This window comes from Homo sapiens, chromosome 3 (assembly GCF_000001405.40).
Source record: "Homo sapiens chromosome 3, GRCh38.p14 Primary Assembly".
Classification (NCBI taxonomy): Eukaryota; Metazoa; Chordata; class Mammalia; order Primates; family Hominidae; genus Homo; species Homo sapiens.
This window is the reverse complement of record NC_000003.12, coordinates 73,780,441-73,924,619: the sequence shown is the minus strand read 5'-3', so window position 1 is coordinate 73,924,619 and position 144,179 is coordinate 73,780,441. Positions and strand designations below refer to the sequence as shown.

The window sequence follows — 144,179 nt, the reverse complement described above, 5'->3', positions numbered from 1 at the left end:
AAAGAGGTAAAAAAAAATCAAGTTAACATATGAAATACTAGTATAATCTTTACTTTTGAGATTTGTAATTTTATTTTTGCAAGTCTATAAATGTGGATATGCTGTAACTCACAACAAATGACAGGAATAGCATTTTTTGAGGGTTTACTGTGTGCCAGTCACCACCGTCCTCTTCACACGTAGGAACTTATGGAAGACCAACCTCAACGAAGTAATTGCAATTCGCACACACAGTCTCCACCAACAAGGAAGAAAAAAGTGGAAATTTAATTCCCAGTTTATAGACTGCTCCGGTGAGTTCTGAAACAGCAGGCAAAACAGATGTTGCCCTGACTTCCACTCCCTGGAATGTGACAGCCACCTTGATTGCCCTTTTCCAGCCATTTAATTTGGTTATTTAGTGAGGCAGTGACATTGATGCATCTGTAAGAGGTAGGCTGACATAAATCAGATCCTCTTACATTTTCTAAGGAAAAACCTCCACCCTTTCCTTCAGACTATTGCATTATTTCTATAGTGATGCTGAAAAGGGAGAGAGGTGATTCGTATTCGTCAGGATTCTAAAATAAATGAAAAATCTGCTGGCCTGGCAAATAGGTAATGCTGCTATTCAGAAGACTTGCACGTATGACTGGATTACCAACAGATGCCCATAAAATGTTCCTTCTCGCCTCCTGTCACCTAAGAATGAATTCTGTATGTTTCTTTTTCCTTTACTAATTTCCAGAACATTCAACTCCATCTGGTGTTGGTGGGCCCTGAATAAAGGCCCTTGTCATCAAATCGCTCACTATTGATTAGGAAAAGCAGATACACAAATAGCTAACTACCTTCCATACATATAACGGTAAAACTTCAAATGGCTCCCAGCCAATGAGGACCAACACTTTGCTAGGCTCAATAATGTATTAACCATCTCATAATGAGGATGCCAGCTGTCAGCCACAGGAAATATTAAAACAGGGAAGAGAATATTTTCAACAATTTAGTTAATGATTTCCATAATGTGCTTGCCAAAGCCCATGCAGCATCTTTGGATCACATTAAGGTCCCTGCTTTAAAATCTTCTCTGGCTCCTAATTGCACATGGGATAAAATTCTCACTCCTGTTTTACATCCCATGGTGGTATGGTACTGTAATTAAGAGTTTAGCTTCTGGAGTCAGGCATGCTCTAACTTACCTGCTATGTGGTGTGTCAATTATTTATATTTGGCCTTCTCACCCGTAAAATGAGGACAATAGTAGTACCTACTTAAAGGGTTTGGAGAAATTTAAATGAGATAGTCTATGTGGAATGCTTAGTACGTAATAAATGTAGAAATAATGGTGGTAGAGTAAGTTGTGGTGGTGGTAGTGGTAAAATAGTAGACAGGTAGTAATTCTAGTTTTTAGTTTTCCACAGTATAATACAATGTTATATTAATATATTTGTGTGCATGTATGTGTATGTCATATATTTATATATTCATTCATATGCACATATGTATGTGCATATATGTATAATTTTAATTAGGCTATCTTAGTTTAAAATAACATTTCTTCCATTTATTTAATATTGAACATTTTATTTAACCTTAACTTTGCTTTGATTTATTATCTATAAACTGGAAGTCATAATAATACCTACCTCAGGCTTATCTTAAGGTTTAAACGACATGAAACATGTAAAGTAACTGACACATAGTAAGTGCCCAGTAAGTGTTTATTTTCAAAAATACCCTTTGCAAAATATCTTTTGAAAGATAAAGCATCTTTATTTCTATAGTAGGAAATATTATTCTTATTACTTCCAATTCATAAAAATTATTTATTTCCTGACTCTCCCCTTGAGTTTGCTAAATTCTAATAAATTTAACAGGCATACATGAAACAACATACCAACAGCTGTACTCCTAGGACACATACACAATTTCTGTAGTATGAGAAACTTCCAGTTTAAAGCCTAGAAACTCTGAGTTATTGAAGTTGAAAGTATAGAAATCTACTCTGTCACAGTCACTTTCGATGAAAACTACAATTTTTGATAAGTTCCATAAAACCTGCTTAATTCAACATTTATGAGAGACACTAAAGATAAATGAAAGGTATAGAAATGGAAACCTTTCTAATCAGTCATTTGTCAAGAATAAAGGACAAGAATGATAGTCATGAAAACAGACTAGATGTGCATATAAATAACCTGCTGGAAATAAATGATTAAATATTTTTATAAATTTAGCCAAAATAGACTTTGGTCCATAACATAAAGCTTAATTCATGTGCCAGTGAAAGATCAGGTGCACTGGTTCATTCAGCACACCTAGGCAAGCCCAGGTTGGGGTTTGGGAAAGCATGTACATTTCACATATTTCAACAGGAGTGAAAGAAAAGACAAGAAAGCTGATTTCACAAGACTAGAGAAAATCTCCTCTCTCCTTTAATTGCCATGGTGGGTGAGCTGCAGTATATAATTAATCCCCTGGAGGAAGTTTTGTAGCCACGTCATATTGTTGGAAATGAGTTAACACTGAAGCACAAAAACAACACTATTAAAGGAAGTGGATAGTTCTATAGAGTGAAGAGGATGTCACAGGTAGACCACTTTTTGAATGTCCCTTTCTTTAACCCAGTAGAAGGGGCAGGTGCAGGAAGCTGGCAAGGCCAGATGACCGGATCTCAGTGGGGAATGGGAATATGGTTTACCCTATACTGTGGGTCTTGGCCCCACAGGAAAGCTTTTGTGAAGCACCAGAGATTGGGCTTTCTCTATATGTTCAGTATCCATTTTCTCAGGACCTTAGGGAATGATAAATTGCTTGAGGAGTGATTTGATAAGTCTCCCAAGTCATGTTATTTTCCACCATTAGAACATCTGGTTTCTCTTTGCTATTGTGAATAATGCCGCAATAAACATATGTGTGCATGTGTCTTTATAGCAGCATGATTTATAGTCCTTTGGGTATATACCCAGTAATGGGATGGCTGGGTCAAACGGTATTTCTAGTTTGAGATCCCTGAGGAATTGCCACACTGACTTCCACAATGGTTGAACTACTTTACAGTCCCACCAACAGTGTAAAAGTGTTCCTATTTCTCCACATCCTCTCTAGCACCTGTTGTTTCCTGACTTTTTAATGACTGCCATTCTAACTGGTGTGAGATGGTATCTCATTGTGGTTTTGATTTGCATTTCTCTGATGGCCAGTGATGGTGAGCATTTTTTCATGTGTTTTTTGGCTGCATAAATGTCTTCTTTTGAGAAGTGTCTGTTCATGTCCTTCGCCCACTCTTTGATAGGGTTGTTTGTTTTTTTCTTGTAAATTTGTTTGAGTTCATTGTAGATTCTGGATATTAGCCCTTTGTCAGATGAGTAGGTTGCGAAAATTTTCTCCCATTTTGTAGGTTGCCTGTTCACTCTGATGGTAGTTTCTTTTGCTGTGCAGAAGCTCTTTAGTTTAATTAGATCTCATTTGTCAATTTTGGCTTTTATTGCCATTGCTTTTGGTGTTTTAGACATGAAGTCCTTGCCCATGCCTATGTCCTGAATGGTAATGCCTAGGTTTTCTTCTAGGGTTTTTATGGTTTTGGGTCTAACTTTTAAGTCTTTAATCCATCTTGAATTGATTTTTGTATAAGGTGTGAGGAAGGGATCCAGTTTCAGCTTTCTACATATGGCTAGCCAGTTTTCCCAGCACCATTCATTAAACAGGGAATCCTTTCCCCAGTGCTTGTTTTTCTCAGGTTTGTCAAAGATCAGATGGTTGTAGATATGCAGCATTATTTCTGAGGGCTCTGTTCTGTTCCATTGATCTATATCTCTGTTTTGGTACCAGTACCATGCTGTTTTGGTTACTGTAGCCTTGTAGTATAGTTTGAAGTCAGGTAGTGTGATGCCTCCAGCTTTGTTCTTTTGGCTTAGGATTGACTTGGCGATGTGGGCTCTTTTTTGGTTCCATATGAACTTTAAAGTAGTTTTTTCCAATTCTGTGAAGAAAGTCATTGGTAGCTTGATGGGGATGGCATTGAATCTATAAATTACCTTGGGCAGTATAGCCGTTTTCACGATATTGATTCTTCCTACCCATGAGCATGGACTGTTCTTCCATTTGTTTGTATCCTCTTTTATTTTGTTGAGCAGTGCTTTGTAGTTCTCCTTGAAGAGGTCCTTCACATCCCTTGTAAGTTGGATTCCTAGGTATTTTATTCTCTTTGAAGCAATTGTGAATAGGAGTTCACTCATGATTTGGCTCTCTGTTTGTCTGTTGTTGGTGTATAAGAATGCTTGTGATTTTTGTACATTGATTTTGTATCCTGAGACTTTGCTGAAGTTGCTTATCAGCTTAAATGTGGCACATATACACCATGGAATAGTACGCAGCCATAAAAAATGATGAGTTCATGTCCTTTGTAGGGACATGGATGAAATTGGAAATCATCATTCTCAGTAAACTATCGCAAGAACAAAAAACCAAACACCGCATATTCTCACTCATAGGTGGGAATTGAACAGTGAGAACACATGGACACAGGAAAGGGAACATCGCACTCTGGGGACTGTTGTGGGGTGGGGGGAGGGGAGAGGGATAGCATTGGGAGATATACCTAATGCTAGATGATGAGTTAGTGTGCAGCGCACCAGCATGGCACATGTATACATATGTAACTAACTTGAACATTGTGCACATGTACCCTAAAACTTAAAGTATAATAATAATAATAATAAAAGAAGAGATTTTTAAAATTACCATAATAATTGACCTATTATCCTCTATGAGTCTCATCATCTGATAAAGATTTATTCTCAATTATATAAAAATCATCAGTTATTGTTAAATAAGAAACTCAGTATATGTAGACTCCTCCAGTCTCTTGGATTTACATATATAGTTTTAATTGTACAATATTATTGTAAAAGTTAATATCCTTTCAATGTATCTGATTTAAAATTACCACAGAGCATTGTGGGATTAAAGGAGTACTGTGTCAAGGGAAAAAAAAACAAAGAACAAAAAAAAAAGAACTTCTGGTTTCTCACACTCTCTACCCCTTGAGTGAGTCCAATGAGTGCGGTTGTGCTCAGTGTGAGGAGAGGCACGAAACCACCCAGCTCAACCCAGCCAGGATTCTCCTAGCCCGGAGGTGCTTGAACACATTCCCCTAATGACTGTATGTAATGTACACCCAGGTGGAGCAACACCGCCCAGCCCTTTCTTGACGGAAGGCTTCAGGCTCAGGCTGCCTCCGTATCACTTAGCTCCATTCTCCCTAAGAACTGATTGTCCCTAACACCTGTATCTTCGGATCCACCAGTAAATTTAGAAAGTCTTCCTACTATTCTAGTCGCTTTGGCCAAAATGAGCCTGACCTGCCTGTCTCATGGGCAAGCACTCATTTGGCCCAAGGTAGCTATCTTAATTTTAATTATTTTAATTTACTTTTGGGCTGCAGGCTAAATACAAATAAAACTGATACTTGCTTTTAGGTTTGTCTAGATTCTCAAAATGTTCTCCCCAAATTAGCAGCATCAGCATCAGCTGGAAATTCATTAGAAATGCAAATCTCAGGTCCCACCCAGGACCCAATGAATCAGAAACCATGGAGGTAGGACCTAGAAATCTGTGTGTTAACAAGCCCTCCAGGTGATGCTGATGCACAATCAAGTGTGAGAACCATGGTTTAGCCACCCGATGGTTCTCAGATTATAGCTGGGTGGGGCTCAAGAAGGAAAGTTTGGCATGTGCCAGCTTCTTTGGAGTTTTACAATGCCTACGAGAAACCTGAACTTCAGTGGGTGACCTTCTTTTATTTAAATTTTTAGACTATCAGTCACAAACTCAAATGTTTATAGAGACCAAGAAAGTAAATAAGTAGATTGAGAATGGGCACGTCACTTAGGGAGGCAGTGGGATCCTGGTGAATTACAGAGCACTTGCCCCACTTGAGATATTGACAAAAGAATATTCAAAAACCACTATGCAGACAAAGCAAACCATTTCCTTGGGGTCCCAATTTGTCCTGCAGGTAGCCTGTTTGTGGTCTTGATTATGTCATATCTCCTGCTATAAAACAGGAAATAAGGGTGGCTGTTCGCTGGACCAAGTTTTTTGGTTCATACAAAAGGGAATGGTTATTTTAAAACAGGTTTAGTCCTCTAATAAGTTGAAGAATTTTGCCTCAATATTTATAAATCCTGTGACCAAGGTGCATGCTGTCCTGATGAGTGAGGTCCTACAGCCCTAAGAGGAGACTTAAGGGAGAACGTTCTGCAGGAACAGTACATGGACTACCTTAGCTGTTGCTTGGGCATCAAAAGATGTTTCATTTTGCTTCATCTTCCTCTCAACAAAACTTACTTGCAGTATGTGAGCCTCCAAAAAAATTATAGTTAACTCACATGAAGGGGTAATATTTAGTGACAATATGTTACCCACAGAAGGGCCATTTGCATTTAGAAAGGATGGAATCCTGGAGAAGGAATTAAGCATTCTCTAATTCCAAGTGTTGGCAGCAGCTTATAGTGAAGTTGTAATCAGGTCTATTAACTATATATTCATGTAGTGTCAGAATTTCTGATATTACTAACTTTGTTATGATTTTTTGTGTACAATTAAATGTTTTAGTGTATTCACAGAGTTGTATAACTATCATCACAATTTCAGAACATTTTCATCACTCCAAAAAGAAACCACATACCTACCAATAGTTACCCCTCAACACCTCTCCCCAACCCCAAAGCCCTAGGCTACCATTAATCTACTTTGTCTCTCTATAGTTTGGCTCATTCTGGACATTTAATATAAAAGGAATTACGCAACATTCAGTCTTTGTGACTGGCTTATTTCACGTGTAGTGTTTTCAATGTTCATTTGTATTGTAGCATATATTATGACATTATTTCATTTTTATTGATGAATAATATTCCATTGTATGAATATAACACATTTTGTTTATCATTCATCAGCTGATGAAAATTTGTTTACACTTTGTTTATTATGAATAATGTTGCTACAAACATTTGTGTACAAGTTTTGTGTGAACATATGTTTTCTCTTCTTTTGGGTACATACCTGGGATTGAAATTGCTAGGTCATATGGAAACTATGCTTAACCTTTTGAGAAACCGACACTGTTTTCCAAAGTAGCTGCACCATTTACACTTCCATCAGTAGTACATAAGGGTTCCAATATCTCCACATTATTTGTCTTTTTGATTAAGGCCGTCTTAGCATCCTAGTAGATGTGAAGTGGTATCTGGTAATCTTGGTTTGCTTTTACCTGACGAGTAGTGTAACTTTGCTGGTATTAAATACAAATTGTTGTAGAGGATTTATGGTGTACTAAACACTGGGAATACTAGAGTGCACAAAGCTTGAATGGATTGTGTACATGTCACATTCTATTGCCTTATAAACCATGTATATCTGAAAAATAGTAAAGATTTTGGTGGTTTAATGGAGCAAGTTATATTCATTGGGTGCTTACTATATGTCATGGAGTATGTTTTAATGTCTTATAGGTATGATCACAATTATCTCCCATAATAATTCTGTTTTTAAGTAGTATTTTAATTCCCACCGAACATGTAAATAATCCAAGGGATACAGAGTTTATGTGATTGTTCCAGATGACAGAGTCAAGTGTTGATATTGCACCTACACAAGCTCAAATCTTCTTGCCTCCAAATTCCATGCACTTTACTTCTAAACTGCTCATCTCATATTTTCAAGTGAAATTTTACATGTAGAAAAAATAAAGCAAGTAAAATTTGCTGCTTGACATTGTATTTGCTCATTCGTTTCATGAGAACCAAACAAAGAGTTGAAGCTATGAGTTTGCTTACTTGGGTAAGACCTGAACCAAAAATTCAAGAATGTGGTCTTAATCTCATTCCTGGGTTTAATTGGAAATGAGCAAGTTTACTTTTCTGTCCCCCTTTCCACACAAGTGAGTATGATTAAGTCCAAATATCCAAGTCTGAAATAGAAAATATTTTGATATTGCTCAATGAATTACCCATGCTAACTTGTTGGATTTAAAATGGGTTTTCTTGTGTTTGTTTGCTATAATTTAAATTTAAATGATTTCTGTGACAGTAACCAAAGCACCATGAAATTTCATTTCATATCAGTTTTATTATTAAACTGACAATGTTACATATGTATTTATATGCTCATCTTCTGACAACATTCTCTTTACCTGCCCACAATTTGCAACCAGTTTACTGACTCAGAATGAATGACAGATTAATTCTAATTATAAATATGAACACCCTTTCTGAAGTTTCCATTGATTTGTTTTTGTCAGCTAAGATACTGTAAATGTCAATGCTCCTTTTGATTCTCACAAAAATCTATGTGGATAAAAGGCAACAATTTCTTGAACATGCTGATTATTCCCCATTGACCAATAACAAAAGGATTTATGATGTCAAAATAACATGAGCAAAAGTACTGATGACAATACATTGCTTCTCTATTTTTACATTGACTAAATTAAGCTCTCAGAAAAATTTTCTCTTGGTGCTTATTGCATTGATAATTTCTCCTTCTAACAGGCTAGGAATTTTTGTTTGCCATATTTTCGTTAGCGGTTTTCATTGTTCTGTGTGCCATTTAAATTCCCAGACTCCCTCATCTAATTTCTTCATGAGTGTCAGTTTGGTATCTCTGCTTGTTCAGTGAGTTCACAGCTTAGTTAGGCTTACTTCTTTCAGTCACTGTGTGATATACTTTAAAGATTTTTAAAAGGCCAATTGCTAAAAATAACCTGAATAAACCCTTTGAACAGACCAAGCATATTTTGTGATTTAAAAAAAACTTCTGGCATTAGACTAGCTAGTTGTAACTACAAAGTTTATATATTATTTCTATATTATGTTTCTATTCAACATTTTATTCAATGTCACCTTCCTACTGAGATATCTCAATTCCCATGGTACGTGTTCTTCTTCTCTGCAATGACTAATAATCTCCATTTGTTAATCACAGATGTGTTCCTGGTGGTCTTTGGCTAGAGGTCATTGCCAAGGGAAAGTTGTGGACTCTGCCAGAGATGTCCTTAAAGTACAGGGAAGATGTGACAGGACACAGTCGAAGGCAGTTATTGGAAAAAAAAACAAAACGAAACCGTGGACCATTTCATGCTGGTGTCCTGCCCTATTCACACTGTTCAATCAACTGGTTATGCTTATTTTACTCTTTGATCGCTAAAACTGAAAATACAAGAGTAAACTCCAGTCTAGTTCCAACCTACAAATCTCAAATTGGTCATGTCAAAATTAATTGGTTGTGGATGTCTGTTGCTCATTAATGCACTTCAACTGTTAAGAAATATTTTTTGAAAATAAAATGTAGCATTAGGAAAATTTAAAAGCATGAACACATCTAATCCTCACCAGCAGGAGTAATGGCTTTTATTTCTTCTACTTTCAATTCAAATCTGCCTTTGTCCCCATTTACATAATCACACGTAATAATTGTTACTTGACTTGCATTGGCATGTATAAATATGTGAAACGTACTTAAAAATCAAGTTTGCAATAATAATATCAATGAAATGAAAAAATTGGAAGAGCCAGGCCAGCTTGAAAGTGTGACCAATGTGATCCAACTTAATCCTTATTTGCATGCAAGTAACCTTAACATTTCTCGCCAGAGCTCATTCCACCTTTCTCTTTTCCTCCCTTCCTAATAAATGGGCGGGTAAATAAAAATTAAGGTAAGCTTATTGTTAAGCTAGAATATTTCCCCTCTTTTCTCTTTTTTTAAAAAATGTTAGTATAGTACTTTCTCTCCCTGCTCTCAGTTGCATCTCTGTGTCCCCAGTTTAAAATATTTTGGAGTTCTATTAAGATATAGACCTCTCAATACCATCATTTCCAAATAGGCTATTTATCCCCCTCTTCCACACCCCCCACCCATAGCACCACTTTCTATTGTTTTTAAAAATGTATACACATCATATATAATTCTGGCTCTAAGTTATAAATAGACACAACCAAGTTATTCATTCAAATGGCATTCTCTTAAATTTTTTAAGACTAGAGATGGTGAAATCTGATGAACTTCAACTTGTTACTCTCCATATTCCTTTCCATATAGCAGAATACTGGGGAGATGATGAGTTTATGTCAAGAATATATTTTTTTATTCAATAAAGCTAAATTTAATTCTCAATATAACTGTCTGCATTAACACTGCCAGGCCATTTGAAACCAATCTCAAACCCTTTTTGAAATAACACTAAATATAAATAAAATAACAAAGATTTTTAATAAATAAATGACTGGAATGGATTTCAAGGAGCAAGCTTGCTATTAAATCAACACTTCTTGACCTTAGAAACCAGTAAATTCTGTAATTTTTTATCCTTCATTAAAAATATTGCTTTTTTTTTTTGAAGGACCATTTAATCCTAGAGAGTAAATATGAATTTTAAAGAAGTTATTTTTATCTCCCTCCAGATTTCTGGAAAAACTAAAATCCTCAAGGGGGAAAAGTAATTATTGCCCATTGAAGCTCTTATTCAGATAGGAATAGCACTGGGTAGTTGCAGGTGGATGGAAAAACCCAAAAACCAGCTAAAACAAGAACTAGGCAAAGAAACCATAGGATAATAGAAAACCCAAAATAAGGAAGAGAAAACATTCAAAATCCCAATCAGGGTGACATGCCATGACTCTTCCAGGCAAACCCAAACAAGGGAGAAAGGGGGTGGCAACTGGAGGGGAGGGTCCCTGAAATCCCCTCCTTTTCCAGAATACCTAGTAATTGATCTCACACCCTAATTAAAGAAACACCATAAAATTAGAAACCCAGACTCATTGTGAGTGACCCCTCAGTACTACCCCTGCACTTCTCTGTTAAGTGTGTACTTTTGCTTTGCAATGAAAGCTTCTTCTGACTTGTCCCTGAATTCTTTCTCAAGATGGTGTCAAGAATCTGAAAAACTGGCTGGGGCTGGAGTTCCACCAGCATCCAGAGGCCCTCCTGAGCCTTCCAGCAACATTATAATCATACTACTTTATGCATCAGGGTCTATCCAAGTATGATATGGCAGGATGTATTGCTAATGGGCAAAACCGTATGTTTGATTTGTCTCAATGAAATATACAGTGTTTAGATTATTATGAGCTGATATCAATGTGGGCAGGCTGTCAAGATGGCCTTCCCTCTCTGTTTTGGCTCTGGTCTTGAAGCTGAGAACACCACAAAAACTGCCAGGCCACCATAGCAGCATACGATAAAAAGTTCGTAGAACTAGTTTTGTAAACTTTTAGCTTATCAGCCACTAACTAAAAGGTATAAAAAAGAAGTATTTGCAGACACAAAAAAGAGGACATACGTTGTTTGACTCCACTCATCTGAGGCACCTAGAACCAGCAAATTCAGAGACAAAGTAGAATAGAGCTTACCAGGAGCTGTGGGGAGTGGAGAATGAGGAATACAGAGTTTGTTTGGGATGATGAAAAAGTTCTGAAAATAGATAGTGATATGGTTGCACGACATCGTAAGTGCACTTAATGCCATTGAATTGCACACTTAAGAATGGTTGGAATGGTACATTTTATATTACATATACTTTATCACAAGATAGATAGATATATAGACAAATAGATAAATGAATACATTAACAACATGGAAATTTAAAAATAAAAAGTGCCTGGAAATAGAAGAAACAGGCAGCTTTTTCCTCCTCTCAGGAAACGACAACAGATACTATCTGTGGACATGCTCCTTCTGAGTACGCACTACCCAACAGATCCCAAATACAAGCATGTGTAACTCTTTGACTGCAGGCTTTCTCTAGCTGACTTGTCCTGTACACAAGGTGGGCAGAAGTGAAGGGGATATAACACCCTCAGTGAAAGGCAGGGGATCTCTCAGTGAAAGGCAGAAAGGAATTGGTGGATAAATGTCCCAGCTCATCTTTCCCCAATGGGGATGACTCCAAGCATGTGCAACACTGTCTCCCAAAACTCCCCAATGAGAATGAGTCCCAGTTGCTTTCAGTGGCATAAACTGCTTGATAATTTGCCCCTTATTGGCTTCCTGCCCTTCCCTGTCTCAATCCCCTAATAGTTCTTCCTGGGATCACCTCTCACACAAATAACTTGTACTTAAATCTTGGTCTCGGAGTCTGCTTCTTGGAGAATCACCCTGAAACTTGAAATGTTGAACTAGTATTTGAGGATGCAGGGTTGGTTCCTGGCACACACCAGAGAGACTTGCCTGGCAGGTAAGGAGAATCTGAGTTTACCGAAGAACAGCTTGCCTTCCCGAAGCATGGAAGTAGCAAATGTGCTTACCAATGTGGACCAGGGAGAAAGAATTATCATAAGAACCATCCTTCCAAGAGGACTCCCTGGAGCCCAAAAGAAGGACGGTCTGGCAGAAACTGGATTCTGAGGGGCTGATCATATCTACAGTGGGCTATGCTTTTATTAGGAACATTTGCAAGGTTTCTGAAGAACTCACAAAATTACCCAGAAAATACAGAATTAGTTTTGGACATTTGAATACCAAGAGGTCACCAAAGCAAATGGTAGTTATACCAGCCTGATAAGGTATTTTTTGATACTGACTTCTCTCTCTCCTCTTCTGCTCCTGCCCTGGAGAAACTAGAGGCAGCCCAGAAAGTCAGACAGTGGATATAAAACATAAGGTGAAGAAATTACAAAATAGCCAGTGAGACTTCCCCCAACTCCCTACTCCAACCTCACATCAGATTTATAAGCCCAAAGCAGGTCTGAATTGAAGGAGGGAAGTTGTAAGCTGGGTGAGAGTCTGGGATATTTATATGAGATGCAGAAAATTAGTGAGACTAACCTGAGATTTCAACTAAGAGGTGGAAAAGCACATGTTCATCAGAATTAGTGAGCAGATGCCATTGTAAGAATGAATAAGCTTATTTTCTGCTTGATTTCTATAGATTATGGTTTGCTCAACAAGCTACTACATAAATATTTTTTCCATTTTGATTCTTTAAAATAATAGAAAAATTATGTCTATAAAATATCTAACAGAAATGTTAAAAAGTGTTATCAAAGTTGATTAACACCCACATTATGCACAGAGAAAAACTGTGATGCTCTAAAATCTCATAATATTCACACTGTGCTTTTTGCCATAGTTGTACTAATAGAAAATGACCTGATTTTCCTTTGTTCCTTTGGAACATTTAATCTGTCTTCTACAGTATCTTCAATGAGCGTGTGTTGCTTATATAAATAGAAAATAAAATAATATTAAAAAAGAATATCACCCGATAACAAAGAAGATGAAATTGAGAAAGTTAAATTAATAGAGGCAACATTGATATCCATCATGTTATTAACCAGAACAACAAAGACCAACAGATTGTATTCCATCATTGGAAGAAATAATTCCTGTTCATACTTTAAAAAAACCCTGAGGCCACTGGAAGATCTTGAAGCACCTTCCAATCTTTGAATGTAGATTGATTTCCAAAGCTAATTCTTTGAAAACTAGTCTAGTTTTCATACCCAAGGTAAAAAAAAAATACAAGTCTACTCGATTTACTAGAAGACCCCATAGTCTACCCTGCCAAATCACAGAATATAATATGTCTTCTTTTAAGTCCTAGTATGCACAAAAAACATTTTATGATGAGAAAACAGGCTTGTATTATTCAGAGTTCTCTACAGTTCTCCATTCTCAGAAATTCTACATATCATTTTGGCTACCAAACCTTCTTATTTGGACATCCCTTTTGTACAGACATCTCTAAATGTTCAGCTGGGAATTTCTGCTAATTAATTTTCTTCTTCCACAATAATTAAAGACCTTTAAAAGTCATGATCTTCTCTTTTTTTAATTAGATGCAATGATTAGAAAATATTTTATATTACACAGCACTTTGCCTCTAATTGATTACATTTTCCCTTCCTTTAATTAATTTTTGTACAATGATAAAGTATTTTTGCCTTTGGGCCCTTGTAAATGTTTGTGTGCACATAAAAACACACATGTGTATATATATAAGTGCTGCTATTTCACTGACTTTGCCCCAAGAACAGTCTTGAGAAGAGAAGCAAATAAAATACATGTTGTATGTGATATGAATATTGTCACCATATCTTATTGTTTGTTTGTTTGTTTTGGTCTGGTTAGGTGTGTCTTTAGCACGTTTTCATTAATTTTCTTGAAGCCCTAAGCATTTGAGGAGTAAGTGTTTATATGGCATTATCTAACTTTTTCCACCTTGTTTTCATCCCCAAACTATTAAGAACAGCTCATCATTTTGTGCTTGGATGGGCTTGCAATCTGGGGCTTTGAAATACCATAGAACACAGTTCATACTTTGATGAACCCTTGTAGCTCTTCCTTGCCCTAGTGAGAAATGCTGAGTGTGGGGTGCCTAAACTACCACCTACAGCAATATTTCCCCCTCTCTGCATCTTCTCATCTTCACCAGAGATCTTGGTGACTTCACCTATAGAATTTCAGATTGCATGTCTCAGAGCTCTCCTAATCCCACGATTATTAGGAAGAGCTGTTTGTTTTGGCTTCTTGGGATGGGTCATTATATGTATAGTGGCCTATATGTGAGAAGAAAACAAATGCCTATGCAATAATCACCATAGTCAACGGAAAGACAGCAGCTTCCCTCCCCTTTCTGTCCTATAGAAGCACCGATTTCTCATTCTGTACACTTTTGCACTTTATTTTATTCACCCTTGTATTGCCACATATACGCCTTACTTACATGTGCTTTGTCATTCTATATAAATTGTAAATTTCTCAGAGGAAAGACCTACATTGCATAGCTGTTGACTAATGTGGAGGTCAGGAAGTACTTGCTCAACAAACCTGACTGAATCAAGTTTAATAGTCCAATGGTCAAAGCACAGGATTGGAAAACAAAAATTATTTCCAAAGAATACAATTACTGCAAAAGTTGCTATACTCTCTTTATTCTCTTCATTTGAGAAATGATCCGAATATTTTTTAGTATTATTTTTTAGTTTTTTTTATTCGCAAAACTCGAGACCGTCAATCATACAGTCTGTGGTCTTCAAACCAAGTGTGTTCTTCAAACCAGCAGCATCAGCATCACCTGGGAGTTTGTTAGAGATAAAAAATGTGGGACCCCACTCCAGACCTACTGAAGTGCAATGTGTATTTTAACAAGATATCCAGGTGGCTTTCACATACATTAGTTTGTGAAGACCTGTTGTAAAATACATGACCAATGTTTTCCACCACCACCATCACCATCACCATCTCTACTAGTAGCATTACTAGCACCACCACCATCACCAACACCACCATGACCAGCAACACCATCACCCCCACCACCATCTCCTATTATACATTGAGTATAAACACATGCCAGAAACTGCACTAAGCCCTTCATATATGTAGTAGCATGTGCTCACACTGCTAATAAAGACTTACCAGAGACTGGGTAATTTATAAAGGAAAGAGATTTAATGGACTCACGGTTCCACATGGCTGGGGAGGCCTCACAATCCTGGTGGAAGACAAAGGAAGTGCAAAGGGCTCATGGTGGCAGGCAAGAGAGAACGTATGTAGGGGAACTTCCTTTTATAAAGCCATCAGACTCGTGAAACTTATTCACTATCACAAAAACAGCATGGGAAAGACCTGTCCCCATGATTCAATTACCTCCTACTGGGTCCCTCCCCCAACACATGGGGATTATGACAATTTAAGATAAGATTTGGGTGGGGACACAGAAGGAAACCATATCAATATGCATTATTCTATTTGGCACACAAGTACTCTATTTGACAAATAATACTTTATACTCATTTCACATAACAAGATATGACAGCTTATAAATGGAGGATCTGAGTCTCAAATACAGTTCCGTTTGGGCCTGAAAATCTGCTCTGCATTCCAGTGCCTTTCATTTTCAAGTGAGAGTTTATATCAATTACAAAGATGGATCATTTTGAGTGGAAAAACCATCTAATTGACAGAAAAAAAAGCTGTACTTGAATAAAAAAGCTTTTCCTGCTGTATAAGTGTCTGATTAATTTCTGTTGAAATGTAACTTAAAATTTTTTAAATTATTTTTTCTCTTTGAGTTTTTATCCCCACGACCCCTTCTGTAATTAGCCTTCAGTTGTTATTTTGAGAAAAGGAAACACTAAAGAGTTTATAAATTATAAATTATCACAATCTTTAATCTTATTGAACCTCTTAGCTTTCATTTCTTCCTTTTACAGGTTGGTGCAAAAGTAATTGCGGTTTTGGCCATTATTTTTAATTACTCTTAATGGCAAAAACCACAGCTACTTTTGCACCAACCTAATACTTAGGAAATTTATCTTTTAAAAAGGGAGGGAACAAATGCTGTGTCCTCACATGGCAGAAGGCAGAAGGGTAAAAAGGGGTAAAGGGGGCCTAGCTAGTTATCGCCTACTCTTTTATAAGGCATTAATTTCACCTATGACAGTGGAGCCTGCATGGCCTGATTGATTACCTCCTAAAGACCCTTCCTCTTTATGTACTGTTACACAGGGAATTAAATTTGAACATGAATTTTTGAGGGCACACAAACACAAAAACCATAGTAGTAACTATGTACCATTTTAATTGCAATATTCGGTAATAGGATCACTATTTTCTTGGTTGATATCGTTTTGCATTCCCTAACTATCAAGAGCTAAAAACTTTCCAGTTCATCTCAAATCTAGTCAAATTCATAATCCTCTTCCATACATTGTCTCCAGCAACTAATCTTGTGTCCCATTACTCTAGATTTTCATAATCTCTTGTAGTAATCTCAAAAATGATCTCTCTGACCTTCCATACACCCAATCCATACTTCCCAACGCCTTCAACTCTGTCCTTATCCAACACATATGACATCATCTTCCAATTTACAATTTTTTTATGGTTCCACATTGCCTGTATTAGTAATAGCTAATGCTTTCCTCATACTAATTTAGTACTGCACAGGGCTAAATGTCTTGTGTGCATTAGGTCATTTACCCCATCAGCATTCAAGTAAGGTAAGAATTGCTATCATACCCACATTACCAATGAATCTCTGAGAAACCCGGTAGTTTGCCTAAGACCACATAGCTATTAAATGTTGGCTCTGGGTCTCAAACTCAATTTTGCCAGATTTCAGACTCCCACACCTGTAGCTCCCATGCCTTATTGTCTGCAGAATAGATGGCAGCCCACATAATCTGTTATCCAGTACTCTCCATGCTATGACTTGATGCCATCCTCCCAGCTGTGCCTTCTACAATATAGAGCTCAACATTTCACTGTCTTTGAACATCCCTTGGACTTTACAATGTCTATGATTTATTTATGCTATTCCTTCACCTCTATTGGCATTCCCCCTTTTATGGCTGTTCAAATTGCCCTCAGTTCTTGGATGCCAACACCTGTATTATATTTTCTGTAATTTTTTTTTTTTTTTTTTTTTTGAGATGGAGTCTCTCTCTGTTGCCCAGGCTGGAGTGCAGTGGCGCAATCTCGGCTCACCATAAGCTCCGCCTCCCGGGTACATGCCAGCCATTCTCCTGCCTCAGTCTCCCAAGTTGCTGGGACTACAGGCGCCCACCATCACGTCTGGATAATTTATTTTTTTTATTATTATTATACTTTAAGTTTTAGGGTACATGTGCACAATTTATTTTCTGTAATGTTTAAGTTAAAATTAAGTTCCCCCTCTTCCATATACTAATAGCACTTTTTTCTTGCAACACATGTAGTTTTAATTACAGGTGGATTTGCCATGTAAGGTTCTTGAAAGCACAGTGCCCAGTAAATACCTCTTGAGTAAAATTGAATAAAAATTTATTCTCATTCCACCTCTAATTTCTTACCTTAAAATGGATATGGTTTAATAGTTAAAAAAATAATTTTTGTTGGATGCAGTGGTTCATGCCTGTAATCCCAGCCCTTTGGGAGGCCAAAGTGGGAGGATTGCTTGAGCCCAGGAATTTGAGACCAGCCTGGGAAAAATAGACCCTTGTCTCTACAAAAATTAAAAAATAAAAAATTAGCCAGGCATGGTGGTGCATGCCTGTGGTCCCAGGTACTTGGGAGGCTGAGGTGGGATGATCATTTGTGTCTAGGAGGTCAAGTCTCAGTGAGTCATGACTGTGCCACTGCACTCCAGCATGGGTGAAAGAGTGAGACCCTATCTCAAAAAATAAGTAATTTTTAATATGCTGTTCACCTGGATTGTGTAAATTAGCAAATGGAAATCAAATCTCGTATTTTTACCTTCTCTTTTGGGATCTTCCTTACATTAAACTAAAAATTGACTTTTGATTGAGCTGTTATTATTACTTTTTGTTTTTGTTTTTACAGTCATGAAATTTTACTAAAAGAATTGTCCCCTCAATGTGTAGAAATATATTTAGTAGGTTCCCTCTTCTTAACCAGGAGGCTAAAAAGAAAATGTCAACACATAGAAATTAAAGAATGTACCTGTGAAGTCTCCCCAGATGTGGTATGTGGTGGTGGACAAGGGTCACGGGGATACTTTTCTGTTCTTTGTAACTTTATGAAAGCAAAAAACCTTAGTTACTTTTGATTTATAATAGTGGCAAGGTCATCTTTATCATGAAAAAAAAAAAAAGAAAAACAAGGTCTATATTTTCAGACCCTGAGATTCAATTTATCATGAAGATCAATGACAGTTTTATTCTCTAGAGAGATAAACTATTCCTTTTGCTATAAAATTATCACCTTTGTTCAGACCTTGTGCTGTTGCTAAAGTACTGTGAAGCTGGAGTTGTAATAGAATAGTTTAACAATAGAAAAACATTACATTTGAACATTCGTTTGTATAGCTGTCTTCTCTTTCCAAACAAAAGATAGTATATGAATCCACTGCTTGAGTTGTGAGGACTGAGTGAGAAGCAGCCTAACTCATTAAACTGGTAATGTAACTAGAAGGTTAAGTGTTTTCTGAGAGCCATCTAGAGGATGAGAAGGCAAGAGATAAGGCCAGAAGTATTTGGAGGAGAGTTCAGGGGGGCAAAAAAGGATAAAAAGTAGAAGAGAAATCCTTGCTGACCTAAAAACATTATAGAGCAAAAGGGAGAAAGAAAATAAATTAAACTCTAAATAGGAAGTATACTCAGTATTAGACATTGTTTCTGAATTTAAGAATTCACAGACTAATCGAGGAATCATGTATACAGCCATTCTGTCATTTATTCATTCATTAAAAATTTACTCAATGTCTGTGTACTATCTACCAGGAACCAGGATGGGTGCTAGGGAATAAGATAGACACAAGCCCTACCCTCACATCACTGTCAGTCTAAGGAGATGCACAGGAACTATAAATGTCATCTCAATAAAAAACATCACCAGCAGGGCCGATTCTAGCAGTTTGTCCCACATTTATATTGCCCAGAATGTACATGATCAGAAGAGCGGGACTCCACTTTTTTCCTCCAGTGATTTTCTTTCCCAGGAGTCATGCCAAAGAATATAAGTGTAGGTTAGTCCTAGCTGCCATGTACTCTTGCCAAGTAGATCTGAAATTAAGACATGACCACTGGATGCTGAAAGAGTCACAGTTGATGTCAATGCTTGTAGCCTCAAGCATTGAATGTTGTTGCTACTGCTTCTCTACCTCTTGATGTCACACATTGGTGAAATTACTGGTGATGGATACTCACTGCTAAATGTTATAACTCCGAATTAAAACTTTTAAAATCACTCACACAGACTTTCCTGTAGGATGACAGGGTTGGGAAACAATCTCTCTGACAAAACCCCAACATTACTCTTCCATATAAAACAGTTTTCAGAGAGATTAGTCCACTAGTCCCAGTTCCTTCTACCTTGATTATGAATTATTTTAAGGGCCTCTGTGTACTTTCCTACTAGTAGGTCATGGTCAGATCCATCCCTGTTGATCTGATCCTACAGTAATAAGGTCTCAAAAGTTACTTGATCATTCTCCAATCCCAGAAGACCTCTCTGCTCCTCTGTAATTTTATGTAATCTCCACTCAACCCTAGGCAGCAATATCCACACTCCATACTCCCAATGAATCTGTTAAAAGTGTGGTAACGTATCTCTGTCTGCTTACAGATTCTGCATCCTGATACTGGCTCACTCTGAATGTCCTGTCAAAAAGTGATTAGGGTTACTTTTTGTATAAGGTGGAAGGAAGGGGTCCAGTTTCTGTTTTCCTCATATGGCTAGCCAGTTTTCCCAGCACCATTTATTAAATAGGGAATCCTTTCCCCCTTGCTTGTTTTTGTCAGGTTTGTCAAAGATCAGATGGTTGTAGATGCGTGGTGTTATTTCTGAGGTCTCTGTTCTGTTCCATTGGTCTATATATCTGTTTTGGTACCAGTACCATGCTGTTTTGGTTACTGTAGCCTTGTAGTATAGTTTGAAGTCAGGTAGCATGATGCCTCCAGCTTTGTTCTTTTTGCTTAGGATTGTCTTGGCCATACAGTCTCTCTTTTGGTTCCTATGAAATGTAAAGTAGTTTTTTTTCCAATTCTGTAAAGAAAGTCAACGGTAGCTTGATGGGAATAGCATTGAATCTATAAATTTCTTTGGGGAGTATGGACATTTTCATGATATTGATTCTTCCTATCCATGAGCATGAAATTTAGGCTGTGGAGAAATAGGAACACTTTTACACTATTGGTGGGACTGTAAACTACTTTGACCATTGTGGAAGACAGTGTGGCAATTCCTCAAGGATCTAGAACCAGAAATACCATTTGATCCAGCAATCCCATTACCGGATATATACCCAAAGGATTATAAATCATTCTACTATAAAGACACATGCACACATATGTTTATTGCAGCACTATTTACAATAGCAAAGACTTGGAACCAACCCAAATGCCCATCAATAATAGACTGGATAAAGAAAATGTGGCATATATACACCATGGAATACTATGCAGCCATAAAAAGAATGAGTTCATGTCCTTTGCAGGGACATGGACAAAGCTGGAAGCCATTATTCTCAGCAAACTAACACAGGAAGAGAAAAACAAACACCACATGTTCTCACTCATAAGTGGGAGTTGAACAATGAGAACACATGGACACAGGGAGGGGAACATCATATAGCGGGGCCTGTTGGTGGGTGGAGGGCAAGGGGAGGGAGAGCATTAGGACAAACACCTAATGCATGTGGGGCTTAAAACCTAGATGACAGGTTGATAGGTGCAGCAAACCACCATGATACATGTATACCTATGTAATAAATCTGCGTGTTCTGCACATGTATCCCAGAATTTAAAATAAAATAAAAAATAACTAAATAAAAATGATTAGGGTGGGTATCTGTAGTACAACAGTAAAAATATGCACATGATGGAATATAATCAAGTATAAAATGTGCAGGGCTGACTGTACATCTCCTTGGTCCTCTTCTACACCTTCACCATAAGGAGCTGTACTTTTACTCACTCCACAAGTCACTATCACTATCCTTCAAATAAAGCATCACTCTCTTATTTAAAGGACAGAAGAGTCATGTATGAGTCAGAGGAAGAAAGATGAGAACTGGTAGCTGATTCAGGACTTTCCCATGAGTCTTTCCTGATTGGTCCTAAGATTTTACATAAATGTTGTATACTTGCAAACATAAAATAAGCCTCTAATAAATGTTTATTGAACTGAATAGAACATCACTAAAACTACTATGAGTATATAGATATACATTGAAGTTGCACCATCACATTAAATTTTATTAAATATCGTCACTTCTCCTATAAAAGAAAAATAAAGCAAAGAGACAACCAATTTAAATAATGCAAAAGAGGTAAATAATTAAACAATGCTGACAATGCCACCCAACAAACACATGCCCTAAAGTGAATGGGCATGAGAAAGATGTAAAACTGCTCTGCCTAAGCATGATTTAGTCCCTATGGAAATACATACTGTCGTAATCACATCATGCTGAGTGTGAATGCGAGGGCTCACTGTATGCACTGTTTATGCAATATGGCACCTCCACACGAGCTGGGTCCATAATCTTTAGTTGTTGCTCAACTGAAGAAAGCAAGGTCTGTTTCAGTGTTGGAGGAAAACTGACTCTGTTGGACTCGTTGAGAAATTCAATATCAGTTTCCAATGTGGTAGCCAATTTTGCATCTACATTACCAAAAATATAGAGAACAGAAATTCATTAAGCCGTGGTGCCAAGCACTCTAATGACTACAATGTTGAGAAATGAAGTGAAAGACAATAGTAATTTGACCATATGTGATTTTCACCTACCTGATATCTTTAGACTAACGCCGCAGGGAGATGCAACTCCATCATATTTATGAAATTGTTCTAAATCTAAGCTTTGGAAATATGCTTTTCACCTACCTGATATCTTTAGACTAACAACCAGAAAGATGCAACTCCATCATATTTATGAAGTTATTCTAAATCTAAGCTTTGGAAATATGTACTTATTAACACATGCCTTATTTTCATTATAATTTAAAATACATATAGCATAGCTGTGTAACCTTGAACTAGTCACATAAATTCTGTTTCCTCATCTGTAAAACAAAAGGGCCAGACTTTGAACACTCATATCCCTTCCAGTAGTATCATTCTCATTCGGAATACATTAAATTCCATTCTATATGCAGAATAATCTAATTGGGAGATGACTGGTTGAAGCTTCATTATGAAAATCAGAGCTAGGAAGCCATTTCTGTGACATGGAGAATAGTCAGACAGAATTACATGTATGAGCTTTGTGAGTGAACTATTAAGATTAATACTAATGAGATTCTATTTTTATAAGTTGTCCCTTGACAGCAGTTCTTAAATAAAAAGATAGGACTAATGTCTCAGGCACAATTCAGTACACAGTCAGCAAATGAAGAAATACCTTTGTTAAATTACCTTCGAGTCAAAAGCCTGTTGTCTGTGAGATTAGTTCTTATAATCATTTTTTTATTAAAAAACCAGCTGCCATTTATGGACAGGTGTTTAATTTGAGGTCATGTTAGAAAAATAACAATTTAAAACAGTTTTATATACTTGAAGAATTTATTGGACACGTTTGAAATTCCATTCACAACAAATGCAAGAGGAAAATAAAACAAACATATGATTTCTCATTATTCTCTAGAAGCACTGGGAACTTAACCCTACCAGTCCCACAGTGAAATGATGAAGCCATTCTTTAGTTATGCATATTCTGCTACTCTTTTAAGACATTTGCTAAAAAGTCAATTTTTCTTGAGCACATTAATATATATACGAATTGAGGTGTTTCAAATTATATTTTTATTACAAAAGTTTAAATTTTAATCCAGATTTCAGCATTGCCTATACTTAGAAGGAAAGACTGTCAGTCATGGAGGGAAAATACCATACCCTGTTAAACTCCTTGCAGGAAATTTCTTTTCTAGTAGTTATTTGCTTTGCTCTCAGAAAGCATAATTAGTCACATTTTAATAGTCCCTATGACCTCTTTCTATATAGACAGCTGTGGAAGAAAATATTGAAACTCAGGAATTTGTTAAAGTTAATTGAAAGCAACAGAACCAAAATTTCAAACTTAAGTTATTTGAAATTAGAGTTCAGATTATTCATACGTAATCAGATAATGCTTTGATGTCTTGACCTATGTGTTTTTGTTTCTAATATTTATTGCTATTTCATGGCTCTTCCCCATTTAGGCCCTAGCTTAAGTGTTTTATGTTCAAGATCTCAGGAAAGAATAAAAAGGATGACTCAGAAGAACACAAAATGATCAATTTTTGGCTTTTGGCTTTTAAGATAGCATAATCGTGTAATGACAAAAGATGAGTGCTTTATGAAAGAATACTTTCTGACCTTTGGTCCTTCTCCCTAAACCCCACCACATTCATAACCAAGGGCTGCTAAAACAGGAGAATTAGTGGGGAAAAAGAATGTGGATATGGGTGGGCTTCAAGAAGGACCCCTGAACCCTTGGCTGAGCCCCAAGGTGGGGACAATGGAAAACCTAGAACAGCATGTTCTCCACTCATAAGTGGGAGCTGAACAATGAGAACCCATGGACACCGGGAGGGGAACAACACACACCAGGGCCTGTCAGGTCCCCTCGGGGTGAGGGGAGAGAGAGCGTCAGGATAAATAGCTAATGCATGTGGGGCTCAATATGTAGGTGACAGATTGATAGATGCAGCAAACCACCATGGTACACTTTTGCCTATGTAACAAACCTGCACATCCTACACATGTATTCCAGAACTTAAAATAAAATTTAAAAAAAAAAAAGAAAAGAAAAAAGAAAACCTAGAACAGGAAGGAAGGACCTTGTCCCAGGTGTAGCAGATTCTCCTTGGTTACCCTCAATACGTACACCATATCTATCTTCTCTCTCTCTCTCTCTTCGTTAGTAATAGAGATTGCGCATTATAATCACCACAAAGCCTTTCAGTCAAAGGACTGTATTTCCTGGCATTCTATGCAGCTGGCTTTGATCATGTGACTAAGTATGGCCTATCTTCCCTCTCCCTCATGACTTAAACGAAAAAGAATAGTGAAAACTGGTCTATGAGATAAAGCCACAGCATGAGGATAGCAGAGCAACAAGGTAATGAAGCCTTGATAATGACATATTTAAAGGATTGTATCAGCCTTGGAACACCATATTAGCACAGAACCACCTTCCAGTATTTTCACATGAAGGAGAGATGAACATCTACCATATTCAAGTGACATTATTTTCATGTCTCATAAAACAGCTCAACTACTATCATAATACACTAGCTGAAGCCCAAAAGATGGCCAGATATTGTTTATTTTTTCCACCCAGCACAGTGTGAATGCAGAAAATTTTTCTCTAGGCAGATGGGACTGAGACCTCCTTAGAGAGTTTCAGTGACCACCACAGAGTCTGGAAGGGCCAGGGAGCATAGGAGCAGAGATCCCCAGTACTCAGAGTAGTGCAGGAATGGGGGATGGTCTACCACGTGCCCCCAGATGACAGAGAGAAGAAGGATTGGAAAATGTCTGGCAGTTAGAAACAAGGAGGAATCACAGTAGCCACATGGACTAATGGCCAAAGTCCATATAGGAATGGCAACTTACCAGCAAATGCCAGTGCTAAGAGCTAATAATGACCCAAACAAGCTTGTGCCCACTCACGCTCTAAGTTAATATGTTGTGACATTACAGACACCCACTGGAATTTAGATACAACCCCAGAAAGGGAGGAAATAGGGAAGCCCTGAATTCATTGAAATTAATTTTTTTTTACCACTTAGAAAAATAGAATCTTGTCATAGACATTAAGTTCTAAAACACTCAAGTTCTAAAAACTAAAATTGTTACCAGTTCTTACATTTCTTGGTTTGTGGTCTGTGACTTGTACTCGACACCAAAACAATTGTTAGGTGGTAGAGGACAGTGGAGTTAAAAGTTATTAAATAATAACCAGTTTGTGGATTATTCATTGCATTCATTCATTTACCAGCCCTTACATAATGTATGAGCACTCAAATATTTCTAAATATCTGTTGAATTATTCCATTTCACTGACTGTGATATTATATGAATAAACTTTCCTGAATAAATTATTACAAGTAAAACTTAAAATTGTCCTCCTCCTCTTTTAAATGTGGAGAAACTGCCTAAAGTTCCTCTAAACACTCTCTAATCTATACACCAACTAATTCCTTGAATATACATGTCCAATAGTAGAATCTTTTTTGTAATAGCCTAGTGAATTTAGTGCCAATATTGGGTAACATTTTTCTTTTCAAAGCTATTTGAGTGGTATTTTGCAGGTGATGAAACATTTGATATGGCATTATCCACAGGTAACCTTCCAATTTCCCTTTTTGACCTAATAACCTATTACATATTGTATTAGTTATTTATTTAACACATTTTTTAGCATTCATTGTATACCAGGGGCTGGGTTATCACTGCAAAGACAGCAAAGAACAAACCCATTGAGGCTCTTACAGATTCAATAACAAAGGAAAGTATTAAACAGAAGGAATAACTGTTTAAGATGAGGCCTGATAGTTGAATTACATTTACCAGGCCAATGGGGTAAAAGATGAGACGAGGGGAAGGGAATATTTTCCAAAAAGGAGAACACATTTTGAAGTCTTAGGTAGAGGAAACTGTGTCTGAGGAATTCCAGTTTCAGTGTGACTGTATCATAGAAGGAGAAATAAAGAGCAAATGAAAAATGAAACTGTACACACAAATGCAGATTTGAGGAGCCATAAATCCCTAGAAGGAACCTATGGGAAAAGTCCATGTTTCTAAAAACTATTCTAGAAAAGTAGAGTCCTGCAATCACAAGTCAAATGCTTGCAAATTTGAAGCCCCCTTGAGGTGCCTGAGCTGAAGTCAATCGTTTTCCTTTCCACCTCTCAGGAGAAAGTATCAAGAGATCCAGAGGGAAGAGTGACCAGCAGATTTGACCACTTTTACGACAGTATATTATAGCAATTATTTAGAACCTTGACATATACTTTAGATTAATTTTATTGATTTTCACAAAATTTACAGTTTATAGATTTTTTTTTAAGAAAGTTTTCCCTATTCCCATTGCCAGTCCTCAATATGAGCCTGGAAATCTTTTCAGAAAGGAGACCATCAGTTGAGACAAACAGAAACGAAAACTGATTTGCCTTCCATCCCTCACACTATTTTACTCCAGAAACAGGAAAAGGGAATGCCTGAATAAGGAATGATTGTTGGGGACAAAATTCTTAAATTAGAAAAGCTAGTTCAGTTCATTAATAGATCTTCCCAAACCAACAGAATTTAAGATCATTCAAATATATCAAGAGATAGAAAACTTATGAGTGTTCAAGGAAATAAGAGTATACTTTAGGGAAAAAGTCATATTCCTCACACATTCTAAACACTAACTCATTGTGGCAGGATTGCAACCAGATTCCCCTGATGACTTTTGGAAAAGAAACACCAATTAAACAGACGATGACAGAAGGAATCTGAACTTATAAAACAATCACATTGCACAATATTCCCTTAAAATTGCTAAACCAGAAGGCAGATCTATACAGGATGAATTTAAACTCCAGTTCAAGCAGAATTAAGGGGTGTAATGACTACTCCTCAAGGAAGACAGACCAGAAAAATTAGTATGGAATTCCAGAGTTTGTAAGATATTTACTATCCTAGACTACTATATCTGAACCAACTAGTTCACTGAATTGTAAGCATTCAAGGCTTAGAAAATAATTGAAAATAGTGAGAGAGGAAAGAACAGAATAATATTTAAATTCCCCAACTGTGCACAATTCAAAAACTGGCCATACATAAGAAAAATATAAAATACACTACATGACATCCAAAAGCCTTTCCCTTAAAAGAAGATTGTTCAAAGATTCAAAATTATAAACAAAAATAAAGTTTGAGTAACTGGGAGACTTTAAAAATAGACTTCAGGTAACTTTCAAGCAATATTCTGGGAGTAGACTCAACAGTGGAAGTCAATAGAACCTATCCTGTCTTTTGTAATGGACTCAAATCTGAAATGGGGACTTGGTCAGAAAAATAATTGGAGTGAGATATCTCCAGTTTAGAAGATCTGCAACATGTAGCTGAGTATTGTCAAGAAGTTCTAGAAAGTAAATAAGCTAGAAATAAAAACAAATATCTGATTCTCAGATAAAACAACTAACCACCCAAAGAGCCAAGGATACTCTGTTCTCTAAGAATCAAGAACCTGTAAATGAGGACACTTACAGATATTGCAAACAAAAGTGTTATTGGAAGACCCATGTCACTTATTGGTTGAGAAACAAAAAGACAACTGTACAAATCTGTTGAAAGATACCGCTCCAAGAAAACTATTGGAAGCTGCCAATTCCTGTCCTTTCACTAAACTCCAGAGGGGAATTGTTTACAAATATAAATGAACAACAATACACTTTTCTTGTTGATCAGTGCCACTCTGTACACCATCAATCCCACTAAAGAAGCAGATCTCATCCTTTAGAGCACTAAAACTACTAAAATGGTGGGATTTTCTAGTGATTCTAAAGCTTTTCCAGTGTTCCAACATAAAATTGTTACTTTGAGACCAATATTGGAAAAACCCTCCTTTCTTTCCTGACACAACTTTTGCAAATTTAATAGGTAAAGATCTACTTTGCCAGTGGAACTGCCAGATTAAACATACTACAGAAGTATTATTTTTAGATGTTTCAGGAAATTCTCCTGCACACAATGAAATTATGGCTGATATGGATATTAATACATCCTCATTATGTATGATTCAAAAAAATCTTAGAATTTAGCTGTGGTTCCAGAAACACTATGGACAAAAGATTCTTCATACGTAGGCAAAAATAACTAGAGAAGACTCTAGTTTTTTTTTCTAGACTCTAGATTGATTTTTCTAAAACTTTACCTAAATTTTCTCAATGGCTTCTTAAAGCTGAAGCCAGTGAAGACCTTAAACTAATTGTGACCCCTACCTGGGACACTCCAATTTACCTATGAAATGATTGAAAAAGACATTTTACTGGTGCAGTTATTTGTAAATTATGTAAGGTCTTGCCCCTTACTCAAAGTCTTCACTGTTTTTGTTATTCTCAATAATCTGAAAAAGTAGAAAAACACAAGTAAAACATTAAAACTGAAATTACCTAACCAATCAGTGCCTTTCAGCTCCCATAGTCACACATCCTGCTCTAAGTTCTTTTCGTCCTATCTCCTTTTCCCTTCAGGATCTCAAACATTCTCTTATTGCGAACCATGAACTAGTCACTGCCAGAAACGTGTGCTAAGGGATAATGTCACCTATACTTGACTCAAATCTTTTACAAGTTCAATATTATAAAAAACTAACCCAATATACTCGGTCCTATCATTAACAGGCACAGGCTATCTTTCCTCACCAATCACCTAATCTGTGTTTCACGACCTAAAAGCAAGTGAGCTAGTGTACTGGGAAAGGGTGATGTACATTCATGATCTCATACAAATCTTATAGCAACTCTTTGAACTAGGTTTTATTATTATCTCTTTTGGACAAAAGAGAAAATTCTTGGTTAATTCATTTGCCCAAGCTCCGATGTCTGGTATTTGAACCCAGGTTGTACAAAAAAAACCTTAACCACTTAGAAAAATGAAGCATGCAAGGATTTGGGCGTTAATTGAAATCCAATTTCATTAACACTGGTTATCTCTTAAAAAATGAAATTAAATTATGTTTGATGTTATATTCCATAGAACTATGGCCAAATTTATTAATGCTTGCCAAAACTCTTCAGTGTTTGGGGTAGTTCTTTCTTCTCTCCTTCATAGAGTTGGTCACATTCGTTCACTGGAAATTGTTATTAAAAATGTTGTTTATCATGTGTGCAAAGAACAGGGATAAGTCTTAAAGCTAATGATAAGAGAATGCACGATCCAGCTGTCATACAAGGACCTAACCAAAAACAATGTTGATTTTTGAGAATGGAGTGATTAGTAAAAGAAGAATGATCAGGTTTTCAGAGTCCCAGACAGTTCCATCATTTTGTGGTAGTAGTTATGAAACATGACCTGACTTCTTGAGTACACACTGGGTGACTGTGATTGGGTGAAATTTCCTCCTCCAGCACTTTCTTCTAGATCTTCAAATATGTGACACCGACAGAAATGAAGCTGGCAAATCAATGCATAGAGAATTGTCTCACATATGTAGCTCTACCCAGGTCATACATATGCATATTGTTTTCTCATTAGCATGTACTGAAAGGAAAAGAGCATACAATAATAGAGGCACATTGGCAATCTGCAAAGAAATGGAAATAATGAGGGTCTTATCGCTTTTAAATTTCTTTAAATATATTTTTAGAAGGCAATTTTTGATGATCTGTATATTCACTGGTGTTTGTGAAATAGCTCTCCTGGATTTGTTTTTGTTTTGCCATAGACATGACATACATTTTCCTTAAGTCTGAGAAATTAGATGCAGGCCCCACATGATTTTCTCATCCTGAAACTTACAAGCCCTTGATTTATGGGTCTTTTAAAAGTGCAGAACACCCACAGATCTGCCAACTGACTTTTATTTATTATCAATTTTCTCTAGTGTGGATTGAAGTAACTCCATCAGTTATTCTCCACCATTACCATATTCACTATCATCTACATATATTCTTTTTCATTATGCAAAGTATTAATGTTCCTTTCAAATCCCTTTCCGCTCAGTGCTTCTCTTCATTTTCTTTCCCCATCTTTGCCTTTCATTTCCTACGCTAAATTTGTACTTACCTGGTGATTGCTTTCAAACCCTTTTGTATTAACCTTAGATTTTGAACTTTGTCGTAAATGTTTTATAGACCCATTTTCATTACCCAAAAAAAGCATACTTGGGTTTCCAGATCCATTTGATTATTGAACCCAGCCATTTGACTTCAATGGGGATATGCATAACAAAGGATATATTTCAAATGTACAATATGTCACACAAAATATCTGGATTTTGGCGGGATCAGTTTTCTCATTATCCCATAGGCTCTAACAACTGAGTCAATTTTAACTGAATTCATCAAAGAAATATTCCTGGATTACTAATGCAATGTGCATCCTTTGCAAGAAGGACCTGTACTTTGTCATGAATTTATGCAGCCCATGAATAAGCAAAATCATGTTCATTTAAAAGACTTGTTAATCCCGAGTGAATTATTTAGATTCTGCCACCAGCCATTTTGTAAATCTAAGGTGTCACACTGATTTAATAAATGAATGAACAAATGAAAGGGCTGATAGAGCTGTGACAAAAATTTAAAAACCACAGACACTAAAGAAATAGCATATTTTAAAGCCTTTTTACAAAAACAAAGGAAAAACACTTTTCTAGGCATCTCCAAATTGTGATCCCAGCATTTCCCCTACTTAGCTAATAAGTCTTTCTAACTTCTGCTCATTATAAAGTTAATCATTGTGTTGTAGCATATTGTTTCTTTTCAATTCTGATATCAAAATTACCCTTGATAGCTGCTATATTTGAAGATGATTGAATTGAATTTTTAATCTGATTAATCAAAGAGCTCAAAATATAATCATAGTAATTTTATATAGGAATATATTTTGCTAGAAATCACAGAAAAGCCTACCACAGTGGCTATAAACATATTTTGGTATGGTGGTCCAAGAGTGCCATGGCGGTTCAGTGGTATCAACAGGGATACAGGCTCTTCTATCTTTCCATCCTCAACCTGTAGGCCTTAACCTTCATTTTGTTTGCCTCATGATCACAAGATGGTTGCTCTGCTACTAAACCTCACATCTGTAGTACCAGCAGGAAGGAAGAGAGAACACAAAGAGGCATAGGTTATTCTTTTTTTCCTTGAAGAGATTTTGCTTTATTTCAATAAAGAGAATTCTGCCTAAGAACGCTGACGTCATTAGCAAAAAATGGTATCCCTTGACCAACTCAAAACTCTTCCAAAACCAAGAATATGAGTACTTTGGTTTTCTTGTCTGTCTACTTGAGGAAAACAAAGGTGAATAGGACTGTGAATGACCATGGTGTAATCTATCTGCTGTATTTCCAGTTTGTTCCTATTGTAGAATCTAAAAGGAGAGCATGAGAGACTACTGAAGATATTTGATAAGAAAGATAAGGGGATCATAAAGACAATAATAATTGAGCATAAGATATGTGGGTTAAGATTGGTGGAATATGGTGGGTGATGCAGCTAGGTAAGTTTGAACCAGACGTTGAAAACTGATGAAACCAAGCCAAAGTTATTAGCTGTGATACTATGGACCACTATTCTCCACTGGGCTATACGTTAGAATCACTTAGGAGGCTTTCCAAAAATGTTAACGCCAGCTAAATCTGAAATTCTTAGGATAAGGCTTAAATACCTATATTTAACATTTTCTTCATGTTATTCTTAAGTACATTCAGGGTTAAAAGAGTGACTCTGAAATTTATTTTGAGAACTGAAGCTTTTAGAGTAAGCCACCAATAGAGCAAACTATTTACAGATTCATTCAAAATATAAATATGGAGAAAAATTAGCTTGTCAATATAAGTGTCCTTTACAGAAAACTCAAATAAATATGTCCTTAATGGATAGAACTTGAATATGGATATACATTTAGATCTTGAATATCTCTTTAGAAATTACTTGAAAAAAAATTGTAATAGTATGTCATTATTTGTAGTTTTAATGCCATTAATCATGAAGACCTGGAAAGCCCAAAATTTATCAATGTCAATTCTGAATTACATATTTTAAGGAAATAGCTCCTTCAAAACACTTGAGATATTTTGATTTGTGCAGTAGTCATGAGTATAATGTTTCAAACTTTATGGATTATCTATTTACATTTACTCGGCAGATATTATTTTAAATTGGTCAGGATAGGCTAACTTCTGTAACAAAAAACCCATATCTCAGGAAATAAATATTTATTGTTCTAAAATAAGTGAAAACAGTGAACATGGAGAAGAGAGTGGGAAGTTTTAAAGAACTGGGCATGAACTTTGCCCACTATCTATTGTCCAGAGCTAAGTCAAATGGCCCCACCTAAATGAAAAGGAGACTGAGAAATACAGTCTTCTGTGCCCAGGAGGAAATGGAAACGGAATGTAGGAAACACATGGCATTGCATCTGCCCCAACTACTTAAACACTTTTGAAAGTGACCTTTTCAATAATCTAGAAAAAGCCATAGAACTTCTCCCTAGGAAAATGCATGCATTCACATCATTTTATATATAATTTCGCAGGTTGTATGGATCCAGCTTAAAAAACCCCACTCTCCAACTCTGAGAGTTGACTATGTAGATTTGCCATGAGTACTCTCCATAACAGAAAAAAAAAATCATTGGACAATTTCAATGATTATAAAACATGTATACTCTAGTCTGTCTTCCATATCTCCCAATCATTCTCATAGGAGTGCAAACCCTATTGTGAACTGCACATATAAGAGATCTAGGTTGGATACTCTTTATGAGAATCTAATCCCTGGTGATCTTTCACTGTCTCCCATCACCTCCAGATGGAACCATCTAGTTGCAGGAAAACAAGCTCAGGGCTCCCACTGATTCTAGATTACTGTGAGTTGTAGAATTATTTCATTATACCTTACAATGTAATAATAATAGAAATAAAGTGCACAATAAATGTAATGCACCTGAATCATCCTGAAACCATCCCCTCCCACCACCCCAACCCTCAGTTCATGGAAAAATTGTCTTCCACAAAATTGGTCCCTGGTGCCAAAAAGATTGAGAACTGCTGTGTTCAGCCTTTCAAATATTTGAAGAATTTTTTCTTTCGGTTGCCTAGGTCAGAGGTTACAAACCATCTAAGGACTGGAATGGGCTTGCAGACAGGTGTTATTTAGACTGAACTCCTTTTTTAGGCATTGAGCATGAATGCCTTCACACCAAGCATTTTCTACTCCAGTTTCCACCACACCTTAGTTTATACCCAATGAGTTTCTTCATTAAGTTCATGCCTGGTGCCTGAAGGCATGTGAGTTTGCAACCCTCTGCTTTAAGCTACTTCCTTTCTAGGTAAATCAGGAGTGGTAAATAAGTTTATCTCATATGCCAATTTCGTGAAAAATGTCAAAAGTGCATCCAGATACAGGGGCAAAGAATCTTGTGATTGAAGGATCGTGTCTGCTGTGCAGACAGGAGATGGGAGGAATGGCTTATGTACCATTGTTTGTAATTCCTGTGCTAATCATTTACTGTCCCCTCAAGCATCTTTTAATAACTTCATTTCTAGACTTGACTTTTCTCTAGTGCCCTAGTTTATCAGTGAACCTTTTTAAAAATGGTTCGAAGAATGTGGATACTACATGTGGTACAAACAGCAAATGAGATGAAATGGACTGTGACTTCTGCAGACCTGAAGGTATTATGCTAACTCAACCCAGGTTGCATATTTGGTATGAATGACATATAAGTAATTTGTGTCAAACAGATAGTGCCACAATATCCCGGAGTATTCTTCACACAAACTGCAATAGCATCTGACTTTTCTTTATGCCATTTTGGGGATATGATTTTAAATATTATACATATATATATAGTGTAGCCCAATAAACTCTCTTTGAATCCTATCATTTTTATCTAAGTTATTTGCTATCTTTTCTAATTTTACAATTTTAAATTATCTGTTAATGTGATGACCAGGCATTATCATTTAAGATGTTTTAGCTGCAAGAAAAAGAAGGGCAAGTCAAATTTGTTTAAACGGAAAAGGAGACTATCAGCTTATTACCAGAAGTGCTGGGGTAGACCTTGCTTTGGAGATGGATGTTTGATCTGTGTTATAATATGTTATCCAGGACTCAGGGGTTTTCTACTCTTCCTTCAGCAACAGTGTCAGCGGCATCCTACGGCTGTTCTTCCTTATAGTCATGGGTGCCTGCTATAGCAATTGGGGCTATACACTTCCATGCTTATGTATAAGAGATGATGTACCTTCTATTCTAGTGACAATTTCCCAGAAGCTCCAAGAAAATATCTCATTGTTTCCCATGGGGCCACCTCCTCTCAAACCCTGATGTCAGGGAAGTGCTATGAACTGAATGACATAAGCCTGGATTCCAAACCAATCATTGGCAAGGATTATAGGATGGTTATGATGGTTTTAACTAATCAAGTCCAATGCCTGGGAATGGTATCAGCATCTAGACCACTTAATCTTTCACAACGAAGTTGGTATGCAATGAATATCAGCAAGGCAACATCAGTGTCCAGTATACTGGTCGCTTCCATCTCGATCCAAATCATTGATGTATTTTTTTCTCCCAGGAGTCACATTCTTCCACAGTCACCCTTGCAGTTTACCTGGTTCTGTTTTAGTTACCTTTTCTCTCTCATTCAAGACAGCATTTTCTCCATACAGCTTCCTTAAGCTTCTATTACTTTCTCTCTCTCTTTGGTGACCCTACACACCCTATAGAACACTAATCCTGTCATAGTATGCACGCTATAGTATAGTATGTATCCCTTCCTATCGTTAGCATGTTCTACTTTCTTTGGTTTCTCACAATGAACTGCAAGTATCTTGAAGGTGAGACCATGTCTTAATACCTATGGCATCCCCAATGCCTACCCTAAGCACCTGACACATGGTAGGACATCTATAAATATTCATTGAAATCAAAAAATTTTGAACAAAAAGAAACTACCTTCAGATTGTGTGATCACACCACCTAGAATGTTTCTAAATTAACATTAGTTAATTAATTACTTAAATTCAGTAATTTAATTTAAATAATAATAGTTGAAGTCTGGTTGGCCAAAGAAGTGGCAGTATATCTAACTATACTACCACCCTATCCAAATTTCTTCAAATGGATATCTTGAAAACCTAGAACTAAGCCTTCACTGAAATAGACTATAATTGGCCCACATTTCAAACTTAGCAAATGTCAGAAAATGAAATTCATTTGTGGGACTGGTTCTTAGTAAACCTATTCTGGTTTTCTCTTTTTTTTTTTTTTTTTTTTTTTTCCGAGATGGCATCTCGCTCTGCCACCCAGCCTGGAGTGCAGTGGCACGATCTTGGCTCACTGCAACCTCTGCCTCCCAAGTTCAAGTGATTCTCCTGCCTCAGCCTCCTGAGTAGCTGGGACTACAGGTTCGTGCCACCATGCCTAGCTAATTTTTATATTTTTAGTAGAGACAGGGTTTCACCATATTAGACAGGCTGGTCTTGAACTCCTGACCTCGTGATCCGCCCGCCTCAGCCTCCCAAAGTGCTGGGATTACGGCATAAGCCACCGTGCCCAGCACCTATTCTGGTTTTCTAAGATTATTGATGGTTTCTTTTCTTTTATTCCTACATGTCCACAATTAATCTATTCATTAACAACATAAATAGAAATATTCAGTATGGTATCACAGATCTAAGTCGAATGTTTCTGGCCATTGTAATGTAAGGCCAGACTTAAGCACAGACAAATAGTGGATGCAGCAGTTTGTCATGTTGCTAACTGGGTCTGAAGCATGGTTTTTACTTTCTATTAGTGTTATTTTCTAAGTATTGATTATCACCCCTCTCCCCTCAGATTGTCAGCATTCCTGCCTGTTGTTACATGGGGGAAATTCAAAGTGTATGAATAATGTATGCTTTTCTTTGGTTATAAAATTTTTCCTGGATTTTTCTCAGGGAGACTAATTTCACATAGTATAAACTGAAATTACATATTTCTATAAGACAATCCAGAGCGAAAGAAAAACCAAGGAAAGCAATGTTTTACACGAAACCAATAAAAAGCAGGCAGATTAGCTCTAAATCAACTTGCAGTGTGTCAGAGAAGTAAATTTAACTGCTCAGAGTCACAGAGGGAGAATCCATCTTTGTCTCTGTGGTTTAAGTAAGATTTTGACAAGAAATTTAATAACATGAAAGAATAAATGTGATACTATACACAGTGGTTTGTTTCATGAAAGAAAAGAATGAAAAAGTCACTAGATGTAAGTCATTGTTCTCAATTCATTGTTTCTAATTCATTGCATCTATTCATGAAAACAATCCTCACTCAGCCTCTATGACTTTGGCATTTGGAAATAAAAATGGAAGGAGAGAAGGAGTTCCCCAGAGCTTTTGACTATCTGAGTGTTTGAGGCCATAAACAACAAAGCAATACATTAAAAAATACTGCACCATGAAATGCAATACATTCTTATAGACTGAAATTAAAAATAGATTAATTCTAGATTTTCTGATGGTAAAATTTTGGATAAGTACATCAAAACTAAATGTTTATCTTTTCTCTGGTATTCAAGTTTTACAAGTCTAATAAACATATGCCTGCCAGTTTTGCCAATTGTGTAATCCCACACTGGAATTTCTATTTGTTCCAATGGGTTTCTACTGTTTCTAACCATTTCTTAGCAATGGGAAAGATACCTAAAACATCAAACATCTTGTCACACCTAAAATGCCCTGTGTGGTTTACATGCATGCTTTATGACTATATGCTTTATGGAAGAATTGCATTATTTCTAGAGCTTTCCTGGAGTAAGATGTTTCCTAATGAGAATGTGCAGTTTTCAAAGATAAGGTGAAGGATTTTCTTGATCTCTGAATTTCTTAATACCTAATGTAATGTCTGATACTCTGTGGTGCTCAATAAACATTGCTTGAATAATAACAGAGTGGAAAGACCATGGTTTCAAAACCATTAAGACCTGAGTTCAGATTCTAACTCTTCTACTTATTAGCTCAGTGACTTGGAGCAATTTCCTTTTGTTCTCTGAGCCTTAAATGAAAACAATGACATCAGCTTTGCAGATTGTTCTGAACACTTGAGACCACATGTGAAGGGAAAAAGAACAGTAAGTGTGTTAATTGTGGCTGTCAGTTGCATTGTGTCCCCCCACATTCATATGGTGAAGTTCTAACCCCCAGTACCTCAGAATGTGTGATCTTATTTGCAGATAGAATCTTTATAGATGTAATCAAATTGAAATGAAGTGATTGGTGGAGGGAACCTAAGCCAATATGACTGGTGTCCTTATAAAGAAAGGAAGTCTAGACACAGAGATTTGCATAAAGGGAAAATGATATTAAGAGATATAGGGAGAAGACAGCCATCTACAAGCCAGAAGAGGGGCCTGAAATGGGTCCTTCTTTCATAGCCCTGAGAAAGAACCAACCCTGCCAACACCCTGATCTTGGACTTCCAGCCTCCGGAACTCTGAGACAATAACTCTCAGTTGTTTAAATCACCCAGTTGAAGCCAGTTTGCTATAGCAGCCCTAGCAGACAAATGCACTAGTTCAGTGAAACTGGTTTATTCCACACACATGACTCTTTGGTTTCATTCTTTTATTGAATTTCTCATTCTTTTATTGAATTTCCCTTCCTTGAACTCCCAGCATTTTCTCTTTGCTGTGTCTGTGGATGTCGTCTAGGAAATGGCCCAGAGTCACCAAATATTGCTCCGGTCCACACTGAATCTTGTGGCCAACAGAACTTAATCACAATCATCATTTTTTGTGTCCAGGCCATATCTGTTTCAAGCCAATTAAGTGGCTCCAATTTAGGCAAGAAGGTCAATAAATGGAATACCAATCAATGGTTCTTGTGTCTAGAAATAAGTAAAAGGTTTAATATAATTTTATCAAGACATAATTAATAACTCCACTGCGGTAGAGTGCTACATTTTCTAAAATTCATGTCTAAGAATTAAAAATAAGAATTAAAGAAGAGTTTAGAATCTCCTGGATTTAGCTAGCTTGATTCAAGAGCCCAGATGATAAACCACTCTCTCATCCATTTTCTTGAGTTCAAATTTCTTTCCTGTATACTTTTTAGTACACAGATAAAAATTGTAACCCTGTCTAGTGCCTTCCTTGGGTAGAAGTAAGAGACGAATCACAGCTTAAAGATTCTGACCCTGCACTAAAATTGCATTTTGTCCACAGCAAATGGACTGAGGATTTAGTAGTCCTGAATTCAGAATCTTTTAGCTGTTCCAACTTGACACAAATGTGCATTTAACTAGCATCCTGGCAAAGAAGCAATTCCCTACTAGGAATTAACTAAATGATATCTGTTTCCATTATTTGTACTTGCCTCCTTCGGCTAAATGCATTTTCATTTCCCCTTGGGTTTCACTTCTTTCAATATTTCTTGGCTGTGATTGGTTTGATTTCTGACATTTTGGCAGCCTCAGTTCAAGAGATGAATGCAACTAATTTGGTAGATAAAATTCTAATCTCCTCTGTCTTGAGTGTCAATTTTTGAAAGGTAATCTAAGATGATATCTCTATCCTGTAATTTATTTTGTCTAGATTTGACTAAAGCCAGGTTTGAGCAGTTGATTACATTCTCTGATCCAATCACCTGAAGGCTAAGACCAATGACACAGGCTCTAATTGAAGAGGGGGAGAAAAAGCACAGCTCTAAAATCTTTTGTGACAAAACATTAGCCCTAAATTTGCCAGTTGAAAAAAAGTGTTGATGAAGTTGCTAATGAGTGAACTTGGCTTTCTTCCTTGAGGTCTGCCTTCCTCTGCTCTCCTTGGTCCAGCAGAAAACTCTGTTGGCATATTTATGAAGAACTAAGAAAGATTTTCTTTCAGAGAGAATTCCCTTGGCTCCAAAGAAAACTCCATTCCACAAAGTAAACTTGATTTCAGCCTCAACAGGTGCCAGATGCTGGTATCTGGCACTAAGAAATATATTTATTAAGTTACACATTTAGTTCAGAAGCCATTGAAAAAGGTTTCTACAATTTTAAGTCATCAAAACTGCTTGCATAGCTCTCACTTTTTATTTTAAAATTATGTGTGTGTATATATACAGATACATGTACGTATATATATATGTGTGTGTATAATATATACGCACACACACTCCTTTGGAACTCACTATCCCTTAAATCCTTTAATCTCTTCATCTTGGAAGATTGTTTACACAAATGACTTTGAATGTTTTCACTCAAATTCTGTGCTTTTCTATTTAATCCAATAATGAGCTTACCCATCCTTCTGCATTGCTAAATGGAAAAGCACCCCCGGTGTCTACTGACATGGTCACCCCATGCTAGGCCAAGGCAACATCGCCTCAACTTTCTCGGGTTTAACCTTTAATGTAGTATGCAGCATCCTGAGACCTGCATGCATGATGAATGGAATCCCTGGCCCGTCTGAAAACGAGTTTGTGTCGGCAAGAAGATTTAGTATCCCCTGTGCACCCTTGAGATAAAAAATCATCTGGGCTTGTGGGAGCAATTTGTCTAAGAAGAGTAATTTTAGATATTCTTGCAATGACTTTAGAGGGGCTGAATTCATAGTGGTTTTCCCCTTGATTTTATTTCAAACACCTGTTCATCATGAACAGGCATAATTCGAAGCCAAGGTAATGGGGACCCACAGATGCACAGAACACGCAGAACTGATTCGTGCCCTTTGTGAGGTTTCTCTCTACAGATCACATGTGAGCCCGTGTGTGCTTGAAGAACATTTGCTAACACTGGTCCTTGCATTTTCAAAACTAGAGTCTATTATGAGGCACTCTCAGTGTGATAAGTCTAACTGATAAATTATGGAAACAAAAATAGAAAATTGATAGCTGCGATAAGTTTCCTTAGTGCACAGCTGGTGCAAGCATCTTGCTCTCCCATCTGTGTGTCAGCGTCTGCATCCCTTTTCCACCACCACAGGCACTTCTTTTCTTCTCTGAAGTAAATCTCTTTGCCAAAAGTCTGTTTGTTTGTTCTGCTCAACAAACGGCACATGTTCTTAGTATGAGCCCTCTCCCAGTTTTTCACAAGAACACTTTCAAACATTTTTTCCCCTTTTACTTAGACTCTTGACCATGTACAGAAAACTATGTCTTCTCCAGGTAAGGCAATACTGTAAATAAAGTGTGTCTCTGGCCTCCTTGGCATTTCTCTCAAAAGCCAAACACTGCGACAGTTAGCCCATGCAGTTTGTCCTACTGCCCTTTGTGAGTCGGCCAGTCTTAGAGACCATGAGCACAGGGCTCTAAATCTGGAGACATGCAGTCTCTTATGTTTGCTAAGTGTGTGATCTCAGAAGAATGACTCCATCTGTCTTTGGGCCAGGTTTCCTCATCTGTCATTGTTCACAACATCACAACAATGACACTTGTTATATATGAAATATAGGCAGGAGATTAATTTAGGCTAAAGATAGGCTTTATAATACGAAGACCTCATGACATTTACCCAGTGGCTTAACTAACAGAGAAATTTGTATTTTCCACATCTAAGTGTCTGAAGGGAACATTGCAGATTAGTGGGTGGCTCTATTCAATGCAATCACTCGGAGATCCTTCATTCCACGATATTACTCTGCTATCCCCTTGAAATTCATTTTTATCTTCTAGGTTCAAACAGGCTGGATTTCCATGGGTTCTAGCTTGCTGAAAGGGGGACAGAACATCAAAGAGACCTGCCTATAGTCTTATGGCATCAACCTTGGCACCAAACATATCACTTCCATTCATTTTCTATTAGAATGAACATAGTCACATGACTATACAACTGCAAGGGAGGCTGGGAAATGTAGTTTTGCCCAGGAATATGGAAGACAGGTTAAGCATATAGACACAGTTAAGACACAGTTATTGTATCTCTATCACCATAGGAATAGATTCTATCTTAAAATCCCAGAAGATTAAATGAAATAACATATATTTGACCTTGACATATAGTCAGTGGTCAATAAATGTAAACACACATTACTACTAGTGGTAGTATTTGACAAACTCAAGTGTTAGAGTGAAAACAGACTACTAGATGACTTAATTTCACTTAGTACTAGCACTAATACAACCCACATCTGACAGGCTATTAGGGATTTCTGCCCCATCCAAAAAGGGATCTGGAATGAGTCTACATCTCAATGCTCACTGATTTGGAACACATAACTTATCTGCCTAAGCTTCCAATATGGCTCAGAGTCCCTCTTCAATTCTTTGCTAGGCTAAGACACTTCCCACTCCACCTAGTTCCTGCCAGTTTTTTTTTTTTTTCTTCATGATATGGATCCAGCTTTCTCTAACCCCAAGCATCTAATTGGGCTCCCCTGCCTATTTGGCCACCAAGTATAGATTAGGATGGAGACCAGCAGACTAGTTTCTGTGCTCTCTGGTGCTATCATGTCACATGGTTCATCTTATTGTAACTGCTTGCTCACTTGACTGTCTTCTGCCCAAAACAATGAATTAGCTGAGGACTAGGACTGGGTATGCCTTATTTACTACATATTCCCAATGCTCATCAAAGGACCTAGCATATAATAAATGCTCAAAAACTATCTGAAAGAATAACAAAACAAAAAAGCAGAAAAATATCCCTAGAAACTCAATATATCAGTTAGCATTCTTAGAGATACTAGCTGCTGAAGTAGACAGTGTAAAGATTAAGGCAGATAGAGAATTTATTTGAAAAGGCTAACACGTGGGAAGTCACGGAATTATTGAAATAGGCCAAGTGACCAACATAGCACCCAGATCCACACTAGAACCTTGGTCAGAGGAGAGAACTGGCATCACCACTGATTATGATGACATTTGTGCTGCTGCTCTTTTTGCTCTCAGAACTTGATTGTGAAACAACAACCAAACCATGCATGGTAGCTTCTGATTGTTTGAGGCTATGTCACATGCCAGGCCCCTATGAGTGCTCAGCATTTGTGGTGTAATTTTATATCTGCTTTACCCCCAGTAAACTCAGAAAGGGTTAACTGGCCAAAAAAAAAAAGATAATTATTTATTACACTCAAACATACCTCTTGTTATTTTCATGCTCCAATCCAGTCCGAAAAAAGCTGACCTAAGACTCAAGAAAAGTTCCAAGGTCCTATTTCACTTTGTCTTACTTTCTCAGCTCTACATGCATGAATATTTCTGAAAGATTTCTTAATTTATTCATTATGGTACCAAGCCATACTTCAACTCTCTCTGGACATAGAGAAGAATTGCACAAAGATTTATCAAAATCCACTACTTTACAAAGACAAGTGCTTATCCATATGCACAAAATTAAGGAGGAGGCAAAGTCTTGGCATGGTGGTATGTGTCCTCCATGAGAGGACACAAGACATATTTTGTATTTGTATATTTATGCGTTTGTTTATTGCCTTGTCCCTTAAAGAATACAGTCTTTATAAGGGCAGGGACAAAGGCATTTGTTTTTGTTTGTTTGTCTTACTGCTGTATCCCCAGAACCTAGAACAATTTATGATATGGGGTTGGCACTCAGTAAATGAATGGTGAATGAATAAACAGATGGGTATCTGTTACAGGAGTGGAGTGGTTAGCACACAGGTGAACATTCTGACCGGATTTGTTTCTTCTTCACAAAGAGTTGGTCTTTACACGTTATCTTTCCATTAAGTCAGATAGGGGATTATGGGAACCCATGAAGAACTTAAGTCCTGTGCTCTCTACCTCTGACATAGTACCTAAACCCCAAAGTCTGCAGTTCTGAAATTTCCTTCTCTGCATAAAGGCCACCTACTCCCACTTTTCTCTCCCAACCTCCAACCCTCCTTTGGCTCTCTAAGGCCTCTAGGTTTTTACTATTCATCATCACCCTTGTCCCTTCTTGACTGCCCTGGCAGCACTCTACACTCATCATGTCAAAGGTGCTCTTACCAGCAGCACTAGGTTGAGTAGTGATCTCAAAACCTCATGTTAACCCAGAACCTCAGAATGTGACCTTATTTTCAAATAGAGCTTTGCAGTTACGATCGAGTTAAAATGAGGTTATATTGGATTAGGGTGGGCCCTAAATCCAATGACCCACGTTCTTATAAGGAAAAAGAGAGATCCAGAGCCACAAACTGACATACAGGGAAGAACACCATGTGTAAACAGAGAGAGACTGGAGTTATGCTGCCATAAACTGAGGAATGCTAAAGATCTCCAGCAACTACCGGAAGCTTGAAAAAGGCAAGAAACGATCCTCCCCTAGAATCTTCAAAGGGAGCATGGGCCTTTTGACAAACTGATTTCAGACTTCTGGCCCCCAAAATGTGAAAGAATGAATTTCTGTTGAAGCCACCCCATTTGCGGCACTTTGTTAAGGCAGCCACTAGGAAAGTAGTATGCTAGCCCTGGAGTCTTCACCACTCTTTCCTCCAGCCACTGTCATGATTCCCATCCCCAGCCCTGAATCCTTCCTGTTTCTACTGCTGCTTCCCTTTAGCTGAGGAGCCTGCTGGTAAAGCCACCCATAAGCATATTTTGTTTTTGTATAAATACAAAATCCCTCCCTCCCACATCCCTGCCCCCATTTCCCTCCACCTACCCCAGCATCTTATTCCAGCAAAATACCCACCTCCCACAATCCTGCTTCATCTAGAATGCCTCTCTCTCACTGGCCCATTTGTAAGCTTGCTTACCCTGAAAAAAGACCTCCCTATGTCCCTCTGACCTCTACAGGACTGCCCTTCTTCTCTCTCCCTTTTACCATGCTTCTTAAAAGAATAAACGTATACCGGGTGCGGTGGCTTACGCCTTAATCCCAGCACTTTGGGAGGCTGAGGTGGGCAGATCATGAGGTCAGGAGTTCAAGACTAGCCTGGCCAATATGGTGAAACCCCATCTCTACTAAAAATACAAAAATTAGCCAGGCGTGGTGGTGCATGCCTGTAGTCCCAGCTACTCCAGAGGCTGAGGCAGGAGAATCACTTGAACCCAGGAGGAGGAGTTTGCAGCAAGCAGAGATTGCACCACTGCACTCCAGCCTGGGTGACAGAGCAAGACTCCATTTCAAAAAAAAAAAAAAAAAGTGCCATCTACCTCAACCTTTAAAACATCAAAACAGCCCCAAAAATGTTCTTTACCATCCTTGAGAGCTCTGGTCTTGGGCACTACTGAACCCTCTCTTCTTCCTAAAATCTCTCTCATACACCCAATTCTGAGACTGTTTTGTCCTGCTCTCTTCCCACCTTGACAACTTCTTTTCAAATTATTTTTTCTCCCTCCCATATCCCTTAATAAAGGCATTCCCTTAAGTTTGGCCTTTTACCTTACATTTTTTATTGTTTTCCTTGATGATCATACCTATTTTCATGAATTTCTCTGTCCTTTCTGCTTAATTTATCACATACTTTGGAAAGACCTCAACACATGTTTGAATAAATAAATGAATGAAACCCAAAATCTTGATCTTTCAGATCCACATTTCTAAATGTGTACAGAAATAGGTTTTGTTATGTGTTTCCAATGCCTAGCTGTGTTCTTTACATGCTAAATGAATGAGAATAAATGAATAGCTCTTTTTACACAAATACCCCGCTGGCAAAGAAAGGTTCAATAAATCCGGATTTCTCCATCTGTACCCACAAGCCAGCTCTTCCTTTTGACTTTTTCCCCCAGCTATGAGTGTTTCACCAATACTAAGGGTTTGCAATCTTGGGATCATTTTTCATTTTCTCTCTTTCTCTTATACTTTATCTGTTTCATAATCTTTTAAATTCCATATCTTTAAAATATTTCAAATATCTTTTTTTCACAATCCCAATGCTTATGCTCTAGTTTAGCATTCATTTCTCTAGTGTTTTCCATGTTCATTTTCCTCCATCTTAAACATCATAATTATAACTCAATGTATTTGACTGGTTTTTATTGCTTATAATAGAACTCCCAAAACTGGGTAATTTATAAAGAAAAAATTATTTATGACAGTTGTAGAAGCTAAGAAGGCCAAGGTCAAGGGACTGCATCTGGTGAGGACCTTCTTGCTGGTAGAGAGACTCTGCAGAGTCCCAAGGCAGTACAGAGCATCACATGGCAAGGGCGCTGAGTGTTCTACCTCAGGTCTCTCTTCCTCTTCTTATAAAGCCACTGTTCCACTCCCATGATGATCTATTAATCCATTAATCATGAGTGGAATAATTCATTTATCAGGGCAGAGCCCTCACGATCCAATTCTGGGACTCCATGTTAAAGACCCCACCTATCAGTACTGTTACTTTGGGGATTAAGTTTCAACATGAGCTTTGGAAGGAAAATTCAAATCATAGCACCAAAATTCTCATATCTTATCCTTTTCTATCCAGCCCGATTGTCAAGAATATCAGTTATGGTGTAAGCTGGACTCAGACAGAATCTCATCTCTGCCACTTACTAGCTATCTGATCTTGGGCAAGTAACATAATCTCTCTGAGCCTCAGCTCCTCTTTTATAAAATAGGGGAAATAACAGTCCTTATTTCACAAGTGCAGGGCATGTTACCTGGCATATAGAGAATGTTCAGTAAATAGGGGGTTCATAAGGGTGAAGGTGGTATCTGTAGTGGTGGCAGCAACAGTAGCCAGAGGTCTGGTCTCCATCTTCCCTTATTTATGCAGTAATCTTTCAGGAGCTCCTGAAAAACTTGCAAGTAGTGACCAACCAACCATTCATTCACAGGTAGCCTCGCAGATCCTGTGAAGAAGAACACAAATGTCAGGAGTTGACCAGCTAAAACCAATTGCTAAAACCAATATCAGAGAATTTTTATAGGAATTCAAAGAGAAATTTTATATTAAAAAGGTCAGCCCAGTGCCTGGCCTAAATTAAACAGTCAAGAAATGAAATTATTCTTGGAGACATTTTAGAGGGGTTTGAATTGTAGTACTAAAATGAGGATGTATACTTATGGTAACCAGCTGAGGAGACTGTAGCAGACGTGAAAAGATTTGTATCTCCTTGCCCTCTTGAATTTAGTCATGCCCAAGTAATTTGCTTTGGTCCATGAAATGCTAGCTAAGGTGACCTTTATTAATTCCAAATAGAAACATTTAAATGCTAACACTCAGTTCTCCAAACTTCCCCTGCCAGGCAGAAACTCTCTCTTCACCTTCAATGGAACATTTAGTGTGAGTAAAAAATAATTCTTTGTTTTTCTACGCCACTGCAATTTTGGGGGTGTTTATTACTGCAGCATAACCCAGCCAATCCTGACTGTTAGGGTTGATAACCAGTGTCAGGGAGAAATCCTATGGCCTCAGAGAGCCACTTAAATATTCTTCTCACCCTTGATCTATTCTTATTAATAAAGTGGGCTACACAGTTTTCAAAGTTGAATTAGTTAATAAGATCCTTGGGGCTTTGTCTTTAATGAGAAATAACACTGACATGAGAACTGGAACTTGCTAGAAAACCAAACACTGCAGGAAGCTCATCTCTGCTCTTTAGCTTTTATAACTATTCCACTGCTACTCCAGAGTTTCCTTTTGGCTTATGTCTCCTGCTCCCCACTTCATGTCCACCCATTCTGCCACAGCTCCTCAAGTTACACTAGATGAATATTATCCTAGTAACTCCATATTTCCTTCCTTCCCACATGCACACTCACTTTTCCCTCTACGTGGAAGGCCTTAAAAAAAAAATCATTCCTTTATCTGCATGACTAAATCTTACCAATCGTTCAAGGTCCATCCTAAGTCCTCTCTCTCTAGAAGACTTCTTGCCCTTCCCAGCAGGGAGTTATAATCCCTTTGTGATATCCCTATGGCATTATATGTATATTTTCTTTGACTTACTATTTTTAAATCTTGTATTATTTTTTATCAACTTATATATTTTAAACGTCTTAATAGATTGAAGCTGTTCAAAGGCTTGATCCATGACTTACATATCTTATCCTGGGCAATTTAATAGATTTCTTTGGCCTTAGGATGTCCTCATAGATAATTGTAATGAATGATGATAAATGGAGTATTGATATTTAGCTGTATGACAAGACTTGGCAATATGTAACACAAGAAATAAACTGTACTAAATTTTTTTAATGTCACAATTTGTAGAAAACCTAACCACTCATCATTACCTCTTCCAAATTCTGACTCAGTTTTGAAATTGGCCCAGAAACTTTGAGTGATCATCTTTATTAGTGGTGAAACTGAATTGGAAAAGGTAATTTGGATTGAAGGCCAAAATGGGGCTTCCTACAACAGGCCTCTGGAACTGATTGTGTCCAACCAGTCGCAGATACAGCAGCTAGAGGTGTGCAGGCCTCCCTGGCAGATTGGACCAGGAGGGCCTGGTCCTGGTGAGATTATGACTTAATGGCCAGAGTTACAGGGAGAGCATGCAACACTTGCTGCAGGCTTAAGAGAGAACCAGGCTCTAGGCAAGGCATGAGCAATGACCTTCATCCAGACTCACCAATGAAATAAGAAAGGAATAAGGTTTAGAGAGAAGTATTTCCTGCTTGAGATGATCAGGAAGAAACTCAGGAAGAAAAAGAGCAGGGTTATCTAACAAAAGACACGCTCATAAACTTAGGTCATAAGAACTAAACTAAATCACTTAATCACAAGATATAAGAATACAGAAGGAAGGACACACAATTTTTCAAATTTCCTGTGGGTTTGATGTCAGATTTTTAAGACATAATACATATGCTAAGAAAAATAGGCTTTAGATTATGTTTGGAGAATCGTATATGCTTCCATTCTCCGAAGTAAATTATTTAAAAATATCAGTTTTGTTCTGTTTAGTTACTCACTCACATACAAGTTTTGCACTTTAATTAAAGGATTATATTGTTAGAGGTCAGAAGATGATACCCCAAAATGAAGGCCTCAGAAGCAAAAGATTCTTTCCAACCTTCCCCTGCCTTCCTGTCTCTCAGTCGGATTCTCCCTCAAGGCTAGCCATAGAAACTAGAATCCCTCTTCTGCAAGGTGGTCATAGACTCCAGAACCCCTTTTTCCCAAAGCCAGCCGTAAAATCTAAAATATTACTTTAACTTTTGTGCTTTCCTTTCTGTGCAAAAACTGGCCATAAAGAAATTATCTGGCCTATCTTGTTTAATTATAGGTCATAAGACCTTCCACCCCACACCCAGAAGGATGACATGTTGCATAGAGAGGCCAAGAAGAATCTAGACAGACAGACCATGCTGGGATCTCCACTCAACCCGTTAGCACTAAATCATTTTTTTTTTATCCAATCATATTTCTACACAGCTGCTGCAACTTTGTTGATTCTAAGCATAAAAATGGACAGCTTCCCCTGCACGTTTTGGTCTTCATTCTGAAGGCTCCTATGCCATGTAAAAGTTTGATTGAATAAATTTGTATGCCTTTTCTCCTATTAGTCTACCTTTTGTCAGTGATTTTCAGTGAATTTTCAGAGGGCAAAGGGGAAATGTTCCCTTGGCTTCTACAATATTAACTGGGCTGTATTATATTGACCAAAAGTCTTAAGAAAAACAACAGCTTTGAATAGGCACCGCTGTCTACTGACTGCCCAGTTGGGCCCAGGAAGACCATGGTGGCATGTATACACAAATGAGGTCACATGTTCATACTTGAAATCTGCAACATTTTCTATTCTGACACTACAGTCTTCCCACCTGACCCAGAAATGCAAACATCCCATGTTTTTCAGGAAGAATGTCAACTCCAGAGATGTGGCAATTCAGCAAGTAGATGGCTTCTCTGGTGAAAAACTACATTAGATCTCAATAAAATACATTCCATTAAAACTTAGCAGCAGGACAAAAGTGTGTTACTGCTTTTATTGTCTGAATTGTGTCTCCTATGTGGGTTTGTAATGCAATATTACATGTTGTTAGGGCATTTACAAAGAGTTTTCAAATCATTAAAAGGCTATTGTCAATAGAATGATGGAAAAAGGATGAGAAAGTATCCCCTCCCCCTCTGCAATCCTCAGCCCTCCCCAAATGCCAGCACCTGGAACAAGCCATGCTGTGCCTTCATAAAAAGCTGTTGGAAGCCTGAAAAAAACAGGCAAGATAGAATTAAGAAAAATGGGCATATCCCACTGACCCTGAGTATAGAAGAGAAACGTAGAGAATGTATGAGTTATTAGCACAGTAGAAAAATATTTTATTTAAGAACCACATCTTCACAGCTCTGTCTGAAAGGTTTCACTCAAACTGCAAAAAAATAAGCATAAAGATTGAAAGCTCAGGATACTCAAGGATCTATCATGTTGTGTGTAAAAGAATCATAAAATCATCAGCAAAAAGAAGGACACAGTAGGAGTCCCAAATTGTAAACCATTAAGCTCTTAGGCATGTGTCATACTTCATCCTAAGGGATAAAAAGAGGAGTTTCAAGTGAATTCCCCAGCTTTGTTTATGGCACAGCTCTTTCTGACAATAAGGTTTACCTTTCAAAAAATCAAAGTCAAGGTTTGGCTTGGTTTTGTTTGGCATTCATCTTCAGCAACAAGTGAAATACATTTGCATTTTAGGTCCTCAAAATAAAAGATTTCAGAGAACCCATTGCCAATTGTTATCAAAGAATGAAAGAGAGAGGAAAGAAAGCAAACAAAAATGCTGTATCTTGGCCATTAACATAGTGAGTCCTTGAATGACAATTCATGAGTAACCAGGACAAGGGCTATGTCTAAGAAGTATACACAGCTGCCCAAAACACTGAGAACCTGATCTTCGTCTATGTTAAATGGTCTGTCTGTGTTTGCTCACTTCATCTGCACAACAATCCTGTAAGCTGGTGTTTACAGAGAGATAAAACCGTCTTGCTCAAGGTCACACTGTTTGTAGATGGCAGAGCTGGAGTTCGATTCCCATCTCTGACTCTAAAGATATGCTTTAAAAGAGGGTTTCTCGACCTCATCAGTATTGTCATTTGGGTGGAATATTCCGTTGTTGTGAAGGACACTACAATGTAGGTCATCCTTGGCTTCTATCCACTGGATGCCACAGCACCTCCCACTCAGTTGTGACAATAAGAAATGTCTCCGGACACTGCCAGATGACCTCTGGGGGGCAAAACGGCCTCTGGTTGAGAACCACTGCTCTAAACTACTTTCACTCAAAAACGTAGACTATGCTCTAGTTAACAGACTATGAACATAAGGAGCTTGTGCCAGCATGCAAATCAACTATGTCACTAAGCATACTGTTTACTTCAAATGACATTTTTTTTTTCAATAGCAAGACTTTTTTAGTAAGGAAGCAATGTGTGGATTTTCATTTTGGAGCGAGCTGTTTATCTCATCAAAGACCAGCACTATGGATAGTGCTGCTATAAATTATTGTGGTATATTGCCTCCCTGAAATGGTAATATTCAATAAGGATTTGATAAATTACTTTTCAAGTTATTTTCCCCCTTAAGCCTGTATTAGATAGTCTTTATTCTGGCAATACACTTCTCATCAATAATCAAAAATTATTATAAAGCTGAGTTTAATAAATGGCTCTTAGGTTTGGTTTGAGTGTTTGATTGTATTGCTCTCTCCCTGACCTTCAGGTTACTAGGTGACATTCCTGATTGGAAAAGCTCAGTGCCCAGCTAGACAGCTTGCCCCACACTAGGCTATTATAAGGTTTGACAACTTGGTCCAGAATAGTCATTGCAATCTACAAGTAACTGGAGGCTGTGTGGTTCCCATCCTCTCCCACTCCCCTTAGGGACACTGCAGTTGGGGAAGATGGGAACTACAGAGTCTCCAGTTACCTGTAGATTGCAATAATTATACTAGCTGTTTTCCCAATAAAAATTCTATTGTCTTATCCTCCTTTACCATCTCAGCAACTAATATTCATAAATAGCAACACCTTCTGAGAGTTAAAGTACTAACAGCAGCAGCAGCAACACTATTTAAGAATAATTGAATGCTTCATTATGTACTAAGCATTAAGAGCTGCATATACATTAGCTCAGATAGTTTTCACAATAACCATATGAAGTAGGCACTATTATAATATCCATTTTACAGATAAGGAAACTGAGATCAGAAAAATCCAGTGCCATGACAGAGGTATTTTGGCTGGAATCAGCCCAGATAGAACTCTGAAATTTGTTCATTTTTTTCTTGAACTTTTTATTACATAGAATTTCAAACATAGAAGAAATAATAGACAGAAGAATATAATAAACTTCATAAATAAGTCACCAGTTACAAAAATTAGCAACTCATGGACAATCTTGCTTTAATCCAAAACCAAATCTGCTTTCTTTCCCTTATTACTGGAAAGCAAATCCCACACAGCATCATCCATAAATATTTCAGTACGTTTATCTAAAAGATAAGGACTATTTTTAATAAACATAAATTTCAAGCCATTATCAGACATAAAATATCATTGATTATATCAATATTATTAAATATCATCAATTGTATCATAAATGTTATGAATGTTTCTTTTTCTATTTTATGGTTCTTTAGTTTGCATCAGAATCTAAGTAAAATCAATTCATTGCAACCAGTTGATCTATGACTTCAGTCTCTTTTAATCTCTCCTTTCATTTGCAATTTATTTGTCATAAAAGTTGGGTTGTTGGACGGGTACGGTGGCTCACGCCTGTAATCCCAGCACTTTGGGAGGCTGAGGCAGGCAGATGACTTGATGTCAGGAGTTCAAGACCAGCCTGGCCAACATGGTAAAACCCTATCTCTACTAAAAATACAAAAATTAGCCAGGTGTGGTAGTGTGTGCCTGTAGTCCCAGCTACTTGGAAGCTGCTGCAGGATAATCGCTCGAACCCAAGAGACAGAGGCTGCAGTGAGCCAAGATCACACCACTGCACTCCAGGCTGAACCACAGAGCAAGACTCTGTCTCAAAAAAAAAAAAAAAAAGTTGGAATGTTAATCCTATAGAGCAAGCATCTGTGTCATCTATTGTTTATTTTTTCAAACTTTTAAAAATTTAAATACATACATACATACATACATAAAATAGAGCAATAAAATTTAAAACCATCTTTTAACCATTTTTAGCTTGAGGGTGTACAAAAACAGTCAAGGGACAGTTTAACCACTATAGTGGAATGTTCCACAGTCTGAATTTTGAGGATTGCAACCTCTTGTTGTCATTAATATGTGTATTAGTCCATTTTCACACTGCTATAAAGATACTACCTGAAACTGGGTAACTTATAAACAAAAGAGGTTGAATTGACTCATAGCTTCACATGGCTGGAGAGGCCTCAGGAAAGTTCTAATCATGGCAGAAGGTGAAGGGGAAGCAAGGCACATCTTACATGGCAGCAGGAGAGAGAGTGCAGGGCAAACTGCCACTTTTAAACCATCAGATCTTGTAAGAACTCCCTCACTGTCATAAAAACAGCATGGGAAAAACTGCCGCCATGATCTAATCACCTCCCACCAGATCCTTCCCTCAACACTTGGGGATTACAATTCAAGATGAGATTTGGGTGGGGACACAGAGCCAATATCAACCATATCAACGTGTTTCTCTATTCTTTGTATTTTCTATAAATTGTGGCTGGATCTAAAGCTTGATGAGATTCAGGATCAATCCTTTTGACAAGCTACATCATAGGTAGTGTATTCTTCCACCAAAAAGGACATAATGTCTGGCTTTTATTCTTCCCAAATTTCGTTTTTAACATTAATGTTCTGTGTAAGTACTTGACTTCAAAGAACTTCAAAGTATCTTATGGGCACATAAAATACATACATATATATATATATAACAATATCAAATAAGTGGTTTCCTTATTCTTACAGTGTTTTTTGAGTGACTTCTCTGCTAGGCATTGAATTAGGTATGTGGTATATCGAGATGAAAAAGCCAGAGGCTCTACCGTCAAGGAGTTGTCTTGTGGTAAGTGTTTCACTGATGCCATGTAGCACAGCCAGTCAAATAACGAACCTGGCTTGTAGTGAACCAGGGAAGCTGCACCCGGCAAGAAGGAAATAGAATGATAAACATTCATAGGAAATAGAGATCAGGTTCTCTTGCTCTGGGACAAGGATGCTTTGTAGAATTATGATGTCAGTTGGACTCAAGACAATGGGAAAGACTTAGAGAGATGAGGTCAATCATCTCTGTAGATTCCAATGAGGAGGAATCCTATGAGCTGCAGTACCAGTGCAGAGGGGCATAAGATGTGTGCATGGCCAGGAAGATGAGCAGCTGGGTGAAGCAGAGGGGCTGTTTAAGGGTTATCATGGGCAGACCTATCATTTTAGGCAATCCCATTTATAAAATCTCCAGAGTCAGACAATCCTTTGGTAACCATCTAGTTGAGTAACAACAACAACAACAAAAACAATGATATCAAGCACATTTTTATTATTTTATTGAGTCTTCATAGGAATATCATTGGGTAAGCGTTATTAGTCTCCATTGTACAGCTGAGAGAAAGGAGTTCCAAAACTCTTCATTCTCCCTCTACTCAAGTTTACCCAAGTTGTAAATGCCAAGGCAAGGATCTGAACTCAGGTCTGTGCTACGATTCATTTATATGGGCACAGATTTCCCCTGAAAGAATACCATGTTGACCCAATCTCTCATGAAGGATCTCTCATGTTGGGGGTTGTTCAGGATTCCACATCCCAGGAGGGGCTACCACATTTCTTCTTCAGATACTTATTTCTGCCCCTAATCATTTAGACGACTTTAAAAAAATGTTTTTTCAAGAGAAGAACAATATGGTAAAATAGCAAGCTTGAGAAAAGAGGAGTAAAGCAAATGAATTGTCATTCTGGTCAATACAGTTGCTCTGATATAAAATCTGTCTCTAGGCACCAAGAAAAAAAGGAAATAGAAATAAGAAGTAGAGAAGAAACTCATATTTATTGAGACTGTCTGCACCTGGCACTGTCCTGGCACTAATTAACATAATTCATATAATGTCAAAACATCCCTGTGAGGTAGCTGAGAGATGATAGTTTTTTTTAACTTTTAAGTCCAGGATACATGTACAGGCTTGTTATATAGGTAAGCTTGTGTCACAGCAGTTTGTTGTACAGGTTATTTTATCACCCACCCAGGCATTAAGCCTAGTACCCATTAGTTATTTTTCCTGATGCTTTCCCTCCTCCCACCTTCCACCCTCTGATAGGACCCAGTGTGTGCTGTTCCCCTCTATACGTCCATGTGTTTTCAGAGAGATAATAGATTTTTTAAAGACAAAGTTCCTACATGTAGACCAAAAGAAATTTCTCACGTAGGAGGATATTGAGTTATATAAGAGCCAATGCTACAGTATCAGCAAAAACTTTGAAAATAGCACACACAGGGACACCGCTACCAGTTAATACCCAAATCGCCATCCTCAGCCACCTTTGCCTGTTAATACCCACATATTGGCAAACTCATGTGAATGAAATGATCCCACTGTGCAATTTTAGTCTGTCCAAGATTTATATGGGTTCAGACTGAGGTGAGTAGCAAAAACTAGAAAGAGCCAAGAAAACTGGTAAGCAGAAATAATAAGCAGAACAACAATAATTATAATACATGAAGACAAGCAGGTAGTCATCTGAAAAATAGAGTGGAGAGTGTAGAGTAAAATAAGGAAAAAATGCAAACCTGTATAACTTGAACTTCAAAGGCAGATTGGTAAGGCCAACTTCTCCACAGCAGACAGCTTCAAGAGAATGGATTTCTCTGGTTCAAAGTTGGATTCTGAAAGAAAGTTTTCCCCACAGATATTTTTCCTCAGTCCAGTCAGTTTAGCCTCAGTAGCATCTGGTGGTAGGAGAACCATGGGGTATCCTATAGAGACAGAGAGGATGATTTGATTATTCCCATAATAATATTCATACACAAGAATGATATGGCTAGATGTTAAATTGAGGGGGGAGGCCGGGCGCAGCGGCTCACACCTGTAATCCCAGCACTTTGGGAGGCCGAGGCCGGCGGATCACGAGGTCAAGGGATAGAGACCACCACCCTGGCTAACACGGTGAAACCCGGTCTCTGCTAAAAATACAAAAAATTAGCCAGGCATGGTGACACACGCCTGTTGTCCCAGCAACTTTGGAGGCTGAGGCAGGAGAATCGTGTGAACCTGGGAGGTGGAAGTTGCAGCGAGCCAAGATTGCACCACTGCACTCCAGCCTGGGCAACAGAGCCAGATTCCATCTCAAAAAGAAAAAAAAAAAAAGTTGAAGTGGAGGGGAATGTCCATTAAAATATCTAGTTCAAAGTGTCTCAAATTAAAGTATTTCCCAAACAAGCTGAAAATAACATTTGTTAAATGAAATTAAATATTTGTATTGAATTTGACCATTCCTTAAACGCTACTAAACTCAACATTTCCTGTGGTCAGACCATGCAGATCTCCTCTTATGATAAACGGTAATTGCCAAACGATTATAGGTAAATATTCCCCTGTCATTTCTTTTGAGAGGGAACCTACTAGGTTAATGTGAACTGGGCTAAAAATATTGATTCCAGAAATGAGTATGAAATGTTGTGATTTCCAATTATTCTAAGAAATTGGTCTTTGAAATCCTGAATTATGAAAGGATAAAGTGGCTCCACTTTAATCTGTGAAACAGGACTCTATTTAGACTCCATAGTCAAGTTCCTAGGAAAAAACTTTAGACAGGAATAATGGTTGGCATCTAATGTTGTTGACTGGTGCCCTCCAGTGGCAAAACTTCATGGAGTGTTCAATCCAGTAAAATTCAAAGTGTCTTCTGTTTCAATTCTCAGGCCTTTTGAACATATGAGCCCAAACTTTTTAAGAGCCCAATAGTTGGGAATAAAACCACAAAGGCTTTAGACTGTACTTGGTTTTACACTGTATGGTCATAAAATGCTAGAGAAAAAGGTTGTTTGCCTTTAAAGTAAGGCTGGAAAAAGACCGAGAGCCACAGGAGATTATAATGACTTGGCAGGAAGATATTGGGCAGGCATTTTAGAATCTTCAGGCTGTATCCTCACCCTTTCCCTGTTGTATCAAACTCCTTTATGGTATTATTTCCTGTTTAGCTGGAAGGAATGACATATCCCCAAATGCGCAGGTCCTGGGCATTGAGGAGATGCCAGTTATCCTGCCTGTTAATATGAATGTGCCCTGAGGATACTGATGTTTTTCACATGACAAATGTCTAGCTTTGGATGTCCTAGTCATACTGTGGGTCATTTATTTTCTTTCTTATTTTAAAGTCTTTTCTTTGGAAGGCCAAGGCAGGTGGATGACTTGAGGCCAGGAGTTCAAGACCAGCCTGGGTAACATGGTGGCCCAGCTATTTAGGAGGCTGAAGCAGGAGAATGGCCTGTACCCAGGAGGTGGAGGTTGCAATGAGCTGAGATCACGCCACTGCACTCCAGCCTGGGCAACAGAGTGACACGCTGCCTCAAATAATAATAATAATAATAATAATAATAATAAAAGTCTTATCTTGACCTCCTCAGGATGCTGTGTCCCTGGGCCCTCTCTGTTTCCTTTCTGATCTCCTACATTGCTTTCCCCCACCTCCCACCGGGGTCTTCCTTTTAGCATCCATCCATGTCCTCACTTCCCTTTGGGTCTGAAGGGGAAGACAAACCTGTCAGCCATCAAGAGAGGACCAGACTCCCTCTAAATTCTTGAGGATCTTGATATATTAAAATATAAAGAAATGCCAAGTTATATTTAGTGGTATATTTTGTTTCTGAAATTGGAGTCTGTTTTCCTGTTAATAATTTTGACACAAATGCAATATAATTGTCTTATTTGTAAGATGATTACAGAGACTATTTTTAAAAATCTAGCTCTAAGTGTACTAAGAGAAGGGTGCTCCAGAACTAGGTCACAGGTATGAAAGTATATGATGACGTCATTCTTCTTCAATCCTGTCAATACATCTCTCTGACAATAAGTATGAATTTGTAGAGAAAATATGATAGCATTAAAATGCAGTTGCGGCTAGGCACGGTGGCTCACACCTGCAGTCCCAGCCCTTTGTGAGGTGCAGTGGGCAGATCACTTGATCTCAGGAGTTTGAGACCAGCTTGGGCAACATGGCAAAACCCCATCTCTACCAAAAATACAAAAAATTAGCTGGCATGGTGGCACATATCTGTGGTCCCAGCTACTCAGGAGGCTAAGGTGGGAGGATCACTTGAGCTGGGAAGGCAGAGGTTGCAGTGAGCCGAGATCACACCATTGCACTCCAGCCTGGGCAACAGAGTAAGACTCCATCGCAAAGAAAAAAAAATGTAATCGCCTACTGGGTTCATCTTCCTGCCCACTGCATGGACAAATTGATTAACTGAGACTGCAAGCATTGCAGTAAAGAGTTTAATTGACACGAGGCTGGCCACATGGACATAGTTACCACTCAAATCAGTCTCCCGGAAGGCTTGGAGATTAGGGTTTTTGCAAGCATAATGTGGTAGGCAGGGGGCTAGGGAATGGGGAATGTTGATTGGTTGGGATGAAATCACAGGGATGTGGAAAATGTTCCCTGTGCACTGAGTCAGCCTGTGTGGGGATCACAGGACCAGTTGGGTCATGAGTTGCCAGTCTTGGTGAAGTCAGCTGCTTGTCAGAAATGCAAAAGTCTGAAAAGAAATCTCAAAAGGCAAATCATGGGTTCTACAATAGTGATGTAACCTACAGGAGAAATTAGGGAAGTCACAAATCTCATGACTTCCAAACGGTAGCTCATTATCACTTAACTATACCAACATCTTAACAGAACTCAGGTCCCTCTCATAATTCTAACCTTGTGAATTTTCATTGGTTTTACAAAGGCAGTTTAGTTTGGGGAAGAGCTATTATCATTCTTGCTTTAAGGATAAACTATAAATTAAATTCATCCCAAAGTTAGCTTGGCATATACCCAGGAATGACTAAAGGACAGCTTAAAGTTCAGAAGCAAGATGCAGTCAACTATGTCAGATTTCTCTTACTGTCATAATTTTGCAAAGGCGCTTTCAAAAAGTCTAAAATTATATATCAATAGTCTAAGCCCTTCCTGAATGTGAACTGTGGCCCAAAGGGTGGCTCAACTTGCTCTGGGAGAGTGAGTAAGAAGTAGGTATATCTATGTGACTAAACAAGGAAGCCAGTTTGGGCACAGAAATGTGTTGGTATTGAGGAAAGTATTTCAATTAGGACAGATAGTTAGAAGTCTCTTAGTAATATCCAACCACAGAACCCACAGTTAATTCAGATTCAAAGTGCACAAATTTTAACTGCACAAAAAGAATGTGAGTCTCCTCATCCCTGCATCACAGATTTGGGGAGAGCATGTATCATTACAGTGAAAATAATCACCTGGGACTGGAGCCGATGGTTAAGGACCTTTGTTTTCAGATGCTCACATCCACTAGAGATAGTTTATATTCTAATGATTTTATCAACTCTTCCTAATATTTTATACCATCTAGAGGAAATAGGAAAAGCTAATTATAGCTTACCTTCATTATCCTTGTCATCATAGTTAAACTACTCCAGTCTGTGTTTGCAGATTGACATAGGCAAGCAGACTTTTGAGTGTGAATCAGAACAACTATTTTAGGAAATAACGTTACTATTCTCTGTACCAGTTATCTCCCTTCCTTCTCAGAGCCCTCTGAGAAAGGATGGGGGTCATTCTCACTCAGCCTAGGTCACACAGCTGCCTAGAAGATGTGAGTTTCTTGACTCCCAATCTCATTATCTTTCCATTTTGCCAACTTAAGAGTTAAATAATAACGACTCTCCTGTTGCTAAAATGTTACACATAATCCCTCTCCATTACTGCAATATTTTAACTAGAATCTACCCCTTCATGGATTTTCTTGCTAAGTAATGCTTGAAGAGAAATGTTCAAAGTCAGTACTCCAACACTAAGGAATCAAGACAGAAAAGCAATGGTACAGTTCAGAAAGATCAAAGTTTGGGGAGGTCATTATGGGAATTTATTTCATTTTGAAAGAATACAGGCAAATGCTTGTATTTAGGGTGTGAACTAATTGGCGATATGCATATAGTGGCATAATTTAACATCTCTTTCTATTCAGTCAGTGATTCTTAGCCTGTTTTGGATCACAGACACCTTTGAGGAGTTATAGAAAGCCATAGACCCTTTCCTCCCCACTTCACCCCTGACCCAAATCACATAGGCACTAAAGGTTGTATTCAGTTCCAGGGGATTCACTGACCTAGTTTTAGAATCCTTATTCTAGATACATGGCTCCCGACTGTACAATGTTTCCCTTGGGGGACATTTAGAATGTCTGAAATATTTTTGGTCTTCACAACTGGGAAGGCACTACTCACATCAAATAGACAGTTGTCAAAGACATCTGCTAAATAGCCTATCATGAGTTGTGCTGCCCCCTTAACCAAATACGTTTTTGTTCAAAGTCTCTGAAGTGCCAAGGTTGAAAACACCTGCTACGAATCTGCACTGTCCAATACAGTAGCCAGGAGCTACACAGAGCTCTTGAAATTGTGGCTAGACTGAATTGAGATGTACTAGAAGTACAAAATACACACCAGATTTCAAAAACTTCATACATAGCTGTAAGATATTGCGTTAATGATGTTTTGTATTGACTACATGTTGAAATAATATTTCAAATTTACTTGGCTAAAGAAAATGTATTAACATAAAGTTCATCTGTTTCTTTATACTTTTTGTAATGTGGCTACCAGAAAATTTAAAATTACATATTTGTCCATAGCTGTGGATACATTTCATTGGATAGACATGCTCTCGATGCTTTATAAAATTGAACTATTGAAAACTAATTAAGATTCTGATTCTAAAGCAAGGGTGAGCAAACTAAAGCTAAAACTCATCCACTAGGTGTTTTTGTAAGTAAAGTTTTATTGGAACACAGTCACACACATTTGTTTGCCTATTGTTAATGGCTGCTCTCACAAAAGCAGAGCTGAGTAGTTGTGACAAATACTGTATGGCCAGAAAACTCTAAAATATTTATGATCTGGCTTTTTACAGAAAACATTTGCCAATCCCAGATCCAAGGTCATGTCCACTACAGGGGCGGGATAAAAACTTTGCCATCCTGACAGTAGTAATATTTCCATATTTAAAGTAAGTAAATTTGGGACATTTGAAGAAGAGCTGGCTGAAAGGATGGAAGGCAGGTGTAACAGAACACACTAATTGGCTATGCTGTCCTCATATGACTGTATTTTATGTTGCTATTCAACTGGAATATGGCTCTCTATGACGGAGAATAGGAAAGATAATATCTCCTGTTAAAAATGGGTCATTGAGGCCGGGCACGGTGGCTCACGCCTGTAATCCCAGCACTCTGGAAGGCCAAGGTGGGCAGATCATCTGAGGTCAGAAGTTCGAGACCAGCCTGGCCAACATGGTGAAAACCCACCTTTACTAAAAATACACAAATTAGCTGGGCATGGTAGTCCCAGCTACTCGGGAGGCTGAGGCAGTAGAATCGCTTGAACTCGGGAGACAGAGGTTGCAGTGAGCCAAGATCATGCCACTGCACTGTAGCCTGGGTGACAAAGCGAGATTCCGTCTCAAAAAAAAAAAAAACAAAAAAAAAAAGGAAAGAAAGAAAGAAATGAGTCCTTGATTCAGCCAACAAGTATTTATTGAGGATCTAATATATGCTAGGCACTGTTCTTAGAGTTGGAAATACAACAGTGAACAGAAATAAAGTCCCAGCACTCCTGGGGCTTATAGGCTACTGTGACAGAACACCTCTCTGAGATAAGTGAAATATCAAGAATGTCAAGTATATCAAGAAGAATACTCGAGTATGTCAAGTGGCGATAAGTGCAAAGAAATACAGAACAAGTTAATAGAATAAAGAGCCTTGGGGTAGAGGTGATACAATTTGATTCGGAATGCTATTGTCATGGAAGGCTTCTCTGAGTAAGCACATTGGAGGGTGTGGAAAACACAATTGTAAGCCTTCCCTAAGGACAATCTGATACTATGTGTCTAAATCTTAAGGGTGACCCAGTAATTCTACCTAGTTATTTAACACAAGCAATTATGGAAACTAGTGTTCCAGAATGTTCCCTGGAGCATTTTCACCATAATAAAAAAAAAAAAAGGAAACTACTTAAGTATTCAACTAAGTTTATTAATATAAACAATGTACATGGCATAGTAAGCTTTTTAAGAAAAAAGTATTATATTAATACTTATATAATTCCAGTTTCATAAAAATATAAAAGCATTGTGTTTGCAGAGAAAAAATTCTTAAAGTCTTAACCCAAATGTTAGGATCTGTAAAAGGTCAAATTTTAGGTGTCTCTTACATGCATCTGTATATCTCTCTGTAGCATCATCTTTTAAAAATAACTCATAAACAAATAGTTATAAAAAAAAGAAAGGAGACAAGGCCTGGTGGCTCACGCCTGTAATCCCAACATTTTGGGAGGCCAAGGAGGGCAGATGGCTTGAGCTCAAAAGTTTGAGACCAGCCTGGGCAACATGGCAAAACCCCATCTCTAGAAAAAATACATAAATTAGCTGAGAGTGATGGTGCATGCCAGTAGTTCCAGCTACTTGGGAGGCAGAAGTGGGAGGATCAACTAAGCCCTGGAGGTCAAGGCTGAAGTAAGCCTTGACCACACCATTGTACTCCAGCCTGGGTGACAGAACAAGACTGTTGAAACTGCCTTTGCAAAATTATGACTGAGACAGTGAAAGAGATCTAACTGACTCCACCTTGCTTCTAACCTCCAAGCTGTCTATTCACTCCTGGGCACAGGCTGAGCTAACTTTGGGAGAAACTTAGTTTGTAGTTTATAGTTTAAACAAGGACGGTAACAGCCCTTTCCCAAAGCATATCTCCTTCTTGCCTGGGGACTAGACTAACATTATCCACAGGATTAGAAATTATGGTTTAGGAGTGACGCAGCTGGAGGCTGCAAGATTCTGACCCTCCCTAAACTGCTGCTGAGATCAGTGCTTGAGATATTTTGCAGACCCTGTACTTGATTGATCAGCTGGTACCACCAAGATCGGTAAACTGGCTCATCTGATCTTGTGGCCCCCACCCAGGAACTGACTCGGCGCAAGAAGACAGCTTCTACTCTGATTTCACCGCTGACCAATCAGCACTCCTGGCTCACTGGCTTCCCGCTACCCACCAAGTTGTCCTTAAAAACTCTGCTCCCCAATGCTCCGGAGGCTGATTTGAGTAACAATAAAACTCCAGTCTCCCACACAGCCGGCTCTGCGTGAATTACTTTCTCTATTGCAATGCTCCTGTCCTGATGAATCAGTTCTGTCTAGGCGGTGGGCAAGGTAAACCCCTTGGGTGGTTGCACTGTCTAAAAAATAAATAAATAAATAAATAAATAAAAATACAAATAAAAGAGAAGACTGAATTTGTCAAATATGCACATTAAAAAAATTCCCTTTAATGTGAATCCTAAGTATGATAATCTTCCACTGAACCATCAGGAGCTAACAATGAGGAGTAAGAGAATTAACTTAATGAACACAATGAATTGTCTTTTTAAGCAAATCTAGTAGATTCTAGGACACTGTTCTCTTATATTATCTACCAGAGAATAAAGGTCAATCCAATTAATTCCTTATAACACAGCCATGTTAAAAGGCCCAGGACATCAATGAACCAATGGGAAACTCCAGAGAAAGCAGACAACACCCACCAATTGCAACTGGCAGTTATAGATACTACAATAACCAAGACAACTCAAAGTTACTAGAGCTTCTCAAAGTTCAGTCATGAGACCTCTACAGGAGTATCATTTGATAATGGTGATGGTTAGGGAGAGGGAGGAGAAGATGTGTGTTTAAAATGTGGAGTCGGCCAGGCGCGGTGGCTCACGCCTGTAATCCCAGCACTTTGGGAGGCCAAGGCGGGAGGATCACCTGAGATCGGGAGTTCAAGACCAGCCTGACCAACATGGAGAAACCTCGTCTCTACTAAAAATACAAAATTAGCCAGGCGTGGTGGTGCACGCCTGTAATCCCAGCTACTCTGGAGGCTGAGGAAGGAGAATCACTTGAAGTCGGGAGTCAGAGGTTGCAGTGAGCTGAGATCACACCATTGCTCTCCAGCCCGGGCAACAAGAGCAAAACTCCATGTTAAAAAAAAAAAAGTGGAGTCTTGGGTCCTACCCACAACATTACCCAGGTGGGGTCCATATTTTGCATGTTTCAAAGGTTCCTTGACTAATTCTTATGCGACCAATCTCTTTAAGCTTACAGCTGCTTACACTGGGCAGAGAAAAAGGAAAACCTCTTCTGACTATCTAGAGAGATGTTATTTCTGATCAGAGTCCTTGAGAAAAGAAAAGATAAATTGGGACTTGCCTAATTATCAGTTAATTATTGAAGGAAGCCCTCTTGCTTATGTATGTATAAGTCTCAGTTCTCCCTACAGGGCCATTGTAAGCAAGAGTCCTTTGGCCTACTTTTGAATATTGCTGATACATTTTGTCTGAGAACTGACACCAACCTAATTTCCTGCCCCTGGTGAAACAATTCTGGGACCAGGCATATTTTCTCATGTGTGTATTAAACAATATTGAGAACAAGCAAAATAAATAGCTGCCTGTTTCTGGAAGGAAATACTTATTCCTGGAAGCTAGGACTGCCTACAAATTAAAATAGCTTACTTATCAAGATGCATGACTTGCTCATTAAGACTTATTCAAAGCCAGGTGCTGTGGCTTACACCTGTAGTCCCAGCTACTCGGGAGGCTGAGGCAGGAGGATCGATTCAGCCTGAGAGTTTGAGGCCAGCCTGGGCAACAAAGTGAGACCCTATCTATTAAATAAATAAGTAAATTTTTAAAAAAGACTCAATATAAAACCTTCTTCTTTCTGAGTCCTCCAATGAAAGCTAATATGTCAAAAAATATGCCCAATCCCAACCATTCTCTACCTTGCAAGACTCAGCTTAAAAGCATTCAAACCCTCCATCTCTTCCCTGTCTTTCCTGTTTTAAAACACTACAAAGACTCTGCCATGTTGGGGGTTTCCCTTATTGGCAACAGGCCTACTACACATGGTTTGGCTTAATCAGCAGCCTATTCTGATGGCCCTTGAGATTTTGAAGGTCCAGATGTTATCATTTCAGTTGATGTAGGTTGGCATACTTCAGTCTCCCTGAGGTGCCTGCTGGATATAATTCTTTTTTTTTTTTTTTTTTTTTTTTTTTTGAGACAGAGTTTCACTCTTGTTGCCCAGGCTGGAGTGCAATGGTGTGATCCTGGCTCTCCACAACCTCCACCTCCTGGGTTCTAGTGATTCTCCTGCCTCAGCCTCCCGAGTAGCTGGGATTACAGGCATATGCCACCACGCCTGGCTAATTTTCTGTATTTTTAGTAGAGACAGGGTTTCTCCATGTTGGTCAGGCTGGTCTCAAACTCCCAACCTCAGGTGATCCGCCCACCTCAGCCTCCCAAAGTGCTGGGATTACAGGCATCAGCCACCACGCCTGGCTATAATTCTTAAAATTCGGTTTTCAAGCTTCACTGTGTCCCTTTCAGGAAGACTTTTAACTTCTCTTATTCCCAGCTAAGGCTCTTGGCAAACATCCCCAGCTAAGCTTGTATATCAAAGTATCCAAATAAGGCCAGGCACAGTGGCTCACACCTGTAATCCCAGCACTTTGGGAGGCCGAGGTGGGCAGATCATCTGAGGTCAGGAGTTCAAGACCAGCCTGGCCAACATGGTGAAACCTCATCTCTACTAAAAATACAAAAAGTAGCTGGGCGTGGTGGTGCGCGACTGTAATCCCAGCTACTTGGGAGGCTGAGGCAGGAGAATTGCTTGAACCTGGGGGGCAGAGGTTACAATGAGCGAGATCGCACCACTGCACTCCAGCCTGGGTGACAGAGCGAGACTCTGCCTCAAAAAAAAAAAAAAATCCAAATAAAAAGCTGAAAAAAAAGGAAAGAAAGAAAGAAACCAGATCTGTTGAAGTTCCTCTAAGAGTCTCTTCTAGTTTAACTTCTAAAGATGCTTGTGAGCAGGGGCAGCTGAGTTCTACCTTCTGTTAACTTTCATAGTTCCACAGCTGTGTTACTGATGCTTAGGAATTAGAGTATAAGCCCCAAGCTTAGTGGAGAAGACAGACGAACATAAGAGAAGTAATCCCAGCCCTATGGGAGGCCGAGGTGGGTGAATGGCTTGAGCTCAGGATTTCGAGACCAGCCTGGGCAACATAGCAAGACCCTGTCTCTACAAAAAACACAAAAATTAGCCAGGCATGGTGGTGCAAGCCTGTAGTACCAGCTACTCTGGAGGCTGAGGTGGGAGGATCACTTGAACCCAGAAGGTTGAGGTTGCAGAGAGCTGAGATTGCACCATGGCACTCCAGCCTGGGTGCCAGAGTAAGACCCTGTCTCAAAATAAATAAAATAAAAGCAACAAAAAAAAAAAAATGCGCAAATGAAGAGCTTGGGCTTTAAGTCAGACATATCATAATAAATATTTGTCTCTCCTCTTTGCTGCCTATGAGATCTTTGGCATCTCAATGTTCCCAAACATCAATGTATTCAACTTTAAAATGGGAAAAAAAAATTGTACAGTAAGGATTACATGATAAAGCTTAAACACAAGCTCTAGAAATGGTAGCTATTATTTTATTTTTATAAATCATACCTGAAAGCTCTCAGATGAAATTTGAATGCTATAACTTCAGATTTACATTTTAAATATTGGTTCTGTCTCTTACTAGCCTTGTGTCCTTGAGTAATTAATCTCTTTAAGTCTTAGTTTTCTCATCGACAAATCTGAAAACACTACTATCCCCTTGCTATGGTCTGAAAGTTTGTGTCCCCACCCCCATCAAATTCACATGTTGATACCTAATCATTATTCAGAAGGAGGGACATCTGTTTTTTGTTTTTTAGGGAAAAGAAAAGAAACCTAATCATTGATGTGATGGTATTAGGAGGTGGGCCTGTGGGATGCAATTAGATCAGGAAAGGGATTAGCACCCTTTAAAGGAGGCCCCAAAGAGCTGCCTGACACTTTCTCCTATATGAGGACACAGTAAGAGAGTGCCCTCTATAAGGCAGGAAGTGGGCCCCCACCAGACACCAAATCTGCTGATGCCTTGATCTAGGACTTCCCAGACACCAGAATGGTTGGAAATAGGTTTCTCTTGTTTATAAGCCATCTAGTTTATAGTAATTTGTCAGAGCAGTCCAAATGGACTAAGACGTCTCTCAATAATAAATAAAATAATGTATTTAAAACACTTAGCACATTGATCCATTCAATCAATTTATATTGAAAACACAGACTCTAGAGTCAGACTACTTATATATTAAATTCCTGTTCACGTACCTTGTTCAAGGTACTTGAACTTTCTGTGCTTAATTCATAGATTATCCTGTGTACTGAATTTCCCTCAGAAACAGAGATTTTTGAGATCACTGCAGTGAAACCCACCATTGTAGTAAGGCAAGGTTCATCTCCTTCTCCCTTCCACAACGTCTCTGATGTACATCAGTTTGAACTCTAGGCCAACTTTCAAAAAACAAAGAAACTCCTACAGTTCTAAGTCTTTGGCTTTTCTCTGTGAATCACAGCTACCTTATTAGGTTTCTCCCCCTTTGTCCTCCTTCTTTTTCCTTTTTGTTCTATGCTTCTGCATGCATGTTTTAATCAGAGATTTTTAAGAGACTTATCCACAAAGTAGTCAAGAAAGAGAATTTTAGGACCAGTGATCTGATACCTCTTCCGTGACTGAAAATTATAAAATCGGAAGTATGTTAGGAAGAAAATATTTCCATGGTCTGTTAAGATATTCAGAAGCTTTTCACTAGAACAAGTTTGCATTATTTAACTTCTCCAGGAGCAGGCAAGAAAAATATCAAGAGTCTGCCTTTGGGGAGATGCCATTTCATGAGCGATGAAGCAGTAATGAATGGTAAAGATGGAATATCAAGGAATCATTTTTAAGGGAGAAATGCAGCTCTAAAGCTATTCGGTTCAAGAGACTGACATAGGATGTCCTTACTTTCAACTCTATTTTTTCCAACCACCTATCTGTCCATGCATATTCATTTAGTGACTACAGCAGGCAGTGTAGTATTGAAAAGAAATTACAGGCCATTCACGGTGGTTCATGCCTGTAATCCTAGCATTTTGGGAGGCCGAGGCGGGTGGATCACCTGAGGTCAGGAGTTCAAGACCAGCCTGGCCAACATGACAAAACCCTGTCTCTACTAAAAATACAAAAATTAGCCAGGCATGGTGGCCGGCGCCTATAATCCCAGCTACTCAGGAGGCTGAAGCAGGAGAATCGCTTGAACCCAGGGGGGTGGAGGTTGTAGTGAGCCAAGATCATGCCACTTCACTCCAGCCTGGGTGAAAATGAGAAACTCCATCAAGAAAGAAAGAAAGGAAGGAAGGAAGGAAGGAAGGAAGGAAGGAAGGAAGGAAGGAAGGAAGGAAGGAGAAAGGAGGGAGGGAGGAAGAGAGAGAGAGAGAAAGAAAGAAAGAAGGAAAGAAAGAAAGAAAGAAAGAAAGAAAGAAAGAAAGAAAGAAAAGAGAGAAAGAAAGAAAGAAAGAAAGAAAGAAAGAAAGAAAGAAAGAAAGAAAGAAAGAAAGAAAAGAAAGAAAGAAAGATAGATTACAGCAAGTGCATTGAAGTTGTGTCCAGAGCAAGCACAATGAGACAGCCCAGGAACCTGAAGCTAGAGTCAATATTGAGTATGCTGGGACAATGACAGTAAAAAGGAACTGAAGGGAAATTATACACAGAGCATACTTCAGACCACCTCAGTCTGATGGAGGACAAGGATAATGTCCTATTACAAATTTGCAAAATAAACTTAGAGGCATGATTCAGTAAAGATGTGAGATTTCACCTATTCAAGCACATGATCTGAATTTGCATCTGATCCTGAAGTCCTTGCTTCTAACCACTACACTAGTGTCCCTTTAAAATATTTTGTATGTCTGAACAAAAAAATCATTGATAAAATCCCTTTTAATCACACTTTGGTATCTTTTCTTCTCCCATGAAGGCTTCCCAGATTCGTAAGTCTGTTTTAGCTTCCTGCCTTTGTTCTCCCATAGCAGCCAGTTCCTCTTCTAAAATGACTCCAATCATTTCATATCATTGCTGCCTTGTCTCTCTCTCATAGTGGGATACAGGCTTCTTAAGACCAAGGACCACCTCTTGTTCTCTGTAATCTCCCCAGTGCCTGCCATATTATGAATGCTCAGTAAGTGACTGTTGAACATGGTGATGGATGGGCGAATGGGTGGATACATCTGTAAATGATCAACACACTGAAGGAAGTCACCACATAACTGTTTACCTAAGAAATGTCTATGATAATTAACATAAAGGTAAATAGTAGTCAGATTGGCTACTGTTTGTCAACTTAGATGTCAGTTATTGATTGAATTGGAATTTGTATTCCAAGGTATAATGGTAAGTTTAGTCCAAGCAAGGAGGCGGTAATTTGATGGTTACTGCTCCATTCTGTCATCTCCAGGGCCAGGCTCCCTGCCCCATAACCACAGCTCTACTTTCATCCCCATGCACATGTGTACTTTGAATACATACAACTCTAACCCAAAGTGGCTACTGCTCAGCTTTCTCCCTGTGATCTAGCCTCAGGCAAGGAAGCAGCTGGAGCTCCTCTGCTGCTCCTTTACAATTCTTTACACCATGCTAATGGGAAAACAAGGCAAGTTATAAAACACCATTCACTGTAGGACCCCACTTGGGTTAAAAAAAGAAAGAAAGTCTCTTACATGTGTGTAAAAAAGATAGAAAGGGCATGCCCAAATGATAATGGTAGGTATTTCTGGAAGTAGACAGACGACAGATGGAGAATTTTCTGGCTTTTTATCCCTATTTCCTAATCTTTTCTATAACTATACTAGATTTCTGATAAAATAAAAACAACACTTAAACAATAGCAATTCTGAATTCACAGCAACAATTGTGATGACTATTGCTTTATCATTCAATATATACTGCCTTTCCAATTCACAGTAAGTTCCTTGGGATCCGGTCACGTGATGCCCTGAAGTGTCAACTTCTTAGCCCTTAGCAAAGTGCTCTGCAGAGCAGGGTCTAGATAGCAAACAAATGAACTCTCAGTTTCTGTTTATAATTCGAACACTCATGCTTAGGAATTTTTCAGATTCTCCTCCCAAATTTTGTGAAAATCTAAAGGATATTTGTACATTTGGGGATTGTCAGTCCTTGGAATAATGTTGGCTTGAGGTCAGAAAGAAGAGAAAGTAAATGCCCAGTCAGTTATGCAAAAATATGCATTGATTCTGATGAGCTTTTAATGGTAATCCTTTTTCATCTTTTTTCCTCATTTTTCGTAAACACATTATTTTCCATTGCAAAGCAGACCTGTCTTCATGGTGTGTTTGTGCACAGGCTGAGAATCCAGGGAGAGACAAGGAAGCCAATGTTTACTTTTAAATTAATCCATCTCTTCTGAAAATGCCAAATGTGCATGGCCATAGCAAGACTGTCAGGGTCTTACTCAGAATGCATTTCATTAGGACTGTCATTTCTCCTGGGCTTCCAGCAGACCTGGTGAAGAGCTGACCTCAGGCCTCAAGCAGGGTCAACTTCAATCATAAATACCACAGATGAGTACAGTACAGGAGGACTATCATGTGGCTGGATCTTGAGTTGTGCCTCAAAAATTAGGGCTATGTATATATCTTCCAAATGGAATCAAGAGAGACTCCTCACACAATATGGAAAGAAACTTCCAGGAGAACAGGGAACAAAGAGTTAACAGCACAAGCTTTGCCATCTGGTAAACTTTAATTCAGTGCTGTGCTCCACTGGACCACTGTGGGTCAATGTCTCTTAACCTCATTTTCCTCATTTGTAAAATGTGGATATTGGTGGCTAGTCCACAAATTCCCTGAGAGGTTTAAAACAGATGACATGTGTGTTTCACTTAGCAAACTGGCAGTGCCCAAAAGACATTTTTATTAACATGAACAGTTGTAGCACAGCAACGTGCGATAGTTGAAGAAAAAAGCCAAAACACCATAATGAGAGAGAGGCTGTGGGTCCAATCTCTATTTTGCCACTAAGTACATCATCATGGACAGTTGTGTAATTTCTGGTTCTCAGTTCCTTCATTGGTGAAATAAATAAGTTGGCCTGACTTTAGGATTGCAAACTGGCCGACTACCGATGTGGTTTATTTGGAAATTGGAGAAATTCCCCCAAAATTGAGAAATTTCTCTAAAATACCTATATGCCTGGTTTCTAACAAAACTCAGGAGAGCATTTCCATATGGCTATAACTGAGCAGCAGAAAGCTTTTAAACAGGGCATCTACTCTCCAGTTCACCACAGTCTCCAAAAGTTCTTATACAAAGATCACCTAATTAATTTGCATTAATTTCCTGCTCCCTGTAACCATTTAGGTTTGCAACCCATGGATGAGACCAGTGGTTCTTAACTTGGGTGCATGTTAGCATCACCTGACAACTATTTAAAAAATAATAGTGCTGCAGCCTCCCCGAGACCAGTTAAATCAGAATTGTCAGTAGAGTCTGGACATCTGTATTTTTCAAACCTGTATCATTAAAAAGCTCTTCAGGCATTTGAAATCCACAACCAGGGTTAAGAACTGCTAGACAAGGTGTTTTCTATGATTGTGTCAATGAGGTAGTATCTTGATTTCATAATCATTCATTTTAATACCACTCTAGCCTACATGTATAGACAACTATTATATAAAAATTATAATATATGTTCAAAATACAACTACTATTCATTAAAACATGATGAAACACAGCAAATGAGAACCTAAGTTAATTCCGTCTGTGTCTTCCCTTTAATAGCCACAAGAATTTGGAGATTAATTTTTTGCTTATCCCCAAAATTATTTTATTTTTAAAAAAATATACAATCTTTTGTCACTTTTATGTTTTCTTTTTTGCATCTTATTAGTTACCAGTTCCTACATGAAGCTTTGAAACTTTTTCTAGATTTAATGTTTCGATGTTCTCCTGTAATTACTCTAGGCAAGGAAGAAAATGCATGCTATTACTCACATGCCCCATATTGCAAAGTAACATTTAAAAAAGCCATTAATTTCTTTAGAGAGGGACACCATTTCCAAATTCCAAAATATTCTCTTTACCCTCCCTTTTTCCTTTTGGTTCCTCTGAATATTTAGAGAACCTTCTAATAAATTTTCTCATCTACTTACAACTTTTAAAGTTTATTTTAATGCTCTTAAACTTTTAATTAAGAAAAGGAACATGTCTGATTTTATTACTTTAATTCACTTACAGTTGAATTTTTCATTTCTATCCACTGTGCTGTCTACAGAGTTTGGAGCAAAAAGTTCAAAAGCAAAATTAAGGTTGATATAAAGCAGTGATTTTCAATCCAGGGAGATGTTGCCCCCCAGGGGGCATTAGGCAATGACTAGAGATATTTTTGGTTGTCATGACTGGGTGTTGATCCTGCTGGCAACTAATGGATAGAAAATAGAAATGGGGTTAAACATCCTACAATGCACAGGACCTCACAACAAAGGGTAGGCTGACCCAAAATAATAACGGTGCCTAAACTGAGAAACCTGATATAAAACTTTTTTTTTTTTCACTTTGCTCCACATGGGTAACTAAGTTGTGGGCTTTCAATCCCTGACCATGGAAAAATCATTAAGAATATGCCTTCAGTTTAAAAACGTGAACTATTATTCTGCCCCCCTTCAAAGAACTTTGTGCTCTGAAATGAAGGGATATGTACAAATTCTGGCCAATTAGTCTGTGGCTTATTTAAGAACAGGAAGAGGACAAGGTGTGGCAAGGACTCAGGAAAGGAGGCAACCAAAAGAAAAAGTATTTCATTATATTTATGCTAATTCTTCATGCTTTACGTCTTCATAAACATGGGAAATTTGTGTGGAGAATGATAGCTCTTTCATGGGAAATGAGAACTTGCTGGTATTAACTGGCATAATTACAAACTGGCATGGGGAATCTGTGCATTATACTGTTTAAAAAAATGCATTATCCACAAAGAATGACCAGAGGTCTGTTCAAAAGACATATGGTCAATTTCTAAGACTTGAATCCTCTGGCTTTTAAGATGATGCTGGGTTGAAATGCACGTTCTTGAATTAGGAGTTCTCATGGACCACAGTTATACAGGATTCATGATTTTTTTTTTTAAAGATGGCTTTTGAAATGTGACTGGGATCAGATGAAAAACACCCTATAACAGCTTTTTCTTTTTCTTTTTTCTTTCTTTCTTTTTTTTTTTTTAGAGACATGGTCTCACTCTGTCACCCAGGCTGGAGTCCAGTGGCATGATCTTGGTGCTCACTGCAGCCTTAAGCCTCCTAGGCTCAAGTGATTCTCCCATCTCAGCCTCTAGAATAGTTGGGAGTACAGGCATTCGCCACCATTCCCGAATAATTTTTGTCTCACTTTGTTGCCCAGGCTGGCCTTGAACTCCTGGGCTCAAGCAATCCTCCCACCTTGGCCTCCAAAAGTGCCTGCAGGTGTGAGCCACCACACATGGCCCCAAAACACCCAATAACCGGTTTCCTTTGGTCAGAACTGCTAAATTTATTTGGTAAAGGGTTCTTCTTGTCTCTAGCTCTACCTGGCCATTTCACGAAGCTCAATGAATACATCAGGAGTACAAACTACAAATTAGGTAGTGCATGTTTCAGATAAAGGTTGAAAGAGATAAGAACAGATAAGACACATCATGGGACCAAACCAAAGAAAACACACCTTTGGGCTGGGTCTAGCCCACAGGCCACTAGCTTGAAACTGATAGACAAATAAGCTCTAAAGTCCTTTTCAGTCCAAAAATTGTATGGTTTTATTTTTAGCAAGAAAACTCATTGCTGCTAGGCATATTTTTAAAATGCGGTTATTTCCCTTATTGTGTCATTTCCCTGCTCAAAAGTCTACAGTCTACAGTTGTTCCCTACTGTCCCTCAAATTAAATCCAAGCTTCTAAAAATGCAGAGCTCTACAATCTGGTCCAAGCCTCCCTTTCCCCCCTAATTTCACAGCATCTTCTGACATTCATTCTAGCTTTCAGCCCCAGAGGATTTCACGTTGCCTCAACCAAAACATCACCTTCCTATCATACTTCCCTTCCCTATCATACTTCCCCTCCTGGAGTCTTTCTTTGCCCAATCACTATCTCAAAGCAGACTGCTCTCTCCTACCCTGTCTTGTCCAAAGCCCATCATGCTCCATTCTCAAATGTCTTCCTTTTCAAGTCCTTCCTAATTCCCCCAGAGAGATGACTATTATCCTTAACACTTGAATACACCTCTGGCCACAATCTACCTGACAGGGTGAAATAGATAAGATTTTAGTCCTGGGCATCAGCTTTACCATTAGCTAGCTCTTAACTCAGGGCAATTTATTTAACCTGTTAAACCTCAGCTCCCTCACCTCGTTAATGAGCATGTCACCCAGGTTTGAGCTGTAACCCTTGTTCTCAGCAGGTGACTGCTTAATCTCTCCATCAGTTGTGCTTAGTTCACAAGTTGGTTTCTATAAGAAATCTAGTTATACCATGCAGTGTAGAAGCTCATGCTTTTAAGTAAACACCTCTTTTACTTAAACAAGTATTTATATCATCTTCAAATTCTTCCCTCTACCTCTCCCACCCCACCTCCTCAGCACTTTAACCACTCCCCCAGTTCTGATTTTTTTCTCTCTTGGTCTCTTCAGACATCGTAGATGTATCCACTTTGATTATGCAGAAAATTTCACTCTGTCTGTGATCCTACATTCATGCTTACAATCCTGAAGTCATCTTCCATTTTCATAAAACAAGGAAATTCTTGGCTTCTTAGAAAGTGCCGGAATTGCAGTGCTATTTACAATAGCAAAGGCATGCAATCAACCTAAATGTCCATCAATGATGTACTGAATAAAGAAAATGTGGTACATATATACCATGGAATACCATGCAGCCATAAAAAAAGAATAAGGTCATGTCCTTTGCAGGGACATAGATGGAGCTGGAGGTCAATATCCTCAGAAGACTAACACAGGAAAAGAAAACCAAATACCACATGTTCTCACTTATAAGTGGAAGCTAAATGATGAGAACTCACGAACACACTGAGGGTAACAACACACACTGGGGCCTTTTGGAGGGTGAAGGGTGGGAGGAGGGAGAGGATCAGGAAAAATAACTAGACTTAATACCTGGGTGGTGAAATAATCTGTACAACAAACCCCCATGACACAAGTTTACCTATGTAACAAACCTGCACGTGAACCCCCAAACTTAAAAGTTAAAAAAAAAAGTAATGGAGATATTAACAATTTTTTGCTACTAACAATAGTAGTACCCATCTTATGGTATTGTCATACAGAGATGTAATCCATATTTATGTGTTTAGCATAGATCCAGCGCATAGTTAAGTGCTCAAATCTTAGGATACTGTGATTACAGTTCATCTTGTTTTGTCTTATAAGATTATAGACACGTTAAGGGGAAGACCCTTATTTTATTCATCTTTCAATAAATAGCACAAAATTCTGTTCTCTGCCTTGGCTCCACATCAGTCACCTAGAGACTTTGAGCAAACGCTCAGGTCCCCATTCCACATCAGGCACATCAGAATGCCTCAAGTGGGGGCCTGCGTATCAGTGTTTTCCAGGTAACTTTACTGTGCACCCTGGCTTGCAACAACCATTTAACCTATTACCTTACATGCAGCAATAATAACTGCTACTGCAGGTCTCACTCTTCTTACAGGATAAGCATTATCCTAAGCGCTTTTTTGCCTGGATTACCTCATGACAGTAGTTGCTAAAGATCCCCAGGTAATTCCAATATACAGCCGAGTTTGAGAACCGGTTCCTTATTAAACTCTCACTACCGCCTCTTGCAGTAGAGTGTGTTGTTATCCACGTCTTACAGTGAAAACTGAGGTTTAGGGAGCTTAAGCAATGTGCTGGAGTCCTTCAGACAGCAAGTCAAGGGTGAAGATGAAATTCTGACTTCATTCACAGGTCTCCAGGCTTTCTTAGGAGGAAACAAGTAAGTGTTGCTAGGTTGAGTTCTCTTGCCCTTAGCCTCACAGCAGTTGTTGCTAAGTGGGAGAAATGTTCTTGTGATGCTCCATTTTCTTTTCCCTGTCACAACCCAGGTCATGTTTTTCACTAGCTGTTCATATTGGTACTGCATTTCTACCCTCTCCATGATGCTTCTTAGCCAAAGAGATTTAAAAGCCCTGATATGTTATTTTGTACCATAAAACAAATCCTGAGATCTTGGCATACTTAAAGGAGGACATGCCTTGATTTCAAATCCATATTTGCAAATAAGAATATTCTCCCATCCTGTGCATTAAGATATTTGGTAATAATAATGACCTACTTTTGTTATACTGCTTTATAGATTTTAAATGAGGTAAGGTGGAATAATGTCTCTTGAACTCTAAAAGGTTTGCAGTTTGGGTTCTAGCTATGCGTGTGAGTAAAATTTTAGTTACCTAAGAGATTTAGCTTAATCTCATAAATGATTTTAATGTAAGAGAAAGTAGAAAACAATCTAAGCCAACATTTCCCTTAAAGTCTTGATAGAAAAAAACCATAATTCTCTAGCTGGAAGAAAGAAGTAGCCAAGTCATAGTGTTGCCAACACATAAAGTATATGTTTACCCAAATGAAATATTTTTGATTTGCTAATTTATGAAGCTGTGCAGTTGGGCTAGGCTTTTCTCACTGGTTCCTCCTTCTCCCTACACTACTGTAAGCATGCAGGATTCACCTTATCCCCCATTCACCTGCTCTATAGAAGCCCCCACTTCCAACATCCAGATCAATGGTTCTCAAGCTTTAGGATACATCAGAACCACCTGGCCAGCCTATTAAACCACAGCGTTCTGGACCCCACCCCCAGAGCTTTTGATTTGCAATTCTAGGAGGTCCAACTATTTGCATTTCTAAAAAGGTCCCAGGCATTGCTACTGATCCAGGAATAACACTTTGAAAACCATTAAGTTATATGATCAAATGATCTATTAAAAGCTGAAAAATTTGTGCTTTTTCTGAAATTTCAATAATCAGGAGCATGAGGGTAAAGCATGAATATCTTTTCATGTCTAAAGAAGCACTTTGACTAACAGGTGCTGACAATAATATATTAACAAAGCAACAAGTATTTATTGAGCCCTGCTACAGTCTAAGTAGATGCCCCTGCGTCTACTTAACATTGGCAAAAGCAACGAGGTATTGTGAGAATTGTAGCAGCCCTGGTTACCTGTAGGTGGCAGAATATTCTAGCATAAATGACTTTTTAAATTTTTCTCGTAAAATGATTGATAACTTTCAGAAAGATTTACCAAAATCACTGTTATTTTTAAAAAGAGAAGGAAACATTTTAAAGTATAATGGATATAATATTCTATACAAGAAAAGGAATGTTATAATTTGCATCATGTATTTGGTAGGTATTGAAAAAGCAATATTTAATAGTGCTTATGAAAAATAAGTATTAAACACTATATGCAAAGCTATGTATTAAGTGTTTTACATGAGTTCTGTGGCTTAATGCTCGTGGCAAGCCTATAATGTTAATATTCCGGTTAAATAAAAAAGAAATCTAAGGCTCAAAATTCTACTCATTCTTCAAGTCCTGTTACATGTAGGCTTTTAGTTGTTTCATAAAGCTTTTGCTTAACATCCCTTTATAGGAAGCAATCTCGTGCCTTCTTCCTCCTCTCCATCTCTCATAGTAGTTTTCATATTGTTTGTTGGATTACTGGTGTTCGTGTAATCATCATATTCCTCCTTTGCAAGAATGTTGTAAGAATTAAAATTTTAAATGAGGCAATGTATATAAAAGTAATTTGTAAACACACACACATACAAATTATTATAAACATATTCTGTTTAGTGAGTTGAATGGTGGACCTTGTAAAAGAAAATCTCAGAACCCCAAAAGGAAAAAAAAAACTAAGCTGAAAGCTGAGTCCTGCAAGAAACTGCCTTTCCTTTTGTTCCTAAGCAGATAGTTACAGACGAAAGGTAAGATATCTCCACAGCGAGCTGCTCTAGGTTCACTTTATCTTTATGTAAAGTGATGATTTACTGAACATGAGTCAAATACACGATTGACTATTCTGCTCCTTTTCTCTTACAACATGTAGATTCAGTAATATGACCATACCCTCCCCCTTTCCCCTCCAGCCTGCTTTTCCCCTTTAAATATTGAAGCCCTCAAAATCATCTTTGGAAAAAGGAACGGACCACAGACTGCTTCTGTGATTGTGTATTTCTTTTTTTTTCTGGGCATGTTCTTAACCTTGGCAAAATAAACCTCTAAATGATTGAGATCTGACTCAGATACTTTTGGGTTTAAACCCCAAAAATGGTATGTTCACATCCTAATCTCCAGAACCTGTTAATGCAACCTTATTTGGAAAATGAATCTTTGCAGACGTAATTAAATTAAGGATCTCAAGATTAGATCATCCTGGATTATCCCAGCAGGTGCTAAATCCAATGACAAGTGTCATTAAGAAGACATACAGAGAAGACAATCACAGAGAGAAGAGAAGGCAATTTTAAAACACAGGCAGAGACTGGAGTTAGGCAGCCAAACACTGAGGAAAGTCTGGAGCTATCGAAAACTGGAAGTGGCCAGGCACAGCGGCTCATGTCTGTAATCCCAGCACTTTGGGAGGCCGACGTGGGAGGATCACTTGAGATCAGGAGTTCAAGACCAGACTGGCCAACATGGCGAAACCCCAACTCTACTAAAATTACAAAAATTAGCCTGGTGTGGTGGTACTCACATGTAGTCCCAGCTACTCGGGAGGCTGAAGCAGGAGAATAGCTTAAACCTGGGAGGTGGAGGCTGCAGTAAGCCAAGATCATATCACTGTACTCCAGCCTGGGTGACAGAGCAAGACTCCATTTCAAAAAAAAAAAAGAAAAGAAAAAGAAACTGGAAGAGGCAAGGAATGATTCTCCTCTAAAGCCTTGAGAGAGAGTATGGCCCTGCTGACACCTTGACTTTTGGACTTCTGGCCACAAAACTTTGAGATAATTAATTTCTGTTCTTGTAAGTCACACAGTTCATGGCAATTTGTTACAGCAGCCCTAGGGAATCAATCCACACTGTAATAATAAAAGCTAAGATTTATGGAGCTCTCAGTACATGCGTGCCAACCCAACACATAAGTTTGTTCAATCCACATAACCAATCTATTAGTTGAGTCCTCTTAGAATCCATATTCTATAAACCAAGAAACTGAGGTCTAGAAAGGTTAGGTAACTTGCCCCAGGTCACACAACTACTAAAGGGCAGTTAAGAGACTCCAACTGCAATTGCCCTGACTCTAAACATCCGTCCAGCCACTACCTTTAAAACCTTTTGGTGTACTATAGGAAATAAAAGGTGAAGAGACATTCCTCCTTTGTTTAATGAGTAGGTTCATAACTTTTTAATGAAGGAGGATTTAACAAATTCAGAAGGAATGTTTTCTTAGTAACATTGTCTTAATGGCACAGTCATTAAGATTGTTAGGAAGAAATTTTGTTTTAGGTCTATTAGCAAGATAACATTGGAGCACAGAAATTGTCAAACCGAACACAGTCCCCACGATGTGGAGAAGAAAAATCAGAATCTCCATGGGGAGGTGATGCAATTATAGTTTGAAGGAGCATATTCAAAGTTACAATTTTATATTTCTTAGGTGAAAAGAGTTACTTTTCTTTTTAATATTTGTTTATTAGATAGGGTCTTGCTATGTTGACCAGGCTGGTCTCAAACTCCTGACCTCAAGCAAAACTTTCATCTCAGCCTCCCAAAGTTCTAGGATTACAGGTGTGAGCCACCTTGCCCTGCCAATTTTTTTAACTTAAGGAATTTTCTTCTGGAGTCTTCCTTTAATTTCATGTTCCTCAAAGTGTAGCCATTACTTGTTTGTTTGTTTTTTCAATTTAAGAGATAAGGTCTTGCTATGTTGTCCAGACTGGTCTCGAACTCCTGGCCTCAAGCAATCCTCTAGCTTCAGCTTCCCAAAGTGCTAGGATTGCAGGCGAGAGCCACCATGCCAAGCTAGTGAAGCCATTTTACTCCAAGTGCCTACTTCACCTAAGTGCTTGGTTTGTTGTTCTTGTTGTTTTTAAAAAAGAAAACTCAGGCCCAGACCTACTGAATCAGAATCTCTGCATGTGAACCTGGGTATAAGCCTTTTAACAAGCTCTGAGGTTGAGCAATAAGTTGGAGAACTCCTGCCTTCACATTGTCCACAACTATGGTGCCACCAAAGGAAGATTTCATATTACAGCAGCCCTAGGGAATCAATCCACACTGTAACAATAATAAAAGCTAAGATTTATAGAGTTCTCAGTACATGTGCACCAACCCTACACATAAGTTCATTCAATCCATATAACCAGCCTGTTAGTTGAGTCCTCTTAGAATGGAATTGGTTTTACGTCAGTCGGTGGATTTCAGATAGGGTCTTAATGCCACTAGTCACTTTCTAATCTTGGGCATCAAAACCCTGAAACTCAGTACAGTGAGTGGTGTACCATCTTTATGCTAGGAGAGTAAGGGTGGTGGATGGTAAATTTTAATGTAAAAACATAAAGCAAAAATCAGTGATACTTAAAATTACTCTTGAAAAAGGAAAATAATTTCGGTTGCCCAGCATTGAGAAATTTCTGCTTCTTCCATTGTAAATGAAGACTTCTTGCTTTTAAGGAGTGTGTGTGTGTGTGTGTGTGTGTGTGTGTGTGTGTGTGTGTTGGGAGGGAAGATAAATGCATCTTTGAATACTTAACTTGTTCTCACCCCAGTGTGATTTGTTTTTCACCCAGTGAGAGGAACAAAGTGGTGGCGATTAGGGGCAGAATAAATAACAGGTCTACCTCTTCTTCACACCAACTCCTGGACACAAGATCTTTATGTAGAACATAGAACAAATTTGGAACATCATTTTTTTTCTCCCTTATTCCTTCAGCTTCTTTCTCCCTTTCTCTTTTTGCCAAAGGACTGTCATCAAATTCACATCAGTGAAATAGATTAATGATGGGATTCCAATACATTCTCCTCCGAAAAATGGATATCTCACCTTGAGAGTGTTTTAAATTACATCCTTAGTGCAGTGTCTGGCATGTCATAAACATTCAGTAAAAGGGAGTGATCTTTTTCAAAGCTGCTCCTGCTACTGTCATTAGTGTCAGGGATGTTTGAGAATTAAACAAAATATATATCTAAGAAACCTAGACTACAGTAGATGCTTTCAAAAATAGCTAGTATAATTATTTTCATAGCATGGCCAAATACCTAGGCCTTGAAGATGCTGAAGACATCCCTGCAGATTGCCATCCTGTATATGAGAGGAACATGTCATACTGGCTACATGAAGGAATTATGAGTTTCTGTTTACATGGAGGGTTTTTTTCATCTCATATTAGAATTTCTATCAACAAAGAAGTCTTTCCTTTGAGAATAAAATACCTAGGAATGCAACTTACAAGGGATGTGAAGGACCTCTTCAAGGAGAACTACAAACCATTGCTCAATGAAATAAAAGAGGACACAAACAAATGGAAGAACATTCCATGCTCACGGATAGGAAGAATCAATATCATGAAAATGGCCATACTGCCCAAGGTAATTTATAGATTCAGTGCCATCCCCATCAAGCTACCAATGACTTACTTCACAGAACTGGAAAAAACTACTTTAAAGTTCATATGGCACCAAAAAAGAGCCCCCATTGCCAAGACAATCCTAAGCAAAAAGAACAAAGCTGGAGGCATCACGCTACCTGACTTCAAACTATATTACAAGGCTACAGTAACCAAAACAGCATGGTACTGGTACCAAAACAGAGATATAGACCAATGGAACAGAACAGAGGCCTCAGAAATAACACCGCACATCTACAACCATCTGATCTTTGACAAATCTGACAAAAACAAGCAATGGGGAAAGGATTCCCTATTTAATAAATGGTACTGGGAAAACTGGCTAGCCATATGTAGAAAGCTGAAACTGGATCCCTTCCTTACACCTTATACAAAAATTAATTCAAGATGGATTAAAGACTTAAATGTTAGACCTAAAACCATAAAAACCCTAGAAGAAAACCTAGGCAATACCATTCCGGACATAGGCATGGGCAAGGACTTCATGTCTAAAACACCAAAAGCAATGGCAACAAAAGCCAAAATAGACTAATGGGATCTAATTAAACTAAAGAGCTTCTGCACAACAAAAGAAACTACCATCAGAGTGAACAGGCAACTTACAGAATGGGAGAAAATTTTTGCAATCTACTCATCTGACAAAGCGCTAATATCCAGAATCTACAAAGAACTTAAACAAATTTACAAGAAAAAACCGCATCAAAAAGTGGGCAAAGGATATGAACAGACACTTCTCAAAAGAAGACATTTATGCAGCCAACAGACACATGAAAATAATGCTCATCATCACTGGTCATCAGAGAAATGCAAATCAAAACCACAATGAGATACCATCTCACACCAGTTAGAATGGCAATCATTAAAAAGTCAGGAAACAACAGGTGCTGGAGAGGATGTGGAGAAATAGGAACACTTTGACACTGTTGGTGGGACTGTAAACTAGTTCAACCACTGTGGAAGACAGTGTGGCAATTCCTCAAGGATCTAGAACTAGAAATACCATTTGACCCAGCGATCCCATTACTGGGTATATACCCAAAGGATTATAAATCATGCTACTATAAAGGCACATGCACATGTGTGTTTATTGCGGTGCTATTCACAATAGCAAAGACTGGGAACCAACCCAAATGTCCATCAATGATACACTGGATTAAGAAAATGTGGCACATATACACCATGGAATACTATGCAGCCATAAAAAAAGGATGAGTTCATGTCCTTTGCAGGGTCATGGATGAAGCTGGACACCGTCATTCTGAGCAAATTATCACAAGGACAGAAAACCAAACACTGCATGTTTTCACTCATAGATTGGCATTGAACATTGAGAACACTTGGACACAGGGCAGGGAACATCAAACACGGGGGACTGTCATGGGGTTGGGGGCAGGGAGAGGGATAGCATTAGGAGAAATACCTAATGTAAATGACGAGTTAATGGGTGCAGCAAACCAACATGGCACATGTATACATATGTAACAAAACTGCACGTTGTGCACAGGTATCCTAGAACTTAAAGTATAATTAGAAAAAAAAAAAAAAAAAGAAGTCTTTGCTTTAAATGTTTGCCAGACCAGCAGTCTCCTGAAATACTGATCTACTCCTTACAGGCCATTAACCCAAACCCAGCTAGATATTTTCTTCTTCTTCTTCTTCTTCTTCTTCTTCTTTTTTTTTTTTTAGAGAGAGGGTTGCCCAGGCTGGTGTGCAGTGGCACAATTATAACGATCCTTCTTCCTTAGCCTCCCCCAGCTGAACAGTTCTAATTGGCTAGAGAAGAAAAAGCTAGTTTGAATGACCAACCTCTTTCCTAATTTCTCATTCCTAAAGATATTGAGGAAAGAAGAAGAGATGTCTTGACATGTCTGTACATTACCGTGATCAGTTTCTCCACGGAGCTAAATTTGACCGGTCATTTTTGGAAACATAATATTATTTATTCATTTACAAAAACACAGATCCCTGTCTGCAGTTCTGTTCTTGTATCATTAGCCCTCTCCACTGGATGGAATTATTTGCTACATAATTGCATTCTCAGACTCCTCCATGCTTGGATCCCTGATGTGATTGACAATAATGACTCCTCTGGTGCCCACTGGTATATTTACACAAGCCAATAAGAAATGCAGCAAATCACTCAATATGATATCTGGTTTTAGGCACTGCATCTGGGATATAGCACATCATCCTTAAAAACTGTAAAGAAACCTAGAAATGTAAGAAATCCAGGATGAGGTGAGATCCATCAGTCTATTTCAGTTTAATCTTATGGAAAAGAAAATAAGAAGGAAAACTGAAAAACATTCAAATGAGCTTCCAATTGACAAAAGGCAACAATGAGAACAGATATTTAGACCTCACTGTAGACAAACTACTGAGAAGGAAGAATTTAGAACAGTTAAGACACATTGCTGTTTTTTAAAGAGCTTCATTTGCTTTCCTTGACTTAATTTATTTTAACATGTAAGCTGTATCATCTATTTCGGGACTAACAATTCTTTAGTTTGTGGAAGCAGTATTTCATCACAGCATTTCAAGGCTTTACACACATACACTCTAAGGACATACCATACATACCAGATAAGTGCAAAATGGAACAAGGTAGGGCTCAATTTTCTTTGACAAAGTAGATATAACCATTTAAGTAGCAATTAGATCAAGAAATAAGACATTACTAGCACCCTAGAAGGCCCACTCAAGCCAAGGAGCTACTGTCCCCCAAAAGGTAACCAGTGACATCTAACACCAGAGATTTACTTCACCTGTTTCTGAACTCTTAGACTCATCAATTTGTGTTCTTTTGTGCATGACGTCTTTGCTTGACTTATATTTCTTTGATTTTCCCATGCCATTACATTTGCTTGTTCTCATTGCTTTAAAGGGTTCCATTGTGCAAGCTATAGTACTTTTTATGCATTTTATTATGGATGGACATTTGGATTGCTTCCAGCTTGGGGCTACTGTGGATAGTATTGTTATGGACACTCTAGTACAAGTCTTTTATGCACAGCCTGGCCAATTATTTTGGTTATATAGATAGGAGCCAGTTTGCTTACATATGTTTAGCTTTACTAAATATTGTCAAAGAGTTTTCAAAGTGGTTATATTTATTTGCACTTTTACCAGCAGTACGTGAAACTTCCAGTTGTTCCATATCCTTACCAATACTTCGTGTTATCTCCCTTTTAACATAGACTTTCTGGTGGTCTGAAATAATCTCTTAGGTTTAATGGCATTTTCTTGACGACTGTTGAAACTGAAAACCTTTCCTTGTGTTTTTGAATTTTAATTGACACAAATAATTGTACCTATTTATGGAGTACAAAGTGATATTTCAATACATATACATAACCTGTAATGATCAAACCAGAGTAACTGACATCATCCATCACCTCAAACATTTATTATTTATTTGTGTTCAGAACATTCAAAATCCTCTGTTCTAGCTATTTGGAAATGTACAATAAATTATTAATGATAGTCACCTTACAGTGCTAATGAACAGTAGAACTTATTCCTCCTATCTAGCTGTAATTTCGTGTCTATTAACCAATCTCTCCTTATCGCTCTCATCACCCTTCTCAGCCTTTGGTAATTACTACTCTACCTCTCCAAGCTCAACTTTTTTAGTTCTCATATGTGGATAAGAACATGTGGTCTTTCTTTCTGTGCCTGACTTCTTCCATTTCATGTTATGTTTTCTAGGCTCATCCATGTTTCCACAAATGACATAATGTCATTTTTTTCTATGGCTGAATAGTATTCCACTGTGTATATATACCACATTTTCTTTAGTTGTTCACCTATTGGTAGATTTAGGTTGATTTCATACCCTGGCTACTGTAAACAGTGCTGCAATAAACATAGCTGCAGAGAGATCTCTAATATACTGATTTCCTTTCCATTGGATAGACACCTAGCTGTATGATTGCTGGATCATATGGTAGTTTTATTTTTAGTTTTTTGAGAAACCTCCATACTGTTTTCCATAATGGCTTTACTACTTTACATTTCCACCAACCATGTAAAAGATTTCTCTTTTCTCCACATCCTTGCTGGCATTTGTTATTTTTTGTCTTTTTGATATAGCCATTTTAACTGGGGTGAGATGATATCTCACTGTGGATTTGACTTGCATTCCCCTGGTAATTAGTGATGTTCAGCATTTTTTCATATATTTGTTGGCCATTTGTATGTCTTCTTTTGAGAAATGTCTATTGAGATCCTTTGCCCATTTTTTAAAAATAGGATTGTTTGGTTTTTTGCTATTAAGTTGTTTGAGTTCCCTGTATATTCTAAATATTAATCTCTTGTCAAAGGAAGAGTTTGCAAATATTTCCTCCCATCCTGAAGGTTGTCTCTTAGCTCTGTTGAATGTTTGCTGTGCAAAAGGCTTTAATTTGATATAATTCCATTTGTCCATGTTTGCTTTTGTTGCCCATGCTTTTGAAGTATTAACTATGAAACCTTTGCCCAGGTCAATGTCCTAAAACATATTCTCTGTTTTCTTCTGGTAGTTTTATAGTGTTTGAAATTAAAGTATTTAATCCATTTTAAGTTGATTTTTTATATAGTGAAAGACAGAGGTCTAGTTTCATTATTCTGCATGTGGATATTCAGTTTTCCCAGCATCATATGTTAAAGAGGGTATCCTTTCCCCAGTTTATGTTCTTCGTATCAGTTGACCGTAAATACATGAATTTATTTCTGGGTTCTCTATTCTGTTCCATTGGTCTATATGTGTGTTTTTATACCAGTACCATGCTTTTCTGATAAATATGGCTTTAGAGTATATTTTGAATTCAACCAGTGTAATGTCTCCAGCATTGTTTTTGTTTATTTATTGTTTGGGGTTTTTGTTTTGTTTGCTTAGAATTGCTTCAATTATTCGGCATCTTTCATGGTTCCTTACAAATTCTAGAATTGTTTTTCTGTTTGTGTGAAGAATATAGTTGGAATTTTGATAGATATTCCGTTGAATCTGTAGATCGCTTTGGGTAATATGGTTATTTTGACAATATTGTTCTTCCAATCTATGAACATGAAATGTCTTTTATCTTTTTCATGTGTCTTCTTTGATTTCTTTCATCAATGTATTATAGTTTTTATTGGTAGAGATATTTCACCTCCTTGGTGAAATTTATTTCTACGTATTCTTTTTTGTAGTCATTTTAAATAAAATTGCTTTCACAATTTTTTGCAGCCAGTTTGTTATTACCATATAGAAATACTACTGATTCTGATTTTTGTGTATTGATTTTTGTATCCTGTGATTTTACTCAATTTATTTATCAGTTCTAAGGGTTTTCTGGTAAAGTCTTCTAGTTTTTCTCTGTATAAAATCACCTCTTCTGCTAACAAGGACAACCTGACTTTCTTTCCCAATTTGGATATCCTTTATCTCTTCTTTTGCCTAATTGCCCTGGCTATGACTTACAGTAATATGTTAAATAAGGTGGAAGTGGGCATCCTTGTCTTATTCCAGTCCTTAGAGGTAAAGCTTTCAACTTTCCCCTTTCCGTAGGATGTTAGCTGTGGTTTTGTGATATATGGTCTTTATTTTATTGAGGTACGTTCCTACCATATCTAATTTTTTGAAAGTTTTTATCATAAAGGGATGTCAAATTTTATGAAATGTTTTTTCTGTATTCATTGAGATGATTATATGATTTTTGTCCTTCATTCTGTTGATGTGACTTATGACATTTTTTGATTTATGTATGTTGAACCATTTTTGCAGCCCTAGGTTAAATCCCATTTGATCATGATGTATAATCTTTTTATTGTACTATTGGATTTGGTTTGCCAGCATTTTGTTGAGGATTTTTATACCTATGCTTATCAGGAATAATGTTCTGTAGTTTTATGTTTCTGTTGTGCCTCTTTCTGGTTTCGATCTTAGGATAATGCTGGCCTCATAAAATTAGCTTGGAAGACTTTCCTTTCTTCATTATTTTAGAATACTTTGAATAGAATTGGTTTTAGTTCTTCTTTAAAAGCTTGGTAGAATTCTACCAAGCTTTGGTAGAAAAGCTTGGCAGTAAAGTAAAAGATTGGCAGTAAAGCTATCCAATCCTGAGCTTTTCTTTGTTGGAAGACTTTTTGTTACTGATTCAATCTCATTAGTTTTTATTTGTCTGTTTATGTTTTCTATTTCTTCTTGGTTCATTCTTGGTAGGTTATATGTTTGCAGAAATTTATCTGTTTCTGCTAGGTTTTCCAATTCGTTAGTATATAGTTGTTTATAATAGTCTCTAACGATCCTTCTTCGTTCTGTGGTATCAATTGTAATGTCTCCTTTTTCATTTCTGATTTTGTTTATTTGGCTCTTCTGTCTTTTATTAGTCTAATGGTTTTTTGATTTTATCTTTGAAAAAAACCAACTTTTTGTTTCATTGATCTTTTGCATTTTTTTAAAGTATCTATTTCATTTACTTCTGTTCTGATCTTAATTATTTCTTTTCTTCTACTAATTTGGGGTTTGGTTTGTTCTTGCTTTTCCAAGTCTTTGAGATGTATTGTTAGGCTCTTTATTTGAAATCTTTCTACTTTTTTGATTTATGTTTTTATTGCTATAAAATTCCCTCTTAGTACTGGTTTTGTTGTATCCTGTAGGTTTTGGTATTTTGTGTTTTTAAAACTTCCTTCTTAATTTTTGTACTGACATATTGGTAATTCAGAGGCATGTTGTGTAATTTCCATGTATTTGTACAGTTTTCAAATTTCCTCATTGATTTCTAGTTTTATTGTAATCTGAAAGGGTATTTGATACAATTTTGATTTAAAAAAATATTGAGACTTGTTTATTGGCCTAACATATTGTCTGTCCTAGAGAATGTTCCATGTGCTGATGAGAAGAATATGTATTCAGCAGCTGTTGGATAAAATATTCTGTAAATATCAGTTAGATTTATTTGATCTATAGTGTAGTCTAAGTCTGATGTTTCTTTATTTTCTGTCTAGATCACTTGTCCATTGCTGAGAATAGGGTGTTGAAGTCTTCAACTATTATTATATTGTGGTATATCTCTGCCTTTAGCACTAATAATATTTGCTTTATATGTATATATGGGTGCTCCAGTGTTGGGTGCATATATATTTACAGTTATTGTATTTTCTTCCTGAACTGATTGCTTTTTCATTATATAGTGACATTTCATTATATGAATGACACTCTTTGTCTCTTTTTATATTTTTTGACTTAAAGTCTATTGTATCTGAAATAAGGATAGCTTCTCCTCACTTTTAGTTTTGATTTGCATGGAGTATCTTTTTCCAGCTCTTTACTTTTAGCCTATGAGTGTCTTTACAGGTGAAATGAGTTTCTTATAGGCAGTATATACTGGAGTATTGTTGCTATTGTTTTTAATCCTTTCAGCTAGTCTATATCATTTAATAGGGAATTTAAACTACTTAAATTCAAGGTTGTTATTGACAGGTGTAGACTTACTCCTGTCATTTTATTAACTGTTTTCTGGTTGTTTCTGGTTGTTTAAAATATCCTATTTTCCTTTCTCCCTTTCTTTCTGTTTACCTTTAGGGTTTGATGGCTTTTTGCAGTGATAAGGTTTGATTCCTCTCTCTTTCTCAGTTGTATATCTGTTTTACCAGTGAGTTTTATTCTTTTGCATGTTTTCATGATGGTAGTTATCATCCTTTTGCTTTCAGATGTAGGACTCCCCTAAGCATTTCTTGTAGGGCTGGTCTAATGGTGATGAATTCCCTCAGTTTTTGCCTATCTGGAAATGCTATTTCTATTTCAGTTTTAAAGAATAGCTTTGTTGGGTATAGTATTCTTGGCTGCCAGGGTTTTCTTTCTTGGCCTTTAAAGTTTCTGCTGAGACATCTGCTGTTAGTCAGATGGGGATTCCCTTATATATGATTTAATGCTTTTCTCTTGCTGTTTTTAAAATTCTCTTTGTCTTTGACTTTTGACAGTTTGACTCTAATGTGCCTCAAAGAGGATTCAAAGGGATTTTTGAGCTTCATAGATCTAGATGTTCAAACCTCTCCCAATACAAGAGAAGTTTTCTGCTACTATTTCATTATATAAGTTTTCTATGCATTTTCCTATCTCTTCTGCAATTCAAATGCAAATGTGAATATTTGTTCTCTTAACGCTCTCCCATAAGTCCTGTTGGCTTTCTTCAATTTTCTCTTCTTCCTCTTCTTCTTTTTCCTCTGCTTCTTCCTCTTTCTCTTCTTCTACCTCTTCCTCTTCTTCATCTGTGTTATTTCAAAAGATCCATCTTCAAGTTTAGAAATCCTTACTTCTGCCTAGTCTATTGTCAAAGCTCTATTCCATTTTAAAATATTATTAATTGAAATCTTCAGTTCCAATATTTCTGTTTAATTCTTTTTTTATAATAGGTATCTCTTTGTTGAATTTCTCATTCAGATCCTGAATGGTTTTTCTGATTTCATTGAATTGTCCATCTATATTTCACTGAGTTTCCTTAAGATCATTTTCAATTCTTTTTCCGGAATTTCATAAATTTTATTTTCTTTGGGGTTTCTTGCTAGAGAATTATTGTGTTCCCTTGGAGATGTCATGTTTCCTTGTTTTGTCATCTTTCTTGTGTGGTGTAATAGTCACTTCTTTTAATTTTATGAAGTAGCTTTCATAGGGAAATACCTTTTCCTGTATATGTGCCCTATAGCATTTGTTGGGTAGTATGCTTTGACTTTGGTTCTGGCTGGGCACAGGCGTGTAGTTTCCAACAGTATCAGACTCCAGACAAGTGGACTTCTGACCCTTTTCATATGGGTGAGATGCACAGAAGCTCTGATGCTGGGTGGGGTTGCTGGCAGCAGCAGGCCCAGGTGGGTCACTTCTTAGGCTCCTGGGTGGGGGGACATGGGCACTCAGCAGCTCCACTACTGAAGTGAGCAAGATTGTTGGTTGTGGGCCCCAGGCAAGCTGGCCCCTGGGCCCCTGGGGGTGGTATCTGGATGCTTAGTGGCAGAGTGTGTGAGGTTGTCAGTGAAGACAGGCCCCAGGCTCTTAGCTCTCAGGCCCTGGAGAGTGCATATATTGGCTCCCTCTGTCTTTGAGGTTGCCTCCCTGCTGTGCTGGACAACCCCAAGGTGCCAGGTGCTATGTGGGCTCAGGTGCCAGGTTTATGGCTGCATTGCTGAGTCCAACAGAGGTTGTGCCCCTGCAGCCTTTTGTGGGTGTAGTAGGATAATGTCAGTACTCCAGAGATGTGGAGACACAGGGGCTATTGGGCCACTGGGCAGAATGCCTTACATATATTAACCTTTTGGGTAACTCTTTTTGGTCAGCTGCCTGTTCAAGTCTTTTGCCCATTTTTCTATTAGGTCATGTAAATTTTCTCTTATTAATTTGTTGAAGTTATTATATATCTGGTTCCTAATCTTTTCTCTTAATTATGTTCTATAAATATCTTCTACTTTTTCACCCTTAAGTGGTATTTTTGGATAGACATTATTTAAATATGATTCAAATTACAATTTTTGTTTTTATAAGAACACTTTTTGTGTTCTAGACCTACTCTAGGTCAAGGAATATCGTTTTATTTTTCTAAAATTTTTATCTTTTTCTTTTTAAGTTTTATCTTTCACATTTGGACCCATAATCAATCTAGAATTGAGGCTCTTTGTATGTTTGTGTGTGCTTGGAGTGAAGTGCTGCTCAAGATTCACTATATGCTATATAGATGTCTAATTCCACACAAATTTTGTTCTAGTTACTTAGACCATTTCTCCACTGAACTATATAAATTATAACTCATTTTTCCTATCATTTTGCACAAAGGATATTTTCAAAAATTGAATCACATTTTACTTATTTTTATACTTTATATTTTGTAACCTAGATTTTATATCAGTTTGTCATAAACCTCATTAGAATATAGATCTGCATTACTACTTTTTATAACCATATAATATTCTATTGGATGGCTGTACAATAATTTATTTAATCCATCTTCTATCAATTGATATTTAAATTGGTCCAAATCATTCAGTAAAATAATCAGTGCTATCAAGGTGATCTGTGACTATATAGTTTTGCATATTTATTAAAACACTTATTTTTAATACAACCAAGAATTAGGATATCCACATTTTCAGGCTTTTAATCAGAAGCAGCTATATATACTGTGAATCTAATGAAGCTTAACCTTCAGGGTCCTTCATTTACTCAGGCTCTTTTCTCATTCCTGTGCCAAATTTCTTGTTTATAATTTTGTGTCCTTTAGCAGTGATTAAGAGTGGTCATTTTCCTCCATCTTTGCCCCATGTGGCATCATCAACTGAAGGTATCATTTACAGGGTCCATTGTGGCTTTGGGTGTGGGCTACCTTGGGCTTGTTAAGTCCACTGCTTACTTTTCCCTGCCCTTATTGTCCAAATACTAATTTGTTAATGGGAAGAAGAATTTAGCTTGCCCAGTTATACAGTGTGCCTCTCTAAAGGACTTCTGGTGACATTTTGTACTGATCTTTTCATAATAACAAAGAATGTCATCCATTTCAATCCCATTAAGAAGGAAATAGTGAGTACATGCTTGTCACTGTGTTGCAAGGAAATAACAGTATTCAGAGGTGTATGTGTGACAGTGTAAATAGCAAAACTTTAAAAAACACAATTTATTTTTCGGAATTCAAGTGATCTGAGCTTGATTTAAAATGAAAGTTAAAAGTCAAACTACCATACCATCTGCTTATGTTGCAGCTTTATGTCTTTATCCATAAATTTTCACTATAAATTTTTTCTTCTCAGGCAGATAAAAATATGAGAAAAGGAGAAATAAGGATATTGAGCCTGTTTTTGCTGAAAGGTGTGATAAATACAGTATAATCTGATCTGCTTTTCTGTTTAAATCATTAAAATTTTTATCTAATCTCAGTCACTGAGTAATCATAAGAAATGAGTGATAGAACTGCTCTCTGCCCCATTTAAAACATACACTCTAACTACCCTTCACTTAAAACTTAGGGAAAAAATAATATAAATGTTGGAAGCCCTATTAATAAAAAGGACATTGTGGGAGTCATTCACATGGAACATTAATACAAAACCTACTTGATTTATAAAGCATTCCAATTCGTGGTCTCCCTCATACTTATCAAAACTTTTATTTCCAGTTGATGGCTTTTTTTTCCTTTTAAATGCCCTTTTCCTCTTTGAGTTTATACACACCACTCTTTAACAGAACAGCTTGTTGGCCATTTGTGCAAGAAGTAAAAATGCTTTCATGAATACAAGTTACTCATTTTTTGATGTAGGGTTTGGCTTTGACCATAACTTTAGGTAATCGTTGCAGTCAACAGATGTTAGAGGGTGCCGTCCATCAGGATGAACAAACCCACGCAGTCAGATTAAGTAAAGGCATCTGGAAACAGCACAACTGAGAATAGGTTTTATGACACCTGGCAAGCAGCCTTCTTTTCTTGTAATACCTAAAAGTTTCTGAGTAAAGAGGGCATTGGCTGATAAGCTTTGTAGAAATGTCACCCAATATTAGGAGAAATGATTTCCTTTCAGAACAAAGACCAAAATGATAAAACAACTCAAATGGGGAATGATATAAATAAATAAATAAAACCCTAAGTTTTTAGGGGACCTCTTTTGAAGGTGGATTTTTTTTCTTGTCAGCTGAATATTTCCTAAATTCTGTTTTCCATTTTCATAGCCAAATCTACTTATATGGATAGCTTCACTGAACAGGCACTTTTCTGGGCTGGGGATGACATAGAAAAGAACTAGAAAGGCCCTAAATTACATCATTTCCTTCCACCATAAGAATTTTTAAAAAATATTCCTGAAAACACTGCATGTTCAATTCCATCCAAGTCCTGAGGGTTCTTGATTATTTTTAAAAGGTGTTACTGTGAGATATTTCAAACATGCTGGTAAGAACGAATAAAATTATAAGGAATACCCATGCATTCTCCAGTCAACACTGTTATTTCATTTCTTCATTAAAGAATTAGACAAAATATAACTGAGCTCCTCTTGTGAATTCCTCTCTGATTCATGTATGTTTTTACAATTTTATCATTTTATATTCATAAACATTAACTATTGTTCTGATATTTTAAAACATTATGTATAGTGTATGTTGTACTTCTATTTTGTAACTTGGTCAGATTTTTCAATGTTGAATGATTATGTAATAATCTATACTATTTATTCATCTATTAACAGACATTTAGGCTTCCAATATTTTGTTCTCACAGGTGTGTATAAGAGAGGAGATGGAATTGCTCAGATGATAGGTATGAGCATCTAAACTTCAGAAATGTTGCCAAATTGGAAATATAGCTGAGCAATAGGTTTATACCAATTTTCCTCCTTATTTCTTAGATAGTTTCTACTGTTTCTATTTGAAAGTCAGCTATTATTAGTCTTCTTATTTATCCTTTGGAAGCACCATGTCTTTTTTTCTCTGGGTGCTTTTAAGATTTTCTCTTGTCCTTTTGTTTTCAACAATTTGATGATACTAAGTCCTAGAGTGGTGGTTTTTATTTATCCGGTATAGGATTCACTGAGCTTATGAAATCTTTGAGTTGAGGTCTTTCACCAGTTTTGAAGCATTCTTTGTCATTATCTCTTTAGCCTTTTGTCTAGTCACCCAGCATCCCATGTATACTCCAGAACAAACTGTCTCATGGGGAAAACCAGCCAGATCTCCACAAATTTCCAATCCATCCGCCAGGATCAAGCACTCATAAAAGTCCTCAAATTTGTTCTTTCCTCTAGTAGAGTCACTGTGTTTGGATTAAGCCTTACCCTGTCTGCAGCCCAAATCAGCAAATATCCCAGGAGAATAAATGACTGGTCAGCTCAGGTCTGAAAGTTTTCCCTACCCCCGAATTCCAAGTTATCTGGTCTTTGTTACTTCTATAGCTCCCCAGTATCTTTAACTATACAACTTTGGTAACTTATCTAGCTTTTTCTAGTTTTTGCACTGGGAGTGTTGATCTGCTACAAGTTACATCATGCTACCTGGAAGCAAAAGCATTCACTGCATTGCCTAAAATTTGAGAGATCCAAAAGTTGGCATAAACACTTTACAACTGCCTTTGAGCTAGCTCCTGCCATCAAAACCATAAACTAATCCCGACAATTGAATATTATGAAAAAAATTAACAAACTGGGCTTTAATCAAAATTTTAAACTTTATTTTTTTAGAAGCCTCCTTAAGAAACAAGGAAAAGGTAAGCCACAGACTGGGGTAAAATATTTCCAATAACTACATCTAACAAAAGGTCCATATCTAAGATTTATATTTAATCTATAAAGAAAACTAAGAGGACAAACTCCATTTTTTTAAATGGGGAAAGGTTTTGAACAGATATACAAATGATCAATACGCATTTGAATAAGTGCTCAACGTTATTATTCATCAAGTAAAACCACAATGAGTAGCACTACAAGCTCACCAGAATGGCTAAAATTTAAAAACTGACACCTCCAAATGTTGGCCATGATATGCAGCCACTTGAACTCTTTATTATAGCTCATGGGAGTGTAAAACCATGCAAATACTTTGGAAAAAGACTGAGATGTTTCTCTCAAAAGTAAACACAAGACTGACCTAGAACCAAGCAATTCTACTCCTAAGGCATTTACCCAAGAGAAACAAAAGCCTATGTCTACACAAAACTTGTACATGAATGTTCATAAAGCTTTATCCTAATAGCCTCAAACTAGAAACGACACAAACATCATCAATAGGTGAATAAATAAATGAGATATAATCCCCTTTAAAAGAATTACATGGGCCGGGCATGGTAGCTCATGCCTGTAATCCCAGCACTTTGGGAGGCCGAGGCAGGCAGATCACGAGGTCAGGAGTTCAAGACCAGCCTGGCCAACATGGTGAAACCCCATCTCTACTAAAATACAAAAATTAGCTCAGTGTGGTGGTGCGTGCCTGTAATCCCAGCTTCTCAGGAGGCTGAGGCAGGAGAATTGCTTGAACCCGGGAGGCAGAGGTTGCAGTGAGCCAAGATTGTGCCATTGCACTGCAGCCTGGGCAACAGAATAAGACTCCGTTTCATAATAATAATAATAATAATAATTACATGTTATATTTTTGAAACATCATTAATCAAATGACATCATCACGATTTTTTCCTTTGGAGGAGTAAGGAAGAATCATTATTCATGCACTGAAATATTTTTGTTGTCGCAAATATCCATTATTCCAGATACCGTACTTGGTAATGGTTTAGATATACAATGATGAGCAGATTGGGTATGGCTACTGCCTTCACTCACAATCACATGACAAAATTTCTGAGTTTACAAAGACAAAAGTGTTTATGGACTGTTTATATTTGTGTGTTTGTTAAACAGCAGAGGGGATAGTGATTATTGATCTTGATGTAGCATCTGGAAATAAGTTTCTATTTAAGAATTTGCACTCCACTTAAGTTTGCCTAGGTGAACGTTTTATAGTTTGGGTAGAGAGATGATGGCCACTGAGAAGCTTGGAGCTTTGATGCTAATCTCTGCAGCTTCCTTTAACAAAACTTAGGGTCATTTGATCTTTTTGCGTTTTCATCCCTCCTTCTTTAAAAATAATCCCGATTTTAGGTGTGGGGTGTTAAAGGACCTTTAGCCTGATATAACCACCCACCTTGTATTTCTGACTTTAATAGCACTAGATTGCTTATAATCTGGGCAATTTCTCTGCTTATTTGGCTGCTCACTTCAGCTCACTTCAATTCCTTCTCTTCCTTAAACTGTACATATGTTTTTTTTCCTCCCCCCAGGCTTCCTTTGCTGTTTAACTGTACTTCATACATGCAGGTATCATGTCTTTATGAAGGTTTTCAAATTAAGGAGGGTACCACTCCCCTCTGCCCACCTCTACATACCTCTGTGTGCCTAACTTCATTATATCAATGGATGAAAATCCCACAGCTGAAAATAGGCACTAAAGTACGTCACAATCTGAAGCTGGTCCAACAACATGCTCTAAAGGCTTATAAGTAGTTGCCCAAAAAGTCCCTATCACAATGAAAAACTCCACCTGCTATTTCTAATTCACAAAAACTGACTACTTGAGAGGAGAAGGGAGTCAAAGTCAGATGCCAAATACTTTCCTCAGCAGTACAATCCCTTCCCATGTCCCCTTCCCAAGGACTTCATCACACTCCACCATCCAAGTGAGAAAGGTTTTGAGACATCCATGCACAGAAAGAAGGCATGTATGAAATGAGGGAGATACTGGCAATTCTTGCCCTGGTTGGATGTCTGCTTAGGCAATGGACATGGTTTCTTTCTACTCAAGGGAAAAGAAATCTGGAGAAAGAAGGCACAATCACTTAATTATCACAGTTTAAGCCACTTTACTATTAAATCGCCCAAGAGAGCTGCCTCCCAGCCAAGAGAGACACAGCTGGTGGTTGTGGGGTGGGCCACCAAGAATAGAAGCTGAGGGGGTGGAGGAGGGGGCCGAATGCAAATCTGACTCTGGGGTCAGCTGCTGCTCCCAAGTACCAGTTCTGTATCTCACGAGCTATGTGAGCTTGGGCAAAACACTTAATTTTTCTGAGTCTTAATTTTCTCATCTGTAAAAAGGGATAGTCTAAGTATTGATGTTATAGGATTTTAATGAAGCTTACACAAAATACTAGAAAAAAATATGCTTCACACAGCACTTAGCATGAAATGAAAGCATATTTAATGGTACTAAATATAATAATTGTGTTCTCTGCTTCTAAAACAGACTTTATCCCAGATCTTTATTGGAGTTGGAGTCCTGAACCTTCTTTCCCTCTCCCCTCACCCCTGGCATGCCTCATCCAACCAGTGCCCAGCTTAGTTTCAAGGTCTCGGTCCTTCTTATCCTATTGCTGCATATCTTACTGTAGTTTAATTAGCTATGTCTGCCTGTGTCCACATATCATTAAAGAGCTGAGTTTGGTAGTGCAAACATTCTTATCCTGCTTTCTAGAATACTCTGAATTGTGTGATAAGAAGGTACTCTGGAGACTTGCAACAGCCAGACATTTAGCAAATCCCAGTGCCCATATTTTGTGAAGAAAACACACACCCTGAGTGTAGCGGTGCTGCAAAACTCATAAGACAGAGCACAGTAAAAATACTAAGAGGCTGAACATACCAATGGAAAATGACTAGGCCATGTATAATAATAGAACTTTGACCTGCAATCTGCAGCAGCAGTCCAGGAAGCCAGGCTGTTCTAAGTCAGACTTGAAGGAAGCCAAATTGCTGTCTCGTTACAATCCAGGAAGCCAAACAACAACCCCTGTAGCATTTGGCCCCAAACAACAACCCCTGTAGCATTTGGCCCCAAACAACAACCCCTGTAGCATTTGGCCCCAAACAACCAGGGCTTGATTAGTACCTGACAGCTTCCCTAATTGTCGTCCCTGCTTACAACAAACCAAAGAAATCCAAATGTGCACCCCTAACCAAATAGGTAGGATGCACTACCTCTTAGCTCACCTACAGCTTCCCTGTGTCAACAGCTTCCAATCAGGGCATACTTGAAGCCTGCCCTTGCTGCCTACTATAAAGTTTTCCCACTCTTCTGCCAACCTTTCAGCCTCTGCCAAATGCGAGTGACAGTGGCTGACTCCTATACTACAGCAAGCTTTGAATAGTCTGCTTGTCCTGATTTGGTCTCTGTTTATTTCCACAATATTTAAGTACAAAATCTTATTTCAGTTTTATCTTAATGAAATTTGGCCACATATTAAGCTTTGGCTATGTGGTATCATGCATAATGGCTGGTCTCACTGTGGGGTACCACAGAGGCTTAAGCTTAACCTTTGGCATCTCGAAGGCACCCAAAAGTGAAACACAGCTGAATAAGAAATATCAAGACCCCAGAGTACCTGCCGGGAAGGAATCAAATATTTAACAAGCTCTAAAAGTGAATGAGGACTTTGCCCTATTCTAACTAGGTTAACTCTAGGAGAAGATGACCTGGCTGATCTGTAAGGTAATTAGCAAATGTCACATTAAAATTAGTTACACAGTCTGATGAACCATTGAGTCCCACTAACATCATCATAAATAGTCAACTCTTTTTCTCTATTTTTATGTTACCAATAAATCCCAAATGTATTGGGAATTACCAAACTTTCTGCAACAATTTTTATTGGCTATTTTTCCCTAATCTCTATATAACATCATTTTAAAAATAATGGAAAGTTAGGCCAATCTATTATTTAATAAATAGAGTATTTGGGCCTATTAAGAAATGTTCAACTTTGTTCAAATGATTACCTCTATTTCTTTTATTTTAAGGCCAAAAGAACTAAGCTGTTTCAGAGGGTTAATTGGTATGAGCGAGGCGGGGAGACGGGAGACCAATCGTACCATCCCATGGAACTTGGAAGAGAATTACTCTTAAACTTTTTTTCAAAGTATATTTTGACAATAATATCCCCAGGCTATAGAGCTAAATTGCTTTGTTCATTTATGAGGATCTGTGTCTCCTCAGTGTCTTTAACTCCCACAGGGGAACAATAAAGCCAGAAATAGTGGTCATTATTAATCCCCACTACAGTGGGGAGTTCAAAATAAGGCCTGCTTGTCTTAGACAATAGTTTCATATATTAAGTTATTTTATATATGTATGTAAAGAGAGAACGAGATTTAAATTTGTTCCATCTGCAGCCTCTTGTGCCTACACAGGGAGCATCAGTGAGTGTAGGTGGCAGCTAACAGCACCTCCCTCTTATTCTTTAGGTCTCAAACTCTGCATGACCATCATTTCCTCCCAGAAGCTAATCTGCCTCCCCCCATCCTCCATCCCCTAACCCCACAAAGTTCTACCTCTCTTTGCCCCTTCCCCTACACATTACATTGTTTCACTTTGGCATTTGTTTAGTATGACTGTCTCTTTAACATTTGTTTCCCTAATAAAACTGTAAGCTCCATCATGGTAAAGACCTAGCACAGTTTTGCTCACTTTTCCACAGTGCCAGGTTCTTAGAAGGGACTCAAATATTTTTTGAGTGAATAAACATATTAGTGCCTGTGGGGTGTGGTTGGAGTGGTAGAAGACTGAGAGAAAGAAAACTAAACTTTTCTACTTCAAAAAGCAAGAACTGAGGAGTTAATACAAGCCAAACAGCAAGGAGGCCCTGGTGCCCAGGTAATGGATTAAAAAAATGGTGGGTGGGCAACATGGCAGTTGGCATGGGGGTGTAATGGAAGCCATGGTGTTAGTTGAAGCCACTTATATGAAATAAATAGCTAATGTTCAATTTGTTGGTTATTTGCTAGCTATGAATGATGGGAAGCCATTTCATATCATGGAAGGACCAGTAACATCCACTATCAACACAGTCTTGAGTGAGTAGAACCCAGTGAGAAAAAAGAACACAGAGACCCAAACAGAACGGAGAGGAAACCTTAGGAATAAACTTGGGACAAGTGTTCTTTCCTCACATCTCCAAATATACTAGAGAGAGGTGGCCAGGGTCGATGCCAAGGCAAGTATGGTACAGAGGTACCACTTGTTAAAGTACAAAATCACTTTCATACTGGCTAGTAGAATCACTGATGTTGACCTTTTTCTCAGGATTTCTTGGAGGACTTGAGCCCCTTCCTGACTCACAGGGTGGACTCACAGCAATTACAGGGTTAACACCTACCATAGAAGAGGGGGTCCAGGCCAGCTATCTATCTTTATTATTGCTCCAAGGGGCACCCATGAAGGGAAGACAGAGGCTAATATCTAGGTTTTACTCCAAAGCTGCCTCAGACCTCAGACCATAAAGAACAGAATACCAGTGAGTTTCGGTGGTATCTCCACAATGCTTTCACTTGTTCCACTTTTAGAAATATTGCCAATTGATCATCAATATGATTGTGCAAGTTATCCTCCCACCTACAGTGTATGAGTTTTTCTCCACATGCTCATTGTATGTCCATACAAAACAAAAATGAATGTCCATCACAGCTTGAAACATAAAGGCCCCAAACCACAAACAACCCAAACATCCATGCACAGATGAATGAATAAATGAGATACATGACCTATATAAGGATTACATGTTGGATTTGTATTATACTTTAATGATTATTCACATCCATCCTCGAGTATTTTAAGTTTATATCTAGAAGAAACTATCAAAACTTTTTCTAAAGTGGTAGTACTACTTTGTACTCTAATTATGTATGAGAATTCAAGTAACTCAAAATAATTACCAAATTTTGTAGTGTTAAACTTTAATTTTTGTCATTCGGGTGGACATGTAGACATATCTAATTGCAGTTTTAACTTGCATTTTTGATAATAAATTAGGATACTGATAACTTTTCCATGTTCTCCCCTTTCCTTGTTTCTGTAAGTTGGGTTATTTGTCTTCTTAACATTTAGTTGTAATTCTTTATATACATTGGACAAAAATCTTTTGCCAGATGTATTTTATATATGTAGTGTGTGTATACACACACACACATATACACACACACATGAAAAATAGAAAGCAAAAGAAATTAGAAAATCTTAAAGGCATCCAGAGAAAAAAGACTGTATTTTCAAAGGAGAAATAATAAGTCTAAGAGCTGAATTTTCAGCAGAAACTATAAAAATATGTATGTTACACACACACACACATATATGTAGTAACATATTTTATATATATATATTACTATATATACTCTATCTGAGTTTGGGGCTTCTCTTTTTATTTTGTCAGGGTGTCCTTTAAAGAGCAAAATTTTAAATGTTTTATTAAAGTTCCATTTATCATTTTGTTTTATAACTCTCAAATTTTGAGACTGATGTATTATTTGCATGGGGACTTTAATCTCAGAGACAGTTGCAAAATGTTTATACTGTCCTTATACTAAAGATATCAACTCACAGATTCTGTGAGCTCAATGATATCCATGTAGGATAAATAAGGAAAACCATGGCTGGATACACTATTTTCAAACTCTTGAAAAGCAAAAGAAAATGGAAAATCTTAAAAGCATCCAGAGAAAAAAGACTCACTATTTTAAAAGGAGAAGCAATAAGTCTGAGAGCTGAATTTTTAACAGAAACTATGAAATCTAGAAGAAAACAGAATGGTAGCTTCTAAGTACTGAAGGGAAAAAATCATGCTAGAATTCTGTCTCCAAGAAAAGTATCCTTCAGATATTGGTATAAAATTGAGACAAAAGCACTGAGAATTCATTACCAGCAGACTTCTATTTCCAGATATTATAAATGGAAGTTCTTTGGCTAAAGGAAATAATTCCAGATGGAAGCATGAAATGGTAGTGAGGAAGGAAGAGCAACATACAGATAAAAAATTAGAAAAAGAGTCAAAGAATATTTACTGTTATAATATTAATCCTACTAGTGTCTTGTGTAGATTATAAAGTCTGATAAAATAAGTGGCATTCATAACTCAGTGGGCAGAAGGAGGATAGAGTTAAGTTCTCTTAAATTTTTTGCTTCGTTTGGGAAGTGATAAAAGTACTAATCTAAGATAAACTGTCACAAATCAAGGATACACATTGAAATCCAGGGTAACCATAGAAAGGATTACAAACAAATGTACAATTCAAGGCCAATAGGAGAGAAAAAAAATAGAATAGTCCTTTCAAAAAAGAAAGCCAACAGAAATAGCAGAATCAAACTGTAAACAGACCACAGAGGTCACCATAGCTAATAAAATATTGTATTTCTTTCTGCCAAAGTATGTAGTCACAGTTCCTAATCCATTACCCACCTCATGGCCTGCATTCATCCCAGCCTGGTAGATGAGTATTTTTATGCTGAACATGAAAAAGAGCATTCCTCTTTTCCAGACACTCAGCTATAAACTTCATGGTCAGAGGCATCGATACTATGATAATCTTCTGGCCAAACTTTCCTCTCAGTATCCATTTTTAAGTGTTGATTATAGATGAAACAGGAAAGAGGAAAACAGAATAAAATAAACACACTGTATTAGTTAGGTCTCTTTTGTTTATGCTGCAATAACAACCCTGAAATCTTAGTGGTTCAAAAAAATAAAGGCTTATTTCTCGCTCGTGTAACATGACAATGGAAGTCAACATTAGCTCTCCTTCAAGTTGTCTTCATTTCTGATCCTAGCAGAAGGAGTAGCAAAAGGGTAAGAGAGATTACCGAACAAGGCCATAACTTAAAGTTTCTGCTCCAAAATGCACAGGTCACTTCTACTCACCTTTCATTGCAGAAGCAACTCCCATGGCCAAGACTGATATCCAAAATGTTAAGTATTGTTCTCCAGCAGGGTCAAGCCATATGGGGTGGTGTATTAGTTCGTTTTCACACTGCTATAAAGAACTACACAAGACTGGGTAATTTATAAAGGAAAGAGGTTTAAGTGATTCACACAGTTCCTTGTGGCTAGGGAGGCCTCAGGAAACTTACAATCATGGCAGAATGTGAGGGGGAAGCAAGGCATGTCTTACATGGTGGCAGGAGACAGAGAGAGTGAGGTGAAAAGTGCCACACTTTTAAACAATCAGATCTTGTGAGAACTCACTCACTATCATGAGAACAGCTTGGGGGAAACTGCCCTCATGATCCAATCACTTCCCACCAGGTCCCTCCCTCAATATGTGGGGATTACAATCTGAGATGAGATTTGGGTGAGGACACAGCGCCAAACCATATCATTCCACCACTGGCCCCTCCCAAATCTCATGTCCTTCTCGCATTCCAAAACACAGTCATGCCTTCCTAACCGTTCCTCAAAGTCTTAACTCATTCCATCATTAACCCAAAAGTCTAAGTCCAAAGTCTCATCTGTGACAAGGCAAGTCCCTTCTGCATATGATCCTGGAAAATAAAGAACCAGTTAGTTACTTCCAAGATAAGATGGGGGTACAGGCATTGGGTAAATGTTCCCATTCCAAATGGGAGAAATTTGCTAAAACAAAGGTGCTAAAGGCCCCATGCAAGTCCAAAACCCAGCAGGGCAGTCATTACATCTTAAAGCTTCAAAATGATCTCCTTTGACACCATATCTCACATCCAGGTCATGCTGATGCAAGAGGTGGGCTCCCAAGACCTTGGGCAAATCTGCCCCTGTGGCTCTGCAGCGTACAGCTCCCATGACTGCTTTCATGGGTTGGCTTTCATTGATTGCCTGTGGCTTTTCCAAGCACACGACACAAGCTGCCAGTGAATCTACCATTCCGGGGTCTAGAGGATGGTGGCCCTCTTCTCATAGCTCCACAAGGCAGTGCCCCAGTGGGGACTCTGTGTGGGTTCTCCAACCCCACACAGTTGGGAATCTCTGCATTGCCCTAGTAGAGGTTTTCCATGAGGGCTTTGCCCCTGCAGTAGACTTCTACCTGGACATCCAGGAATTTCCACACATTCTCTGAAATCTAGGCAGAGGCTCCCAAAGCTCAACTCTTGCCTTCTGCACACCCACAGGCCCAATACCACGTGAAAGCCTTGAAGGCTTGGGGCTTACACCCTCTGAAGCAATGGCTCAACAGCTACCTTGGCCCCTTTTAGCCATGGCTGGAACTAGAGCAGCTGGGACACAGGATGCCATGTCCTGAGGCTGCACAGAGCAGCAGGGCCCACAAAACCCTTTTCCCTCCTAGGCTTTAAGCCTGTGATAGGGAGAGCTCCCTTGAAAATCTCTGACATATCCTGGAGACATTTTCCCTGTTGTCTTGGCCATTAACATTTGTCTTCTCTTTACTTATGCAAATTTCTGCAGCTGGCTTGAATTTCTCCTCAGAAAATGGGAGAAATGGGTTTTTCTTTTCTACCACATGGTCAGGCTGCAAATTTTCCATACTTTTATGTTCTGTTTCCCTTTTAAACAGAAGTTCCCATTTCAGACCATCTTTTTGTAAACACATATGACTATATGCTTTTGGAAACAGAGAGGTCACAGATCAAATGCTTTGCTGCTTAGAAATTTCTTCTACCAGATACCCTGAATCATCTCTCTCAAGTTCAAAGTTCCACAGATCTCTAGGGATCTGTGGGGAAGAAGCAAAATGCCACCAGTCTTTTTGCTAAAGCATAGCAAGAGTGACCTTTACTACAGCTCCCAGTAAGTTCCTCATTTTGATCTGAGACCACCTCTGCCTGGATTTCATTGTCCATATCACTATCAGGATTTTGGTCAAAACTATTCAACAGGTCTCTAGGGAGTTCCAAACTTTCCCACATCCTCCTTTCTTCTTCTGAGCCCTCCAAAGCATTCTAACCTCTTCCTGTTATCCAAAGTTGCTTCCACATGTTCAGGTATCTTATAGAAGTGCCCCACATCTCTTGGTACCATTGTTGGTGGCCTGAGAGGAATGGGTCTGGAAGAGAGAAGCAGTGACTATTTTGAACAAATACTATGACCTACCACATATGCGATATTTCCTAACCATTATATTTTTGTTATGTCATCATTCAACTGTTATTTAGAAATTATTTCAGTTCATGTGAGATTGTGTGATTAAAATGCTTCTTCTCTAAGGCTGAGGCCAACATGACATTGTTTCCCATTGTCTTTTTTCCTTATAGATTCTTCTGCTCATTTCTAAACTTGATGTTTCTATATAACATGTATGTGTGTGTGTGTATATATATATACACGTGTGTGTGTGTATATATATATACACGTGTGTGTGTGTATATATACATGTGTGTATATATATATACAGGTGTATACATATATATAAAAAACTGTGTGTGTGTGTGTGTATATACATATATATGTGTATATATATGTATATATACACACAGACACAGTTTTTCATGTATATATTTTTTCCTAAGAGATATATTTGAACTAAATGTGTTTTATCAATCAATATCATTTTAAAGTACCCATTTTAGGCCAGGTGTGGTGGCTCACACCTGTAAACCCAACACTTTGAGAGGCAGAGGTGGTAGGATCACTTGAGAGCAGTAGTTTGAGACCAGTCTGGGCAACATAGTGAAATCTTGTTACTAAAAAAAAAAATAACTTAAATAAAATATCCATTTTATGTACCAATTCTACCCATGTAAACATGAAGCAGACATATTTTCTCATTTTCACAAGAGCTATTTATCATGACTGTTTATTTATTATGACTGTGTGAGAGCAGAGTTCTCACCTGAAATCATGTAACTTATTTTCTACATAGTTGATGAATAGAGTAGACAAAACATGGACTATATCATAAAGAAAAAATTTTATAGCTGATATTTACCAAAAGTGTTGGACACAGATGCATCTCTTTTAGTAATCAACAATCATGAGCTTAAAACTGACTTCCAGAGTCAAGACATCAATCACCTCTGTAATTCTCTGCCCCATGTTTCCCATAAAATTGCTACCCATGGCATCAGGAGCTAGCCAAAACAGAAGAGGAAGAAGGGACAAGCTGTATGAAAATAATAATAATGGTATCTTACACATACACCATGCTTTGTAGTTCACAAAGCAGTTACATGTGTATTTATTACCTCATTTCAACTTGAACACAACTTCGTTGTGAGCAAGACTGGTGGTGTTATCTTCATTTTATTCAAGAATGAAACAAAACTGAAATATTAAGTGACTTGTCCAAGGCCATCCAGCTTTTTAGATATAATATTACCATCCAGTAAAACTCATATGGCAGAAATGCCCTGTGCCCTGTCATTCCTTGGAGACAGCTCTAAAAAGGTCAAACGCCAGGCCTTGATAGGATGCCAATTCACTGATGGACATTACCAACTAATACTCCCCTTATCTAAAAATCCACATTATAGACAATTAAGCACTTCTATTTGCTTGACTGAGTTTTCCTTTCCCCTTAGTTCTTTTAAAATGACTTTGAACATCAGGATTTGCAAACCAGAGTTTTGTAGGACTAATACATGTTTAACGAGAGAAGTCAAGAATAATGTTTTAAAAAGATGTTTTTTTTACTTATCAGGCAGGTCAATATCAAAGAAAAGTCTCTTTGTGAACAATGACCTGGTGATTTTTCAAAAATGGAACAAGAAACTTTCATGTCACCATGAATTTAATACTGTCTCTTGTGTTTTCCTTTGCAATCTCTTTGATTGGATTATGTTCAAGGATACACGGGGCTCTTGTCTTTTGAGTGCATTTAAGAGTTCATTTTCCAGCTTTGACATTCAGCTCAGGAGTTTCAACAGCAATTAATCAGAACTATCCATATCAGAAACATTGTTAATCTTTACCAGACAGAAGTCGTTATGTTTGCAACTAAACTTCAATAGACTCTTTGGACATAGGATTTATTATTTTGCAAATGTTTTGAAAGGGAAGACATAGCTTTGAAGCAGAGTCGGAGAAACAGTTTTAAAGAGTTAGAACCAAAATCCAAGAGTCACTCAACCAGACCTGGAAGGAAACATTTGTTTCTGCTGCAGGTTATAAGAATAGTCACTTCAAGGTTGAACATCATCCAAGCGTGCATTAGGGTATATGGTTATTCATCCTCCAAATTTCAGTCCTCAACCCTTCTCTGCCCTCTCCCCTGCATGAGCTCATTTCTTCCTGATTTCAATTATCACCTCAGTGCCTCAGTGTAGATGATTCACAGATTCACTGGTTACCCAGCAGGTATTGAATTTTCACTGCAATAATACATGGCATCACAATAGTTTCCATTTGTTGAGTTCTCACTATTGTCAGATGCTGGGCTAACCCTCTCTGTGCACTGACAGGATTAAAGTAGGGTGGTTGGGATGGTGCATGGTCTGGAGGCCAACTGCCTGGGTTCAAATCCTAACACTGCCACTCGCAAATTTTCTTACTTTGGGAAAGGTATTCAGTTCTCTGGCTCTGCTTTCTTATCTCTAAAATGAATATGAAGAGTACCTACCCATAGGGTCTTGTTTGTTTTGTGCTTAGAATTAAATAAAAGATTCCACGTAAGATACCTTACTCATAGTAAATTTTCAAACATTGGTTATAATAATTGTTACTAATTATCACTCTTATTTTTTATACAATGACACAATATTCCTAAGATGAAGGCACTATTTTATCCAATTTAAAAATATGCCTGTCTTCTTAATCAGCATGATAAGGGCCTCTCTAAATTATGGCCCATGGGAATAACGCGTTGTTAGAAAAGATATCAGTCCTAGACTGCAATTTGCAAGAATATGCAAATAAGAGGATTGAGATAACCATAACAATCTCACAAAGTGCTATGAGAGCTCAAGATCCTAAATGTCTATCTGTAGCTTTGTTCCCCTAAGGTGCTCAGAGTCACAGAATGTCAGAGCTGAAAGCACAGTAAACACAAAAACATAGAACTGTAATCACAATAAAATGCTCCATTTAAAACAAATGGTATTCATCTCAGAGGGTCGAGGGATGTGATGAGAGTCACACAGTTAGCCACACAGGCAGAGCTGCAGACCCTGGCCTCTACTTACTATGTGGATGCCCCACCATCAACACTTTCCAACATGTCGAAATGTAAACGTATCATTAAACACATTCATTACCTATTTGCTACTGTTTGGAAAGTCCCATGTTTAGCAAAATGCTCTCTTTCTTACATACACCACATTGCAATTCACCAAAACTATCCACATTGGAAATATTTTTACAGAAGCAGCTATGTATGCAACTAAATTTTAATGGGGTTCATCATTTTGCCAATGCTTTGAAAAGTGAGGTGATATGGTTTTGCTGTGTCCCCACTCAAATCTCATCTTGAATTCCCACGTGTCATGGGAGGAACCTGGTGGGAAGTAGTTAAATTATGGGGGCAGGTCTTTCCTGTGCTGATCTCATGATAGTGAATGAGTCTCACAAGACCTGATGGTTTTAAAAATGGGAGTTGCCCTGCATAAGCTCTCTTGTCTGTCGCCACGTGAGATGTGCCTTTCACCTTCGCCAAGTGGAAATGTAAATCCAATGAACTTCTTTCTTTTGTAAATTGCCGAGTCTTGGGTATGTCTTTATCAGCGGCATGAAAACAGACTAATACAGGAGGCATGGCTTTGAAGCAAGGTGAGAGAAGTGCTGCTTTTTGAAGTGCTCAGTTAAAACAAAACACCAAATTGTTTGTTGAACTAGTCCTGGAATGAATCTTTTGTTACTGCTGCAAGATATGAGGAGCTCATCCCCTCATATCCTGTCCAGCAGGAAATTCTGTTGGCTGGTAACATGTCCAGAATCTGACTGCTTCTCACCTCTTCCAGTGCCACCACCCTGTTCCAAGCCATGAGCATCTCTTGCTTAGTGTACTGTGGGGCCTCCTACTTATAAAATCTGCCTTGACTTTTACACCTTAAAGTGTATACTTCACAAAGAATAGACTCCACAAAGTGATACTTTTAAAACAAAGTCAGATTATGTACTTGCCATATAGAAACCCCCAATGCCTTCCCATCAGACTCGGAGAAAAACTCAACTCCCTTCTGATGACCTAAGGTTCTACACTCTCTGCTCCCTACCCCTACCTTCCCTGACCTCATCTCCTACAGCTTGCCCCTCATTAATTCACTCTAGCTGCATGAACCCCCAACTACACACCCCCAGCCCCGCATTCCTTAAAACTTTAGAACCTTGCCCTAATTGTTCCTCTGCTTCTCCGACTGGAGCAATCTTCACTGAGATACCTGTGTGGCTCACTCTCTCACTTTCTTCAAGTCTTTGCTCAAGTCCCTCCTCAGTGAGACTTAGCTGGATCAGCATGTTCAATTATTGTATGGGGCCCGGAATGTGCACACATACACACCTGATTCCCATTAACTGCAGTTATGAATTTATATAGCATCTAAAGTAAACCAGGATGTGTTTTAGAGCTAAAGGGGATGCTGCTAATAGTTATGCTGGCACCACAGAAATAAACTAAGCCTGCCTTGGGCAAGCTGGGACATATATCCACCCACATATAGCATGCTCAATTTTTTTCCCTTGGCATTTATTGCCTTTTGACAAACTGTAATATTCACATATTTCTGATGTGTTTCAGTTATTGTCTGTCTCTCCCTCTTAAAGCATAAGCTCCAAGAGAGCAAGGACATCAGTTTCTTTCTTGATGTATTCTAAGTGTCTAAAATAGTGCCCAACAGCCCGGAACAGAGTAGATTCTCAATAATATTTTTCAAAGTAAATGAATAAATGATATAAGGAAGTCAAAGATTATCTCAAAAGTTCTTTCAAACTTTTAGCATCGGATGCATTTTTCAGTTCAATTCTATCAAAAATGGCGAAATGAACAAGATGAATATGCAAAACCAAAATTGGCATCAGAGCCATGAAATTCTAGATTCTTAATACTGGATCTGGAAGAGAAATGAATGGATGATCTGGCTCTATTTTCATTCCTTGAAGAAAGCAAATGTTTAAATCAGTATTCTCCAGTTATTTTCCTGCTGTCCATCTGTGTTAGTCCATTCTCACATTGCTAATAAAGACATACCTGAGACTGGGTAATTTATAAAGAAAAGAGATTTAATGGACTCACAGTTCCGCATGGCTGGGGAACCCTCACGATCATGGTGGAGGGCAAAGGAGGAACATAGGCACATCTTACATGGCAGCAAGCAAGAGAGCTTGTGCAGGGGGAACTCCTCTTTATAAAACCATCAGATCCCATGAGACTTATTCACAATCATAAGAACAGCACAGGAAAGACCCGCCTCCATTATTCAATTACCTGCCACTGGGTCCCTCCCATGACATGTGGGAATTATTGGAGCTACAATTCAACATGAGATTTGGGTAGGGACACAGCCAAACCATATCACCATCCTTGAATGTCTCTGACTTGCTCCTTTTCATGTTTAAAAAGCTCAGGTGGAAATTCTTTCCTAAAATTTCCCATTTTCTTCACTCCCTCAACCTAAGAAAAGTCATACTCACAAGACAATGTTACTGTTCTCTTATGATGTTATTTCTGTACCTCGTACATGTTCTACAAATGTATATGTCTCCTTACATACATTCTGCCCTGTCACTTTCCACAGTTTACTATTTATAACATCTTCCATGTCTTCCCTGTGCCTTCAGTGGACTCTAAGTTTCTTAGAAACAGGTGCTCTAACATTCAGTTTTGACTTCACAACAACTAGCACAGTACGTGGTACACAGTAAGCATCATACTTGTATTCATCAATCTGAATTGGACTTCATTTGATGACTATTAGATTGGATTCAATGGCAACTGCACTAACCAAACTACCCACTCAGACTTGGCTGTGTGACTGCTACATTCCAGTTTAACTCTTCAGACTTTACATCATTGTAATATCAAAGGCCCTTTCTAGCACAATATTTTCAATTACTTATCATTTCTTTCCCTACAACTGACCCCACCCCCAGCTATACACGATCTTTAAACACTTGTTGCCATATTAGAGAGGGCTACTGTTTTCCCTGTAATACTAAAAATAAGGAGTCTAAATTGGGTCCTTCTATTTATTAATGAATAAAACAATTATTAAAAATGAATTTGAAGCTATCAAATCTAATCTATCTTTACATGAAAACTCCTGCAGTTGTATTGTCAGTCATAATTTCCCACATGCGTAATGGAATACATACACACCCATGTATCTATCCCTAAAATATATGGAATAGATATTACCAAAACACATATTCTAATTCCTTAAGATTATTTTTTGACCCTCTAATATTTTGATGCCTGTTGGCCAAGTCCTTATTGACTGTGTTACTGAATAATTTGTCCATCTCTGCTCATATTCTCTGCTTCTGAGTGATTCATCATATTTCATCCTGAGATGCTTTTATCATATGTTTAGTACCACTCATCTCTGTTTCACCTTAATTATATTCAACGTCTACTGTATTCTTAGCTGGAAACCATCTCCTTTTCATCCCTCAAAGCCTACTTTAGATCTGACTCTCCCAACAATGAAATGCCCAGAAATACCTGAAATACAGCATATCATCTAGGCAAGACTATTCAGACTTGCCATTAGCTGTCAAGTTTCATGTATTTCGCCTTCTACAAATCCATCCCTGGAGCCTTCTGCCATGAAAGTATCCAATGTGAATAGGTGTTAATCTCCATCCTTTTAAAATCTCCCCCCATTTGCTCCATCAGAGAATATAAAATGTAGCATATTTTCCCCCAGACTTTCCCAGCATGTTTCCTTTGTTCAATCTAGAATCAAGCAATTTAAATGACAGGTACACTTGATTTAAAGTCTGCTAACTCCCCTCCCCACCAGTAATTCCAGATTCTATCTCCCTTAAATCATCATTCCAACGAGGAGTCGGGAGAAATAGACAAACATTACTGAAAATCACAAAGGCAAGTTTCTCACCAGGTTGTGTATATCATCAGATGATCTTGACAAAGTCCAAAAGCCACCAGGGGTATATTGGAAATAGTTGCAAGGGTCAAGCCCTCACAATTACCAGAAATTCAAGCTGCCTTATGTATGTGTGGAAAAGATGTGTAAACTACTGGCTCTCCAAAGCACCTTCAGGAAAACATCCTGTTCACTCAGATGATATCTGTATTTCAGCAAATGTCAGCAAGTCCACATACTTTGGCAGAACAAATGTTATTTTTCCTTTCATTACTGTCCTAAGAGGAACTGTGCAATCCTATAGATTATCGCATGGAGCTCTCATTGGCATGTGGCCAAGGCTGAATACTCTTCTCCAGAGGAGGCAAATTGTGAATTAAATTCACCGCTGGCAAATTGCTTTTTGTGTTCGATTTAATTTCGTTTTCATGATTTTTCCTGAGGGCTCTTCCGGCCTTGCTCAACTAACTGGTTTAACAGATCAGTTTAAGTTCAGAAAAACCTCAGTATTTCCAAGATTTCAGAATGCCTTTTTATTGAATTCCTGATTAGGACAAGTGAGAATAACAAATGTTTTACAGGTGTTCAATTCTCTAACACAGATATTGTTTAGAAGAAGGGGGAAAATCACAATAAATTACACTGGGCATAATTTTACTCAAATTTGGGAGCTGGGGAGACAGGGGGAGGAAGAGGAAGGAAGAGAATGAGTGAGCAGCTTTTCACTTAAAGTGAAAGTTACATTATCTGGACGGTAACTTCTTTAAAAGTACATTGTGGGGTGGGGGGAGGGGGGAGGGATAGCATTAGGAGATATACCTAATGCTAAATGACGAGTTAGTGGGTGCAGCACACCAGCATGGCACATGTATACATATGTAACTAACCTGCACATTGTGCACATGTACCCTAAAACTTAAAGTATAATAATAATTTTAAAAAAGTACGTTGAACAGTCCATGAGTAGCAATAATAAGACAACAAAGAAAATGAAGGATACATGTTCAAAAGAAGAGACGTGGAGCCGTGACTCAAAATGTACAGAAACTTCTTTTCCATTCACACGAACCAGGCAGAACAGTTAGCTGTGAATAAACTCAAGATACCAGACTGGCTCCATTAATGAAACATTATCACTGGAATAATATAGTTCATAGATTTTAATGATAAACTTGGGGGATGTGTTAATTGCCATTAGATTCAGGTGCATAGAACACATACATGGAAATAAAAATTGAAGTAGTTGAAATGAGGCAGAAATGTATATCTTCTTTACATCAAAGAATTCTGGACATAGATAGTCCAATATGGAGGGAATAATTCCCTACTCACCAAGGACCCAAACTCTCCCTATCTTTACACTCTACAATACTATTATGTGTCTTCAATTCTTAACGTTGCTTCATGTTCCAAAATGGCTGCTGAAGCTACAGCCTTTATGTCTGCTTTCCGGGCAGGAACAAGAGGGAAAAACAAAAGGCAAACACCTCTTAGCTGAGTCAGCATTATTTGTAGAACCTTCCTAAAAGAAACACCCTACTAGCTATATACATGGAGAGTGGAAAATGTAGTATTTTAGCTAGACATCCTAGCCAAAATATTGGTGGGAATTACATCCTAACCAAAATGTTGGTTCAGGAATATGGCTATTGATTAGGCAGCTTCAGTCTCTGTCACACGAGTAAAGTAATATTTTTATGAAACCAGAGAGGAGACACTTTGAAGTCTGTTGGCCTCTTTCGATCATTGTCCTTATCTTACATAAATAGTTGCTTAATGCAAATGCTTATTTGGTTCTTTTTATTTTATGGCAAAACCATCCTATGAACAAGTAAAATGTCATGCAAGAGGACACATTGCTGGCTTCTCACAAAATGGTAGTGCTACCCTCAACATGTCACCGGGAAGCCTCATCAGACCAAAACTACCCATAATATATTGCCTAAAGCATCCATCATAAAAGTTATTGCTTCTGCATCAAGATGATGTGCTTTTAGGAAATCTCACTTACAGTGAGTATGTGTTAACCGTTATGCCATTCAGTTCCATTAATCCATTTCTCTGTATTAGTTTATCAAATTAAATATCGTCATGGAAAATATAGAGCAGGGCTCTGAAGGAATAGAAACAAGTTAGGTACATTTCCAAGAGGTAGGCGGGAGAGAAGTTGAAGGCAGGGTGTGAAAATGAGGGTGAATTTGGGAGAATCCACCTAGCAAGGCAGAGTATGTAATAAGAATTTCATTTCTGATTAAATGAATGAATGAAATAAAAATACATGCACAGAATAACTTCTCAATAAACCTTTCTGGTTGACTATCAGATAAATGCATGAAGAGATAGATTAATGTATGAATAAATCCTCAAAGGTGAATTTTATCAGTGATGATTCTTTTATTTCTTCATGCCACTATCCTTGCTGTATGTGTGCTCCCTATAGCCATCATTGGGAGTTGTTGATTATGCTAAATATTAGAGTAACAAATACAAAAAGGACACTCAGAACCATAGATCACATCCCAAGCTAAGCGCTGAAGCACCAATGAGGCTGGCCAGAGAAGTAACCATTGGGTTATTACTATCAGCTTTAACATGTAATTATTTCATCCAGCACTGAAACAGAGAGGCACTCAAAATATAGACACTCAGCATAAGACTAACAGACAAAGACTTTCTATGCACTTAACTATGCACTATATCATAACTTTGAGTAGGACTTCCTTTTCTGGTTTGGAGGCTGTGTGGTATAATAGTTAAACACATCAGTTATGGTTTCAGGAAAATTTGAATTCAAATGCTGCATCTCCACTTGTTTCACAGCATTGAGCAAGTTACTTAACTGTTTCACATCTAAGTTCCCCCATCTTTAAAATGGAAGGAATGCTATTGCCTACCTTGTAAGTAATTGTGAGGAGTAAATGAGGACTCAATGATATCAGCCACGGTTATTAGTCATTATGTGCTGGGATCATGAGGGACTGTATAAGCCAGAGTTCTTCTGAGAAACAGAACCATTAGGAGACATATATGAGAGAGAGACTTAGTTCAAGGAATTAGTTTATGCAACTGTGGGGGCTAACCAGTCTACATCCGTAGGGCAAGCTAGCAGGCTGGAAATTCAGTTGTGTTGGTGTTGCAGTCTTGAGTCTGTAGGCTGGCAACTCGGGCAGGGTTTGTATGTTGCAGTCTTGAGTCAGAATTGCTGCTTTCTTGGGAAATCTCAGTCTTTGCTCTGAAAGCTTTCAACTGATTGAATGAGGCCCACCCACATTGTGGACACAAATATGCTCTACTTAAAGTCAACTGATTTAAATGTTAATCACATCTAAAATATTTTCATAGCAACATGTAGACTGGCATTTGATGAAACAACTAGGTGCCATACCCTCACCAAGTTGACACATAAAATTATCACAGGGACACAATAAATATGCCCATCCACACCCGCATTCTTCACAGAGAAACAAGACATAAGAGTTGCAGATTGGAAAGTGCAACTCTAACCTGTATGACAGATAAAGACTAGGATGGAAGCTGTGGTTTGTATTTGCAGGATTCAATGGCTTCAGATACTCCCACCCGCCACCCTCTGGCAGGTAGGTTAACACAACCAACCCAGGCAGTGGTGCCACATAAGACTTACAGCACGGAGAAGCTGGGAAGAACTCACATTTCTGCTGATGAGTTCATATCTGAGAGGACAAAAAGGAGGAGCTAGTTTTTCTTCTGAAATTTTCCAACCAGATAAGTCCCTCCTCCTTGCTAGGGTAGAGACAGTGATGCCACAGGTGAAGCCCCCACTGTTTCTGTCAATTGCACCCTTTCACAGAAAGGAACTATCATGAGCCAAGAAGAAACATTTCCCTCAATATCCTCCTCTCCTCACTACCGCCATTGTTTTTATCACCAGCAGACCGTACTGTTTATATTTCTTGTTGGGACCCTCTAAGTCTTAGCCTCTGAAATTGAAACTCTGGAGGGTTCTGAGGCTTCCAAAACCTAAGGAAATTTTCCAAGACATATCCAGAGAAGTACAATCCTATATTCAACCAACAGCATATTTCCTCTATCCTAGAAATCACCCTTCTTCCCCATCCCCCAAAAACTTCAGTTGAGAACCAGCTAGAGTTTACAGCACCAGGTTTAGTGTGGATCTCTTGACACCTCTGAAACAAGTTCCCCATCACATGGGAAAACTGCTCTGTCCTTCCACACCAGTCCTGGGAGCCTCTTCCAGCTTGATGCTGAAGAAGCCTGACATCCCCCAGGTAGGGGACAGCCGAGATCTCTTGGGCTCTGTTGGGGCCCGCTTAACTGTCCTTTTAAAGCACGCACCTTTCCCTCATCTGTAAAGAAGTCTGAGGGCAGAAACCAGATGTGCTGACCTCACCTCTCACCTCTCTCCCCCTGGCCTGGAATCCAGGGTTGTTCACTTCCTATTCACAAGAAGCAGCTTGCCTGGGCAAGACTGGTGTCATACTTCGTTTCAGTCAGCACAGGAGAGTGGAAAGTTGCCCGCAAAAGGCAGATGAAAAATTAAAGTGATCTTTGGCCAGCAGATTCGTTCAAAATGCAAATCCACTCGGTGCGTAGGAACAGTATGGCACAGCCCCCATGTGGGAGATTAGAATGCAGCCTTTCACCACAGCTCTTTATTCCAAAGCCGGCAGAAACTGGCTAGGCTTGGCGTTTATCTTTTTGCTCTAAAGCACGTTGGGGAAATTCCTGAATGAGTCCCTAAAATTCCCAGTGATTGGGGAAACCTGAAGGAGTCTAAGGAGCCACTGTATGCACCCAGCCCAACCTGATTTGAACAGCTGTATGGAACCAGGAACCAGGAAGAGAATGTGGGCTTTTGAGCTAGTACGCCAACTTACCAGCCCTGAAATCTTCAGCTGATTATTTTATCTCTCTGAGAAATGTATTAACCTCTCTAGGCCACATTTTGAGGGGACTCTAAAGCTGACATTTTTGGAGCTAACATTTCCCCTGCCAGGAGAAATTACACGTGTATTAGTCCATTTTCATGTTGCTGATAAAGATATACCTGAAACTGGGAAGAAAAAGAGGTTTAATTGGACTTACAGTTCCACATGGCTGGGGGGACTTCAGAATCATGGCAGGAAGTGAAAGGCACTTCTTACATGGTGGCACCAAGAGAGAATGAGGAAGAAGCAAAAGTGGAAACTCCTGATAAACCCATCAGATCTCGTGAGACTTATTCACTATCATGAGAATAGCATAGGAAAGACTGGCCCTCATGATTCACTTACGTCCCCCTGGGTCCCTCCCACAACATGTGAGAATTCTGGGAGATACAATTCAAGTTGAGATTTGAATGGGGACACAGCCAAACCATATCACTCTGCCCCGGCCCCTCCAAATCTCATGTCCTCACATTTCAAAACCAATCATGCCTTCCCAACAGTCCCCCAAAGTCTTAACTCATTTCAGCATTAACCCAAAAGTCCGCAGTCCAAAGTCTCATCTGAGACAATGCAAGTCTCTTCTGCCTATGAGCCTGTAAAATCAAAAGCAAGCTACTTACTTCCTAGATATAATGGGGGTACAAGTATTGGGTAAATATAACCATTCCAAATGGGAGAAAATTGCCAAAACAGGGGTTACAGGGCCCATGCAAGTCCAAAATCCAGTGAGGTGGCCAAATTTTAAAGCTCCAAAATGATCTTTGACTCCAGGTCTCACATCCAGGACATGCTGATGCAAGAGGTGGGTTCCCATATTCTTGAGCAGCTCTGCCCCTGTGGCTTCGCAGGATACAGCCTCCCTACCAGCTGCTTTCACAGTCTGGCCTTGAGCGTCTGAGGCTTTTCCAGGCGCACATTGCAAGCTGTTAGTGGATCTACCATTCTGGTGTCTGGAGGACGGTGGCCCTCTTCTCACAGCTCCACTAGGCAGTGCCCCAGTAGAGACTCTGTGTGGGGGCTCCAACCCCACATTTCCCTTCCACACTGCCCTAGCAGAGGTTCTCCATGAGGGCCCTGCCCCTACAGAAAACTTTGGCCTGGGCATCCAGGCATTTCCATACATCTTCTGAAATCTAGGTGGAGGTTCCTAAACCTCAATTCTTGACTTCTGTGCACCCACAGGCTCAACACCATATGGAAGCTGCCAAGGCTTGGGGTTTCCACCCTCTGAAGCCACAGCCCGAGCTGTACATTGGCCCCTTTCAGCCATGGCTGGAGGAACTGAGACACAGGGCACCAACTCCCTAGGCTACACACAGCACTGGGCCCTGGGCCCAGCCCACGAAGCCAGTTTTTCCTCCTGGGCCTCTGGACCTGTGATGGGAGCTGCTGCCATGAAGGTCTCTGATGTGTCCTGGAGACATTTTCCCCATGGTCTTGGGGATTAACATTAGGCTCCAGGCTACTTATGCACATTTCTGCAATTGGCTTGAATTTCTCCCCAGAAAAAAATGGGTTTTTCTTTTCTATCATATAGTCAGGCTGCAAATTTTTCAAACTTTTATGCTCTGCTTCCCTTATAAAACTGAATGCCTTTAAAAGAACCCAAGTTACCTCTTGAATGCTTTGCTGTTTAGAAATTTCTTCTGCCAGATACCCTAAATCATCTTTCTCAAGTTCAAAGTTCCACAAATCCCTAGGGCAGGAGCAAAATGTCTCCAGTCTCTTTGCTGAAACATAAGAAGAGTCACCTTTACTCCAGTTCCCAATAAGTTCCTCATCTCCATCTGAGGTCACCTCAGCCTGGACCTTATTGTCCATACCACTATCAGCATTTTGGGTAAAGCCATTCAACAAGTCTCTAGGAAGCTCCAAACTTTCCCACATTTTCCTGTCTTCTCCTGAGCCCTCCAAACTGTTCCAGCCTCTGCCTGTTACCCAGTTCTGAAGTCACTTCTACATTTTCGGGTATCTTTTCAGCAATGCCCCACTCTACTGGTACCAATTTACTGTACTAGTTCATTTTCATGCTGCTAATAAAAACATACCCAAGACTGGGAAGAAAAAGAAGTTTAATTGGACTTACAGTTCCGCATGGCTGGGGAGGCCTCAGAATCATGGCGAGAGGTGAAAGACACTTCTTATATGGTGGCAGCAAGAGAGAATGAGGAAGAAGCAAAGGCAGAAACTCCTGATAAACCCATCGGATCTCGTGAGACGTATTCACTATTACAAGAATAGCACAGGAAAGGCAGCCCCCATGATTCAATTACCTCCTCCTAGGTCCCTGCCACAACACATGAAAATTCTGGGAGATACATTTCAAGTTGAAATTTCAATGGGAACACAGCCAAACCATGTCAACATGGTATAGTGGAAAGAGCTAGTTAGCTCTGGTTTAAATTTAAGATTCACCATGTGTCCCATGCGACCTTAGACAATTGCTTGACCTCTCTGGGCCTCACTTTCCCCATCTATAAAAGGGGAACAAGTGGCCAGGTGTGGTGGCTCACACCTGTAATCCCAGCACTTTGGGATGCCGAGGCGGGCAGATCACTTGAGGTCAGGAGTTCGAGACCAGCCTGGCTAACATGATGAAACCCTGTCTCTCCTAAAAATACAAAAAATCAGCCAGGCATGGTGGCACACACCTGTAGTCCCAGCTACTTGGGAGGCTGAGGCAGGAGAATCGCTTGAACCCGGGAGGCAGAGGTTGCAGTGAGCCGAGATCACACCACTGCACTCCAACCTAGGCAACAAGTGAGACTCCGTCTCAAAAATAAAAAAAAGGGGGGGCGGGGGGAAAAAATAAAACTATCTCGCAGAGTAGCGTCAGGAGAATTAAAATAATAAAGCTCTTGGTAGTCTTCCAAAAAGTGTGCTTGCTTGCCCTTTGGTGTCTTTCTTAAAGACTTTGATATTTGGAGAACTGAGATTCAAGTATCAGGTACAGACAACCACCCTTTTCTGTATTTCTTGATTTTTTTTTTCTTTTGGCCTCTAATACCTTCTATTTCTCTTATGCTTGTCTGGGATACTCACAAGAGGATCTGTGGCAATAGTAGTCTGCTTGATTGCTTGATTCCCTAGGGTCAATTTGTTCATTGGGTTCTTAGGGAAGGAGTTGAGTAGATAAGACAAAATGTTCCCCACGTTTTTGCCTAAGCAGCTTGGCACTGATGAGTACTGGCAGCAGCTCCCTGAATTGTGTTATAAATTTCTGACTGCTGCACAAATGTACCACGTGGGTCAAAGACCAGCAGAGCTGCCCAATTCTCAGAATAGAGTTTGTCCTCATCAGAAAACACCCAGAAGGCCTGTAGTCCCGACAACAGAGTCTTATACCTAAGAAGGTTATAAAGTAAAAACATTTTAAGACAGAAACAGGCTCCAATAAAATTATAGTAATATTGGTTAGCAGAGTTGATGAGACTAATGAGATCAATGGGATTAGTATCTTTATAAAAGGGACCCCAGAGAGCTTTTTAGACTTCTTTGGGCTAGAATTGTTAGTGGTATTTTTTAAATTTTTTTAAAAGAAATGAAAGAATTTGTGTATCTGCATACTAATCCACATCATATTTTTAAAATACTAGTATGCCATATTTATCAAGTGCTTGATTTTTGTGGGGTGCTTTTCATACAAAACCTCATTGAATCATCATAATGATTTTAAGGCACAGGCATAGTGACTGTTCATTTTTAAGATCAGTAAGTTAAGGCACAGAGAAGTTTGATGACTTTCCCAAAGTCTTATAGCTACATGTAAACCCATTTTATAGCCACTACAATGTAGCACCCTCAAAAATAGCAACTACCACTGCTAGAGATACAATATTGGGCTTTATACCTACTCTCTGAATTCATTTAATGTAATTATCTCTAAAAACTCAGAAGATGGTGTAATTTACTGAATGTCTGTGTCTCCTCCAAATTCATATGTTGAGACTCTAGTCTCCACGAGATGGTATTAGGAGATGGAGCCTTTGGGAGATAATGAGGTCACGAGGGTGGGGCCTTCATGACTGAGATTAGTTCCCTTGTAAGAGAGACCCCAGGGAGCTTTTTGACCCTCTTTCTGAAATAGAGGAATACAATGAGAAGTTGGCAGTCTGTAACCCGGAAGAGGGCCCTCACTAGAACTCAATCATGCTGGCACTCTGATCACAGGCTTCCAACCTCCACAGCTGTGAGAGGTTTCTGTCATCTATAGCTTATAGTACTTAGTCAGTTTAGGCTGCTATGCTAACAATGACAGATGATATTAGTACTCTAAGTTATAGATGAGAAAACTGATACTCAAATATACAGAGCATTTTCCCAGTACCACACAGTGAGAAATCTGGGATGCGAATCCAGGCCAGATGGCAGGCTTCTATCTCCACAGAACATCTTGAACTTCACACAGACTTCGCTCCATGTTCCTCACACACAGAGTGCTTTATTATTGTAGATAAGGTGTTCACAGGTGACCCAAGGCAATCTCACACGTGCAGGAATTACGTTCCACCACTCAGTTTCCACAAGGCTCGCAAAAGGAATCAGTAGTTCTCACTAAGTATTCCTCAGCCTCCGCCTTCTGCACACACAATAGGATCACACCTCCAAGCCCTTAAGGTTGGATGAGGCCATGTGACTGGTAGTGACCAATGAGCTATGAGCACATGCAACATGTGTCACTTTTGGGCTGAAGCATTTAATTGTCAATTTGACACCATCCAGAGCTCTTACCAGCAGCATTTGAGATGGCAGCTGCTCCATCAGTCTGGATCCCTAAATGACTATCATAGCAATCCTGATGGCATGTTTCATGAGCAAGAATTAAATGTCTGTTATTTTAAGCCATTGTGATTTGGGGGTTGTATCGGTCTGTTCTCACACTGCTATAAAGAAACACCTCAGACTGGGTAATTTATAAAGAAAAGAGGTTTAATTGACTCAGAGTTCCACATGGCTGGGGAGGCCTCAGGAAACTACCAGTCATGGCGGAAGGTGAAGGGGAAGCAAGGACCTTCTTCACATGGCAGCAGGAGAGAGAAGAGCCAGCAAGAGCAGGGAAAATTGCCTTATAAAATTATCAGATCTCATGAGAACTCATTATCAGGAGAACAGCATGGCGGAAACTGCCCCCATGATCTAATCAACTCCCTCCAACGACGTGGGGATTACGGTTCCCTCCCTTGGCACGTGGGGATCACAATTCAAGATGAGATTTGGGTGGAAACACAAAGCCAGACAATATCAAGGGTATTTTTAATATAAACTACAAACAAAACTAGTCTACCCTGACTGACACAGAACCAGACCCAAAGGAGCTTTTTAAACCCCCCAAGAGACCCAGCAGGTATTAGAATTCTCTACACCCAGAATCATAAACTCAAGTGCTACAGGGATCGGGTAGGGCAGGTAACTAAGGAAAGCAGCTGAGCACATGATAATAGAAAGGGGAAGGGACTGGGTCAAACTGGTGAGCACATGCCAAGGAAATGTGGGCTCCCTGTTGCTAAATCTTGCAATTTTTCAGAAGAATTTGGATATTTGTGTGACTTTTCCCAATGGATAAAAAATTGTACAAATAAAACAAAACTGAACTGCAGGTTAATTTCACTTCAGGGTTTTCAATTTATAGCCCCTGACCCTCTGCCTCAAGTTCACAAGCAGGCTCCCATTTATCAGCCATAATTGAAAGATTTAGAGCCAGTCCTGTCAGTTACTTGCTGTGGGACATTGGAGATGTCAGCCTGGTCCTTAGTACTTCCGTCTGTAAAATGAGTCCATGGGAGAAAACTGATCGTTCTTTGTCTTTCTCGGGTACATCTGCACAATAAAATTTCATATACACACCAGCATGCAATCTTATTTACATATTTTATGGTTTCCAATGAAGCTATAAACCTCAACCCCTGACTACCCCTCCCCACAATAGATCCATGAAATCAACGCTAAGAAATCTGGGCTATATAAAGCCAAAGTTTTCGTCCATCTGAAAATGTCATTTTATCAATGTCAGTGTATCAAGAGGAATGGGATATTTTTCTTCCTGCTGGAGATTCTTAGCATGTCTTCTACTAGAAGAATCCATGGCTCTGATGTTATGGTTGCCTGTGTTCCACATAAAAAGATGGGTCTACAGGTTTTATCATGATGTTTAGTTATCCTTGGCCTCCTTCAGCTTTGTAATTCAAACCACCAAATGTATCGCTGCTTTTAAAAACAATCTTTCCAAACTCACATCCAAACTGCCTCCCTCTCAGTGCAGATGATGAGTGGTTTCCACAGAAAGTCTTTAGAATAAATATTCTGTGGTCACGTTCTCAGCTTCAGTCAATAACCTTTAAAAATACATCCAGATAGGCCTTCAGAGGGAGCAATTGTAATATTTGTGGGGCCAAGAGCATGAAATCACCCAAGTGAGCATCAAATAAATGAAGCAAAGTTCTATTCCAAGTGGACTCTGATTTTTGTCCCATTTTGATAGCATATGCTGTTAATACTTTCATCAATAGCACCTTTTACAGCCTGTCTTTAATAAAGAGGATTCCCACTCCATTTATCAGGATCCTGAGTATATGAAACTGGTCCCTGGGAACCCCTTGATGTGGTTGGAATGAGACTGAAATTTTTATTAAACAATCATTCAGTGGGAATAAAATTTATCATAAAGGGCAACCCTAACATGAAATCTTTATATGTAGCAAAGAGGTCTTAATTTGAAACAAACAATAAAGTGCAGAATTCAATTATGTCAGGAAACAGGTCCAGGCTCATAGGATGAACGAGTCATAACAAAAACTTTAAAGCTAGAAAGAGAAAACTAAATGGCATTTAAAACTTGTACTACATTAATTCAAGGTAGCTACTGCAAGATGCAATCATACCCAAAGGTACGTAGAAATTTCTGGAGATAATCTGATTCTTTTTGGCTGTCCTGCCAACTTCATGTAATCCTCCTGTCAAGAATAATTATTGTGTAGTTCCAAATAGCTAAAAAATAATAATAATAATTTTGAATGTTCTCAACAAAGAAAAAATAAATATTTGAGGTGATGAATATGCTAATTAGGCTACTTTGGTCATTCCACAATGAATACACGTATCGAAACATCACATTGTAACCCATAAAGTTATACAACTGTTATTTGTCTATTAAAAATAAACTTTGAAAGGAAAAGGAATTTGGGCAGTCTCATTGCTCATATTCTTGAAATGTGTGTTCAATTCAACAAATATGTAATAGGCTAATGGTCCTTTTATTTACAAGGTACCTTACAAAGTCCTGAAGGGACTGCCAAATAAAAAGACTCCTAATTTAAGGCAATAGTTTCCTAAAGTGGATGTGTAGGCTGGTGACATCTGAGGCATCTTGAGTACCCTAAAAATACATATTCCTGGGCCCCATTCCAAGCCAACAAAACCAGAATCTCTAATGGTAGGATCAAGAATCTGCATTTAAAACATATTCATCAGATGAAACTGACACAGAGTAGGTTTGGTCCTACATATGCCAGAACTTCTCCGTTATAATTGACAGACATCTAACCCCAGCTGGCTTAAACCAAAAAAGGAATCCATCAACCCTAGTAACTGAGAAGTTCAGCGAGGAGAACAGGCTTCAGGCACAGCTGGATTCAAAGGCTCAAACAATGACATCAGAGATTGAGTAGCTTCCCTGTCAACTCTGCCTTCTTCTGCACTGGCTTTATTCTTATGCATCACAGAAAGTACAATCATAGCGATAATAGAATTCGTACTGTTTTAGGCACCACACTTTACCTGTATTGTCACATTTAGTTTTTATGAAAATAATATAAGGTAGGAAGTATTATTTCCATTTAACCAATGATGAAGCAAGCTCAGAGAGGCAACATGATTTATCCAAAGTCACACCGTGATCAAAAGAGATGGAAAGAATTGTATCCAAGGCAGTTTGGTTGTTGCTCCCGCTCTCTTGCCCATACTTATGTACTCAGAGGTAAAGTAGGCCAAGGATACATGAAATGCTAAAAGAAAAATGAATGTTAGAAGGCAAAAGAAGGGCAAGAGAGTATAATTCAGAGGGCAATCCTTATTTGTGCTTATAGAATGTCCCATATGACCTCTCTGTAAGGCTATAATAGGCCCAGGAATCTGTACTTTGAATGTTTCTCCAGTTGGTCTAATTCACACCTCCTACAACTACATGAATGGTGATTCATCACAGCTCAAGATTTGCTGAAGTGTTTGCATCCATCGACAGCATGCACAGGACTACTGCTGGACTTCGGTTTTAGTAAAGAAGGTATGGAGGGTCATCAGCAAAAAAGTAGAGAAAATTGTTTCAGGGCTGCTGGAGACAGAAGGCTAACAAAATCTTTGTAGCTTCTGGCTGATAGAGGCTGATAAGCCATAGACTGGTGGTCTCACTATGGAGGGGGTAAAGGGAAGAAGAATGTAACACAGAGAAGCAAGATTTAATAATTAAAAGCATATAAAGCATGAAGACAGCTGTTTATACAAAGCAAATATTAAAAATGGTTATGGGGTCTGGGTGCAGTGGCTCATGCCTGTAATCTCAGCACTTTGGGAGGCTGAGGCGGGTGGATCACCTGAGGTCAGGAGTTCGAGACCAGCCTGGCAAACATGGCGAAACCCCGTCTCTACTAAAAATACAAAAAGTAGCTGGGCATGGTGGCACATGACTGTAATCCTAGCTACTCAAGAGGCTGAGGCAGGAGAACTTCTTGAACCTGGGAGGCAGAGGTTGCAGTAAGCCGGGATCGCACCACTGCACTCCAGCCTGGGCAACAGAGCGAGACTCCAGCTCAAAAAAAAAAAAAAAAAAAAAAGTTATAGGGGCTAATGAGTTCCAGATTATTTCTAATTCGGCCTGTCCTAAGAAACTGTGGTAGACTGTGGACCGCATAAACCATGACTTCTGGCGTTCCAACTTTGGGTTACTCTGAAATTAGTCATATGATTTGATTTTATCATGAGACACATCACACGAGCAGAGACTCAATAAGCACTTGTATATTAAGGATTATCCTGTCGGAATTCTCCCTCTTGCAAGGCTAACTTGAGACTGCCATGCTACTAGGAAGTTCAAGTTCACCACATGGAGATGAAATAAAATATTGTGATAAACATCCCCTGCTGATCACAGCCTCCAGTGATCCGTCAACTACACATATGATCCCAAGTCACATGTGTGACCCCAAGCAAGATCAGCAGAACAATCATTCAGCCAACCCACAGAACCCTGAAAAAATATAAATCATTATAGTTTAAACCACAGGTTCTGGGGTAGCTTGTTATGCTGCTATTGATAATTAAAACAAACTGGAATATTTTCATCTAGATGACAATCTACTCAATTGTTGAATCCTTTGTGTTTCCCTCTTTGCCCTGGTTAGTAAGATTCTCAGAGCTAAGTTGTATGTTCATTACTGTGTCTTTCTTCAACCAGGAATTCTCATCAGAATTGGTCCATTTCTCTTTCAGATTTTTGTCTTTTATATTAGTTGGTTTGGGTCTTACTATACCTCTGGTTTTCCTTTAAACTGACTAAAATTATTTGGAAAGTAGTCAGCATACCGGTAAAATAATAAATAAAGGTTAGTGGTAGATGAGTAAAAGAATAATGATTGCTATAGGGAAAATAATAGTAATTATTAATATGTGAATACAACAAAATGTTAATATATTTTTAAGCCAGGCCCTATTCTAAAATATTTTCATGCCTCCTATTATTTAATTCACCCAGCGATTATGAACAAGTACTGCTATCTCCCATTTTACAGGTAAAGAAAGTGAGGTACAAACTTGTCGTGGCTTTCCCCAAAGTCTCATAGCTAGTAAGTGGCAGTGCCAGGGCACAATTCAGGCCTGCCCAATGTCAGAGCCCACACTAATGACCATTATGGAACATTTCTTCACATGCCTTTTCTATTGTGTTTAGCCTATTTTGCTGTTGTATCAAAATTTACAAGACAAGGAATTATCTCCTGAGAACTTTTAAGTGTAAAACTTGTCATCAGGTTATTTAGTTCTATAAAGAAAAGATTAGAAAGTTGGAAATGGAGCAGCTGTTCCTAAATCGGGCAAACATTGCATTCAAAGAAAATTAATTTTCTCCACTTTCAAAAAAGAAATTCAAGCCCTAGTTTCTGATGCCACAATCATTGCAGTTAACAAAGCCATTTTAATAACCTCATTTTGTCCTTTGATAGATGGCTGTTCTTTCAAATGTGTATTCTCAGAGAAACTAGTGCTTTTGCAAGACTATCTGAAATGCTCAGAGAAAAGTAAACTACTCTGTAAATAAAGGGCGTTATTGTCTGCAGGTGATCCTCAAACTGTACAACCAACATATTGAATTTAGCTTTTATGCTTTTATTTTTAAATGAGTACAAATTGGAAAGCAAGAGTACTGATTCTAATGATTGAGTGTGTTGAAAATTAATGAAAACCATAAGTTTGAAAGAAGTTATTAGGCATGCCAAATGTGAACTACTTCTAACCCCAGAAGGATTAATTTTACTCTTAGGTGGTCAATTAAGAAGGAAAGGAACAAAAGTTTAAAATGTGTGTTATGGAGCTAGGTCATTGAATTTTGTATCAAAAAGGTAAAATATAAATCAGAAATGTATAATTTTTAGTTTTTACATTATGAGCAGGAAGTCTGCAATTGCAGCATTCTTTTATGTCTAACTCAAAAATTGGACAGCCTTAATGAGAGATTCAAAATTACATTTGTCAATTTCAATGTAAGTTCAGCCCTGAACTGTTACTTCATTAAAGTTGAATATGCCTTTTTGAGGGATATCTGCCATAGGACGGTCACTTTTCTGGTGTCCTTTATGTATATCCTGCCCAAAAGCAGGATGCTGGCCAGGTTGACCTCATGAGACTCACTCTGCCTGAAAGATTCCACTCTCCAATCAGTGAGACTGGCGTTCCGCTCCCCAAAGGTAATTTGAACTTGAACAGCCCAGAAAAGTGACGAGCTTCTCTGTCCTGATATGTTCCTAACAACCAGGTTCTCACAGGGCTAGGGCCCCTGCCAATCAGAACCCCCCATTCTGCCCCACACAAGTGCAGATACGAATCCGGCCCTACCTCTCTGGCTTTGTCTAGGCTACAAGTGAGAGCTTTCACTGCATGAAGACAAAGCTTTCTGTTTCCTCTCAAATTCTCAATGACAAACACACTGACAAAAATATTTTGGTACAGTTCTTTTAAATGTTCACTCTTAATGTAGTGTGGGAAGCAAATGTTTGCTAAAATAAACAAAGTGCTAAGAAAATACTATCACTAGCAAAGCCATCACTCTATAGCTAATAATTCATGACCACCTCATAAATAATTGTCAGCCTTCTAATCTGAATGTGTGGATGGTGGGAAACAGGCCTTTCCCAAATCCCCCTTCGATATTTTGTCATCCCTCCTTGCCTGTTTTCTCCTCAGCATCATTAATTTTCAATCACCATGGATAGGGGGACAAAGTTCTGTTTAGAAGTTATTCCTTCTTCCCAAGGATAAGATAGTTCAAAGGAAGAGAAACATCACCCTGTCCTTATTTTTTTTAAGTAAGCTCCACTAGTCCCTATGCTGAAGAGAGCAATTTCTTATATTGGTGAAGAACAAATGCAGGAAAAGGTTACTAATTCTCCAAGGTTGTTGACAGTTTTTGCTCCCATCCTAGGATTCAAATCACAACAAAGAACCACTTCAAAGTTACCAAACTAAAGAGTTCTCAAATTTTAGTTAATAGTAAGGTTTCTGCCTATCCCAAGTCTACTGGGTACCAGAAAATCTTTCTGTAAGTGAAAAAAAAAATCACATGTTAAATATATGTTCTTCCCCATGCCCCCTAAAATATTATTTACTTTCAAATAGAAGAGAAGAGAAAACAAAGATAGACACCTCAAACTTAATTATTTTTCTACATGGTTTTGGGAACGGGTAGCTGAATACAGAACAAGATAATTTGTGAAAATTTTGCAAGTAAAGTTATTGACTAGTCAGGATCTTTTTCTTCTAAAATTATAGCTATTGTTTTCGGGGTAAAGTGTTCAGAAGCGGGTGATGAGCTTCTAAAACTCCTATTTGGTATGACTTGGCTAAACTTTAAAGCTGAGAAAAAGAATCCATACAAGCAGGTGCTACTGAAATAATGAATGCCATAAATGTGACAGCTTTAAATCATAATGGCAACAGTAATTAAACAGAAAGGTGACCAACAAACATAGAAAAGGGCCAGAGATAAGATATAAATAATTCGTTCCAGCTGCTGGCTTGCTCTTAGAAGTGATGCAGCGTGTGCTATTTTTATCTCCAAAGGGAGAGCTTTTTTTCATCCTGTAATTTTTTTTTTATCCTAAATTGAATATGAGAGCTTTGAGGTGAAAGGAAAAAAAAACTTACCAATGACTCTCACATCTCAATTTTCCTTGTACAGCCACTTCAAATTGGCAGTGTTTCATCTGACCCATCAGGGGCTGCGGGCAAATTTAGAAGTCTAAAACCCAACCATTTTTCTGGAACCAAAAAGCAAAGATACTATTGTTGAGCCACTCTTAGGGGAACAGACATTTTGAATTGGTTGGAGATACAACATAGACATATACTTATGTCTGTTGAATCCTCTTTCTTCTCCTCCCCCAATCCAGAATCCCCCAGAACCCTCCACACACCCCCACATTTCCACCCCCAAACCCCACCATCCCTGCTGCAGACCCAGAAAATTGCAGCTGCTACAATGTGGTCTCTAGTCACATAGAGAAAGTCATGAAGAAAAGTGAAAGGGTGTAGCTTTAAATGCCAGTTCTGCCTCCTCTTAGCTGTGTAACATTGGAAGAGTCACTTTCTGAGCCTTGGTTTGTTGTCTGGAAAATGAGGAAGCCATAATTTCTAACTTTTGGAGATGTTGTGAGGATTCAGTCACATGACCCACAGAAAGCTCCTGACATGGGCCTAGTAGGTATGAGGAATTTAAGGTTGACTACTGATCTTAGTCCCCATCTCCCCTCAGTTCCTAACTCCATTTTGACCAGCCCCAGCAATGCTGAAGTAGTGTTAAGGGAGAGTGTAGAAGAAAAGACAGGAAACAGGAGGGCAGAGCAAGGCCACAGGCCCTGGAGCAGTAACCATTCTTCTCCCTTCTTTTCACCCTCATGTTAACAATAGCAAACAGGAACCACAGCATTAATGGTAGTTAACACTTTTTGAGCACTTAGTGCATTCCTGACACCACATGTAGTATCTTATTTGATGCTCACAAGAAATACTATTGTTTGTTCACCACAGGTCACATTAGATTTTTTGCAGCCCTGTCTATTATTTATTCGCAGTGAGTCTCCTCTCAGTCTAAACCTTGAAGTCTCTTCACTTCTTATACTTGTACAGTTAGTGTTAAGCATGTCTTCTGTATTGTTATCCAAGTCGTTGATAAAACCCATCTCTTTCTAAAACACTTTCAGCTCGTCCTTATCCTAGTAGGTGAGTCCTTTTGGATCTCCAGTGGAGTTTGGGGGACAAATTCTATAATATATTCCCACTGTTTGTAGCAATTGTATGGGAACACCAGCTGGTCCACCTCAAGGTTCTGGAGACCTTGAGGCCAAACAGGACTTACAGCTACTCCTTGACAGAAGGGATACCCCAACCCCATTAGAAACCATGTGCAGGTGCATCCCCTCCCAATGAGGGTAGAGGAGTCCTCCTCGGGTCCACCTGGTCCTTGCCTGCTCAGCCCAGACTGAGCTCTCACAGCCACATTTAGACAATTATCTAATCTTAAATACTAAAAAAAGTTGAATTTCTCATGGGTTTCCTTGGCCCCTTAGAAAGAACTTATTTCTGCTTTCTTCCTTTCCTCCTACCCTCGCCTGCCTCTCTCTGTCTCTCTCTCTCTCTCTCTGTCTCTCTCTGTCTCCTCTCTCTCTCTGTCTTTCACACACACACACACACACACACACACACACACACACACACTTCCTATTCCTCCCTCACATCTCCCTAAAAGAGGGGCCTGCTCTGCCTGTCCTTTGGTTTTCCTTCATAAGGGTCTCTCTCTCTCTCTCTGCTTCTCAGGGATGACAGTGTAAGACCTGCTCTCCCTCTTAAGAAGACTCAGCCAGCTCTCCTTCTCCTTGTTTCCCTCCCTTGCTTTTTCTTTGAACACTCTCTCATCCCTGTGGCTGGTGTAGTTTCCAAACTCCAAACAGATACTAATGTTAGGGATTTAGAAATAAAATCAGAATTCTCCAGAATACCCCAAATCATAAATTGTGATTAAAATACTTCCCATATTCCTCATGTACTAGTTTATTAGGAAGATCAAAAAATTGTTCAATAAGTAAGATAGGCAGGTTTAGTAAGACTATTTACAAAGAACTGTAGCCTAGATTGAATATATAAGAACTAGAAAATGTGAACATTATTGGGTGGCTTTTAAATGATGTAACATTCTAATCTTTTAAGATTAACAGCTCTACACAGAACCATGCGTAAAGATCAATTGAAGAACTTATTTTGCTTTCAAAATTTTTTATTTCTTGGAACACCACCCATAGGTTTAGTAGAGAGGATAACATGTGAAGAACCTTAACATTCACTTTAATTGTAAGAATTTACCATTAGTGACAGACAGCGTCAGAACTTGTATTTATTACATGGCCATAGCTACAAGCAAAAGTGGTGAGACAGTGATTGTTTCTCCCCTTCTTTCCCCTGTCCCAGTTACTGGAAATGTTGACTTTGACCTTCAAATCTGCACACCAGCTTTTCCTGCTCTTGCTTTCTTCTTGACATTACTGCATTCCTTTGAGAAGTAACATCTCTAAGTTGAATGTTAATCTTTTATTCTCACAGGAGAATTGCAATACTTCCCCCTCCCCATTTTTCTGATTTCTAAAACCCATTTTTCTCAGGATGTGGGATTCAGAAAAAATATATAATTTTCCCAAGAAATGCCAGAAGGGAACCCCCACATGGAAACTGTTATAATGATGAATATCTATTGTTCTGGCCTAACCAAGAATAATTTCCCCTTCTTTTTGTTCATTTTGCTTGTTAGCAAGTTATTTTGCTTGGAACCAGGAAAACCTAACTGATTCCAATGGCAAGGAAAATAGGCTCCAGAACTACTGGCTTGGCCAAGAAAGATTTGATCAAATGGCCCATAATATGTCTGCTCAAGACATTAGGCTAATTTTCTCTCTCTCATTTGGACTTGCATCTTTTTGCTGCCTATATACATTTGGCCTAAAATAGATAATCTTACTAACAGATTAGATGTCCAGGATTTTGGTGTGGGACTTCACAGAGTGATTCAAAAAAGTCCACCAACCATATAGCTTTGGTAATAGATCCCAGATTAATTTTTAGCCCAAGCAACAGGAAATTCCTCTTAGGCCTTAGGGCCTTACCCTGCAGAAATATTTTTGTTGGTGCCTATGTTAGTCAGGATTGTCCAGAGAAACAGAATCAATAGGAGATAGATAGATAGATAGATAGATAGATAGATAGATAGATAGATAGATAGATGATAGATAGATGTTTGATAGAAAGACAGATAAAAGAGATTACTATAAATTATTGGCTCCTGCAGTTATGGAGGCAGAGAAGTCCCACATTCTGCCACCTGAAAGCTGGAGACCCAGGTAAGCTCTTGATGTAGTTCCAAGGCCTGAGAGCAAGAGAGCCAATGGAGAGCCAATCATAATCCAGAAAGGTACAAGCCCTATCACTAGAATCCTGAATGTTGAAATCCCAAGAGATCAAAATCCCCAAAATGTAATTCTAGAAAAAATAATTTTAAAATTATCTAAAATATTTATTTACATTTTTAAAGGAGGATTTATCTAAGAAACATAAAAACATGAATGAATACTTCATAGGCCACTTTATACGATAAAATAAGCAATAATATACATATGTTTGTGAGTATAAACACTCAGATATTCTAACAACAGTCACATGGGTATAACAGTTATGAGCAGATATACTGTGTTCATAAAGAGGTCAAAAAGGGAAATGTATAAACACATATCACTGTGGTTGGTAATTGTGTGCACCTAGCTTTATAACTGAGGTCATCTGAAACACCATGACAAACCACCTAAGTCTTTTGATGGGACCAATCAAAACCACCATTTACACCATCCCCCAAAGAGCTAAGATCTTGAGAAATTCTATCTTTCACAATGTAGATGTACAGAAAGGATATCTCTTTATTTATTGAGGAAGTTTCAGCATTTTTATGTATATGCATAATGTTTAAATACAGTCCACATTGTGATAATGTACTTCATGGAATCAAATTTGAAAATGCATAAAAAGTATTAGAACTCTCCAAAAGTTCCTACGCCATTTACACCTCCAGTATTGAAAATGATACAAAGATGAAATGCATAGTAAGTTGTAAAAAATAATACAATTTAAAATAGTAAAAAATAAAACTAAGAAACAAAACCAAAAATAAAATTTGACATATGAAAAAGTATATTATTACAAGGATAGATTGTGGGCAATTGCACAGAGATAATCCCTAAGAACTGGCAGACTTTCACGGTCATTAACTATATTTTGAAGTCTTTCATCACAATGAATAGTTGCGTTTTTCTTTTAGGGCATGACTCTCTTCAGATAATATGTTTAGATTCATTTCCAATGTGGCACTGCTCTTTATGAAATTCTTCTATGATTCTATGTATACTGATATGAGCATTTCCTATTAAAGCTTTCTACCTTCTGTGCCATGCTTCTGTGTTGTTTAGGGTTTACAGAAATCCATTTCACATGCCCTCATATACAGAACACAAGTTTGGCAGAAACAATGCTGGTGATCGAACAGCAATGCCATTGTGAACATTACATCTTCTTATCCTACTGTGCACATAGTAATTTTTGAAACAGTCAGTAAGCTTTACTGGCTTCTTCAGGCAAATTCAGCTTTAATTCATTAAAACCTCCTGAAATGTCATAAGTAGGAAGGTATATGATGCATTTTTAAACTGAAGTTTTCTTTGTTGCTGTATGCAGTGGCTAATCCACTCATTTGACTTTTCCACCAAATGCAAATAAAGACAATAACAAGATAATAGTTTTGCCTAACATGACGTAACTATCCTGCATACAACTGAAAATGCACTAATCCCTTCCCCAGACTTTGGCTTTCCGGATTTCAACATTCGGGATTTTAATCTTTTGGGGTTGTGAATTTCACAATTTTAGACATTAGGAATTTTGATCTTTCAGGATTTAAACTTTTGGAATTTCATCATTCAGGATTATGGCATTTGAAATTGTGTCTTCCAGGATTATGATCCAAAGGCAAGGCACTGATGTAAATTCCTGTCTAGAGCTGAAGGGCTGAGAACTAGGAGCATCAAAGGCAGGAGAAGATAAATGTCGCAACTCAAGAAGTTAGGCAAAGTTAATTCAAACTTCTTCCACCTTCTTGCTCTATTCAGGCCTTCAAAGGGTTAGATGATGCCCACTCAACATCGGAGAGGGCCGTCTGCTTTATTAGTCCACCAATTCAAATGTTTATCTCTTCTAGAAACACCATCACAGACACACCCAGATATTTTAACCTGGTATTTGGCCCCCTGGGGCCCAGACAATTTGGCATATAAAATTAAGTATCACAGTGCGGATAGTATATTTACTTAAAAATGTTGTGAATATTAGCTTGTTAATTAAAAATCTATGGATTTTACTTTTTAAAAATCTGGATTTCCATTTTCTTTTATACAGGTAAAAATATCAAGAAATACTGAAGCCCATGTCCCAAAACAACAGTCCTTTAGGTGGATCACACATTCTCCACTACGCCAAGCTCTACTCAGTAAGTTTTGCTTCTTTGTACTTAACTGCCCAGCCCCTGTTGGTGACCAAGTTTGCAACATCTGCTCTGCATGATCCAGTGGAGCAGAGAACTAGAGTTTGAAACTAAATCCTCATTTACATATGCAATTTCCTTGTGCACCTAAAAGGATAGTAGATGGCTAGTTAAGAATGGGATTAGGCCGGGAGCGGTGGCTCACGCCTGTAATCCCAGCACTTTGGGAGGCCGAGGCGGGCGGATCATGAGGTCAAGAGACCATCCTGGCTAATATGGTGAAACCCCGTCTCTAATAAAAATACAAAAAAATTAGCCGGGCGTGGTGGCGGGCGTCTGTAGTCCCAGCTACTCACGTGGCTGAGGCAGGAGAATGGCGTGAATCCGGGAGGCAGAGGTTGCAGTGAGCCGTGATAGCGCCACTGCACTCCAGCCCAGACGACAGAGTGAGAATCCGTATCAAAAAAAAAAAAAAAAAGAATGGGATTCAAAAATTCAGTATTCTGGGTCCAGGTCAACTTTTAATTTTTCCTCATATCCAATAAGTTATTGATTTGAGTATAAGCTGCTAAGACAAAGAAAAAACACAATAGCAACAACAAAAATACAGTAGCCCAAACAAACCAGAGATTCATTTCTCTTTCCTGAAATATTTCAGAAGTAGGCATGCGATGCAGGCTGTAGGTAGCTCCTCTCCACTAAATTACCCGAGCATCCATGGGTGGATGCTTCTTTCTTCTTCCTTCTCCCATAGTGCTCTGTCACCCTCTAGTGTGTTTCTCACCAACCTGGGTAAGAAGGGTTCACACTACACATCCAAGTTCCTATTCATGGGGAGGGGGAAAGAGAGAAAGTAGAGAGGAAACAAATTGCATTTAAGGAGGTGGCTCAGCAGGTCTGCCTGTCACTTCCACTCTTGCTCCATTGGTGATAGCTTAGTCACAAAGCATTACTTAGCTGCTGGGAAGCATTTCTAATATTTCTAATTGGCAGCCATGTGACCTGCCAAAAAGCAGTGAGGGGCTGTCACTCAAAGGAGAAAAGAGCAAATGCAAATCGGAGAACAATTGCTGTTCCCTGCTTTAATGATCCTTTAGGGAAAAAAAAAAAGGAGACAGAAAGGCCTTTTTTTCTCAGTAACCCCACAAACACACACACACACACACACACACACACACACACACACCCATAACCACCACAGCCAACATCTATCTATATGCCCTGAATATTCACCATTTTTTTAAACCAAACTGCAACAAACAGTGAAATTATGAGGAAATGATTTCTTATTAACTTCATTGGACAACAAACTCCGGCTTTCAACGCCTCTTTACAGTTCTTCCTTTTATTTATTCACCTAATGGGTAAGACTTCTAATTTAATCAGTATGAAAATTAGACATTTCCTGAAATGTTTGGAGTGGAAAAAGTCCCTCCTCATTCAATGTTTATATTAAAAAAAAAAAAAAAACGACCTTAAAAAAAACTGTAAACCTCTAGGCTATAGATAAGTACCTGTGTTTGTGTATTTAAATAGAGTGTGTCATATCCATTACATCCATCAGAAAAGATAAGAGAGAAAAGCATAGTCAGGCATTGATCTTTCATTGTTTCTTCAAATCTTTGATTAGAATTGCCTAAAATCCTTTCTCACCCAGTACCATACCCGCACTCATTTATTTTTCAAAACATACAAGCTACCATCTATGATTTTTATTCCACTGGAAACTTTTAAGGAAATTTTGCATTTAAAGCCAGTTTTTTAAAGATGACTCAAAGAACATCTTTATTTACTCTTCACAAGGAGCCATAGCATGCACACTATTTTCAACCTTTGTGCAGGTCCCAGAAATCTCATTTTCAGAGCCACAGTGTATAATACAGAGTCACTGATGCTGTGGTTAAAGCCGGGGTTGTCAGCCTGGAGCTCTGACCACTGAACATCACTGTCATCTGACAAAGAAGTCCCTGCAGCCTCTTTGAGGAGTCTCCTGACCCTCTGTGAGCATGTCTGAAACCATGCTGCATTGACTCTTTGTTCCTGGATTGAGTAAGAAAAGGGGAGAAAACAATCAGGAAAACATATCTTTTCTATGTAACACCAGTGCAACTTGCCATTCTGTTAATTCAGTGTAATAGGAAGAAATTAACAAGATCAAGCTTTACACAGACAAAGCAATGGTGTTAGGAGACTTGTGGAGTTGCGTGTTTCAACCGGACTTGCTAATCTCGTATAGTCACAGCCCTCTTCTGACCTGTATCTGGATATATGTGAAGCAGAGGCTGTGTTGAGATGTAGTGAGATCGTCATCTTTTATTAAATAAGAGCCTTTGGGAGCTTGGTTTCCCCATCTGCAGACAGGGCAATCCCAGTGCTTTCTTGGCCTGGGCATAGGACTCATTCCCTTGTTTCTATGACCTTACCAGAGAGACCTCCCTGTCCACCCTATTTAAATTGCACCCACCTTTCCTTCTGGCATTCTCTCTCTTTTTTATATAGTTATATATATCATATTTTTAATGTTTTTTGTATATAAACGTTTTTGAGACAGGTCTTGCTCTGCCACACAGGCTGGAGTCCAGTGGTGTGATCACAGTTCACTACAGCCACAACCTCCCTGGCTCAAGCAATCTTTCCAAGGCAGCCTCCTAAGTAGGAGGGACTATAGGTGTATCCTACCATGTCCAGCTAATTTTTTTAAATTTTTTGTAGAGATGGGGTCTTGCTGTGTTGCCCAGGCTGGTTTCGAACTCCTGGGTTCAAGCGATCCTCCTGCTTCAACCTCCCAAAGTGCTGGGATTATAGATGTGAGCCTCCCTCTGGCCTTCTCTATCCTTATCCTGCTTCATTTTTTCTCCATAGGGCTTATCATCACTTACATTGTATATACTTAGTTGTTTATCATCTCTCTCTCATCAGAATTTGACATCATAAGTACAGAAACTTTATTTTGTTTTGTTTGCTGCTATCTCCCTGGAGGCCAGGAGAGTTTCTGTCATGTAGTAGGTAGGCAATAAAGTAAGTTAGTTGTTGAGTGAACCATGAGATTGTTGTGGAAAAGATGAGAATATGTGTAAAATGTTCCACATGGTACATGGCACAAAGGCCCTTGGCACAAATTAGTTATTTTTGTTATTGTCATCACTTTTCCACAGAGACTCTTAAGAATGATGACTATGATCTCATCCAGTTCTTCATGGCTTAGTGGATCTCTTTAATCCACTCCCTAAGTTACAACAGAGATTCCCACAACAGCAAAAGGAAGTAGGTGTAGCATTCTACAACTCTGGAGTCAGCACATGGGATAAGAAAAAAATCACATATATTATGAATTGTCATTGAAGATTATTTAGGAAGACATTACATCAAAGATCAATGTGCCATTTTTCTCTAAACCTAACCCAAACAGGTTTTCTTCCTGCTTCACAATAGATTTAGTGATTATTTGGTTGAATACCCAATGGAGTATTTGACTTGTGTTCGAGACTATGCTGTACCAAAAATAGTAATAAATAATTAAAGCACTATAATACTAATAGTAATATGTTTAAACACCAGAGTGTTTTTCAAGGGGGTGAGATGCTCATACAGTAGGTGCCAAGACCAAATGTGAGGGGTGAAGAATCATGTGTCTTCTAAGTCACTCTGGCTAAGTCACTCCATAGATGTGAAGATGGGCCAGAATTATCATCACTGCTTCATTTATGTGTTTATTCTGTCTTGGTCTTGGGCTCTCTCTCTTCCCCTTTCCACTCCACCTACTCCTCCTCTTTCTGCCAGGCATTCAGTTGAAATAGTCTGAGTTAAATATGTGCATTTATAGACTCAGAAGCAGTGTCATATAAGACTGTTATGCTCAGATCATTTTCTAGTTGGAAGGAGCTTTAGAAGACATCAGACCATTTTATTTTACACAAGATCCACAAGAAAAGTAGAAATAATTTGTCTGAGTCACACAATGAGATGTCCAGTGCTAGAAGTCAGCTCCGTGGCTCCCTAATCTCAGGAATTTTCTCCACCTTTCTCAGCTGCCTTCTAATGTGTCCCATGTAACACTGTCATTCCCCTTTCACTCTTTCCCCTTTCCAAACCATTCACCAAAAGGAGTGCTATGGCCTTTAGTTCCTCTCCTCCTTTGCTCAGGACCCAAGCATCCTCCAATGAAGGCAGCATCCTCTGCTTCTCCCTGTAACTTCTTCAGGCTCTTCCCCCTTCCTCACTGCCTCAGGAATCAGTTGGATTTCTACACAGCCTCCTGAAACTGACTCACTGCTCTGTAATTGGGCCAGTGCCTGCCTTCTGCATCCTTTGGCAGCTGCTGTCATTCTTAGTGGGAGACATCATTCATGATGCCCCTGGCACATCATGACAAAACTCCAATGAGTCTACTATTTTCTTTTTGAGTCATGTTGAGCAGGGGCAACTTCCTCACACAAAGATCAGGAAACACATCCAGACAGACAGCACAAATGGATAGTGCAGAGGACTTAGAGACTCCAACCATATAAACAAATCTGCATTTCTAAAATAATAAGCATTCACATATAATGCCAGATTATTGTTGTAGATTAGATTGTGGCGAGGGATGAACTCACATTACATGTATGGCCTGAGGGGGGTTTTGATGAGGTGAGACATTTCACAGAACAATAGTTTGTTGCTAGAGAGCCAACAGAGTTCTAGAAAATGTTTGACCACTTATGAATTGGATCCTTCTTTAGTGTTTTGATTGGAGCCATTAGGCTGGTTTCTCAATGATTCAAGCACAAATCCACCACCACCACCCTCAGTCTACCTCACCCCCATCTCTCCTCTTATTCATTCCCCCTACAGATCCCCAGCACACACACACTTCTTTTTCAAAATTTTGCCAACAAATATATGCATCTAATTTCCTCCCACTCCAGATGTGGGCTTTTACATATTCTCAAGGGCTACAACCATGGAGAAAATTATAGAAACTAAAGACAGGGTACCTTGAAGGAAAAGCTAAATTGGAACAATGCTGTCCATGGACCTCCCCATGGTCATTTGATGGTCTGAGCTTTAATTACCAGTGTCCTCTGTCCTAGAGTTCTCTTTCCTTTTGATTCCTATTAGTGATCATAAGCCTCTCCACATGTTGTTCCATTAGATGCTTTCCCTGCCATTCACCATAATATTAATTCAGGTAGGGAGAGGGGAGAGAAGGAAAGGAAAAATCTGTATAAAATTTCTATCTGCTTTGGGAGGCCGAGGCGGGTGGATCATGAGGTCAGGAGATCAAGACCATCCTGGCTAACAAGGTGAAACCCCGTCTCTACTAAAATTACAAAAAATTAGCCGGGCGCGGTGGCGGGCGCCTGTAGTCCCAGCTACTCGGGAGGCTGAGGCAGGAGAATGGCGTGAACCCGGGAAGCGGAGCTTGCAGTGAGCCGAGATCGCGCCACTGCAGTCCGCAGTCCGGCCTGGGCGACAGAGCGAGACTCCGTCTCAAAAAAAAAAAAAAAAAAAAAATTTCTATCTGCACAACTCTTCCTTCAACCTTTTGGCTGCTGCCTGAGGTAACAACTCTAATAGGCTTTGAAGTTGAAAGTGGATTTGAGTATATTTTAGTAGGTGGCTTCACAGTCTGACTGATGACATTTCTTGTTTTAAAATCGTTTCGCTCCAGTGATTCCTTCTCCTGGTGTTAGGATGGGAAAGCTCCAGTGCAAGAGGATATTGTAGGATGAGTGGATAATAATCAACGGAGACACAGAAGGGTGCATAAATCCACCATGTGTATTATTTTTAGAGCGTTCATGTGATATGATTCATCTTAAAAGCATTTCTAAATGCGAGGATCTGAAACTATCACCATGATTTACTGAAGTCGTGGAGAACACATGTGACTTTCTTGTTTTGAAAATGACATTACGTGGACACCATTGCTTTCTTCTTCCCCTTTAGTTTCTTACAGACTCATTAGGCTAAACCAAAAGACCAGCATAAATTCTCTCTGGTACCCTGCTGTCCCTGTTCAAAGCCTTGGAGTATTTGGTGTACATGATCTATGTACCAAGGTGATATTCTAACAGAGACAAATTATGTTCGAACATCTGAAAGTCATCATTTCTATGCATATGCAGGCATTTTGAGAAAAATCTACCAGAGGATCAAAAACAAGATTAAACCACATCTGTTTGGGTTTAAATGACATTGTCTATGTAGTTCAAAGTTGTTTCCTTTTGTATAGAAAAAACCTGCCCAGCTGTTTTTTATCTTAAATTCTTAGCTTTTATCAAAGAAGTGTTTTCATTGGCTATCCAGTGTTATTTCTAAAAGTTAAAGTATTTAAGAAAGGAGGCTAAAAAAATGCTTTATTCATTTAAGGTCTATCTCCAGAGCCTTCCCTTGGTACTCACAAAATACTAACACAGGGGTTTTGTTCAATTCTAAATAGAAAGACTGTATCTACTGTGTGTCATCATATAATACATTAGAACTTCCATCTTTTTCTACAGGTAATTGATTACAATTGACACTGATAAGAAACATGAAACAAAAAAAATGAATCCTAACAGGCATTTATTATTATATAAGAAAGAAATATTTGACTTCCTGAATGTTATGCACTGTTAAATGGGAAAGGGAATGTTTTTGAAATCCACTATCTATCAGTAAATAGTCTTATTTAACAGAGAAGTGGGTGTAGAGCAATTTTACCCTGGGAGTGTGTTTCTTCCGGACATCTGACACATTTATATATTAAAAAATCATATGTGATTACAATGTCCTGCTATCTCATGCGGAATAAATAAACTCTACTCTGCAGCTCCACTAAATGGTTTGTTAGAATGAAACTTGAAAGCAAAAATAAAAATGAATCAAAGGAGTATGATATAACAACCAAACCATTGTAAGCAATTGCTTAGCTGCTTTCTGGTTAGATGATTCTTTGTGTAATTTTTAGCTGAGTTTAGCATAACAACATAATACAAACAGGTTCACACACACACATACACATAGACATTGACTCTGTTATTCTTACCATGTGCCAACAATCAGCAGGTAATTTAAAGAGGACATTATTACTGAAAAGACTTCATTGTAACATTTACAATCAGTTCTCTGTTAGACATAAACAGAATTCTTTTTTCTGATCAAACAAAGGCATCTTTACAGCTTTTTGTCCCTAATTTGTGACAAAGAAGTGGTTTCAGTTTTCCTCAATTTTAATTGACATTAGAACATATTTTCAAAAATTAATATAAGTAAGCCCTGGGTATGAATGCAAAATCCAAAAGACATTCATTAGGTCTTTTCCATTTCTTGTTTCCTTAATATATTCAAAATGCTCAGTTTAGCATAGGGCTTGGGCTCTAGAGTCATACTGCCTGCCTTTAAATCTACTCCTAAGTCATTTGGGGCCACTTGCCCTCAGTTTCCTCATCTACAAAATGGAGATAATATGACTAACTTCGTAAGGTTACAGTAAGAATTAAACAAGAAAAGCATGCAAAGCCTCTGACAGAGGACCTAGCACATAATAATTGTACAATAAATATGTCATTATTTTATGGAAAGCAGTCTAAATCTTCCCTCTGCTCCTCATCCCCTGCTGCCTCATTGCTATTTTGTGCACTAAAATCATAAACCAGATTCCTATACTGAAGAGGCAGTTGAATTATCTGGTAATTTTCATCTTGAGATTCCAATGCTAGATTCACCCTCCCTCTCTTCCTTAGCTCCTCCTCCTGGAAAAGTCATGCTCCTCCCTTTGAAGATGAGCTCCTCCATCTCTAAAGAGAGCACATGGGTTGTGCCAAGCTGAAGCCAATGGCAATAATGCCTACAGAGCTTGCTCAGGGGGAAAGACTGCCATGACCAAATGGTGCCATGGGCCCTAGTCCACAGAAAGGAGATGGGCAGAATGAGCGATGGATACATGCCACCAAGTCCCATATTCTTAATCCTGGTCCCTCTTGCCTCCTCTGAGCCTTTACTCATTCATTTATCATCTTCCTCAATCATATTTTCTAGGCCTGCCTCTAGATTATTAAAATATCATCTTAATAGGCCTCCTAACTACTGCCTGACCTTCTTTCATTCCCTCCCAAAACTGCTGCCAGGTTAATTTTGCACAGTTACTCCTGTTCAGAAACCTTCCTGGATTCTATTACAGACATGAAAAAAAGTTCCCTCTTCTTAAAGCTGATAGAAAAGAATATCAGAACTTGACTGCCTTTATTGAGGAAAAGAAATTTAAATTGCCTTTTTAAAAGCAGATAAATTTATGGAGTTTCCTGTGTGCCAGACACTATGCTCAATGCTCTGCCCCTCCTATCTCTTCTAATGCCTACAAGAATTCTATGAGGTGGGCCTTGTTATTGTCACCCATTTTATTACTAAGGAAACTCAGCTTAGAGAAGTTAACCTTGCTCGAGGACACTTGGTTCTGTGTACTGCTGTGTAGTCATTTTTATTTCTGTGTTTCTCATCTCCCCACCACCCCTACCCCAACCACACCCCTACAAGTTCTTTGGCACCAGGGAAAGCATGCTAAATGAAGAGGAGGTGTCTGGTAAATCCCTTTTAAATCGAACTGAGCCACAGGCTTCACACAAATCCCTCATCAGTCCCAAAGTGCAGCTGCATCGCTCTTAGAGTCTTCATTTTTTAAAAAAAGCTTATATTACATTGGGTCTTTTAGCTCTCAAGGCATCTTCCCATGCCTCTTATTTGGCCCTCACAACAAACCTATGATCCAAATCTGAATATCCCCATTTTGCAGATGTGGAAAATAAAGTGCAGGGTGGTCAAGTGCTTTTTCCAAGGTCATACAGCACATGAATTGCCTAAAAAGAAAATGGACCCAAGATTCTCCCATCATAGCTAAAGGTTTCTTAAGCTAAGACTTTAAGAACACCTCTCCAGATGCCCGGAACAGGAGCTCAGAGGCTGCAAAAAGTTGGTAACTTAGATTATTTTTAAGTACAAATAGCCGTTGAAGATCCTAAAAGCTAAGCCAGAGTTCAAGAGTGTGGGCTCCCAGCATGTGGCTTCTTTGCCCACTTCTTGTCTGGGAGGTGAGTTGAGGACAGAGTCTCGGCTTAACAGTGAATGTCTTGGTTTTCCTGAATTTATTTAACAACCACCCTGGATGTTATTTCAACACAGTTTATCTTCCTACGCAGTCATATGTCCCTTTATAACTTAAAGGCAGATCGACATAGACTGGGGCTTTTGAGGTTTTTGGACAAAGGTGGCACTGAGGCTTATTCAAGGGATTTGAATTTCAAATGGGCAGAGGAGGGCTTGGCGAAATGCCTGCCTGGAGACATTGGGCTGAAATGCCAGCAAGGAACATTAATGCTGCCGCTGTGTTCAGCTGATCTTCATCCAGGAAAGGAACAAGCAAGCACAGAGATACTTCTTACAGTGGGATGAAGTAATCCAACGGTTTTTAGGAGTATTTTCATCTCTTGGTTCCAGAACGGTTTGGTTAAGTGGATTTTCAAAAAACAAATAATGAAATAGCCAGGCAGCGGGATCTATAGTCCAGCCAGCTATGGAACCTCACTCAACAGGCACTGGGGGTGTAGCGATTCTACCGAGAAGAGTCTGCGGCTTGAGGCTAGCCCTGCCCTAATGCTACAGGAAAGGGGTCCCGATCCAGACCCTAAGAGAGGGTTCTTGGGCCTGGCAAAAGAAAGAATTCAGGGCGAGCCCATAAAGTGAAAGCAAGTTTATTAGGAAAGTGGCGGAATAAAAGAATGGCTGCTCCATAGACAGAGCAGCCCTGAGAGCTGCTGGTTACCCATTTTTATGGTTATTTCTTGATGATATGCTAAACAAGGGATGGATTATTCATGCCTCCCCTTTTTAGACCATATAGGGTAACTTCCTGACATTGCCATGGCATCTGTAAACTCTCATGGTGCTGTTGGGAGTGTAGCAGTGAGGAGGACCAGAGGTCACTCTTATCACCATCTTGGTGTTGGTGGGATTTAGCCAGCTTCTTTACTGCAAACTGTTTTATCAGCAGGGTCTTTATGACCTGTATCTTGTGCCGACCTCCTATCTTATCCTGTGACTTGGAATGCCTTAACCATCTGGGAATGCAGACCAGTAGGTCTCAGCCTCATTTTACCCAGCTACTAATTAAGATGGAGTTGCTCTGGTTCACATGCCTCTGACACTAGCATTGACTGAGTCTTCTGTTGGTGACTTCTGTATTTATTTATCCTGCACATTTGGGACAAGTACACATCTTCTTAGATTCAGCTACATCCATCTGTCATCTGAAATAGAAGGAAAAAATTCAACTTACTTTGGACCAAAAGCATAGATTATCTGTTCCTTAGAAACAAATTTTCTGTAAGCTTACTATTTTACAGGGAACAACCAGAATTGTTTTTGACAAACCCAGCTGTTTTTCCTTATAGCTAAAAAACTGAAATTTTGGTGGTGTCCAAATTAAAATTTGGTGCTATCCGCTTGTGTTATCATGGCTGGCTGTTTTTAAAACTCAGCTATCATCAAAACATAACCTCTTCCAACAGGCCTTTCCTCAAACCCCAAATCTAAAATAATA

At 38.5% G+C, this 144,179-nt stretch overlaps 1 long non-coding RNA gene across 1 annotated transcript, besides 1 other annotated feature; it reads right to left on the bottom strand.

The window, feature by feature from the left end:
* Positions 1 to 44,998: 44,998 nt before the first annotated feature.
* LINC02005 (long intergenic non-protein coding RNA 2005) lies at positions 44,999 to 115,376 on the bottom strand. The gene is made up of 4 exons (NR_146637.1): positions 115,264 to 115,376; positions 114,510 to 114,558; positions 54,659 to 54,844; positions 44,999 to 45,814 (listed from the first exon to the last, which is right to left on the bottom strand). It is a non-coding gene; the product is annotated as a long intergenic non-protein coding RNA 2005 (long non-coding RNA).
* Positions 49,473 to 49,974: an enhancer, noted in NCBI's record as "NANOG hESC enhancer chr3:73923797-73924298 (GRCh37/hg19 assembly coordinates)". NCBI's record gives its function as "activates a minimal SCP1, AML or CMV promoter by ChIP-STARR-seq in primed H9 embryonic stem cells {active_cell/tissue: H9 hESC(primed)}" and the evidence as "EXISTENCE:reporter gene assay evidence [ECO:0000049][PMID:30033119]".
* Positions 115,377 to 144,179: the final 28,803 nt, after the last annotated feature.